Source organism: Meriones unguiculatus, chromosome 10 (genome assembly GCF_030254825.1).
Source record: "Meriones unguiculatus strain TT.TT164.6M chromosome 10, Bangor_MerUng_6.1, whole genome shotgun sequence".
Taxonomy (NCBI): domain Eukaryota; kingdom Metazoa; phylum Chordata; class Mammalia; order Rodentia; family Muridae; genus Meriones; species Meriones unguiculatus.
This window is the reverse complement of record NC_083358.1, coordinates 101704260-101847431: the sequence shown is the minus strand read 5'-3', so window position 1 is coordinate 101847431 and position 143172 is coordinate 101704260. Positions and strand designations below refer to the sequence as shown.

General features: G+C 48.8%; 1 protein-coding gene and 1 long non-coding RNA gene across 12 annotated transcripts; one reads left to right on the top strand and one right to left on the bottom strand.

Moving 5' to 3' along the window:
• Nucleotides 1-53597: 53597 nt before the first annotated feature.
• Nucleotides 53598-83050, bottom strand: LOC132656946 (uncharacterized). 3 transcript variants are annotated; one of them, XR_009594786.1, is made up of 6 exons: nucleotides 82915-83050; nucleotides 70110-70255; nucleotides 68056-68159; nucleotides 67566-67642; nucleotides 55493-55680; nucleotides 53598-53737 (listed from the first exon to the last, which is right to left on the bottom strand). It is a non-coding gene; the product is annotated as an uncharacterized LOC132656946 (long non-coding RNA). The 3 variants fall into 3 exon arrangements; XR_009594785.1 differs by lacking the exons at nucleotides 53598-53737; nucleotides 55493-55680 and adding an exon at nucleotides 57083-61280; XR_009594784.1 differs by lacking the exons at nucleotides 53598-53737; nucleotides 55493-55680 and having other exon boundaries at nucleotides 57083-67642.
• Syt6 (synaptotagmin 6) lies at nucleotides 82025-139052 on the top strand. Of its 9 annotated transcripts, none has more exons than XR_002476331.2 (8): nucleotides 82025-82338; nucleotides 91931-92279; nucleotides 93809-94367; nucleotides 124765-124885; nucleotides 129822-129993; nucleotides 131083-131212; nucleotides 134760-134827; nucleotides 136411-139052. XR_002476331.2 is itself a non-coding variant. In XM_021634196.2 (7 exons), exons 1-7 carry the CDS (start codon nucleotides 82176-82178, stop codon nucleotides 136480-136482), a joined length of 1566 nt encoding a protein of 521 aa, XP_021489871.2. In that variant the 5' UTR covers nucleotides 82025-82175; the 3' UTR covers nucleotides 136483-139052. The 9 variants fall into 9 exon arrangements, 7 of the variants coding, with proteins under 7 accessions (XP_021489871.2, XP_021489872.1, XP_021489874.1 ...); XR_002476332.2 differs by having other exon boundaries at nucleotides 131083-131233; XM_021634196.2 differs by lacking the exon at nucleotides 134760-134827.
• The last annotated feature ends 4120 nt before the right edge of the window (nucleotides 139053-143172 follow it).

The window sequence follows — 143172 nt, the reverse complement described above, 5'->3', positions numbered from 1 at the left end:
CATTGAACATGACCAGCAGATTGGATGGGGCCATGAGAGGAAAGAGAGAGGGAGAGCGAGAGGGAGTAAAGAAAATGGAGAGAAGACAAGAGAAGAGAAGGCAATGAAAGCAAAGAAGGAGCCAAGAGAGCACATGGCCAAAACGGCAGGGTTGTATTGGAATCAGAAGCTGGGAGAAAGGAAGCAAAGGCTGGAGAGGTTTAGGTTAGGGAGTGGGGGAGAAATGCTGAGAGGATCTGTCCTGGCTTTCTTTTGGACCCGACAACCACATTGGTTAATTTTACCACCCATCTACCAAGACGGGCATTGAAGCACTGTTCAGCTTATGGCAGTGGTTGGAAAGTTTTCCAAAATTTAAAATTTTTTCTTGAAACTTCAATGCTATCATTGGCAACAGATGCTATTCATGGGTTTCTTTGATGTGACAGGCTCATTTTGTTCATTTTAAAGTAAACTGCCTCATACCCGAGTCTGAATAACTACATTTTTTTCTTTGTCTACCAGTGGTTCTTTTAGGTAAAATTGGTGTTCCATTAAAGAAGGAAACAAGAAACAAAACAAAACGAAACAAAAAAAGCTAGCAGCTCCAACCCCTCCTCCCTCCAGAGCTACTCATCAAGGTAACCTCTACAGCAGCCTCCGCGGGAGGCTTCTCAGCGCTTCCCAGGGGCTGCCACCACACAGGGGCTCAAGGTTAAGGCGATGAGCAATCCTTACTGACTCATCCAGAACATTCCTAAGTGCAGCTGTCCCGTGTGGTGATGCGCCCAACACAGTTCCAGGCCTGAGTCACAGGAGCAGGTCCCGGGGTCACTCTCTCTTCCTTGGCCTTCTCACAAATGGCAGCCCAGCCTGAGAGATAAATACTATGCTCTGGTTATTATGAGAAATTGTTTTACTTTAGGGACCTTCTGAAAGTCTTGGGGCCTCAGGGCTCTGTGACCTACTCTGTAAAAGCCACTGTTCGGAGGCATCCGAATCTAAAGCATCATGAAAATTACCTGTAGCTTGGAGGAAGACTGCCGTGCTTAGTTTTATGGAATTTTCTCTCCCTTGTTTGGACTGGGTGACAGGCTCTGGACAGTGTCAGTCCCACAGACATGAGGAGAAAGCCCATTGACCCAAATCATCATAGCAGAGTTATTTCAAGCAAGCTTTTAAAACATTTTGTGTACATACACTGTCTCTCCCTAAAGGCAGGGGTCAAGAGATCAGCACTGGACATGAGTGAGATAAGGGTTTTTATGGTTCAGTGTTAATCCCACCAGGAAAGAATATGATCCCCACCAAAATTCTGAGCCACGTTTGAAGCAAACTTCAATTAAATACTGGCCAGCACAATGAACTCTGGCCAGGTCTATTCCAAGGTTCTCAGAAAATGGCCCTGAGCCCTGGCCAGGTGACAATGTATTATAATAAACGTATTATAATAAAGGCAAGCCGGTGAGACTGTGTGACTTCCCGCCTTCGTCCAGCTGGGGGCATCCATCCTGATGTGTTCCCCGCCTATGTGCATGCAGCACAGCTGGGTCAACCAAACTTGTTTAGGGAGATGGAAGCCTGTTATCTTATGTGAACGACAGCCCCCGGCGACTCAGGAAGCATCCGTCTTTGGACAGGGGGCTCACAGTTTACAGGCATTTTTGTTTTCTGGATCTCTTAGGCACAGTGATTAGAACTTGAAACATAACTGTGACTCTCCCATCAGAAGGAGAGGGGGTTCCAAATGGGGGGCTTAACAGACAAATAGGCGGATTATGGAAGCAGAACAATTTGGTCATAACAACCTCCTGAAACAAAGACATGATTACAAGGTAGTCAAAACACCATGGTCATAATAATCTCTTGAAACAAAGGCGTGGTTGCCGAATCCTGGAGCAGGCGGATAGAACCATTTCTAGTTAAGGTTATAGGTAGGGCGGAGCCCAACCCTTGAGAAACAGATTTAATCATAAACAGGAATAGATCTAGTTTGTTTATGCTATAAGATGGCATTCAAGCTCAATATGGAGGCAGGTTTATTTATCAATAGAAAGTAAATGAGGCCTGTGGTCCCTCTTGATGGCTGACATGGATACACTTCTCTTCACCCAGGCACTCCAGATCTTCCTCAGGCAGGTGGCTTTGCTGGCATCCCAGGGCCAGAGTGACTCAGGTCTTTAGCACTCTAGAACCTGAAACTCCTCGTTCTTCCTAGTTTTTTTTCCAGTTATCTGGATCCTTATCATCTCCTGAAAGGGCCCCCAAATGCTTCTCCCCTGCAGTGCTCTGAGCCTCTGTCCTCACAGAGTAAAACCAGAAGTCTGTGCCCCCAGACTTCATGAGTTCCACTACAGATGTTTTTAGCTTTTAAAATTTGACTTCATTGTCTGTCCTATATTTTTGTTATCCGTGGGGAAAAAAAAAAGCACAACTCAAGGGAGGAAAGGGTTTACATAGTCCATTATCGCAGGAAAGGCAAGGCAGAAACTTGTAGCATCATATCTACAGCCAAGAGAGAAAGAAAACAAACATGTAGATCCTTGCTTGCTTGCTTGCTGCGTATGCTCAGCTAGCATTCTTCACTCTCACGCAGTTCAGTGCCCACTCCAGGGAATGGTACCACCCACAGTGGGCTGAGTTAACGGACAATGAAGACAAGCTCCTGCAGACAGGCCCACTGATCTAGGTAATCCCTCAGCTAAGCTGCTCTTCCCAAGTGGTTCTAAGATGGGTCAACCTGACTGTTAAAACTAACCAGCACATTGCCAATATTTTAAAGAGCACATATTTATGAACCTATACTTGGCTTACTGAGACTCAGTCCTACCATAAGCCAAGAAACACCAGTCTTCTCTTAAAGGATTAGAGAATCTGGAATTTTTACTTTTACGGGGAGTAACTGCCTGAGGGTGACAAGGATAACTACCTCCTCTAGTCAAGATCCCACCACTTCCTATTTTTTCCACAGAAGCCCACTTTACTCTGACTTTCTTCTCTGACCTCACTGAGATTAGAGTTTGCCATCTCCACCTCTTAAAGAGAAAGACATTTTAAGCTCCTCAATTAGTGATAGTTTTGAGGTGTTTTTTTTTTTTTTCCTTTGTGATATTCTGAATACCCTATGCATTCAATGGAAGCCATGCTTGAAAGTTTGGACTTTCGTCTTTTCCTGAGCTAGGATCTCCAGGGATGTCAGGCAGTGAACTGCAGGTCCCAGTCAGCCTTGTGATCAAGGTTGGGATCCAGAGAGCAGATAATCTAACAAGGGATTCCAACCAATGAACATGATGGACAGTTATCAGTGTGGTCCAAGGTATTACCCTAAGCTTGCTTAGCATATTCTCAAGGGCCAGAGAGATAGCTCACCTGTTAAGATCTTGTACTGCTCTTAGAGAGGACCAGAATCCAGTTCCCAGCACCCACCTTGGGTAGCAGCTCACAACTACCTGTAACTCTAGCTCCAGGACACCTGACACTCTTCTGATCGCAAGGTTCTCAGGCATGAAATTTTGCAGGTGACAGGATTGTATGGGAATACCCAAAGGTTCTGAGTCTGATAGCAGGCTGTTTGCAATGCAATGGTGTTCAATAGCTTAGCAGCATTACCTGCATTTTCACCTTTGGATATTTGTAAAACATTGCTGCATTTATTGGAACTCAAGCCCACTGTAAGCCAGGGAACATCTGTCGCTTTAAAAAAAAAAAATCACGATGTGCTGGCCAGAAAGACAGCAAATCATGAGTATGAACTGAGCTTCCTGGTTATCGTGAATAGAGACTCAGAGCAATGTCTACTTGGTGGCTCTGGAGCAAGTGACATAGAACCTGTGGGGTCCACAGAGCACTGCCTAAGAGCCACAACCTCAGATGCTATGTGTGCATGGCTCAAAAGAAGAAACACAGAGTCCTCGAATGCCTCTGTAGAGATGAGCGCGCCAGGCAGCTGGTCCTGCCTAGGGGCATTGTGTGCTGCATGTAGAACAAGGCAGGTTTGAAACATCTGCAGATTCATAGCTGTGTCTGTGTGGGTCCTGTTTAAGGCCACCAGTGGCCCTTGTCATGAGCACAGGAAGCATCCTGACCAGCTGCTCTTAGAGTGCCTCAGGCCCAGGTTGGGGGTTGTAAATGAGACCATGATCATTAGTTTGAAGAGTCCACGGTGTGTCTCTGACCTCTGGCCACTGAATGGGCTGGACCCAGGTCAGAGCGCAGGCCTGACATGAGCCACCACCATGAGGCAGCTCCGGGAAGCCAGAGATGACAGGGAGAGTTCAAACATAGCATCACGGTTCCTTTTTGCTTTTATAAAAAAAGATCAATCTCATGCCTAATTCATTTGAAAATTCTCCACTTCTCTGTGTGTGTTTTTTGGTAAAAATAGCAGTCTCTGAGGATTGCAGGTTCCTGCTGAATTTTATGAGCAACTTCTCAAAGCCTGGTAACCAGGTTCTTCTAATCTTTCCTTGAGTGAATTAAGCATCAGTGGGAGGCTCGCTTTCCAGATGACTGGTTTGAATAAAAGGCTTTCAGCTCTGGTGTAGGAGACTTTTAAGGTCACTCAATCAACCCACAGGCCAGAGAAAACCACTAAGACAGTGGACAAATTGGGCTCTGGACCCCCTGCTCCCATCCCTATCTCTCTTGCCCCAGCCATTGCCATCTCTGTAACAGAGTCTCAGTGGGCTTCCTTGCTCTCTGGAAGTTTTTCAGAAGACGAATAGGATTGAGTTTCCCCTGTGGCTGTGCACTTTGGTGCCTCTCTGGTTCAAGGCATTCCATGGTGTTTGAAGTTATGCTTTGGGGGGCTGATGATGGAGAAGGGCACAAGGAGGCCTTTGAGGGGGCTGGGACTGGTCCACTGTGTACCTTGTAGTTGTAGGTGTGGTCACCGTGTGAGAATTTCTTGTGCTTCTGGGATCTGTCCACTTCTGAGTGCATGTTGTACTGCTATAAAACCTTATAAAAGTGGTTCCCTGTTAACCTAACCCTCCTGTCCTGCCAAGGTTGGAGTGAAGAACACTGGGGGAGGGGGATGCTGGGATTCCTGAAGGTCATTAGGTTTTGTGGCTTGGAAGGGGAACATCAGGCTAAGGAGCAGATCTGTCTGATGAATGGTGTCATGGAACTTCAGGATGTTGGGAGAACAACTGCAAAAGAGCTTTAGAATCCATTACAAACAGCTTTGGTTTAGGGCTAAAGGTGGAGAATTAATCCTGGCCCCAGTCCCTGTCCAAGAAGGGATTTGTTTCAGATGCAGGTTGCTTAGGTGTAGGCAGGCTGTGGCTCTTAGCAGGAGTGTGGGGATGCTCCAATGCAAAGCTTGCCTGAAATCTGCAATCAGGACAGCTAGGGGGACAGGAGGCCACAGGGCACGGGACGGATGCCAGCCCTTCCTCAGAGGCAAACTGGGAAAATGTCCTTGAGAAATGACCTTCATGCCTGAGCCAGTACAGGGACACTGGAGGGGCTGAGACACGAAGCTGAAGAAGGGATTTGTGTTCCGTGCAGGGAATCGGCAGAGATTCCAGTGCCAAAGGAGTCCACAGCTTGCCTAGCCTTTGCAGTCGTTTTTAGTGGAGGAAGTACTCTTCGCACCAGGTATGGTGATATAAGCTCATAATGTGAGCATTTGGGAGGCTGAAATAGCAGGATCGCTACAAGTCTGAGGTCAGTCTGGGCTACATAATGAATTTCAGGCCAGCCTGGGCAACATAATGAGATCCCATCTCGGGAACAAACAAACAAAACACTCAGCAGCCACTGTCTTTACTTAATACTTTGCAAATTACCTTGGAATTTACTGGCTGGTTGAGCTGACCTTGCTGTGTTTTTCCCCCCCTCATGTTGATGGCCCTCTGCAACACTGTATCTTACCCTGGCACAATCCTGGTACCTGGCCAATATTTGTAGAACAACCAAAGGTGTCCAGGTCCTGAGAAGGAGGTCTGGACACTCCATGGCCATCTGGCTTAGTCCACTTTCTGCTGCTGTAACCTATTATCACACATTTGATAATTTACTGAGGAAAGAGAAAATTTATTTCTCACAGGTCCGGAGGCTGGGAAGGCCAAGAGCAAGTGCCAGTGCTGGGTGAAGGCTTCAGAGCCGCATCCCAGAATAGTAAGGGAAAGCATACCTGCCAGAGACAGAACAGCCTTCCAAACTCTCTCACCAGTAACTGGCCCACTGCCTAGAGAGTGGCGTGAACCTAGCCATGAAGGAAGATTCCTTGTAACCCTTTCACCTCTTAAAGGCCTTGACTCCCCAAACCACTGTGTTTTAGGACAACTAAGTCTCAACATGACTAATTAAGTATTAGAGGACCAGTCACATCTTAGGACTACCCGAGGAATGGTTCTCCTCGCCCAGAAGACCGGAGCTCAGAGGGGTTCCTCCAAGCACACAGCTCATCCACAGTAGAACCAGGATTTAAACCTTCAAGAATCTGTCTGGATTCTATGCGGTCAGAGCTCCCCGCACTATCTTAATGGCGCAGCAGTTCAGGGGAGTGTAATTCACTGTCCCACAAATGGACACAGAGATTCCAGAGACCATCAAAGTGTACAAGTGTCTCTGAGATCTGGCCTCCAACAGGGTTGGTAATATCTGTAGCCATATGGCACCATACCTAAATCATATTGAAATGTTGGTAGCTATTTGCACCTATCAGCTTCCTTGGTAGGCTTCTCTCTCTAGAATTTCTAGCTTTCCCATTATTATTGACATGGGTGATTATAAATGCAAATACCTAGAGATGATGATGCTCTTGATTGGAAACAGAAGAACCCCACCCCCCACCCCAGAGGTCTAAATATCAAGAGGGAGCATTATAATCCCACACAATAAGAAATCCGGGGTCAGGGGAGATGGAGAGGCAAGCAGATCTCTGAGTTTGAGGTCAGCCTGGTCTACATAGAGAACTCAAGGTTGTCAAAATCGACACAGTGAGACCCTTCTTTAAAAGGAGAAAGAAAGAAAGGAAATAAGAAAGGGAAGGAAGGAAGAAACCCTGATGGAGGGGAGACTGCCAATGCGGGGCCTCGGCTCCGTGGTCTTGGCTCAGCCTCTCTCCACTGGCTTCGAGGTCAGGCCAGCAGCAGGATGATGGTGCTGGTTTCAGATCTCACACCCAGACACACCAACCTGCCAGGCTCCTCTCCTGTGCCTCGCTTCCCAGAACCTGCCAGCCTTTCACCCAGTGCTGTAAGAACGAATTACAGCCCTAAGTCAAGGGGAATGTATTAACCCCCAGGCTGGTCTAAGCCAAGAGCTGGGGTAGACTGTGCCACAGAAAATGAGTACCCAAAACTGGGTCTCTGTCTATAAGGAAGGGCTCATGATTGGAGTGGATCTTCTCTTATTTTTGTAATTAAATTCATTCATTAATTGGTTAATCACTTTTGAGACAGGGTTTCAGGTAGCCAAGGCTGTCCTTGACCTCCTTCCTGATCCTCCTGCCTTCGCTATGTGAGTGTTAGGATTATAGGTATTTTCTGTCTTCTCCAGTTTTAGAGGGGATCTTAACTGGCATCCAGCCCCGCCTTGCTGAGGAAGATTCCTCCAGCTCTCACTTCAGCCTCCTCACACCTCCATTTCTCGCTTCTGCAACCCCGCTCCCCACGGTCTTTCTGCACGGTGGCTCTCTGTGTTCACATGACCAACTGGTCCCACTTGCACACATCAGCTCACCATCAGCACGGGGTTAGCCAACCCGTTCATCGTGGGGTGATACTTTCCCAGGAGGCTTGTGTCTCCAACTAAGCCGACCTAGAGCTGCCAGACTGCAGCTCACTTCCCTTACCCTCTAGCCCTCCAGCCCTAGGGCAGGATGCTTTGCTTGCAAGCTTCCTTCCTTCCTTCCTTCCTTCCTTCCTTCCTTCCTTCCTTCCTGACAACTCCAGGAACGGGATCCCCCCCACACATACCCCATGTCTTCTGAGCTCCAAAACTACGCTTGGAGGACAGACAGCCAGGGTGTCCTCAGCTGTACCTTGCACACCCCTGCAGCTGCTTCTGCGCATGTGAAAGCTTGCTGGGCCAGCTCTAGCATGAGGGCTGGAAGAAATCCCTGTGTATAACTCATCTTTGGAGTCAGGGTGTCATTTCTCCTGGACTAATTTAAGTGCTATCATGGACAAACCAGGCCCGCCACACGGCTAGGATACAACAAAAGAACTGAGAGCTCAGCGTCACTGCTTCCTCTGCGATCCACCACCTGCCGCTGGTGGAAGGCGGGAGGATGCTGCACATCCTACAACAGGCAGCTGAGGCGGCACCTGCAGTGCTCCCTCGCCCAATCTCCCTCATTTCATTTCCTCTGGTGCCACCGAGCTTTGTGAGAACCCATTGTTGCTGCCTTAGCCACGCATAAAGGAGTTCCTTACAGGCTGGCCTGCCTGCCTCTGCTTAGGTGTGAGTTCCTTCAGGGATACACAGTGTTTTCCTGGATCGCGGAGTCATGTGAGGATAGATCCATGCCTGTCAGGTAACAGGAGCTTAGTAAGTCCCCACTGACTTAAGTTGCATTAATGATTGCTTGGGTTAACAGAAAGTTCGAGTCTGAAAACGTGAATACGTAACTTAATAAACACAATGGCTTTTACGTAGGATCCGTCCCGAGCAGAGAACAGTAAGGGAAAGGAGTGGCGATGGATAAGGATCACCCTTCTGGGAATGAGCCCTTTTCGTTTGGAGAGGTCTTGTTCTGTGTCCCAAACTGTTCTTTAACTCATGATATAGGCCAGGCTGGCTTTGAGTGTGTGGAGGTCCCGCCCACCTCCCAAGTCTTCCCAAGCTTGGGGCTGGATTTAATCACCAACTCGGGATAGCTGTGAGGAACTGGGAGCAGCCTACAGTGGGGGAGGGAGGGTTGCAGTGAGGGAGTAGTCACCTTGCTGTATTTAATCATTTTGCCTGGCTCTGCAAGTCATGCCCACATCCCCACCCGATCCTCAGACCTACAGCCCCCATGGTCCCATCTCAGGCCCTGGACTTAGACCTCAGGGGAAGGGGATGAGGCAGATCTGGAACTGGTGGGTGTCAGGACAAGCCTAAAGACTATCTACGCATGATAAACCAAGGAAATGAACTGTTCAATGAAACACACTGTAACTTCCCACACAGATATATCAAAACAACAACACGCAGGCCTGGGGAGATGGCACAGTTGTGTTGTGGATATAAACATGGTTTTGTTTTAGTCCCAGGTGTGGGAGGTAGGACTGATTCAGATGGTCCACAGCAGTAGACTATTTGCTTCGTGTGGGCTCTGAGACCAGCTTTTTGCCAGCCTCAGAGAGTTTAAATCTGAGGACTCTGGAGAGAGAATAAATGCCAGAGCCCAGAGAGTGTGGGAGCTCAGAGAAAGAACAAGGCTGTCCCTGCTTCCCCCTTGCTGCTCCTGGTTGCTGTTGTGAGACAAGAAGTTGGAGATCTCCTGAAGGGAGGATTGGACTGGCTCCAAGGAACCTGATGACCCTAGCCATCAGGACTCAGCTAAGAGAACTACTCCTCTCCCACTTAACCCTTTCTTTCTCCTCCCTGGTGTTAGGATTTTGGAAGGGATTGGGGTGGAGTAGGGAGAAAAGATAAAAGAAATGTAAATAAAAGAGTTTTCAAAAAGTATGCCTACACAGTTGGGAAAGTATTTGACTTGTAAGATTGAGGACCTGAACCCAGAAGTCACTTTAAAGAGGAGGGTGTGTTCTGGACTTGTAACCTCAGTGCTGGAAGGAAGAGATGGGTGGGGGGTGTCTCTGGGGTTCCTTGGCCAGCCAAGCTAGGCCGCTCGGCACACTCTCCCAGTCTCCAAACCAAAATGCTCTAGAGGAATGACATTCTGGCTTCTATGTGCACACATGTGCAGGTACCTGCAGTCACATGCATACATATCCACCCAATACATAAACACACACATGCACACAAAACAAAAGCAGAATGCAAAATGCATATGAAAGTACTGTTTTTATGTAACTAAAATTCAATCAAATACCAAAGGCAACGAAATTAGGTTATTCTTGGGCAGGTCTTTATGAGGTCTAGCTCACTATTGGGAGTACTAGCCTGGGCACTGGCTTGTACACAAGCCACTTTCTTATTCAAGTGGTCCTGGCTTGTATAAGAGAGCAAACTAAGTAAGCCTTGGGGAGCAAGCCAGCAGCAGCAGTCTATGATCTCTGCTTCAGTTCCTCACTCCACGCTAATGCAGGCCTTGAGTTCCTGCCCCGACTTCCCTTCCTGAGGAACTGTAAGCTATGGGATAAGGAAAACCTTCGTCCCTGCAAGTTGCTTTAGCTCCTGGTGTTTATCTCAGCAACAGAAAGCAAACTAGGACCATCATTCTTCACTCTATTCCCTTGGGATGGGGTCTCCCACTCAACCTGGGGGTAGGCTAGTGTCCACCCTCCTGTCTCTGCCTTGAACAGTGCTGGAGTTAGAGGTCAGAGGTCAGCAGGTGGCCATGCTTGCCGCCTTCTACTGATGCGGGGGCTTCAATGCTTGTGTGGCCAATGCTCTTACCCACCGAGCCATCTTTTTAGCCCCCATAATAATTATTTTTCTGTGCCTTTTTTCTTTTTTCTTTTTTTTTTAGCACAATCACTAATTACATTGGCATGTCATCAAGATATCCACATTTTTTATCAGGGTGTGTAGGTACATACTTTTAATATTAACTCTCATAAGGCAGAGTCAATGTGAATTTCTGTGAGCTCAAGGCCAGCCTCATCTACGTAGCAAGTTCCAGCCAGAATGAGACTTTGCAAAAAAAAAAAAAAAAAAGAAAAAAGATAATCATAACATTATCTTCTATTGTGAAATGATATCAATTTAAAATTTTGATTATATCGTGTCTGAGGCTTTAACATATTTTTATCATAAACTATAGATTGAGTTGAATGTAAACTATTTGAGCATATTTTTTCCTTATATTTTCTTTGTTGTTGCTGCTCTTGCTTTTTTAAAAATGATTTATTTATTTTTATTGTATGTGCATTGGTGTTTTGCCAGCATATATGTCTGTGTCAAACAGCTGTGAGTTGCCATGTGGGTGCTAGGAATTGAACCCAGGTCCTTCTGAAGAGCAGCCAGCACTCTTAACTGCTGAGCCATCTCTCCAACCCCCTCTTGGTTGGATTTTTTGTTTGTTTGTTTGTTTGTTTTGTTTTGTTTTGTTTGAGACAGGGTCTCCCTACATAGCCCTGGCTGTCTTTGAACTCACTATGTAGACCATGCTGGTCTCGAACTCACAGAATTCCACCTGCCTCTACTTCCTGAATGCTGGAATTAAAGGTGTGTACCACCATGTCCTGCTTATATTTTCAACAAACGGTAATGTTTCCTTGGTCAACTAAAGTGTTTACTGACATTAAGGGATAAATACAATGGTAACTAATGGTTATAACATTTTAATATCAATATTATTATTAGCTTAAAGATTTACTTATTTTATATGATGGGTATTTTGTTTGCATGTATGTCTGTGCTACCTTGTGTGTGCCCGTTGCCCTTGGAGGCCAGAAGAGGGCATTGGATCTTCTGGAATATAGACAGGAGAAGCTGGGGCAGGGGGACTGGACACTCCAGACCAATCTGGGGTATGTAGTGAAACGGTAACCAGCAGACAAACACCCCCAAAGGCCGCAGCTTCATCCAGGCACTTCTTGTGTATAATCCTCCTGTGCTTTCTAGTATAAAAACAGTGTCTCTCACGCACACTGTGTCTAGATAAGGCTCCTGAATGGGGAAGGCATTCCTGCTCTCCATGAGGATGTATCAGTGTTTGCTTCTGATATCTAGCAGCTAGAAACCCAGGGATGCTGCCAGAGTCACGGGTCAACACAGGTCCGCTCCATAAGAAAGAGCTAACCAGTCCAGAATGTTTTGTGTTGGGGCTGGGAAACTAGTCAAACATGCACACACACACACACACACACACACACACACACACACACACACGCTACAAACTGCTCCATACTGAAAAATGTTCCTTAACTGCTGTGCACAGTTGCTGTGAACACTGCACTCCAGAATCATAAATGGGAACACGAGGAGCAAGAAAATGAATCTGCCAAACGTTACATTATGCTGCATTCTTGCTGCGTGGTGGGAGCCAATACGTTAATTATTTGTCTTTTACCTAAGTGTTTCTGCCAGGCAGTCGACTCCCACCCCAAGCTAACACATAGTTTGAAATAATGTCTGTCTCCGGGATTGGAAGAGCACAAGCCATAACTCTTGACATTCAGATGCAACCACCTGTGTTTCAAGGGCATAAGAGAGGCTGAGAAATGCTGTCCTGGGACCTGAATGGTGTCATTTTACGTTCAAGGTGACCCGTCATGCTCCACTGAGGGACGGGGATGCCCGAGCTGTCCTTCAAAAGCTAGAGTTTGGGATTTGCAAAGGGGGCTCTCCGTGTGCCCCCCCCCCCGGTATCTTCTCTCCCAGGGCTAAGGTGATGCCAAGAGATGTGTCCCAGTGTCGATCCTGAATCCCCGGTGGAGCTCTGGAGAACGGGGAAGCTGTTGATACCAGATTGTGAGCACTTTCCCCGGTCTCCTGCAGAACGGCGGCGGCATGCTGTTTGGCTGCCTGAATAGTGGGACTGAAAGCAGCTGGGAGAGCTGTTCACTGGGGAAGCAGAGCTGCATGGAGGAGCCAGAGGAAAAACTTTATCTTTTGACTGTGGCTGGAGGAGGCTGGAACCTCACTCCCAAATACAGGCTCCCTGCCTCCAGCTACCCCAAGGATGCCTTTGAGGCAAGTGTGCTCAGGGCCAGCACTGACTGCAGGTCCTTTCTGTTACCTTGAACCTGAGGCAACTCTGTCTCTGTCCTAAAGACATCCACAGCCTAATAGTAAGCTAATTATCAGCATATGATGATAAGGAGATAAAACAGGAATAGTCAGAAAAACTACTGTAGCGGAACCCCAGATGAGCTTTCTAAAGAGATTCGCTAAAGGGGTTTAACCAATGGCTCCTGTGCAGGAGAGGCTGCGAGAAGAAACTTGAAGGTACGTGGGTCTGTGTTAGGATTTTCAACTGGGGTCACGACCCCTTCTGGGGTCTAATGACTATTTCACAGGGGTCGCCTAAGACCATCAGAAAACACAGATATTTACATTACAATTCATAACAGTAGCAAAGTTACAGTTTTGAAGTAGCAACAAAATAACTTTATGGTTGGGGGAGGGGTCACCACAACAGGAGGAACTGTATTAAAGGGTCAAAGCATTAGGGAAGATGAGAACCACTTGCACAGATGGACAGAAGAGACACAGAACGAATGTGTATTATAGAAGATTTATTAGGTTGGCTTATACAGCATGGGATGGACAGTCAGCAAAGGCTGTCTGCACGCTGGAGGGGCTCAGAGCCGGTAGATGAACATTCCGTGAGGCCCGGTGCCTCAGCAGTACCATTCTGGCTCGAAAAGCCTAGAGGATTCCTAAAGAACTGCAGGTCTTCAGCTCACACAGGAAGTCGGAAGAGGCCGTTATCAGTGAAGCATGACACCAGAAACAGGGACAGTGGCATAGAGCCCTCGCCAGCAAGAAGCTAAGGCAGGCAAGCAAGCAGCACTGAGTTTTTCCTAGGACCTCTTTGAAGATTTATTTAGTTTTTAAGTGTGTGTGTGTGTGTATGTGTGTGTGTGCGTGCGTGTGCACACGTGCATGCATTAGTATGTATACCTGTGTATTCACATTAGCACTCACAGAGGACAGAAAAAGGTATCAGAGCTCCTGAAAATGTAGTTAGAGGTGATGATGAGCCACGTAACAACCGAGTCCTCTGCAAGAGCATTGCATGCCTTTACCTGCTGAACCATCTCTCCAGTGACCCAGGACCTGGCGTCTTCTCCTCTCGCAGTTAATCCTTCCTGAAAATGTCCAGATATAAGGTTTGGGTGCCACGGCATTGACACATGCTGTATCAAATATCTCTTGGTGGAAGGGGAGGGGAGTGACATCTTTTTCAGTGGGAGACAATCGGTCACTGAAATTCCTAGGAGTGCCAATAATCAGGATTGGGGCACAAATGAGGGGCATATGTTTGGGGTGCCCTGTGAGCTGATGTTTCAGGTAGAGAAGCATACACATCGCACACAGTCGGTACACTGCCCAGAGTTGGAGAGAGGGAGCTGGATCTGGGCAGAAGCTGAGAGCCAAAGGGAAAAGCAGCCTCCTGACGGTGGTGAGGAGGGGAACCAGCCAGCAAATCCCCTCACCCATTAGGGAGGGGAAACAAATAGCAACAGCATTTGGCATAATGTTAAACACTGGAAAGCTGTTGCTTTTGAAATAATAACAGAACCATGCGATCTCATTAGAGTTTCTAATGGGAACAGAAAAGAAATACTCACAGGCAATTTCCTTCCTGCTCCTATAATTATCAGCACGGCTTTAAAGAGTAGGGTGTTCAGTTTTTTCTCGTCACTATCAGGTCTTCATTTGTTCATTGATCTTTCTCTCAGTACCTGTTCTAGGGCAGGCACTGAAGGGTATGTTTGATGCATCAGTGAGCAGGGCATTGCCTTCACAGAACTCACATCCTAGACAGAAAATGAAGGGTTAACTGTAGAGGATAACAGTTGGTGGTAGATACTTTGGGGACAAGAGGCACAGATGTGGGGACAGGCCACCTGAAACAGCATGGTCACCGCCTCAAAAGAAACTTGAGTATATAAAGAAGCCAATTTCGGAGGTTGGGTATGCCTCGGTGTACTCTAGAACAGCCAAGAGATGTGATGGGGGAAGAGTGAGCAGGCTAAGCAGGAGCAAGAGCAAGATGGGAGGAGGAAACAGGATTACAGTCAGAGCTTACAGGCCTTTGGAAAGACTGTACGTCTGTCCTGAGTAAGATGGGGGTGACATGCTCTGACCTGCATTTTAGCAGGTTGCTCTAGCTCCTGCTACAAATAAAAGTTTAGAGTCAAGGGCGGGCAGGATCCAGGAGACCAGTTAGCAGTGTCAGAAGCAACCCAGCAGAGAGATGATGGTGGCCTGGGCCCAGGTAGCAGCAGGGATGGCGGTGATTCTGCATGAAGGTTGAAGAGTCAAAAATAAATTAGACACAGAGTTGGTCGGGGGAATCGCCAAGGAGATGATTCCAAGTTTTGAACCTAAACAATGAAAGGAAGAACACTTATGTTATTAAGTGGCACAGGGAAGGAAGTTGGGGGGACATGGTTTGGGAAACAGAATTGAAAGTCTGATTTTACATAAGGTATATACATGTATGATTTATAGGTGATATATAAAATCTCTATCACACACACACATCAGGGGAGAGGTATGTGTTTAGAGAGGAAGGAATTTTTAGAGAGTCAAAGATTGGAACCCTGGAGGCTTGAACAAGTTGTGACCCACAAAACAAAAACTCAACCAACAGGCCTGTGAGGCAGGCTGTGGGCAGGAGAATGCCAGCTCCCAGGGGTCAGGTGAATCGGGTCAGAGGCTGCTGAGAAGTTGAGCAGGATGAGGACGGAGAACTGACAGTTGTAATGAGTAGCACGGAAGCCGACAGTGAGCTGACTAGAATAATTTCAGTGGGTGGGGGTGGGCTGAGAGCTTGCCTGCTCAGGTTTGAGAGCAAACAGAAGGAAATGCAGTAAGCAAATATAGACAATTCTTGGCGAAGGAGCGGCTGGGAGTGTCTGCAAATAGAGGGGTTGGTTGTTTGGTTCTGCAGTGTGTCCAGGAGCGGTGGGGCCGTCTAATAGATAGGGAAAGGGTGTTTACAGACCACAGAGGTCACTGGAGAAGCAAAGGGAGGCTGACCTCAGAGCCTCAGCCATTTGAGAGGACAGGAGGGAGGCTGAGCATCTGGACACGGACGCAGGCAGGAAGTGGGTGAAACGTGGGAAGACTGCAGGAGTTTTCTTCTATGAAAACGGGGGGGGGGAAGAGGTATTGGAGGAGGGGACACCCCCCCCCCGCTGTGAAGATGAGACGCGACAGCACATGCACAGACTTGACACACTCATAAATGTTAATGCCTTCCCCGATCTTGGAAGGAATTCAGTTTTGATCTTGTCCATCAAACTTCCATTATGAGATTATATATATATATATATATATGAATATATATATGTTTTTAGATTTATTGTATGTGTGTGAACACTTTGCCCGCACATACGTGTACCACTTGAGTGTCTCTCTGCATCACTGTGAACTGTTGTGAAAGAACACCCCCCACCCCCGTGTAAGAATGCTTTGGAAGCTTCTGAGGAGTCCGGGCTGGTCCCTTTCAATCGCAGCTCAGGAAGCTCTGAGGACCATCGGGGCAAAATCCTTGCACTCCCGTTTCACTACTGTCTTCTCCTCACTTCCCTAGGCGGCATCTTCCATATCAGGGTGACTCAGCTGCTTCTGCAAGATTCTTCCGAAGCCCCACAGCTTAAAAGCCCTTCTAATATTCCGTGAAGGAGACTCTCGTTGCACGCAGGGCCTGGCAAACGAGAGCCACGTGGGAGAGCCGCATCTCCAAACAGGGGGGCGCTCTTGTTCCATTCCTGGCTGTGCAGTGTCAGCGCTTGGCTTGAGCAAAATGAAACGCGGCTCACCCGACTCCAGGAAACTGCTAGCATTGCCCTGCTAGCATATTTGAAGTAACATTTCTCCCCCCAAATACCCTTTAAATTAATTTTGCTTGTTGAGAACAAGCTTGTCATTTTTTTTTTTAATCCAGGACATCAGGGGACCCCTGAACAGAAGCTGTAGCCAGAAAGGAAACTGCTTTCACCAATTTGTAGAAAAAAGAAAACCTCTCTTCCAACCAGCATATTGTGTTATAAATGCCTTCAATCCCAGCGTGCCTCGTCATACATGTGTGTGGACTCCTGCCATGCACACACCACCATACCAACCTACCCCCATTCTCATACCACACATACCACGCACCTCAGACACATGTTTAAACGCACACACCATACCCCTTTGAACATAGCACATATGACTGTTTGTACCACATACATATTTTCACCGTATTACATATCCTGTGACACACCCACACTCTGACACCATTTGTCCCCACATCCGTGCCATCTATTCAGAAATACTGTATATCCACATATGCCCGCACACAAGACACAACTGACCTGCACAGCGAGTCACACCACGTCACACAGGGCCTCAGGCACTACCGACACCATCACCATCACACCCAAAGCTCCTACACACACCCCTCTACATTCTCTCTTCTTTCCCAATCCTAGCTTCCATATTTGAGCTTTTGAAAAACACGTTTAGGTGACTGATGGGAAGGTCAGTGGCCCATGTGTTGGTTGCCCTGACCACACCTTCCGGCCCAGTAGATGCTGAAGCCACTGTCGGCATCTGTCTCCAGGGCTGCCTGTGAGGAGGAAAAGGAAGGGTGAGCTCTCGGGCCAGGCATCTGGGTTGGCTCAGATGATTAATTAAAAATTATCGAGTCATTTAGGAGGCAGTAACTTGAGTCCAGAGCAGGCCTTGGGCTGGGAGCATCTCCCAGCTTGCTCGTTAATATGGCACATGGAACTTGCAAGCTGGATGACGCCGGGTAGAGGGCAGATGGTCAGGGTTAGACAATAAGGCCCTGGAAGCAGCCACCCATCTCGTTTTCCTCCACGTCTCTCATTTAGAGATAAAGAGATTTAAAATGGGGAATCTCAGAGGTTTGAAGGACGGAGGAACCGCGCCACACGGTTCCAATTAGAAAGCAAATCTAATCACCTCTGGCCATCAGTGTATTATCTGTGGCAACATTTTCACGCCACACTGCTTCCCCGGTTCCCGGCTCTCCTTCAGATTCATTCCCCTCTACCACATAGCCAGGGTATTCTCAGAGAGCAAGGGCTATTTTTACCACCTCGTTTGGAAAAAAAAAAAAATCCCATCATTCAGAAAGCAGATCTGCAGCAAACTGTCCCAGCAAGGCAGTTCAAGCCGAGGCTGAACGACTCCCAGGTGTCCGTGCGCGGGGCATTATCTGTGCCACCTGTCCTTTCCATTAGTTTAGATGACTGAAAAGTATCCCCTTTTGACCAGAGGTGTCAATCTCGAGTCTCTTAGACTGAGCAAATGGTGTCAACCACTGGGCTGCTCGCGAATGGCAGTACAGGTTGAAGGCGGCTGTGGTAAATCAGGCTCCGTATCCAGCTAGTCTTCTAGCTTGAATGCTGGCTGCAGCCCTGGGCCTCAGACCCTGGGCTCAAGGGTTCTTGCTTGATGCCAGAAGTCACTCTCATGGTGGTGGTAAGGAAGAACCAGGGAGAGGGCACTCAGTGGCTGGCACACTCCAAGTTTCTGGCCTGGAAAGACCTGCTGGATGAGCCCAGCACACTGAGGGGCTCTCGCCCCGATAGCAGCCTGCAGTAGGGGACGGCGAAGGAGAGTTTTGCATCACGATTTCAACGAGTCGAACTGTGGTTCAGGACGTTCCGAGGTTCCGTGCTACCTGTTTTCAGCCTCCGTGCCACAGGTTATCAGAGCACGCGACAATGTGATAATTGTGTCCTGGCCTCTCCCCTAGTTTCGCTAATGAAATCCTCTTTATCTGTGTCAACTTGTTCACCCATTCGGAACAAGGACTCTCCTAATTGGCAAGTCACCATCAGAGTAATAATACCTGTTATTACCACCCGATCTCTCTTTCAATAGTAAGTTATTATTATGTACTTGGATGAAAATGCCCGTGCTGTTATTTGGAAGGCCAGGATAAGGAGAGCAATACAGTCTCCAGTAATAATAATAGCATCTTGCGTTTCCACAGTGCATTAATTTTTTTCAAGTACATAGTATGTCAGCAGGCTGCTCCCTGACCTCGCTGGGCCGAGAAACCCTGACATTCTGCCTTTTGTTCTATCTGGAACTCTAGGTCTCACAGACCTTTAGAAGTCTCTGCGCGGAGCATCTGCAGGGTTTGGCAACAGCTGTGCCAGACCGAGGCCGGTCTGGTTAGAGTGAGTGAAGGGGTCTGTTTTCCTGCAAACATGCAGCTCTGACCCCAACGTGGCAGCTTCTTTATTATGACCATTTATTATTTACAAAGCGCCGCAGGTGTACATGACATTTTGTGAGACACAAAGACAAGGTCCCTGCCCCGTGGACTGAAAGGTTTCATCTTCCATTTCATCTGTCTGGGCTGAGCTGTGGGGAGGGAAGACAGGCAGGTAGGGCTGAGGACCTGAGTACTGTCTGGGGCAGCTGGCTGGAAGGGAAGCTTTCTGATGAGGAAAGTTAAAGGCAGGCGAGCCCAGACGGATGCAGGCAACGCTTTGGGATCTTGACAGTGGGAGAGGTGTCTGCAGTCCAGTGCAGGAAAATCAAGTTCTGCTGTGCGCCTTGGAATGGCTGGGGGAGAGACAAGGTTGACCACTAGGAAGAGATGGCAAATGTTCTACTGTTCCCGGAGCCTCCAAGGGCATCATACACATCTCCCTTTCTGGCTCTGTAGAAAGCTGTTTTGTTTTTGTCTATTTTGGCTTGTTTTGGGGCGTGATGGACAGTTAAGAACATTAGAATAAAAAAAAAAAACCCTACTACTGCTATTGTTATCATACAGCTTCAAACAGATTCATTTTTCTCTTTTAGAAATCTACATTTCAGGCTGTTTGGACATCCTTAGTTTCTCACTACTGCTCACTAATAAATCCTCTGCTTGTGTGTGTCTCAACCAAGCTGGCCCTAGTGGTGCCTCACCCCAACCCGCCTGAAGGGCTCATCTATTCACCGTACCAACTCCTGCTGAGTAGCTTGAGGGGACAGATCTTGGTTTGAAAAGATGAAGACCATTGTGTCCTTCTCCTGAGAAGCAACAGACAGATGAGAACAGGGATGTGGAAAAGTAGAGAGGTTGGGACCAAAGCTGCATCCTCCTGGGGGAGGAGACAGGGGCTTTGGCCCGTGAGCACATTTCCTTCAGTGCTTCCAATTATTCATTTGGAACACATCTGAGTTCCTACCCTCAGGAACAAGGGCTCAAATTCTAGGAAGGCTTGGAAACCTAGCCTTGCCCTAGGCTCAGGAAACACTGATCACGTCTCTGGCATGGGATTCTTCCTGCTCTGAGCCCAGGGCTTGGTCCAACACACGGCAGATTTTGCAGCCAGAAACAGATATAAATTTGGCTGAGCAGAACCAGTGGAAGCAAAATAGATTCTGTAATGTACAGAATATGCAGCAGATGGCCCTGCTTTCTACCAGCCCTGTAAGACTGATTAATATAACCCACTGCCCTCCAGCACCATCACACCATCACCACCACCACCCCATCACACCATCACACCATCACCATCACCACCATCACACCATCACCATCACCACACCATCACACCATCACCATCACCATCACCACACCATCACACCATCACCATCACCATCACCACACCATCACACCATCACACCATCACACCATCACACCACCACCACCACCACCACCATCACACCATCACCACCACCATTACCACCACCACCACCACCACCACCACCACCTCCACCATCACCACCATCACACCATCACACCATCACACCATCACCATCACCATTACCACCACCACCACCACCACCACCACCTCCACCATCACACCATCACCACCATCACACCATCACCACCACCACACCATCACACCATCACCACCACCATCACCACCACCATCACACCATCACCACCACCACCATCACCACCACCATCACACCATCACCACCACCATCACCACCACCATCACACCATCACCACCACCATCACCACCACCATCACAGCATCACCACCACCATCACAGCATCACCACCACCATCACAGCATCACACCATCACCACCATCACACCATCACCACCACCATCACCACCACCATCACAGCATCACACCATCACCACCACCATTACCACCATCACAGCATCACAGCATCACACCATCACCACCACCATCACAGCATCACACCATCACCACCACCACCACCACCACCACCACCACCACCATCATTTATTACTATCAGAACTAGCACCATCAAATCTTTTTTAAAGCCCTTCCATGCCTGATGTTTAGATGAAAGTCTCTCCTCCCTGCCTTCCTCCCTTCCAACCTTTCTCCCTCGCTTAGCACCACATCCAGCCCTGCCTGTGGTCCTGTTACAGCTGGCTCCGGAGCCCTCCCCTCCTCATTTCACCCTACTCTTACCCCACTCCAGCTTCCTATCCCCTCTCTCCTTTCACAGTTATCTCAAAGCAAGGGACTGAGGAGTTGTGTTTCTCGGACAGGTTTCTGGGAGCCATCCCCGACAGGAACTTGGAGTGGCTAAGGGTGGTGGGGTGTGCACGCCTTTAATGATTTCTTGTTCAAAGTCGAGAAGCGCTGCCCTGTATCCTCCCCTAACCTCCAACCGGAGCTCCGAACTCAAGATTTCAATTTCCCACTTTAGACAGGGAAGACAACCGTAGAAGGGACCAAGCAATGACGCATCATGGCTGGCTTGTACCTGATGGCACAGGCAAAGTCTTCAGGAATTTTACAAGCTGGCTGGTTAACCATTTGGTAGCTTGAAAGTCATGGTGAGAGGATTATTTATAAGAGAGAATTCACTAAACATGGCAAATATAAGGACTTTAAAGACTCACTGGCTTAAGCATGGCACAGGACACCTAGCACAGTCCAGCTCAGTGAGAACTATTAACAAGAACACAAAGATCCAAAGAGGTAAGGTCCTGTGAGGGTCTTGCAGCACCCGAGGAAGGCCCCGTCTATGCAGGAAGGCCCATCCGCTGTTCATCAATGCTTTATGCCAGTTGGAAGGTTAGTTTGCAAAGATCCCTCTGTCGAGTTTATGTGAGTTTCTGCCACTCTTTAAATCAACGGAGGCTCATTGACGATGAGCCAACATCTGTGGTTCTTTCAAGCAGAAGGGAAATCTGACTGAAGTCCTATCTGAGTTTTCAGCACTGATAGGAAGACTGGAAAGGAGAGTCAAGTAAGGACTAAGCTAGGCTCATCTGGAGGCCATGGAATAGCAAATAGCAGGGGCCATTCAGGAAGATCAGGAAGATGCTCCTGAGTCAGACCAATAACCCCCACCTCTCTTCCTCCCTCCCTCCCTCTTCCTAACCTCTGTACAATTCATACCAAGGTTTCTAGGCTGGTCTTCTTCAACCCACTGTGTATCCAAGTGTACTGGTTAGTTTATGTCAACTTGACACAAGCCAGAGTCATTTGAGAAGGGGAAACCTCAATTGGAAATGCCCCCATCAGATTGACATATGGGCAAAGCCTTGGTGCATTTTCTTAATTAGTGATTAGTGTGAGAGAGCCCAGGTCACTGTGGGAAGTGGCACCTCTATGCTAATGGAGGTCCTCGGTGCTATAAGAAAGCAGGCTGAGCAAGCCATGAGAGACAAGCAGGCCAGTAAGCAGCTGTCCTCCATGGCCTCTGCATGCCTCCTTGCCCCTAGGTTCCTGCCCTGTTTGAATTCCTGCCCCATCTTCCTTTGATGGTTTCTGATGTGGTACTATAAGCTGAAATAGTAATAGAATCCCAAACACACCAAAGGTAGTCTTGAACTTTTGATCCGTCTTCCAAAATTCTGAGATAATACGCATTGGCCACCATGCCCAGCTTCCCAAGTCTTTTGCCAGTGTTGCCTCACTTAGGTTAAAATCAGAAGTTCCCACTGAAAATAGTCTGGTTTTTCTTGAGCCTCATATTCACTGACAGGATGGGGAGGGTACACTCACTGACAACCCCAAGGCTACCTAGACTTGGTGAGAGGTGATCCCCCTAAAGAAATCAGGCTTCGTTAAAATGAGAAGATCCCAGGTAGCCAAAACAGTGCTCTCTGTGCAGTCAGCATGTTGGTGAGGTCCAGGAAGCTGGGCCCAGGATCTCCTCCATCTGCCCACTGATACCCAGCATAAGTCACAATCGAGAAACCCGACTTCGGCTTTCACTGATTAACTTCATGAATTCCCAGATGCTCCCTGTTCATCTCCTGCGTCCTATCCCACTATATTGACTACTATCTAAAAGTTAAGGATCCCCAAGTCTATGTCACCAGACTCATAGTTTGGTTTTCTTTTGGACGTTATTGCTCTGGAGGGCGTCATCAGATCCAGTTTCCCCCTCATTCCTGCAGCCACCTCCTGAATTCAGGGGTACATAATTTCCTCTTGTCTTTTGCCCCAGCCTCAGGACTCTTCTTCATCTATACTCACTCTCCTTTCCATCTAATCCACACTCTACACAGCACAGTTAGAGCCTTAGAAACAAGCAGATCAGGGGCTGTTGCGGGGGGGGGGAGAGGACTGGTTCGTGGGTAAACGTACGATCCACAGGTATGAGGAACTACGTTCAGATCCACAGCACCCACGTAAAACCTGAGCGCTTCCACCGCTTTGTACCTCCAGCGGTAGGGAGGGGCCACAGAGACAAGAGAATGACTACACCTCACTAGCCAGCCAGACTAGCCCATTGATGAGCTCCAAGGTCAGTGAAAGGCCCTGTCTCAAGAGAGCAAGGTGGACGGTGACGGAACGGAATGCCCAGTCGCCTCCCCTAGACCCCGTGTGCATGTATGTGGCATGCTCTCACATACATGCAAACATGGAAACAAACCGACACAAAGTAATACAATAGTACCATATCACCTCTGCCTTTCCATTTTCCCAATAAAGCAGATGCTCTACCCATCATTCACATCCTCTACTCATCATTCAAAGCTTTCGGGGACCTGATGCTGGCCTGTCCCCTCAGCCCATCTGCTGCTGACTCATGGGAGCTCTCAGCAGACATTTTGGCTGCTCTTCCTTCCCTTCCCTTCCCTTCCCTTCCCTTCCCTTCCCTTCCCTTCCCTTCCCTTCCCTTCCCTTCCCTTCCCTTCCCTTCCCTTCCCTTCCCTTCCCTCTTTTCCTCTGTGGTTAGTGGCCCTCCTTAGAGTCTTTCTCCAGAAAGCTCTTGCTCGTCTTCCGTGACCCAGAACACAAGGAGGAGAGAGTGAGCAGGTGGATAGTGCGTCAGGCCGTGCTCATCTACATGCGGTGGGAATGGTGGAGGGCCTTGGGGAGCTCTTCGCTGACCTCCATAGTCAGGCCCCATTCTCCGGCCGGTTTCCATCACTCTCTGCTCATGAAACACTTCTTCCATTTCAGCATGTGCACTTGTGTGCTTGCTACCTCATCTTTTTTTTAAATCATCGAAGACTTGTTTAGGGAAATTCTATTTCATCTACCTCCAAGGGATGTTATGCCCCCTTTTTCAGCCTTCCTGGTGGTTGGGAGAGCAGCACAGGTGAGTACCCCACATGCCCGTATTGGGGATTCTGCATCTGGAGCTACTGATGAGAAGTGGTGGGAACTGGGAGAAGTGCCTACTGCCAGGGGGCTCTCTGCCTTCTTGGAGGACCCCGAGGCAGCATTTTCAGTGGAAAAGTGAATGAAAGAACACACCTAAGTCACGAACTCCTCAGGGAGCTATGCATCTAGGAAGAACAGCTTGGACCCCAAACACTTTGCAAAACTAATCTGGAAGAAAGAGACCATGCTGTCTACTCAGGCCTCAGTTGAAGTCCCCCTCCCTCCCCCCACCTTAGGGAGACGATTTGACAATGTAGCCTAGGCTAACCTCAAACTCATGATTCCCCCAGCTTCAGTCTCCCGAATGCTGGCTTTATAAGCATATGCTGCCAGGTTCAGACTCTGAATCTTACTTTAAGAAACTTAAAACTATTCAAAGAGAAACAACAAGCTGATCATAGTATAGCTCAGTGGTGGAGCTGTTGTCTACTCTACACAGGGCCCTGGGCTTGATCTCCAGCACCAAAAATCAAAAAGAAAAAAAAAACCACATTGGATATTAGGTAAGATAATTTTATTTTAGAGAGACTGTGTGTGTGGTGGAGTAGTCTGAGGACAGCTCTTGGGAGTTGGTTCTCTCTTACGGAATCTGAGGATAAACTCAGGTCGCCAGGCCTGTGTGCAAGCATCTGCACTCATTGAACCATCCTGACAGCCCTGTAAGATTGTTTTCATTGCTTGACTCTTCCATGAGGTGTTGTAGAATTAATAATAGACTCTAGAGGGCTTCTCTACGCTGGCTAGCTCCCAAATAATCATGACAGAGACCTCTTGGGTTTTTTTTCCCTTTTTTAAATTAAATTTTTAAAATATTAATTATAGTTTATTCTCTTTGTATCCCAGTTGTAGCCTCCTCCCTCATTCCCTCCCACTCCCACCCTCTCTTCCTCATCTCCTCCCTGCCCCTCTCTAAGTCCACTGATAGGGGAGGTCCTCCTCCCCTTCCATCTGACCTTAGCTTATCAGGTCTCTTCAGGACTGGCTGCAATGTCCTCCAACCTCTTGGATTTATAAAAACTTTAGAGTACAGTAAGTGGGCAGATATCAACCCTCCAAGGTACTTTGCTATTTCCCAGCTACACACCCCATGTTACTTGCCCTAATCTTTCTTGTCTAGGCTGCTTCTGTTCCATCAGGCCAGCTCTTATAGCCATGTGCTCTTGGTCCATCCTGCCCCATGGCAACTTCCTTCTCTTCTGCTTCCTCTCCTTCGGCTACATCTTCTTTTTCCCTCTTTCCTTCTCATGGTCACCCTCAGACACCAAGTCCAGGAACCTAAGCTGTGCCTACTTCTCCTCTGCCCAGTCACAGGCTTCAGCATCTTTATTAACCAATTAACTTTGAATTAGTTAAAGCAAAGTTTACACAACAAAGACAGGTGTGTGTGAGAATGTGCTCCTCAGGGCAGGAACCAGATCTCGGGGACCAGTAATTAGCATTAGAATACATAACACCAGATCAACCCCCAACAATAAGGCTTGGAATTTCATTTCAGTTTTGAAAAGTGTCAGGATGCCCTGTTCATTTCTTCATTGTAATAATGAAAAGATTAAGTGAATTTTACCATCAAAAAATGTGAAACAGTTTCCAGAGACAGTGACAGTATAGGACCCTATGGGTCATCTTCTTAGGTGGCCATGAATGTGTGGTTTCCTTTGGTGATAGGTGTCTTGGCTATCATGAGGACAGAAAGATGGAGGCTTTGGCTTCAGAATGGTAGAGTCTTGTCTTAGTTCTTCAAGGTCAAGACAGACTATATGGGCCAAATGATAATGCCTCAGGTGGGTGGGTGGGGTGCAGAGATGGTTAGCTGTTTAAGAAAGTCCCAGCCTCTTTCTCTTATGGGACAGGAATCCAGTCACAGCTGCACTATGCTTTCCACCTTTCACATGGGCAGGTGCACTTTCTGTCGAGGTGCTTCCCAGAGAGTAAACAGAAGATATGTGTGTTACTCCCTGACAGCCCAGAAGCGTCCCACACTTCCTCCTCCATAATCTTCTTCCCCTTCCTACTCCATGCAATGTGCTCAGATCAACTTAAAAAGCTTCATGCTGGGCATGAAGGAGCCATGTCGACCTGGGGCCCTGGCTGAAGTGGGGGGAGATGACCTCCTAGCCTCCTCCTGAGGTGGGAGCCAGCTGTGTGTAAATGGAGGGCCAGTTTGCATTGTGAGGCTGCAGTGGCTCTCGGCACTCTGGGTAGTCTATAGTGGACAGAAATGTGTTGGCTTTGGGTGAAAAGTCTAAGATGTCTCACAACACGGCATGAACACTTGGCAGAGGCTGCATCCCTCCATGGTAGGAGGCTGAGGAACCAAAGAGCAAAAGCAAGCAAGGCAGTGAGGGTCTGAGTCAGCTTTTGTAACAACATAATCTCTAAACCATAACTCATTTCTTTGATAGCAAACCTTATCATGGTCGCCTTATAGAGACTCACCCCAACGTTGGCTGCACTGAGGATTACATTCCCAGCATATAACTCTGGGGAATGCATCAAACCTCAGCAGAGAGAAATAAGTGTGTGTATCTATTAAGACCCTGAGTTGCCCAGGGGTCTCTTTACTTGACACGATTCCCTTTACTATTCCAGTGTAGCTAGTGTAAGAGCCAACATGACCTGTGCTTACATTGACATGGAAGGAGAATGCCAGAGGTGTGCCATAGGCCTCTGTATTTTGACATTGACAAGGGTTATTTGGAGCTGAAGCTCAGGCAAAGCTGTGGAAGCCACGCTTAACCAGATTTAAAGAAGGCATGGTACTGAGAGAGATCCTGGTCAAATTTACAAAGTGTTCAACAAGTTAAAAATAACAGGTGGTAACTTTTTGTTTGTTTGATTTTTTCAAGACAGAGTTTTTCTACGTAGCCCTGGCTGTCCTGGAACTCACTCTGTAGACCAGGCTGGCCTCAAACTCAGAGAGATCCACCTGCCTTTGCCTCCAGAGTGCTGGGATTAAAGACAAGAAACTAAGCAAGTTTCTAAGCACTTAATATGAGCCAGGGTGAAGGTCACATGCTTTCCACACATGATCTCATTGAAGCTCACGATAACTCTGTGGTGTAGGAATATGTTTGCCCTTTTCGGAACACGTAGGCAGAAAGGCTGAGGAGAAGAATTACAAGTCTAGTCAATAGTGTCCTGGGATCTGAGAGGGACTCTGTGGTCCCAGCCACGTTGCTTATTGAGGCCCCATGTGGAGGCTGCTGGTGTCACTCCTGGTGATATCTGTTGTCTTGATATATTTATTAATGGAAAAACAGCCCCTTTCTTCCAATGTGGAAGCTGTCACAATGCAGATGATAAATTACACAGTCACCGTGGCGCTCCTGCCCAGTCTTAAACTGGCAAGATCAGAGGGAAGGAAAATCAATGTGGAGCCATCGAGCCCTATATATCAAATGTTCAAATATGGAAAATCCAATGCAGAGCTTTCATTCTGTCTAAGGTTGCCTTGAAACGGTGGTCTGGTGGGACTGTAAAAATGACAGTAGAACCCATGATATGTCTTATCATTGTGGGAAGTTCAGAACAAGGCATTCGAGGACTTGGTGCTAGTCAGGCTGTTTCTGGATGGTTGTATTTGCTATTTTTCTTATTGCCGTGACCAACACCTGACAAGAAACAGCCTAAGGGGAAAAACATTTTGGCTTGCAGTTTGAGGGGATGCAGTACTTCATGGCATGACCGCCATGGCAGCGGGAGAATGAGGCAGCCAGGGACATTGTGTCTATAGTCAGGAAACAAGGAGAGGACAGGAAGAGAGACCAGACGTAAGAGTTTAAGGCCTGACCCAGTTCCTCCAGTGAGGCTCAGTCCTAAAGGCTCTACAGTCTCCCAAAGTATCACCACCGGCAGGTGACCGAGGTTTTAAATGCACGAGCCTTTGAGGAGCATTCGCTTTCAGACCACAGCACTCATTAGGGGCTGGGCAGCCACGAGGTGGACATGTGCAGAGGCTGATGGGCTAACATGACACTGGGAATCTAAGGCACAAAAGAACCAGGCAAGGGCACCAGGGATGTTTTGCCTAGAGTCAAGCAGACTTCAGGGACACACGAGCTGTCCTCATATATCTCAATGGCTGCTGCTCGGGGAGGGATCAGGCTGATGCCAGGGACTCCAGATGGCGGACCCAGGACTAGGTGGAATGACAAGGGAGTGGATTCCAGCTCTGCTTCAGAAAGAACTTCCTGACGATCTGAACCGTCTGGCAGTCAGCTCGCACAGCAGAGGATGGAGCAGCCGGTCCTTGGTTGTGCTCAAGCCAAGGCAGGCTAAACCCCAGCAACAGTGGCATCGACACTGCAGGAATGGGGCTGGACTAGATGACCTCTGCGTCTCCCTGTCTAGTCCTGTGATTCCATCAACAGAGATGAGAACAGACCACTGACCACACAGGCCACGGGGTTTACCTACTAAGAGGAAAAACCAACCACACCCTGAATTTTCTTAAAAGATGACAGGTAGGCGGTACCCTAAATAGCCTTTTGAGTGGCCCCGTGGACATGGCTGTTTCTGGGTGTCCTTGGTCTGCTAACGCAAGCTAAAGACTTGAGTAAGGCGTGTCTGGGGTGATCTGTCAGTGGGGGTGTGGCTTTGAGACAGGGTCTCAGCAAAGAGAGAGGCTTTCTGGTCTTCAGAGATAGAGGGTGGAGGAGGAGGGGGAGGGAGGGGGAACTCTGGCCAGGCTTCCTGTGGGAACAGGGCAGCAAAAAATAGAACCAGAGTTATGTGACTCTCAGCTGGAGAGCCAGCGGGCTGCTACCGCCTGCCTTGCTCCAGCCCTGACAGACTTGTTAGCCCCCAGATTTCTCTACCCAGAGCAAAGGAATTTCTCCATCCAGCCATGACTAAGTGTAAGGTATCATACAGGAGGCTGACGGTGCGTGATGAATAAAGCAGAATTTAAAGTGAAGATGTCTCTTGGTTGCTAGTAACAAGAACCTCCAGCTTGTTGGTCCGTGTTAGTTGACAGGAGTAGAAGCAGTTCCGTGCAATGGTTTGGATATGATTTGCCTCCTCCAAAATTCATGCTGGACTGTAGTCCCATCGTGAGGTATTATGCAGGGGACTTAGTCTGGCTAGTGTTTGGGGAGGGGCTCTCTGTGGTTATTGGCATTAGATAAGGCCGATAGGGTGGAGTCTCCGTGACTGAATATAGGTACCTTTGTGAGAAAAGGGGAAGGCATGGAGACGGCTTCATGGGTGAAGGAGCTCAAGAGAAAGCTCCATGGCTGGAGTTCAAGCCCCAGAACCCATGTAAAGGTAGAAGAAGAGAATGGACTCCACAAAGTCATCCTCTGACCTCCACATAGTGCTATGTCAGGCGTACCCACTCACATTCATCACACACACACAATATTAGAGCATTAAACAACAAGGAACAGGGTGTAACAAATACACATTTTTGGTTCTGTTTCTCTCTCTCTCTGTGATCTCCTGGGCCCTCTGAGGATGCAGCCAGCAGGAAGATCACAACCAGATTGGGCCCCTCACCCCTCAACCTTGGACAAGAACTGTGAGCCCAAATAAACCTCTTCTTTACAATTCACTCGGTGTCTGGTGTTGCGCAATTAACAAAAAGAAAAGAGACTGACACACTCTAGGTCCAGGCAGTGACTGACCTGCTGGCTCCAGCCATGTGACCACAGTCCTGTCTCCTCCCATTTTTTCTTAGTTTCATCTTGGTTCCGTTGCTGGATGGAGCTCTGGGGTGTGGTTCTGCCGGCACATTCATCACCTCCATTCTTCCTGGTGTCTCCCAGCCTCTCAAGAGGTTTCACAGCCAGCAGGGAAGAGAGTCAAGGGCCCTCTGTGTCTGTAGAGCCTAAGTCACAGGCCAACATTGGGCCAGGTACTGTGAGTGGGAGGACGGCGGTGTGAGTATGGAAGTTAGTTAAATTTATAACTGTATCTGGGTGTGGATGTTAAGTTGACACAAATCACACTGCTGGAGCGAGAAGGGGAGGTTTCTGAGAGGAAATTTTGGTAAAGTGCTTTCCAGAAAAGAGAAAAATCAGTCTTAAGCTGCAAACAGACACAAGTGCCCATCAGGCCTAAGCTCAGAAGTTCTGTGAAAGTGTTGGGTGATTATGAACTCAAGGTGATACTGTTACCAAGCAGTCTAGGAGCCATCGGGGCAGAGGAGTAGCTCACATAGGCAGGGAATGGGGGTTAAGGAAGCCTTCCTAGAGAAGGTGATATTTATACAGCTTCTGCTCTGTCAGTAGAGAGCATGACAAGCTCAGGGACTGAAGAGGTTCAGAGTGGCGGAAGCAAGGGATACTGGGAACCAGAGGCTTCTGGGTGGTGTGATGCTGCTGTGGTTGTGAAGGAAGGGAGAAGGGCTAAAAAGAGGGAACCCTGTGTGCTTGTAATGTAGCCCATGAAAGCAGCAGACTGGTAGCCCTCTGACGGGGACAGTTGTGGAAGAGAACACAGCATGGGAAGTGTGGGTGAGGAAGGCAGAAACCCCGGGCTACCCAAGCCTCGGTGGTTTTCCGGGCTCCCTAGCCTAACTGCCACAGCGGGCTTGGCCATGTGTTAATATTTTGAAAAGATTTTCTTTTCGCTAAAGTCTTCATCTGCAGCTCAGACTGGCCTACAACTCACCAGGCTCCTGCCTTTAGCCTCCCAGGAGCTGGGATTAAGGCATACATCAGTGGTGATGCCTGGCGTCGCTAGATCTGAAAGTGTAAGGTATCACTTCTAAGGAGAAAAGATTTTTATCTCGGGTCACACATCGGGGCTTCCTAAAAAGCTGCTTTAGAAATAGTCTTAGAGAATCCATGGTGCCCTCCAGGTGCTCCTGTGTCTTGGCGGTTCACATCAGTGGTGGAGAGTGGGTGGGGGCTTACCTTCAGACACCGCTGGGATTCGGCGCTTTCATGTACTACGTGGCTTTGCATAGGCGTCCTGGCTTGCCTCCGTTGTCCTCTTCTGTAAGGTGAGTGTAGTGATATGCCTCCCTCCCAGCCTCTTTGGTTAAGATGAAGGGAAGCCAGAGGCTGGGGGGAACGGTTCAGGATGTGAACTGTTTGCTTCATGCACATGATGACTTGAGTTTGGAGCTCCAGAACTCACGTGAAGAAGCCAGGCACAGTGGTACTCGTCGGTGAACCCAGTGCTGAGGAGGTAGGAAAAGTCAGATCCCTGGCGCTCAGCAGAGTTGGCGAGTCATAAGCTCAGTGAGAAGCTCTGCCTCAAAAAATGAGATGGGGAGCAGCAGAGGAAGCCATCAATGTTGACTGACCTCTGGCTTCCGTGTGAAGGCACCACTCCCTCCCTCCCCCCTACCCCTCGTCTCTCCCTCACACATACACTGAACACACACCAAATGGAGGCATCAATGTTGACTGACCTCTGGCTTCCGTGTGAAGGCACCACTCCCTCCTTTCCCCCTCCCCCTCCTCTCTTCCTCACACATACACTGAACACACACCAAATGGAGGCCACATGGTAGTTCACTCCTGTAATTCCAGCATTCTAGAGGTGAAGGCAGGGAAGCCTCAAGCACTAGGTCGGGCTGTGCTGCCTAAGGAGATTCCATCTAACAAGTAAAATAGAACAGAATAAAGTGAAAAGAACTGTTTGCAAACGGTCTGGGCCTAGGATATAATAAACTACCCAGATGGAAAATATTATAACTACTGTGCTAGGGATGGCCCTATTCTTGAGCACATCCAAAGTCCCAGGAACCAGGAATCCGGCAGTGGACGAGGGAGCCGGAGTGTCTCATGGATCCTATCTTCTAGTCAGTGGGTTAAACAAGAAAACAAAAGGATAAACACCCAGGAAGCGGTGAGTAGCAGGAAGAAACTAGAGTGGAAAGAGGGGGGCTGAGGAGAGGGGTGTTCTAGGTGGAGATGAGGAGGGCTGAAGAGAGGGGTGTTCTAGGTGGAGATGAGGGGGGCTGAGGAGAGGGGTGTTCTAGGTGGAGGTGGTCATAAGAAACCCCACCAAGACAGTAGCTGAGTAAAGACCTGAGTGAAGCGGGGAGAGAGAACCATGTGGGGAGAGGGCAAGGGGCAGAGGTAGGTTTGGCAGGTCCAAGGAAAAGCAAGGAAACTCCTTGGCTGCCGCAGCACAAGGCAAAGGGATGGTAGGAAAAGAGGAAGGAGGGGGAGGCAGAGGCCAGCTCCTGAACTGTGGGTGCTGCGGTTCAGGGTGATGTAGGACTTGCAGAGAAGAGAAGTATTCTCTCCCCGGTTTTAAAAGGACCTCTCTGGCTGCTTGCAACAAAGAAAACTCAGAAGCATAGCTGAGGTGCCCACCAAAGGATACACATACCTTTGTTCTGCTCATGGGGCAGCCCACAGCTTCTAAGATGGCCTCAGTCACCTTCCCTTCTGTCTCACACACTTTGGCTGGTGTCTGTGTGTGATCGATTCTGTGGAGAGTGGAAAGGAAGTGTGTTCTACAGCTCGCGTCCAGTGAGGACCCAAGGCCTACCACAGCCACCTGAGTTTGGATGCCGATCCTGTTTCACCTGAACCTTCCGGTGACAGCAGCCCTACTTTGTGTGGGAGACTCCGAGCTGAAGGGACCCAGTCAAAGCACGCTCGGATTCCTGACTCACAGCCACTGTGCAATCGTAAGGCTTTGTCATTTGGCACCCACTAAATGGTAGGGCGGCTTGTTCTACAGTGTTGATAACTGATACACTTACTGCAACTTGGTAAGTATTAGCCCAGGGAAGCCCAACAGATGTTTATTCTACTGTGCAGGCCCCGTGGGTCAAATGCAGGTCTTCCGGCTTTGCCACAAGTGCCATTACCCCTGACCCACTCCTTCACGTCTTTAGTCAGAAGCTCTCCCTGCCGGGGCTTTCTTGACCATTCTCTGTACGATGGTAGACCGCCCCCACCTCCTCCTGGTCCTCCTTCACCTTTCTCTTCCACCCCGACATCATCTGGCATGTCACACATCTTACCCATGTTGCTCACCGTCTCTCTAGCACTCATCCCTGACAGAATGTATCCTTGGGAGCAGCCATTTCTGGTTTGGGCGCTTTGCCTGAATATATGTCTGTGCACCTCATGTGTCCCCCTCTGGGAGGTACTGGACTATGCAGAACTGGATTTATAGATGATCGTGAACCTCGGGTGCTGGGAATTGAACTGGGGTCTCCTGGAAGGGCAGCCAGTGCTCTCAGCTGCTGAGCCATCTCTCCAGCCCTGGGGTTTCCATTTTGATCACCACCGTATTCTCAGGGTCTAGCCTCACATGCTATGTATTAATCGTTGGTGCCTAGAGACACGCCAGTTCCCGTGTTTCCTGTTGAGCCTGAGCAGGGGAGGAGGGAAGAAAAGGAGTGAGTAGAGTTAGCTGAAGACTGTGCTGTTCTGTTCAGCACTATCCTGCTTACACAAAGGACAGAGAACATCCATCAAAGCATAGGGGCATAACTGGGAGGCCCTGAGAATTCCAGAAACAGAACCCCAGCAGAGAGAGAGTGTGCACACAGAACGAAAGACAGGGAGAGAGGCCTGCAGAAGCCGGCCCTGTGGCATATGTTGGTCTGACACGATGGCTCCTGCCGTCTTCCCCGTGACTGGCTGTGATGAACCCTACGTGTTACTCCACCAGATGTGAGCATATATGTGGAGGTGATGGCACCTCACGCATCTTTGAATTGGCTTCTGTGCTCTGTGATGTTTGTTGCATTAGCTGAGCCTCTTTCCTCCAAGCGGCACACAGAAAAGGCAGCTCTTGTATCTTAGAAATGAAGTTGACAGGAAAGGAGAAAAGAGTGAGGCTGGGAAAGTGGAGTATTTCCCAGTGGAGAATAAGCAGGAAGCAGAGACAGAGACATAGAGTCTTTCTCTCTCTCTCTCTCTCTCTGTGTGTGTGTGTGTGTGTGTGAGAGAGAGAGAGAGAGAGAGAAAGAGAGAGAGAGATGGGAGTGTGCATGGGAAAGAGGGAATGGTGTATTTATATGTGTGTGTGTGAGAAAGAGAGAGAGGTGGGGGTGTGGGAAAGAGGGGTAATGTATATGTTTGTAAGACGAGTGTGTGTGAGAGATATGAATGTATGAGAAAGAGAAGTATATGAGTGCATGTGTGTGTTAGTGAGAGGGGTATGTGTTAGAGAGAGAGGATTGTGTGTGTATGTGTGCAAGAGCATATAGAGACCAGACCCCCTCCCCTCCAGCGCTGAGGTTGCAAGCATGTGCAGCTGCTCCCAGCTTTTCATGTGGGTGTTGAAAAACCAAAGTTCAGCGCTTGGGCAGCAAGCGCTCTCCACCGAGCCATCTTCCCAGCTCTTGTCTGTCTATCTTTCCAAACGTCGTGCATGTCACACGCACAATACTTTAGGGGAGGGGGGTGCAGTAGCAGATATGTAGGGGTCAGAGGACAGCTTGGTGGAGTTGGTTCTCTCCTTCCATCACACGGTCTTCAGGCCAAGCAGGTTCAGTGGCAAGCATCTTCATGCACCGAGCCATCTGAACAGCCCTCGCCTTCGGTCTTTGGTGGATTATCATTGACCTCCACGCTGGGGACAGACATGGCGCCTCTATCCCTCCATGAGTAATCCTGTAAACCTTTCTATGGGCTCTTTCAAAACCCAGTTGTCCCTAACACACAGCATCTGTCTCAGAAACGTGCCCGCCAGCCTACGGAGTGAGTAAACTTGAAAAAGAGACCCTTCCTGGCGGACACAGCTTTCCCAGCACAAGGTGTGGTAGAAGGCTTGTTGCCCGGGAGCCAGGACGAAGCCTCTAATCCCTGAGACTGGAGCTCAGCCCCACCTGCTCTTAGCTGGCACCTCCGACGTGTGTTTGAACTCGTCTGTTCACAATGGCACAGTGTCTTTCTTGCCCTCATCCACACACGTGAAGCACCTGGGGAGGAAAGGCTGAAGAATGGCCAAAGCCAGAGGGGGGTGATGAGTCGGATGGTTCAGGAAATGAGTTCCAACCTGAACTTCCTTCCAAAGAAGTTGGTTTTCAGTGTGAAAGTAAATTCCTGCCACAGGAAGGAGACAGTTTCTGCCCCAGCCACCGAGGAGCTGACCGAGCAGAGGGAAGCAGATCTAAGGATGGAACAGACTTCTGGTTACAGATAGAAAAAGAAGCCCTTTTCAGGGAGAAATAACTGGTGACAGCAATTTTGCAGAACACAGCGGAGGAGCCGGCCTCCCCAGATAGCAGTTGCTGTGGCCTTTCTTATTTAAAATCTGAACTTTGAGAAATTACAGATGGAGAGACAGAGCATTCTGTGCAATTAATGACAAGAGCTGGGATAAAAAAGAAGAAATTGTCTGAACCCACGTCAGGATGAGCACAGAATTAGGTGGCCGATGCAGTGCAGCCAGCCACGGGTGATGTACAATCCGCATTATCCATCATTTCCTTAGTCTGAGGGGCGAGCAACATTACGAGAGAATCCAGCTGCAGCTGCCGGGAGCTGTATAACAAAGTTTAGGCAGTTCTCATTACATAATAGAAGAGCCAGCCCTTCTCAATTAACCTTTGTCTTATCTTCTGAAATGTAAATGAAAGGACACTTCCCAGCATTTTCATATCGCAATCCGAGTAGGGGGGGAGCCATCTAACCGCTGCTGAAGGATCCTGTTCCGAGTTGGCGGGGCGGACGACTCAGCCTGGACTGTGCTAGCCTCTCCCAGGGCTGCAGGACTGCCGTTTAGGGAGCTCTAGGGGTGGGTGGGTGGCCAGGGTGGTTTTCTTGTAGTCATTTGGGTGATGGTCTCCAGCGGTGGCCTTGGGTATGGCAGCTCGAGGCACCATCAGCCATCTACAATCTCGAGTGCATACTGCAGATGGCCGTGGCCCATGCCAAAGAGCTCCGTCCTTGTCTCTATGTTTATCTTAGTCCCATCACCACACTACGTATGCAGCCATTGGGGTGGGAAGAGGCAGGGACTCGCAAATCCACTTTGTTTTGTTTTTTTTTTTGAGAAAGGGTTTCTCTGTGGACAGAACTCTGGCTGTTCTGGTCTCACTTTGTAGACCAGACCGCTTTCCTACCGCTGCTTCCCAAGTGCTGGGATTAAAGGTGTGTGCCACCACACCCGGAAAGGCCTCCCAAAATTTAAGTAAAACTTTTGATTTTGGCCAAAGAAAAACAAAACAGATTATCAGTTATTTCTGTTGGTAAGATTCACTGGTCTCTCAGACCTTTTTCCCTTAAAAACATTTATTTCTTTGTTCATTTGGGGTGTATTTTTAGGGGTTGGTTTGGTTTGTTGAGACAGGGTTCCATGTAGTCAAAGCTGATCTTACACTCACTGTGTAGCCAAGGATGACTTTGAATCCATGACTCCTGATCTTCAGGCCTCATCCTTCCAAGTGCTAAGATTCTAGGGGTGTGCCACTATACCCAATTCCTTCTCTCTCTCAACATCCCCAAGAGCTTTGGCCTTCAGAAGTGTCTGAGTCTTATATTCATTCCTTGTCTCCCTCTCTTTTATGCAGAAGTGTGGGGAAAACAAATTGATTAAGCCCTCACTTTGCCATTGCTGAGCTGTGGTTTCCGTAAAGCATGAGCTGGCCTGCCCTCTGACAGCATGAAGGACCTTTGTGATGGCCAGTCCTGACCATTCTTACAACATTCCCAATGCTGTCACTGAATTGTTATTTGTGTGCGTTGTTGAAAATTGTTTTTAACTGGAGTGTCTCTTATTGTAATTTCTTAATAATAAAAATAAGCAAAACCCATGTGGACTCATCTTTATCCTTTATCATACGAGAGGGGTTCCCTGTTATTTTTGACTAAGTACTGCCCTCCCCTTGCACAGGCCATTTGATGGAGCCATTTTCTCAATTGGGGTTTCTCTTCCCAGATGACCCTGGTTCACGTCAAGCTGACAAAGAAGAAAAAAAAAATCTAACCAGGACAAGTACAGTATTGTCTTTGTGTGGCTGGATTATGTCACTTAATGCTTCCCATGTCAGAACGTTTTAAGGTGGAGTAACATTCCATTATACACAGCACACACTCAGTCTTAGCCAGAGGCCAAAAAAACAGTGAACGAGCAACATTGTCTTTGTCCCTCTCCCACCAGTGGACATTTGGGTCTTCTCCCTTTGGCTATTGTGAAAAATGAATCCTGGCTCTCCCTCTCTCTTACACTCTACTACATTAAACATATCCAGAAGGCAAAAAGCGCTGCGAGAATAAAGCTCCACTTTGCCACAATAGGAAAAAAAAATTCCAGCTGCCTACATTGTCACTCATTTTGGAAGCAGCTTGCTAGTGTGAAAGTTATTTTGCATACAATTAGCTATTAGCTCGAAGCTCTCAACTCTATTTAAAGCTTCACTTTAAAGTTTGCCTTTTTTTTTAAGCCTTCAGAAGTTTTTATTACCAGGATTCAAAAATGTCCCCATTCATCTGAGCTCTCCAAAATGTTCTATTCTTGAATAAGGGTATCCTAAAAAGTCACCCTAATGTGTGAGTGACTACTGAGTTCTCTCCAGTTCTGAGAACTAATATATTTTCACCTTGAGGAATAGATGTGAGGATTGTGGAGCAACCTTTCTCAAGCCACAAGTGAGCAATCTCCCTCTCTCTGTGTTTCCCTTCTTTTCTCCCCCTCAGAAATTGCATAAAACCAGCAAACAAACACAGAGGGTGTTGTTATTGAGGTAACCTTTGATTCTCTCTGCTTTACTGTTTGAAAAAGAGAAAATGTTTGTGAATACACGGACTTTAGCTATTAATAGAACAAATGACTTGCGGCACACCTCACAAATGGTGGACCACAGTGGCACAGGCACTCTGTGGTTGAGAATGTTTGGTTGAGTGAGCCTCAGCCATCACTGTGAGCCTCACCCGGATGGGCTAGGGAGTGGTGCTCCTGATTCCCCAACGCCCTCCACGTTGGAAAGGCAGAGGAAGGGCTGAACAGCAAGCTCTTAGGGGCTACAGCTCTCCAACGTGTTGTTAAGCTTCACGCAACTCCGGTTATTTTGTAAACCCTGGACGGCAAGCTCCCCAACCCTAATTCAGAGGCAGAATAAGGAGGCCCCTGGGAATGCTGGGACAATTTGGCTAGCAGGCTGTAGCTGTTAAAGTCCAGGCTAGTCTCAAACTCCTGATCCTCCTGCCTCCACTTCTTCAGTATATCTTGCCCATTTGCACCTCCACAACCAGCTGAAGTGTGGATTTTAGGGAGAGGTGAATGTGGCTTGCTAGTCTTCTGGGCGTCAGTGAGTGACCTAAGCAGTCTGAGTCTCAGTTTCTCACCTGTACCATGGGCCTAAGGCATTGTGTCTGAGGAATCTGCCTCATCTTTCCAGAGTCCTTTCTCTACCTTTTTCATTCCTTCAGGTCAGTCATCCTGTGGAATAACGCTCTGCTTTCGTCTATCAGTGACGGAGAGACACAGGGCCCACGTATACAGCAGCGTGTTGTGCTGCATCCTCTGACCGCTGAGCTGGATCCAGGAAGGAGTGTGAGACTGGACTAGTCCACCAGATCTGTTAGGTGAGGCTGGTGGGTCAGAGCCTCTAAAGGGAGCAGACAGGAGGCGGGGGACACAGCCAGCCATTTCTCCTACCACATGGGAAATGGCTGTATGAGAGAATAGAGCCATGGGCTGGGGGATGGTTCAGTGGGTCATGTACTTGCTACCTAAGTATGTATCAAGTTTGTATCCCCAGAACCCATGTAAAGCCGGACCTGTTTTTAACTCAGCATTCCTGCAATAACATGGGAGAGACAGGAAAATCCCTGGAACCTCACAAGTCGGTTAGCCTGGCTGCTCAGCAGCAAACAACAAAGACAGCCTGTCCCAAAACAAGGTGGAAAGTGAGGACCCACACCCAAGGTTGTCCTCTTAACCTCCGTGGCCCATACATACCTACATACCTGTACATACATACATACACACACACACACACACACACACACACACACACTGAACAATCAAAAAATGATAGAGCCACATGGAAGTAATAAAGGCAGATTGTGGAGAGGGCTGGGGTGGAAATGAGGGAGGAAGGGAAAGAGGAAGGGAGAGAAAGAAGGGGAGAGAGAGAGAGAAAAGGAGGAAGGAATAGAAGAAGGAGGAGAAGGAAGAGGAGAAGGAGGAGGAGGAGGAGGAGGAGGAGGAGGAGGAGGAGGAGGAGGAGGAGGAGGAGGAGGAGGAGGAGGAGGAGGAGAGACCCCTGAGTGCCTGCCCTGACTTCTGTTGGTGATGGACTATAATTGAAGAGGTGTAAGATAAAACAAACCTCTTGATCCCATGATGCACTTAGTTGGTATTTTGTCAAAGCAGAAGACAAATGGATCCCCAGGACTCCTCCAGACTGTCAGCACCCAGTTGGAACTTCTGAGGCATCTAGCCTCATGACCGACCGGCACTGCTGCTGGGTTCTGAGTCACTCCAGGATCCTGACAGCCATTGTGAGACCGCACAACCCATAAGCCAATCTAATAAAACCCCTTTGTGATATCTATGTATATACATACACACATACACATATATACATATATGTATATATGTATTCGTACACACACACACACACATATTCATTCTATTTGTTCCGTTCCTGTGGAGAATGCTGACGGATACAATAGAACTGAGAGGAACCATCTAGAGCGAGTCCTTCCGCACCACCTCCTCACAGAGAGGAGCATTGGATTAATGACCTGTTTCAGGCGCTGCAGCCAGCGGGCCCAGGCAGGTCTGTAGCTGGTCTCCTGATATTCAGCTTACTGGACTGTTCAGCTCCACAATCAGAACTCACATTTTAAAAGGTAAAAAGTCATTAATTTCGTCCTCAGAAAACACCCAAGAGAATTTGGACACGGGACTTAATCCCTTTCCTTCCTAAGCCATTTGCCTGGACTGCCCCATAAGAATTCCACAATTAGAGCCTTTCTGTCCTCATGCTTTGGGAAAGCTAACCAATCAAGACGCTGGAGAGAGTGAGTGTGCGTGCTAGACAGGTTCTCTGAGGGCCTCGGCAGGGAGGTGGAGGAGCTTCTGAAGAAGGGCCAGGAGGGAAGGGTGCCCATAAGGCATCCGGTCAGCCTCATCCTTTGCACAAGCAGAAAGAATAGCAGAGGGGTGCGGGCCCTGTCCTGAGCTGTATGGCTGCATCCCCCCACTTGTTCCCACAGTGGGTGCACCACTCTTCCTGGTCTCTTCTTGGTTGTCTCTCATCTATCCTGTTTGTCCCCTTGCTCTGTTCTGCGTCTTCTTTCCTTCGCTCCACCCAGGTAGTCCTTCTGAGCAGGTCTATTTGGCTGCATCTTTCTTGGGAGATTACATCACAGGCAGGGAAGCCATATCCTAAAGTCAGAACTGCCCGAACTGTGACCTAAGACCAGCGATCCCAACAGTCGCCAATGTGTCTTTGATGCGGCTGGACAGAGTTCTGTGGACAAAACATCAGTAAAACATCAGTTACCAAGTCTCCACGGGCAAGACTTCAAGGTTGGAAGTGCAACAGCTGTCCGTCACCTGTCCGAAGGACGGGTGACTGACGGCTCCACTTGCCCAGCTCCCGTCTGTGCTCCTGAGCCTGCCCTCGCCTCTCCTCACAGCGCTGTTGCAGCATTCCAAGGTACAGCCCAGAGTGTGACCCTCAGGGATCACGGTGGCGTGGCTTCAGCAATGAACCCTTGAATTCCTGCCTGTCAGGAATCCCAGGCCTGTCAGGCCATCTGGCAAGATAAGCAAATGGATCCGCCTGCCTGCCTCCACTTCAGGAAGCCTGGCTAGAACCTGAGTTCTGGGAGCCCGGCTTCGACTGCCTTGTTGAGTCCTGAAGATTCCCCAGGGGTCCTGCCTGGTACCAGTTTCTCTGTCTACTTTCATCTTGGAGGTTTCTTAGCGCCTTTCTGCTTAGCATCTTTCTGTCTCCCCAGTTCATCCTACTAGGCAAAAGCACTTAACCTTTTCCTTCCTTTATGTTAGTATTGGACAGAATTTCTCCTAGCCAATGGCAGAAAGTGATAATTTGATCTTACAAAATAAACCTCCATTCTGTCAAGAGGCTACTAAAGGCTAGGTACTTTCTCGAGAAAAAAAAAAGAGGGGGTGGGTGGGTGGGATGGGGTGGGGTGGGTGGGTGGGATGGGGTGGGGTGGGGAGGCCTACAATGAGAACCAGCCAGAAAACAATGTTCAGTAAAGTTCACTATCACTCAAGGAGAAACTGGACACCTCTCAGAACTTCTGCACTGTAAGTTCCCAGGAGACAGAGAGAAAACCGAACCTCTGTGCGCTTTGACAAGACCCTTCCCCACCCAGTATCCTAAGGCCCCGAGGAGTTCTGCGTTAGAGTGTGTCTGTTAATGGTCCCAGCTGTGGGCTGTGAAACAAGGACAAGGGGACCTGGACTGTGAGGACAGGGACACAGGCGAAATGGGACATGGACACTATGTACATCACAGTTGCCATTGTGCCCTACCACCATCTAAGCTAGCTAAGGAAGCAGCAAGATGCCAGGGATCACGGAAGCAGAGCGTCTCTGCGCCCTAGGATTCTTTGTCAGCAACAGCGAGAAGAGGCTGCTTCCCCCCCCCCCCCCCGCAAGCACAGCTGGTGCTGTGCCCCGCCCCCCACGTTGCTTCAGGCGCAGAGTGATTTTGGCTGTGGTATTAGAGACAGGCTGGCAAGTAGTAACGGAACATTAACTTTAAGCATGTGCAGACGTACAAGTGGCAGTTTGGAGCCGAGACACTTGGTACAGAATTAAGACTACAATGGCTTCCCCCGCCCTGGCCCCCGCCCAGTCTTCATTCACCTTTGCTGGTGGCACCACATGAGGCTGCCTTCAACAGCCTGGTGACAGACAGGCTCTGTCAGGTGGACGTAAGGTCCTGGAGGTCAGGAGTGAGGTCTCAGAACCATCACATCACAGGTTGCAGATAGGAGGGGGAACACTTACACTGAAGCACCTTGCCTCTTTCCCAGGGCAATGCAGCTGCACAGGCACATCGCTGTAGTTTGCTTTTTGTTTAAACTTCATGACTGAATGTAACTTGAGGAGGAAAGATTTTGGGGGGTGGGGGTGGGGGCGAGGGGGATGGGAGGGCTTATACGTCCCCATCGTGGTCCATCATGGAGGGAAGTCAGGGCAGGAATTCAAGGTAGGAACCTAGAGGCAGAAAGTGAAGCAGCAGCCACAGAGGAATGCTGCTTACTGGCTTGCTCTCCACGGCTTCCTCAGTCTGCTTTCTGGTGTACCCAGGACCACCTGTCCAGGGAGAGCAGCCCACACAGTGCGCTGGGTCTGCCCACATCCGTCATCCATCAAGAAGAGGCTGACATTACCTACAGGCCAAGCTAACGGAGGAGGCGATTTCTCACCTGTGGTTCTCTCTTCTCAGACAATTCTTCCTTGTGTCATGTTGACAAAACAAACAAACACAACTAACCAGGGCACCGTGGAGCTCCTTCCCTCTTCAGCTGCTCTGCCACCCCCTTCTCCCTGGGCCTTTCAGAGAGACCCTTGCCCTCCACTCTTAGAGGTGGAGGGCAGGCTAGTGAACGTTTAATCCAGGGCCCTAGGAAAACAAGTCTAGAGAGACCAGCCTAAGGCCGCATGGCTGGGGAGCCGCTGAATCCAGGGCCCTGCCCCTTCCCTCCCTATCTGATGAAGAGTACTCGTACCCTACGCAGAATTCCTCCTAAAGTGACTCTTCATCTTCCTGATGCTGCCACCATCCTTGAATTCAGTTCCTTGGGGTTGTGGTGAACCCCAACCAATAAAATTCTTTTTGTCGCTACTTCATAACTGTAATTTTGCTGTTATGAGTCATAATGCAAACACCTTATATGCAGAATATCTGATATGTGACTCCTATAGGGCCATTAGACCCCCAAAGGGCTTCTGAGAACGGCTGTCCTGAACTACAGGCTTTAGCATCCCCTGGAAGACAGCTTAGAATTCAGGTGTGGAGTCCCAGATGGTCTGCGTCAGAATGAGTGGGGAGAGCACCCTTGAAACCGCTTGTGTACAGCACCGCCTTTGGTAACCTCTGGGGCCTGTGTCACCTCAGTTGTATGTGAGTATTGCACATAATTTGTTACTAATAATACAGTGCTGGATTGAAAGCATTATTTGCTTCTTGAATAGAGTAGCTACAATAGCCTGGCTCGCACATTTGCATAACAATCAGCCCCGAAAGCCGTGGAGTTCCCACCGGCCTTTGGGAACAGCCTGAGCACTACAGCTTGCAGGGTTTTTGTTTTGTTGTTTTTTGTTTTTCCTTTTTGTTCTGGTTTTTTGAGACAAGGTCTCATGTAGCTCAGGCTAGTCTCAAACTCTCTCAAAATCCTGGGATTTCGAGTGTGAGTTGACACCCCCAGGGAGCCTTAGCTGGCTTTTGTTTACTCTTAAAGCTTTGTTTTTACTGTTATCTGTGTGTATATGTGTGTTGCCGTTGTATGTGTATGCCACATGTGTGTGGGTGCCTGCAGAGGCCAGAAGAGGGCACCACATCTCCTTGGAGCTGGAGTTACTGGTGGCTGTGAGCTGCTCGATATGGGTGCTGGGAACCAAACATGCGTGCTCTGAAAAGAACAGCAAACAGTCCTAACTGGTGAGCCCAGCCTCCCCAGTCTCCTGGCATTTTTGTTATGTTCGCAGAAGTGCTTTAACAGTGACCTGGCCCTTGTGTGTAGGTTTCCCCTCAGTGGGCAAAGGTTCTCAGTGGGGAGAACCTTTAATTGTGCCAGCATGCTAGACAGGCAAAGATGGGGATTGGTCCATGCTATACCGTTCACAAGGTTTACTTTTGATTCCTCTCAGATTTACTCTCCTCAGGAGTGAGTTGTGCATGCAAAGTCCTACCCCTTAGGGTTGCTATGGAGATTAGAGCACTCTGAAGGATGTTTAGGAGCACTGGTGGGGACGGGCAGGGCTCCCACAGACTGCCACAGGGCATTTGGTCCTTGCTGCCTGGCTCGCTCTCGGGGCTGGAAAGGAAGGACTGTCTCTCCGTGGATAAGACTCAGAAATTGACAAAGTGACACATTATTCCCAGCCACAGTGGCCCTTGTCTGCCTTTGGCTTCTCTCAGTGGTGGCTTACAGCTGAGGCTGGGCCCATCTTTTCCCCGTTCCATCTTTCATTACAAAAGTTTCTACCTAGCTCTGGGTTGACTTCAGCGGGAGCTCTGGCAGGGCAGGGTCTAGGATGAATGAACAGGAGCCACAGTCTTAGCCCTTGAACCCCTTCTGCGGTAAGGAGAGGAGGGACTCTGAGCCCAATCATCCGTGAGTCACTTCTTCACTGCAGCCCCCCTTCCCCCTCTCCTGCATTGATTTCTTTTCTGGGATGGAGAGCAAGAAGCAAGCGACTCTTAACGTCATGTTGGGAACCCAGTGGCCTGGCAAATTTGATTCTCACACGAATTCCTCCCCCTCTCTCCTATCCTCCCATCCTCCCCAACCTGCCCATCCACGCCACTCAATAGGCTGCTCGGCCATTTCAGGGTACTGACAGGCGAATGTTCACACTCTCAGGAAACTAATTTTCTTATTCAGTGCACCTTGGCCTCATTAAGTCCTGCAGCCCACATAACGTCTCAGGAGGTGATCCCCTCCAGGCTGAGGGACTTCGCTAGTGTGTCAATTCCTCATAAATAATGGTGGAGGCCCAGTGGGAGCTACTGTCCTCGTTGATCCACTCCCTTATATCACTGCACAATAAAGAACCAGATTCCACACCAGCCAAGGAACAGAAATAATGAGAGTTCTCGTAGCAGATCGATATTCCTCGGGACCTTGGGGCCGAGAGTTGACAATGGCCCTGTGGTGGACCAAGAGGCTGAAAAGAGTGTCCTGGCCTGAGCGAGTCCCCGCTTTGGTTTCTGACTGTGAATTACAGGGAGAAGTCATTTAAACAGTGTCCCTTCCCTAGCTCCCTCTCTTGTGAACTGCTGTGTGGCTCTCACCCACCCGGAGAAGGAGCTCATTACCGTGCTGGAGGCTCACATCAAGGGCAGCTCTTGTGGTCATTTGTAGAAATCAGGTTGTCTTTAATGATCCATTCCTCCCGGGGTGAAGTCCTTCGGACATGGACAGTTTTTAATGTGGCGGTTTATCTGGAAATGAGTGGATGACTGCAGAAAGCCTGTGGAATGACTAAAATGATTTGGGTAGGAGGCGTAGCATGGGGTAGGACTTACGGAGTGTTGGGGTTGCTCGTCAGTCCCGACAAATCCGGTGTTTAATATCTTGGGTATTCCCGGATATATGAGGAGGGGTAACTGGAATGCCAGCCTGGCGGCTGACTTGGGGCATGTCCCAGGGGCCGATCCTCCTTAGTAGTAAAAAAGCTCCAGCTGAGGTCTGGCTGGGATGTGGTATCTTTCCTTCCTTCCTTCCTTCCTTCCTTCCTTCCTTCCTTCCTTCCTTCCTTCTTTTCTGTGTGTGTGTGTGTGTGTGTGTGTGTGTGTGTGTGTGTGTCAGGGGTAAGGGTGGTGTTTCTATGCAGGCTGGAGGATAACCTTCCTCCAGGGTGTCCTTCCTCAGGGGTCAGCGATTCAACTTTTTCTTGGAGAAGGGTCCCTCATTGACCTGGAACACACCAAGGTAACAAGGCTGACTGTCTAGTGAACCCCAGGGATCTCTGTAATTCTGCCTCCCCAGGAATGGGAGTACAAGCACGTGCCCCCATTCATGGCTTTAAATAAACACAAATATATTGATATACACTATGTAATAATAATAATACATGTGTAATATTTTATTAAATTTTTGAGGATGTCACACAATGTATTTTGATCGTGTACTTCCCACTCCTCTCCTAATTCCTCCCTGATTCCTCCTCTACCTCCTCATTCCCTCCTAACTTCATCTGCATGTCCATATATATGTATGTATGTATGTATAAACATACACATCCCACTGAGTCCAATTGTGCTGCCCATATGCTCATGGGCTGGGACCATCCACAGAGCATGGTCAACCTAGGAAGGGCCACCTCCTTAAAGAAAACTGACTCACCCTTCTTCAGAAGCCACCAGCTGTCAATAGCTGCTCAGTGGGGGTGGAGGCTGACAAACCCCTCTCTTTCCTCCATGCTGGAATGTTTACTGGCTGATCTTGTGCAGGTCTTGTGCAGCCAACCACAGCTGCTGTGAGTCCGTGAAGGCACGCTCCTGTCCTGGCCGGAAGACACTGTTTCAGTGTCCTGACTTAGCCATCTCCCCAGCCCCTGGAGTGTGTTTTTCTGTTACTTTCCCTCTTCCAATACCCAACTACACGGACTTGAACTGATCTGGCCCCGTCTGACCCAACATGCCTGGAAAGGTGGAAGAACACATTCCAGAGTAGAGAAACCCAAATCCTGCCACACATACACATACACACACACACACACACACTCTGACTCCAAGAAGCTTTCCTAAGTGTAGAGGTTTGAATAAGAATGACCTCCATCATTTGACTCATGGATTTGAATGCTCAGTCACCAGTGAGTGGCACTATTAGGAGCTGTGGCCTTGTTGGAGGAAATGTGTCAGTAGGGATGGGCTTTGTGGTTTCAAATGCTCAATCCAGGCCCCGTCTCTTAGGCTGCTGCCTGACAACCTGGACGTAAAACTCTCAGCCCCTCTCCAGCACCATGTCTGCCTGCATGCTGCCATGCTTCCTGCCATGAGGATAATGGACTAAACCTCTGAACTGTAAGCCAGCCCCAGTTAAATGTTTTCCTTTATAAGAATTGCCGAGGTCACGGTGTCTCTTCACAGCAATAGAACAGCGACTAAGACAGGGAGTTAGAGAAGACTACTGCTTCCTTAGCACCCTCTGAGAACTTTGGACAGTTTTGCTTAATGAACACTTAGAGGCACTTTTATAAATGTTTACTCATTGAGTCTCGTAACAACCGACACAGTTGTGATGCATTATCACGCCGCTTAGATGGGAAAGGGAGGCTGGCCGACGGCTTGGTCTGAGTGAGTCCCAGCTTTAGTTTCTGACTGCTAGTTGCAGAGAAGTCTTTTAAATAGCATTTGCTCCCTAGCTCCCTCTCTCGTGAAGTAATGCTGTGGCTCTCACCCACCAGGAAAGGAGCTTAGCGCATTCGAGAGGATGGACAACCTCTGAGACCACATGGCTTGTCATTCCAAACCTAGCTATCTTGTCAGAGATTCCAACTCTTAACTCAGTGCTAAACTGCATCTACTATGGCCTCAAATAGACTAACCATGCCTACTCATCGCCAGCCATGAATTGCATGAGGCATGGATTTCATGCCAAGCCACTGTTGGAAGCATCGAAGCTTCTGGGAATAACACACACCAGGTAAAGTCCTGCTTCGAATCAGGCAAGAGAGTTTACTACCCAGTTAATTTCTCTTTAGACCAAGATGGACACTGTCATTGGTTGAACTGTAACCCCTTTCAAAATCACATGTTGGTCTCTGAACCCCCAGTGCCTTAGAAAGTGATGTTATTTGAAAATTAGTGTTTTATAGAGGTTCAAGTGAGACAGTGAGGATGGATCTTAAACCAATGTGCTCTCTCCTATAAAAAGAAGTCTAACAGTCACAGACACACACAGAGGGACAATGAAGGGAAGAGGCATAAGGAAGGGATGCCTTCATCCAGGAACAAACCCTTTCCTCAGACACCAGAAGGAACCAACCCTCCCAGCATCTTGATTTGAGACATCTAACCTCCAGGACAATGAGCAGGTCTTCTCTGCTATTTAAGCCGCCAGTCTGTGTAAAATTTTATTGCCAGAGCCCTGGCAACCTAGCATAGGGGTTTAACCCGGCCAGCGGCAGCAGTCCAGCTCAGGAGCAGTGTGGTGACTTAGGGATGAGGGCCGGCCTGTGCATCTTCTGCTGGCTTGCCTGGCTCTTTCTCACTGCCTCATCTCAGGACTCATCCTCCTGCCCTGACCAGAGGGGGCACAGGGTCTCCAAGATGACCTCATCAATGTCCCCGGTGTTGCCTCTGTGCTGTTTGCAGTCTCAGTCCCAGGCACAAGAGCCTCCTGGGCTGATGTGCTATCCCACAGAACACCAGCTGCTGCATCAAATCACCGTGGGTCCAAACACCAGGGCCTGGACTTCTGATCTACACAAACATGGGACTAGTTCTCCCACCATAATGTCAATTTCTAATCTGAAAAGTTAGTGTAATGGTCTACCCCCATTTTGGTTTCCTTTGGAGAAAACTGTTTCCTTACTGCTAGATAGGATTTTAATAGGGCTGTGCATGCAGATAGCCCGTTCCCCAGGGCACTGACCCCAAGTTGGGCCAATCAGACTCTACTTGGACTTGCACCTTGAAATTCAGTGACATATGGGTGGAAGGCACTCAGGCTGGCCTGCTCCCTTCTGCGTCATCTAAGCCTAGTCTGGACGCATAGACTCTTGCCTCCTCCAGCTGCCCGTCTGCCCAGTCTGGCCCTTGAGCTCAGCCTGATCGGCACTGGGGCTGTGGGGTCCGATTAGCCTGACACCCTGGACTCCAGCACATTCTTGACATTTCTTATCTGTACAGCCACACACGGAGAGCAACCTTTCTGTGGCATGCCATCCTACCTGTTCTTTCTTGCCCATGACTTCCTGCTTCCCAGGCCCTTCTCATCCTCTCCCCTGCCAAGAGTTTTGTGTGTGTTCTCTGAGTTTGGGAATGCCATCTGTGGGCTGGGGGACAGCAAAAATGGGGGGCACGACTGTTGGGGCTCCTCTTAATTGTCTTACATATTCAAATAAAATATGTTAAAAGACAAAGCTGTTTTACTCAAAGTTTAAAACTATCCTCCTGGGCCTTTGTGAAGCAGTCCATTTTTTCTTGCATCTCTCCAGAACCTAGCTCTCCAGCGGGCTAAGAAAGCAGTCATTCATCCCTTTCATATTTCCAGCACCCACTCTATGCCAGTTGCTGCTGGTACTGGGGTACCAGGTGGGGAAACCCAGCTCTATCCTAGATGTTTAGGAACTGGTATAGCATTCCTTGAACTTAGTGCCTATCCAAACCACCCAGAGATCTTGGTAAAAGCGTGTTTTTGACTGACTTGCCTTGGGCTGGGACCTCTGGCCGCTGTGCTGAGGTCAGTGACAAGGAAGGTCATCACAGAACCCCAGGGCTGTGCTGATGGCAGTGAAGGTTAAAAGTCAAGTCAGGAGACATCCAGAGGCCTGTCCACCACTGTGCCATGCTCAGAGCCATGCCTGCAGTCTACAGGCGGACTGTAGACACCTAGAGACCCTCTTGCCTCCATGCCGTGTGGTACAGACAGAGGAGGTCACAGAGAGAGGCCCTCAAGCCCCAGGCCCACCTGCAGCAGGAGCCACTACAATGCAGAAGTATGTGGGGGACAGATGGGAGAGAAAGAGAAACAGAACAGTTTGAGCGTTGTGAAAAGAGATGGAACTGGAGAGGAGAGGGAGAAGAGAATAGTCCGTTTTGAGTAGGCAGCCCTGTGGCCCGAGGCCATGGTGAAGTTCCGCCTGCGCTGCCGCTGAGGGCTGTGTCTGTGTCAGCGGTCCAGATCCATATTGATGTCTGTGGTGCATATTACCACTAGAGACCATCGGGATGTTGCTGGTCTGGGTAGCCGCCTGGGACCGTGGGTGTCCAGGGGCTGTGCAGAACCGGCCCTACCTCTTACTGGCTGCAGTGCTCTGGAGAGCTGGCCCCACTTCTCACTGGAGGCAGCATTGGAGAGTGAACTTGTCCTGCACCTCCACAGGGCAGCACAGCGGAACTGGCCCTGGTGGAGAGGGCACAGGTTAGCCAGCCCTGAAGGTGTGAGCCCTGGAGAGCCGGCCCAGCCCCTCACAGGCTGCAGCACTCGGGTGAGTGGAAACTGCATGCCTTGACTGGGCAGCACAGTGGAGCTGGCTCTGGAGGCGTGGGTGCAGGTGAGCTGGCCCCAAGGGCGTGAGGGCAGGAGAGCTGACCCTGTCCCCTGCCAGTGATGGCACTGGGTGGGCTAGCTAGGTAGTGCTGGAGAGCTCGCCCTTGTGGTGCGGATAAGGGAGAGCTGGCATGCTGACCAGCTCAGCTACCACCCAGGCCCAGATCCAGGGCTTTGAGTTGGCCTACCCCAACATCTATATCAGCTGTGAACTGTTGGGGGTGCATGGAAAGGCTGTCCCTGTTGACCCAAAGCCCAGGATCTCCACGACACACGGTAACAACAGGATAACCGGAAGGAGTCCTGGTGAGGATCCAATACTGATGATGTCACAGAAGCCGGAGACCTTGAATCAGATCAGTGACTCATGAACACTCACAAGCGAAGATGTGTGGGCAGAGGGGTTCAGTGTGGGACACACGGTGACACACTAGAGCGCCCACAACGAGATGCTTTCTCTGCTCTGCTTTGTTTATCTTTTGTTTGTTTGTTATTGTGTTTTTTATTTTGGTGTGGAGGTTGCAAGGCTAGAGGATGGATGTAAGGGACAGGAAGATGGGTGGGCCTGCTGTGCACGAGGCGAAACTCACAACGAATCAACAGAAAGTTTTAAAAATGCGTATTTTGATTATGTAACTTGAGTTAGTGCATGAACTGCATTTCTGGCAAACAATTGCATGCTTTACTGTTGGAGGTCCATCTGATGGGTGTTCCTGGCCCTCAAGATCTTGTGTAAATCTATTCTTGTGTAAATCTACCTGATTGGCTGATTACAATGGCCTATAACTGGGCAGGGCAGAATGGGGTAGGCATGGCTAAGATTCCCGGGCTTCGGAGAACAGGAGAATCACGGGAAACAGACAGACAGGAAGAGAGGAGGAAGGAGGACACCACAATGGGTTAGGTGGAGAGGGACTCCCAAAATGGCGTGAAAAGGTCCAGATAGAGAATAGAAGCAGGTATAGTGGAATTATGATGAAAGGTAGACCAGATGAGGATGATTAAGGTAGATGGCGTTGATGGGGGCTGGGAGATGGACGGTGAGGTTATTGAGACAATGTACATCAAATTTCTACCCAGCCCAAGGTAAATAAGGCCATTATAAAATCTAATAGGCATCTGTGTTTTATTATTTGTGATAGCAGGTTAGATAATACAGCCGTGAAAATCTTAGGGCTAATAATAAATAGCATTATATAATCCAACACCCATTTTTATATTTAGTACAACACTTTACAGTGTTAGTTCTCAAGTGGAATTGGGACCCCCTGACTGTGCTTTTTTAAACCCCACGTTGGTCTTTGAGATGGCCCAGTGGGTAAAGGTACGTCTCACCAAGCCCAAGGATCTGATTCTGTTCCCAGGACCCATATGGTGAAAGGAGAAGAGTGACTATCCCTAGTTGCTCTTTGCCCTCCACACACGCATTATGGGGTGTGCAGCCCCCCCCTCCACATAATTAAGTCTAGTGAAATTACATTTCAAAAGATTTAAATAAGTTAAACCTCCATGCCAAGGTCATGATGAACCAGAATCTCTCCCTCAGCAATCTTGGCATCTGTAACTTGTGTCTATGCTTAAGGATTCCAGTGTGAAGCCGGGGTTAAACACCACTGATCTGCAGAGACAGGTTACACTTGCTTTCTAGGGATGAAGTAACAAATTATCACTTAGTTACTCAAAACATCCCAGACTTATTCTCTTACAGTTCTGGAGGTCACAAGTTCAGAGCTGCCTCCCTGATTCGGTTTCATTAACACCTAGGTGTGGGCGGGGCTGGTGGCTTCCGTTCTTTTTCTGCTTCTCCCTGGCTGTACCTGTTATTGACCCCTGGCCCTTCAGTCCACCCCAATGGACCCTGGTGATCACTGGTCACTCTCTCATAATCCAGGGTAATCTTTCTGCCTGAAGATCAGCGGGTGGGCCACGGCATTCAGAATTTGCAAGCATTCCAGGATCCAGCCTGGGATGATTTGGGGGCGGGTGGGGGCCATCATTTCGGCTCCCATGCAGACATCTAATCAGGCAAAGTAGGATAATTTGGTTCTCTCGCCAGAGAGCTCTGCCCAGGTGAGGTGCTTAGGAAGAGACCAACCAAGGCTTTGTGGTGAGACCCTGTCTCAAAATAAAATAAGATTCAATTTAAAAAGGCTCGACCCTGAAAAGACCCAGGGAGGGTCATGAGGGACGGTGTCCCGGAGCACAGTGCACTGTGCTGAAAGTGACTCTCATTGGCTCTAGGTCTCTCGGCAAGTTCCCAGGAATGCTACCCAGAATAGCGTCGGTGACTTAAAATCGGCCACTGGGGGAGTACCTAGATGAATTACACACATGTAACATGTAACTGGGAAGCGTGGTGGGTTTTGTTGTTTTGCTTTTCACGTTCCCAGGGAGTCAAAGTTACCCACTTTTTGGCACAGCACGGCCAAGATGTCAGTATTATCTACTTCCTGACACACTATTACCAAAGAGTCAGTATTACCTACTTCCCGGCACGCCACTGCCAAGTTGCCTGTGAAATCATCCTGAAGGAGCGGGTGCCAGGATGCCCGTGCATTCACCTTGAAGGCTATCTGTTCCCACTAATTACAGTGTGAACTCCCTTCGGACAAGTCTGGAATTTCAAACCCTGCTGTGCACATCATCACTGGGTTCCAGGTGAGGAGTTGGGAGTGGGTGTCCAGTTAAACCCAGAGTTGATCAATGAGGTAGACACTGAGAATCTTCTCAGAAACACCCATTTGATGCTCCTCTAAAACCATGCTTTGAGAAGCAAGACTCTAGAGCATTGGTGTCTAAAGTGACAAGGAAATAACACACTGTGGTCAAGACACGAAACAATTATTTAGGTTTGTGTTTACCAAATCTTGTTTAACCAAAGATTCCATTGATTGCTGTTGTTTTGTATACCTTAGGAAGAATTTCTCATCACAAAACTAAGTGAGATGCATCTTTTTTTTTAAATAATGTATTTATTTTTATTTTATGGACATTGGTGCTTTGACTGCATGTGTCTGAGTGAAGGTATCAGCTCCCCTGGAACAGGAGTTACAGACAGTTGTGAGTTGCCATGTGGGCACTGGGAATTGAACTCTGGTTCTCTGGAAGAGCTGTCGGGGATCTTAACCACTGAGCCATCTCTCCAGCCCCTGATGCATCTTAATTTTAGAGATATTAGAATATGGAAATGCACGTTTGATGCAGTAAAAAACAGAATTTGCATTTTGTAATTAAGAATTTCAGGGGGCTACACCGAGTAGTATTGATGATGTGGACTGACAAGTGCCTTTTGGAGCCCTTACTTGGTCACTTACTAGCTTGTTCTAAGCCCTGTGAGACCCAGAGAGCTGTAACAGGAAGAGCCCAACACACACACACACAATGAGCTATTTTTATATTCCTATGATTTTGACATTTTATTGTTAGAGGTTAAGTAATCTAGCTTTCAATCAATGTACTCCTCACAAAATAAACAAACAGCTTAAAAGGGTCTCTGTAGTTTGAGGTTAATACCAATACTGTCAAGTCTGAATGAGCACTTACAAAAAGAAGGAACTGATATTCCTGCTGTAAGCTCTGCATCTTCCAGAGTAGACAGTAGCATAATGATGTTCTAATCAGAGCTGACAAGACACTGGCAAGAAGAAAAAAGAATGATCAGAAACACTGTTTGAAACGTGAGTTTGTATTTACTTTTATTAAGGATAAATGTTACTCTAATGACCTTGTGGTGTATGAATTGATTTTAGTACATATTTGCAATAAATAACGTTAAGACCTTGGAGAAGTAGGTCTGTCCATCAGAGTTACCCAGGGGTTTGTGTTGGTGGAACTAGAACTACAACTGCAATGATAGAGACCAGAATTTGGGTCTCAGCACCCATATAAGAGATAGGTGTTCAGCATACACCTGTAAGCCCAACTTCAAGGAGGTAGGTGAGTCCCAGAGACAGGAGGATCCCTGGGGCTTGCCAAAATAAACCACATCAAAACAAAACCCAACAACCGAACCAAATCAAAACCCAATGAAGCATGAAAATATCCCGAGGTTTAGGGAGACTCTGCCTCAGAGAAATACGTGGAGAATAATAGAGGAGGACACCCAGGGCTTCTGGCCTCCAAGCACATCATGGGTACATGCACCCCAACACACACACAAACTCACTCACACACACACACACACACACGTACACAAAAGTAAATAAAACTGTTTGTTTGTTTGTTTTTGTAAGATAAGGTTTATTTTGTAGCCTCGGGTCTCCTGAAACTCGCTCTGTAGACAAGGCTGGCCTCGAACTCATAGGGATCCGCTTGCCTCTGCCTCCTCGGTGCTGGGATTAAAAGAGTGCACCACCACCACTGGGCCGCTAAATCTTTTTAAAAAATAATTCCAGGGCAGATCATCAGCCTAAAAAAGAACCCAGAGCTACAGAGGATATTTTTCGTTTAAGTTTTAAAGAAGATTTGTTTTGTTTTAAATTACGTGTGTATGTGTGGGTGGGTATGTACACATGAGTGCAGGTACCCGAAGAGGCCAGAGGAGGGCATCAGATCCTTCTGGAACTGTAGTTAGAGGCACTTGAGAGCTGCCTGACATGGGTGCCAGGAACTGAACTGTGGTCCTCCAGAAGACCAACAAGCACTCTCAACCTCTGAGCCTTCTCTCCAGGCCTTCGCATTCTCATTAAAAAGAGAGAGAAAGAAAGAGAGAGAGTGAGAGAGAGAGAGCACTAATGCTGTAGTAAACACTGTGGGAGAAATGCCTTCCTGGTGACTCCATAGGAATGTGTCAGGGTTGAGTCTTGCACTGAGCAAGCTTCATTCACATTTAATACTGAATACAGAAGTGGGAAACAAAAGCCAGTGTTTAATTAGGATGTTATTATTCATCCGTGGTGGGCTCCCAGCACTCTGTCCTGTTTTCATTAGAGAAACATCATCTCCTCATTAGCAACCCAAGTTGTGTCCCAATTTTGCCTGCCTGGGGGCTGGTGATTTTTTTTTTTTTCAAGGAGCAGCAGCTGCAAGGAACCACTGCTGTGTGCCCAGGGAGAAAGACTGATGGGGGAAGAGAAGTGGGTTCTTGAGTGCTTACTGGGAGGGAGGCTCTAGGGTGACAGCCCCAAGCACAGAAAACAAAGGAATCTGAGGTACTACATTGCGCTGGGAAGGTGGCCAGTTCGCCCATTAAATTAGTGTCAATGCTGGGATTAAAAAAACAAACTTCCCCCCCAATCTAATAAAAAACCTTTTTTTTTTTTTACTCGTCAGCAGCTTCCACAGCGAAGTTTTCTCGGAGGCCCCCGAGGCTGGGTGAGTACCTGCAGAGTCCTCTCTCCCTCACAACGCTGTTGTACAATGGTGTAATTATGTGAGTGTAATTGCTTACCTGCCCTCTTCCCACTCGACCGTGACCTCCCAGGGAAGGAGAGCGTGGCTTGTTCCGGGCCGTGGTGCTGGCCTGTGAAACATGCGGCGCCATGCTCAGCTTGATTAAAAGAATGAATGGACGGGCTGACCTGGTTCAGGTCTTCCATTGAAAACTCTCTGAAATGTCCAGTGGGGCTCAGTGCTGGCCTAGGGAAGCAGAGATTTTTAAATGAAGCTGGCGTGGCCTTCTTAGAGAGGCTTAATGCAGGATTCTTAATTAAACAGATGAATCTGATGAGATCCACCTTTATAGACTGACTCACAGGGCTGGCAAGATGGCTCAGTGGATTAAAGGTGCTTGCTGCCAGGGGTGACCTGAGCTTGATCCTACTCTCTCAAGTTGTCTTCTGACACATACATGCACACACAAGAAAATAAATGTAATTGATATATATTTCTTTAATGATTTACACACACACACACACACACACATACACACACATACTCACACACACTCCCCTGGGTATATCTGGCCTTAGTTCTTGTGGAAAAAAAAGGTGGAGGGCCAGCTCTGGCTTTGAGGGTATCGACAGTGTCGACCAGAGCTGAGTAGTAGAGAGACAGCTTCTTTCCATCCCTCTGCCTCCCCCCTTCTGTTGTGGCAACACTGTTCAGTTTCCCAAGGACAATGTGGTCAAAAGGATGTCTGAATGTGAGTCCCGACAGGGAAGTCTAACTAACCATTTTGGATCTGGAAAGCAGCGGTCTGCCTTGGGCAGCAATTCCACGGAGAAGCAATTGGAGATGTTGAACCCAAGGCAGACAGGAACATGGCCTTGGGAGGCCAAAAGAATTGTGAGTGGGAGTCTGGGGGGGGGAGGTGAACTGGATCAATAGGTGAACGTTACCAGGAGTTCCTTTCTGCTCTTACCAAGGAGCAGAAACTCTTTTCTCATTGTGCCGCTGAAATTGGGAATGATGTGTTAGACGAGGCTGAATTCCCTGCCACACACTGAATGAGCAAACCATGGGAAGCAGTCAGGGTGATGATTCTAAGAACCTCAGTTTTCTTTTCAGCATCTGATTGTCAAGTAGTTCGGTTCCTTTCAAAAGGTATTTCATTGCCCTTGATGTGACTCCTATAAGGGTCGGGTTTCCAGTCTCTCCCATTCTTTCTGAACTTTTGCTCTCGGAAAGTTGGAAGTCAAGAGCTTGTACAAGCGAGCTCTAAACAGATGGATGAGGTTCTGAGCAAAATCCCCCCGGATAATGCAGTGGAATATATTCTAAAATATGAAACAGATAAGCAAAATAGCTTTTATTCCCTTTCTTGAACATCCCAGAAGCACCACTCTTGAAGATTGAGCTGTCAGAGTCAAAGGCTCTGAAATTAATGCAGCGCAATTTTCTGCCATTTGTGATAGATTTCTGGCCTTTTTATGCATATGAAAGTCTCAGGCACGAGCAGAGGCGAAGCTCAAGGGGAGGGAGGTTATTCCCACAGACTTCCTCCAGCCCTTCCCTATTGTCTTCATTTGATCACAGCCTTTTGTCTTGCACCGAATAACAATAAAATAAAATAAAAAAATGAGGACAAGTGAGAAAGAAAACCAATGATGCAATTTTAATGTTCCTCCAACAACATAAACAGAATTAAGATGTTCTTCGATTTTAGACAAAGGAAGAAGGATTTGGTTAAGGGCAAAAGAAAAATTTGTATCATTTTCTGGAAAGCACCTTTTGGGAGTGCTGTAACTTTTGTACACACACACACACACACACAAACCCATAGAACATTATTTCCAGAGCTGATATAGCCTTAAAAACGATGAACATTTTGGTCCAGATTCTTATTTCTTTGTGATTTGTAGTTTGTCTGACATGGATGCAATCCCATAAGTCTTTCTGAACACTGTTTTTTAATTGCATTTTCCTTCCTTCCTTCCTTCCTTCCTTCCTTCCTTCCTTCCTTTCTTTCTTTCTTTCTTTCTTTCTTTCTTTCTTTCTTTCTTTCTTTCTTTCTTTCTTTCTTTCGTGTGTGTTCAAGCATGTAAACACATGCTATGGCATGGAGCATGTGTCAGAGGACAACTTGCAGGAATCAGTCTCCCACTGTGTGGGACCCAGGGATTGAAGTCAGGTTGTTGGGCTCAGCAGCAGCTTAGCTGATGCTGAGGCATTTCACCAGCCCTGAACCCTAAGTTTGAACTAGCCATTGCGCTTTCTTTTCCTTTTTCCTTTGCCTACCCCCAAGACACATTCTACCCCCAAGGCCTTTTCATCCAGGCTGTCTGACCTAAAGTAGCCCCACCTCCCAGTCATTTTCCATGTTCTTCCTCAGCACTTAGTATCCCATAGTGCACTGAGCATCGTGTTGCTTCTTCAGTTGGAATACAGTCTGTAAAGTCGGACTCTCATCTCTCTGGTTCCTAGATTGTCCCCGGCACCAGGAATCACAACTCACACACGTGTTCTGCCAGTGCCTTCTCTGCCCGTTGCCACTTTCAGCTGGAATTCCTGGACTCCTTTTGAGGCACAGGGATCAGGTTATACTAACCAATTCTTTTACTCTGTGGCACTATCTTCCGTCCTCCTCAACATCCATCCCTGTTCATGTTACCCCATCATCCACTTGTTATGATATTTAATGATTTCTGTTGTCTAATATAAGCACTGTGCCTTTTCAGCTTGTTGACCTCACCGCTCCAATGCCCTCTTCCACCTCCTCCTCCTCGTCCTTTGGCATTTCCTCTTCCTCTAACCCTACCCCTCATTATCTGTGATGTCACTGCACACTAAATCAGGACCACCACATTACCCAGCTACCACCCCTGCACCTACCTCCTCTCCGCACCCATTTCAGACTCCTACCTCCATCGCTATAATTGCTCTTTGCGTCATTACAATCAGCTGCCTTGCCCGTGTCTCATTCTTAATGTCTGCCTGGTAAAATTCTAGTCCTGATTAAATCCAACTCACTGTCTGCCCCTCACCTGCAATCATGACTGGGAAAAATACACACCCATATTGATTTGTTTCATTTAAATTCATGGTCATGAGCCTCAGGGGAGCCCTCTGTGCTGTGGGGAGTGCTCCTTTGCTCACCTAGATAATTGGCTCAGAACTGTTGATATCTTCTCCTCTCTCCTCAGACCCATTCCTGTCACCCTCTCCCCATTCTCAGCTGATGACCTTGTGTATTGTTTCACTGAGTCAAGGGAACTTTCCATGGCGTCCATCCGTCTGTCTGCACACTGACTGCCCTCCTATTACAAGAAGTGAAGAGTCCACGCCTCCGTCTAAGGCCAAACTCTCCGATTTGTACATCTCTCCCTCCCCTACTCAAAGTGGTTGCAGACTGACCTCTCTTTCTTCTGTTTTGCCACTTTTTGCTCTTTACTGGATCATGCTTATCAGCACAGAAAACATGCCATAATATCTCCCATCTTAAAAATAAAGTCATCCCCACAATCCACTCCATCAATGGATTTCTCTGTGCCTCTGCAGCGAAGCTCCTTTGAAAGAGTAATTACTGTTGTTATCTTCACAGCCTCATCTCTCTCTCTCTCTCTCTCTCTCTCTCTCTCTCTCTCTCTCTCTTTCTCCTAATATGCTCCTTCCTCCATGGGTGGAAGTGTTGCCAAGGTCCCCTTCGCCAAACCTAGCACCCAGATCTCAGGACTCCGTTCCAGACCTTTCATATACCTTTGGCATGGCTCATAAACGACTATTCCAATCCGCCCCTAAGATCTCTCTCTCTCTTTTGCTCTTCCATCTCTACCCTTCAGCCTCTACTTTCCAAGCATCCTTGCACATCCTCCTCCCCAGCAAAACTGCAGACGTAGGGCTCGGTCTTGAGCCATCTCTCCTTGTTTCCTCACTTTTCCTGTGGAAAACACTGTTGACTGGTAGCCTAGAAAACAACGTGTCCCCACCTCATGGTTCTGAAACATGGAAAATCCACGGTGGTGGCACCACCAGCCTAGCCTCTGGTAAGAATCGGGTTCTCACAGACTGTACTTCCCCGCTGGGTTATTGCATGGTGAAGGACTGGCTGCTTTCTGGGGTCTCTTTCATAAAAGCTTTCATTCCATTTTTTCAGAATCCTCATAAATTCATCATTTCCCCCTAATCCCACTCCCTAAAGCCATCACTTGGGGTTTAGGATTCCAGGATATATATTTTGGAAGAACACATATAGACTATAACAGCTTAGATGGACTCATCCAGTCTCATAGCTCTAGAGATCATTTCCCAGGTAGCAAACATCTGTATTCCCAACACTCTGGAATTTGAGACAGAAAGATGATGAGTTCAAGACCAGCCTGAGCTATGTAGCAGGACCTTATGTCATAAAATAGAAACAAAACAACCTTTCCCCCCATAAAGATCATCTCTCAGATGTTTATCACCGGCCTTGACCTCTGTCCTGTACTCCAAATGTAAATATCTGGCCCCTTTTTGGTATTTCCACATAGCTAATAAGAATCTCAAATGTCACACTTGCCAACTGAACACATGGTTTCCACACTACCCTCACCTCCACCAAAGCTACTCTTCCCCTGGAACCACTGGCTCCGTCAATGGCATTACAGTGCCTCCTTTCCCCAGACCAAAAAGATGTGAGTCATTATTGACCTCTCACATCTACAACCCTCATTCGATTTATAAGCAGCCTGCCCAATTCCACTTTCAAAATACAGATGGCCTTTGTTCATCCTGTTTTAGGCAGTCATGTTGATGAGACTTTATGGGTTAGCCATGCCAAAGTAAACAGAGGAAAAGTCACAAAGCCTCACCCCTCCAGAGAGAACTGCAGACAGCCCAGGAATGCTAAGAGAAGGAGAAATAGTCCTCCCCAAAGATGAGTACACCAACTGGTTATCCAGTGCCAAATAGTCATCCCTGAAAACATACATATAAGAAACATGATAGAGATTGAGTGGGCTATATGTAGGAATCTGTATACATGCATGTGTGCATGTAAAAACTTAATGAAAAAGGAGGCCAGGAATTTGAAAGAGAAAAAGGCGGGGTATATGTGAGGGTTTGGAGGGAGGAAAGGGAAAGGATAATGGTGTATAGTCTCAAAAATGTAAGAAATAATAAAAAAAAACCCTTACAGTCATGATTTAAGATGGCTCCACTGATAATTCCTCAATGATGAATAACTGTCCTTTAGTAAAAACTGTCCTTTAACTTTTGAATTTTGATCGTTTCTCAAAAAAATAATACTTATTGGTGCAAGCCTTTAAACCCAGTGCTCTGGCAGACAGAGGCAGGCAGAGCTCTGTGAGTTCGAGGCCAGCCTGGTCCACAAAGCAAGTTCCAGGACAGCCAGGGGCTCTGTTACACGGAGAAATCCTGTTTCAAAAAAACAAAATAATGATGATGATGAGGAGGAGGAGGATGGTGTTAAGCCACATCTCTCATGATTAGGAAACTGTCCATATTTCATTGGTCAGCTCTGTGCAGTAGATTAGGTGTATTGAAATTATTTTAAACTCATTTTCAATTTATTGTGAATTTTTAGATAATAGCTCCGCCATAAGTCATTCCTTGAGTATGTATCTGTGTAGTAGTCTGTTTTTTCCTTTTCTTTTTGCTATGGCATAATTCCTGAGAAAATAACTTGCAGGAGTGAGATGTCTTGGCTCATGTTTCAGAGATTTCATTTCATGGTTGTGGGCTCCATTGCTACCGGCTCCTCTTGCTATAGGGAGAGCACTGTGGCTGTCACCGCAAAGGCCGATGAGCCTTGGTGGAACTAACTTTTTAAGTGGTGCTTTATCCAGGAGGCTGGTGCTCTGAAAAGAAGTAGATTAAGATCCCAGTAAACAACACCCCCAGTCATGATTATTTACATAGAGAGAAGGGGGTGTAGGGAGGGGGTGTAGGGAAGGGGCAGAAAGGCTGTCCATTGTTTCAAGGTTCCCCTTTGTTTCTCTGGTCTGGAGGTCGGCCACCATTCTGAGATTTGAGATATCCACATTGCTTTTGTTATTGTCCCTTGCACCCTGACCTTGGGCTCAAGCACTTTGCCTGGTTAGTTTCTGCTCATTTTAACCTTGTACAACTCCACCAGACTTCAAAGCACATCCCCAGTGACACAATTCCTTCAACAAAACTACGCCTACTCCAACAAGGCCACGCCTATGAGCCTGTGGGAACTATTTGCTTTCAGACCTCCCCATCCCACTCCCCATTCCCCACAGGCTTTTAGCTATATCATAATGCAAATGCATTTAGTCCAACTTCAAAAGTCCTCATTGTCTATCACTGCATCAGCACTCTTTAAAAGTCCAAAGATTCAAGTCTCTTCTGAGACTCATGCAATCTCTTAACCGTAACGCTTATAAAATTAAAATGAAAAAGCAGATCACACACTTCTAACATACAATGGCACAGGATGTGTATTACCATTCTGAAAGGGATGAAAGGGGGTATAATGAGGAAATACGGTGTCATAAATAAAGCTGAAAACCAGCTGGGCAAACTCCAAACTCGGAATCTCCATGTCTCATGTCAAAATGCTCTTCGGATCTCCAACTCCTTCAGCTTTGCTGACTGCAACACACTTCTTTCTCTTGGGCTGGTTCCACCTCCTTGACAAGCGTCTCACGGCTCTGGCACCTCCAACATCTTGGAGTTTTAAAGCAATCCAGGCTTCACCTTCACAGCTTCACACAGTGGCTTCTCAGGCCTCCATGCAGGGACATCCCTGATGCGTGCCTGACCTCAGCAGCTTTCCTTACCCGTGGATGAAGATTCCATAATTTCTTCCTCCAACAAAGCCACGTCTATTCCAACAAGGCCACGCTTCCAACAAGGCCTTAACTCCTACTGGCTACTCCCTGTGAGCCTATGGGGACCATTTTCATTCAAACCATCATAGGGGCTTTTATAGTATCAGATGGTCCATGACCATCATGGCAGAGGGCATGGTGGCAGGCATTCAGGCAACTCCCTGGAACAGTAGCTGAGAGCTTACATCTTCATCCACGAGCAGGAGGCAGAAAGAGCTTCACTGGAAATGACATTGGACTTTGAAACCTTAAAGCCCACCTCCAAGTGTGGCCTTTAAGAAAGCCCATATGTCCTATTCCTTTCTAAGCATTCAAACATATGAGCCTATGGGGGGGTGGCATTCTCATTTAAACTATCACAATAATACAGAATATAAAATTGGCCCTCTCGGTCTCTCCTGCCCCTTAGCATCCTAAACTCCACTGTGACTCATCTATAAGATCTGCAGCTTACGAAAGATTTGCTCATCAGTCTGGTGTTTTAACCAGTAATGAAACTCTCCAAGACAGAGTTGTATATATTAGAATATTCCACATGAAAAAACAAGCAGTTATGACTTGGTGTGAAACTATTTTAGACAGAAACAAATGATCATAAACAGAATATAAGCAGGAGCCAAAGCTAGAAGACACTCCGTGTTGTCAGTTAGCCGTAGAAATCATTTCTACATAATGATCTGTTACTTTTGTGAGGACTGAAATAAATTGACTCCATTTTTGCTGTTGGCTTTGAGATATGGTCTCCTTACAAAGCCTAGGCTGGTCTTGAACTTATGACCTCCCTGCTTCAGCACTGCAAGCACCTAGCATGATTTTGTTTTGATTTTGACCTCACTGTTTTAAACAGAGGACTATATTTTAGTTTTATATCTGCGTGTTGAATTTTGACTTTGGGGATTTTAATGACCTTTAAGCACCTTACACACACCGTCTTTAAGTTTCATCTTTCACAACCTTGTGTGGTTTTTCTCAGACATTTTGCAACATGCTTAAGCCTCTTGGGTTTGTCCACATCTTTTCTTTTCCATTTTAGAAAACTATAATCATTTTATCTAAAGAGAAAACATTATTTTACCATACACAATCCTCCCTTATTAGAAAATTCTCTTTTCTATGTGGCTTTCCTTACCAAAAATTAAATCCTTACATGTAGAGCATTCTCTATATACTCTTTATTCCCACTTACTGTTTTCTCTGTAGTGCATTCTTTTCCATAACATGAGAGCAACACAGCAGACAAATTCAGCTTTTATTAAAAGACTTGAATCCACATTATACTTTTGAGATAATATATCAAATTAATATAATCTATCCATACATCGTTAAACTATACTTTTCTTCTTTGTTGAAAACCCTAGGCAGACTGTATTACCATCTGAATGTTTTAATATTTTTTTTCTCTTATCTCACAAAAGTCTGAGAAAGAATATTATGTTCTAGCAAGAGTTGGCCAAGATGATGGGCTGGACAGAAAGCTTCCTTGTGTAAGAAAACTGGCCAAAGGGAGAGAAAATCCACAGAAAAATCTCCCTATATAAATTCTGTAATTATAGTTTGGGATACAGAAGACCTTCACTCCCCTGATGGCTTGGGGGATATAGAATAGGCTACTTTTTAAAACTGGAGGCATAAGCGTAGTCAGACTAATTTATCAGCGTGTGCTCCAAGAGGCTGTTGCCAGCAATGTGGCTGTTACCCATTCTAAAAGTTAGAACTTTGGTTTTTTGAATTGGATTATTTGGTTTGTTGGTGCTTCATTTCTTGAGTTCTTTGTATATATTGGATATTAGTCCTCTGTCAGATGTAGTGCTGGTGAAGATCTTATCCCAATCTGAAGACTGCTGTTTTGTTCTACTGGCGGTGTCCTTTCCTTTGCAGAAGCTTTTCAGTTTCATGAGGTCCCATTTATTGATTGTTGATCTTAGAGCCTGTGCTGTTGGTGTTCTGTTCAGGAATTGTCTCCTGTACTAATGAGTTCAAGGTTATTCCCCACTTTCTCTTCTATTAGATTTAATGCATCTGATTTTCTGTCAAGGCCTTTGATTCGTTTAGACTTAAGGTTTGTGCAGGGTGATAAATACGTATTTATTTGCATGCTTCTACATGCAGACATCCTGTCAGACCAGCACCACTTATTTACGATGCCTTCTTCTTTTTCCATTGTATAGTTTTGGCTTCTTTGTAAAAAATCAAGTGTCCATAGATTTGTGGGTTTATTTCTAGGTCTTTGACCCAGATCCCATTGATCAACCTGTCTGTTTTTATGCTAATACCAGGCAGTTTTTATTACTATTGCTTTGTATATGACTTGAAATATGGAATGTTGATGCCTCTGGAAGTTCTTTAATGGTACAGAATTTTTTTTAGCTATTCTGGGTTTTTTATTTTTCCATATGAAGTTGAGCTCTGTACCCAATTAAAAAATGGGGTACAGAGCCAAAGTGAGAATTCTTAACATAGGAATCTCTAAGAGCTGAGAAGTACTTAAATAAATGTTCAACATCCTTAGTCATCAGGGAAATGCAAATCAAAATGACTCTGAGATTCCATCTTACACTCATCAGAATGAATAAGATCAAAAGCTCAAGTGACAGCACATGCTGGAAAGGATGTGAAGAAAGGGGAAGCCTCTTCCATTGCTGATGAGAGTACAAACTTCTACAACGAGTTTGGAAATCAATCTGGCACTTTCTCAGAAAATTGGGAATAGTTCTACCAGCTATATCATTCCTGGGCATATATCCAAAAGATGCTCCACCATACCACAAGGATACCTGCTCAACTATGTTCATAGGAGCTTTATTCAGAATAGCCAGAAACTGGAAACAACCTAGATGCCCCTCAACCAAAGAATAAATAAAGAAAATGTGGTATATTTACACAATGGATTATTACTCAGCTATTAAAAACGAGGAAATCATGAAAATTGCAGGCAAATAGAAAAGATTATGCCAAGTGAGGTAACCCAGAAAAGCAGCTATGGTATGTAGTTATAAGTAAGTAGTATGGTATGTAGTTATAAGTATGTAGTTACTTATAACTACATACCATATATGTTAGTAAGTATATGTTAGCCATATAATATAGGATAACCATTCTACACAGACCCAAAAACAGCTAAGTGACAAACAGGGCTCAAGGGAGGATGCTTGACTCTCGCTCAGAAGGGGAAATAAAATAGATATCGGAAGTGGATGAAGAGAGAGAACTGGTTGAAAGAGTGGGTGGGAGGGGGAATGAGGGTGGGGATCAGGTGAGGGGAGGGCAGGGATGGGAGGTCAGAGGACTGGGGGAGACAAGGGAAACTGATGGGGGAGGGCATCTCTGGAACAAGGGGGAGATCCGAGACAGGGTAGGCTCCTGGGAGGATTTGGGGGTGGCTCTAGCTGAGGTTCCCAGCAGCTAGGGATTTGGAGACTGAAGTAGCCACCTTCTATAGCCAGGCAGGACTTCTAGTGGAGAGAGGGGGACACCAACCTACCCATAAAACCTTCGACCCAATGTTTATCCTCCCTATAAGATGTGCAGGGATAAAGATGGAGCAGAGATTGAGGGAGGGGCCAAACAGTGACTGGCCCAACCTGAGACCCACCCCGTGGGAGAGAACCACGCCCTGATTCTATTAATGATAACTCTGCTATGCTTTCAGACAGGAGCCTAGCATAACTGTCCTGAGAGGCTCCACCTTGCGTCAAATTGAAATAGATGCAGAGACCCACAGCCAAACATTAAGTAGAGCTCAGGGGATCTTGTGGAAGGGTTAGGGGAAGGATAGAGAGACCTGGAAGAAACAAGAACTCCACAGGAAGACCAACAGACTCAACTAACCTGGGCTCAGGGGGGTTCACAGAGACTGAACCACCAACCAAAGAGCATGCATGGACTGGACCTAGGTCCTCTACACATATGTAGCTGATGGACAGCTCGGTCTTTATGAGGCTCCCCTAGCAATTAGAGCGGGGGCTGTCTCTGACATGGACTCCCATTGCCTGCTTTTGGATCACTTTCCCCTAGCTGCCTTGTTGGCTTCAGGGGAAGAGGATGTGCTTAGTCCTGATGAGACTTGATGTGCCGGGGTGGGGTGGCAGTCATGTGAGGGGTTCCCCTTTTCTGAGGAGAAGGGGAGGAGGAAAGGGAAAAGAGGGTAAGAAGGTCGGACCGGGAGAAAAGGAGGCTGCAATAAGGATATGCATTGAGAGAAAAAATAAATGAATAAAAACGAAGTTAAAAAAATGTCATAACTCTTTGCTCTTAGATTATTCACCAATGGGGTAATGAGGGATCCTTATCATTTGTGTAGAACCTGAAGTCATACATAAAATTCTTTTCTGTTAAAAAAAAAATCTTTTTGCGTTCAAGGCCAGCCTGGTCTACAAAGAGAGTCTAGTACAGCCAAGGCCACACAGAGAAACCCTATCTCAAAAAAAAAAAAAAAGTTAGAACTCTGAAACAAGCTAGACAACAGGACAGAACAGAGCAGAACAGGTGCCCTCGTGGGCCGTAACCTGAGAATAAAAACCGTGCAGAATATGCTTTGAAATCGAAGGCCAAACAAGCCTTCGCCTGGGCACCCAACCAGAGAGCACAATGATCCAGTACATGAAATGAAGGCAAGATAATCTATGTACCAGGGACCTGGGAAAGAAGAAGTTTCTGAGTCACTTGTTGGCTGCTTAAGAATTTTCCAGCCTGGAACTCTGGGCTCCCCAAGTCCAGCACTGATGATGAGACCTCAGTGACTCAGCGACTCTGGGTGGTCTTGAAGCTGTCCTTGTGGGGTTGCCAGAGTTTGACAGAGCTGCCTGCGACCACAGCAGCCAGTGAACGGTGCCAGGAACTAAGTCTCTAACTGCACTTTATTCGGCAAGCTGGAGAACCCAAGGTAGCAGATAAGCATCTTCATCATGCTGCTTACGCCTCAGCTCCAGCAAGCAGAGTGTGGGGGCTGGGGAAGCGGAGGGGGGACCAGAAGCAGCTGATCCTTTCAGGGCTCAGTTTTGATCCTCCTCTGGAGTGGCCATCCCCATTTCTGAGACTAGTGATGTCTGTGTTTTTCTTGTTGCCCTTTGCACTCCGCCTCATCCTGAGGCTGTTTCCAATCCTGAGTCTAGATCATGGCTGCTGGTTTGGCTGGCCGGTGGTGAGAGAGTTAACGCTGAACAACACCTGTTAGTGTGTACATGCTACAGCAGAACAACATGTACATGCATATTCCTTTATACCATAAGGAGTAGGTGTGTCTCTACAATACAGATTGTAAGAGTGCGCCATCCATCCAGCCCTTACCTGTAAGGCAGAGCATTCTGGTATGGGAAGTCTGTGTAGAGGAGAGTGCTCATAGTGTGTCAGCCAGGATGCAGAGCCTGGGGAAGGTATGGGAAGAAGGGAGGGAGGAAGGGGAGGAGAGAGAGAGAGAGAGAGGAGCTCTGTAACAAGATATACCCTCCAAGGTACATGCCTTACTTCCTCAAGAGCCACCTCCAAAAGTTTCCATCACCTTCTAATAATGCCATCAAATTATGCGTTCTTCAGTAGATTAATACGATGATTAATGGGGTAAAGATTTTAACCGGTGAGGATAATGACGTGTATAAACAAACAAAGCTTGATTACAGCTACGATCACTCTCATCCAGGTTCAAGGCCCCGCCATTCCTCTCTCTGGTACTATAGTACCCTCCCCAGTGACGTCACTAGTGCCACCCCTGTCCTATACTGCGTGCACTACACAAGCAGAATGACATTTTGGGTGGAATGCAGAGGAGACAGGGTCTCACCTAGCTGAGGTTGGCCTCAGTTAACCGTGTAGCTGTGAATTTGAACTCTTGATCCTTCCAGCTCCACTTTCCAAGTGCTGGGATTAAAGTCCTCTGCCACCATGCTGAAAATGTAAAACAGGTCATGAGCACTCTTGCCTAAATCCTCCCATCACTCAGCATCAATCCTCGGGTTCTCATGGAAGTCTGCAAAGCTCCATGTCAGCTCTGTCCGACAGAGCTTTGTGCTGTCTGCAGTGATGGAGGTGTCTCCCTCTGCCCTGGCCAGTGTGGCACTACAGGCAGCTGTTAACATTTCTGATAAGGCTATGACAACCAAGAAAACTGTATTTGAATTCAAACAGATATTTTACATACATTTGCTTATTGTATGTGGGAACATATATACATGCCATGGCCATGGTATATGAGGGTCAGAGGACAACTTGCAAGAGTGAGTTCTCTCTCTCCTCCCACCACCAACGTGCTGGGGGTTAAACTCAGGTCCCCTGGTCTGGCAGGACCCATTTATCCACTGAGTCATCTCCCCACATGTTTTTTTTTAAGACTTTTAAATTTTATTTTATGTGTATGTTTGCATATATGTTTACCATGTGCGCTCAGGTGCCCAAGGGCACCGGAAAGAAGGCATCAGTTCTCCTGAAAGTGGAGTTGCACGGGGTTGTAAGCCCCAGAATGTGGATGGAGAGAGCCAAACCCAGGTCCTCTGCAACAACAGCCAGTGCTCCTAACTGCCGAGCCACCTTGCTAGCCTCTTGATTAAAATAGATTAATTAATTAAGGCTCCTCTCATTATGACTCTTTCCAATTTAAATAGCAACATGTGTCTGTTCCTGGTGGACAGTACAGCCCACTGCCTTGATTTTGCCTCATGTCCATTCATTCATGCATGCATGCATGCACAAACTTTTGCTGTAACAGCCACTGAGCGCACACACTTTTGGTTGACAAATGCTTCACAATGAGATGTATCCCCATTCCTTCCAACTTTGCCTCTTATCCTTTCTCCTGTTTATTTATTATGTGTGTTTGTGTGTGTGTGCATGTGAGCATGTATGTACCACAACAGCACACACGTGGAGTTTGGAGGACAACTTTCGGGAGTTGGTTCTCTCCTTCCAATGTGTGGGCGTCAGGGGTCTAACTCAGGTCTTCAGGCTTGGTAGCAAGCAGCTCTACACAGAGCCGGCTCACTGGCCTCTTCTTTCTCTCTTTGGTTTGGCTCTGGGCACACTGATCCTGCTGCTCCTTGAACATTTAACACAGGGTGCCCATTGTTCTTGTGCCTCTCACTGGCTGGAATTTCTTGTCCTGGTTATCAAATGTCTCTCACTCCCTAGTTTTGTTCTGGTCAAATATTGTCTCTTCATAAATGTTTTCTGAATACGCTACCCACAAAGGCGTCACCTGTGGCTTCTCCATCTTTGTTCTTAAGTCCAGTTCTTCATCCTGACATTTGTGATTGCCTGACGCTGGCTCATCCGCCCTCTCATCTATTAGACTCTTCTGAGGGCTGGGAGCCTGGCCCCTTTCACTACTGTATACCCTATGATGAGCAATTCAGTCATAGCTGACCATGTTCATTAGAGAAATGGGCCTTTGCCGAAAGTAAACACCTAAGCGGTGCTGTTGTACTGAAAGGAGGCTGACACCCATTCAGAAGGCAACGGTGGGCATGTCTGTAAGGTGAAGGAGGCTGCACAAAGGCCTGAGGACCGGGGAGGCAGGTGTTTGAAGAAGTGTGGGGGTGAGCTGGGTGTGGTGAGAATCCGGTGCGAGTGGGTCTACAGGGGCCAACGAGGAGAACAGGAAGTGAAGGAAGAGAAGAGTTCTGGAAGAACAGCCTATGTGGGGAATGATTTGCCTGGGCCTTGAGGGAGGCCACAGAGGCCACAGGCAGACAGGAAGCATCCTCCCCCATCAGATGGAAGGTTTCCTGAAGCTGGACCACAGCTGCTCACAACAGGCCATCTGGTCTAAGACAAACTTCTCAGTATCCCTCCCCAGGGCCCATTCTAGTAAGCTCTGGTCTGTTGACAACAACGCTCTCCTACCTGGGTGGTGTTTGTCTAATGTTTCTTTCTCTTGTCCACATCTGCTCTGCTCCCTGTCTCAGTTCATTAAAATCTTTCATGATGAGGAGCAGCAGGAAGTCTCTTAAGGCCTCGGCTCTAAGCTGTGTTCTCCGTTTCAGCCTCCCCTGTAATAAAGCAGATATTTGATCTCTCTTTGGTCTCTGTGTCTGTTTCTGCCTTCGAATCTGGGGATGCGACTCTCTGCGACTCTGACATCTGTAGCACCAGTTCAGAAGACCACTTTTTCTTTTTTTATTAAAAAAAATTCTCTCTGTGTCTGTCTCTCTGTCTCTGTCTGTCTGTGTGTGTGAGAGAGAGACAGCGAGAGACAGAGAGAGGGAGGGAGAGATGTTTGCACATACACAGTTGCAGGTGCTCGCAGAGGCCAGAACAAGATGTCCAGTGTCATCCTCCTCTGCTGCACTTTACCTTATTTTTTTTTAGACAAGGCCTCTCAGTGAGCCAGAAACTCATCATTTTAGTCTGGCTGGCCAGTGAACCCGAGGTATCCAATGGCTCCAACCTCCCCCTCCCCCCTAGTCCAGTGCTGAGGTTACAGGAACACAGCCGTGACTAGCTTTTCATGTGGGTGCTGTGAATTCAAACCCAGGTCCTTGTGATCTACAGCAAACACTCCTGCTCATGAAGCCACTTCCCCAGCCTCACAACGCCACCATTTCTAAACCCTTCTCCAACTCCTGCACACTCAAGCTCCCTTCCTAGCCTACTACTCTTTCTACATGCCTAACAGTGAGCTCAGGACACCAGGCTCTCACAGTATCGGACAGCAGGTTCCTGTGGCTTCTGGCCTCTCCCTTGTCTCTGCCCTCTATTTCCAGCCCAGAATAGGGACTCAAGAAGCCCACAAATGGAACAGAAGGCTACAACTTGTGAGACGGTGAAACATATACTCTTGGGCAGACTCCTAAGCCAAGGTCTGTCATGTCTTTACCCCTCCACTAGCGAGCTGACTGGCAATATTCAGCTCTCTAGGAAATTCTACTGGGGACCATCAGATTTGGATGGAGAAAGTCAGCACTACTTCATAAAATCCTTGTACTGAGGTGAAGGTGATAGCTCGGTGGGTAAAGACATTTGTTCTGCAAAGTGTTAAGGCCAGAGTTCAAATCCCCAGCACTCATGTAAATAGCTGAGCATGGCTGTGGGTGTCTGTTACCTCAGCAATGTAGATCAGAGACAGGAGGATTCTCAGAAGCTCACTGGCCAGCCAGCCTAGCCAAAAATAGCCTAGCCATTTCAGAGAGAGGCCTTCTGTCAAGGCAGTAGGGCAGAGAACAATAGAGGAACACACTGATGGCCTGCTCTGGGCTTTATCTGCACATGTGCAAACATGCAAGCTTACACACACACATGTATCACACACACACACACACACACACACACACCTTGTACTACCATGGATCAAAATATGTCAATATGTCAACAAACTCATTTTAGACAACTGAATAACTTGATGACTTATTGTATATTAGATGATTATTTTGTTTTGTTGGAGATGATGGCTGTTCATAGATGCAAAGCATATTTATATATATATATATATATATATATATATATATATACATATACACATGTGTATATACCAGAAGTATATGCAGAAGACCTGACAGGTGAGTTGATATAATGTCTGGAATTTGCCTTAAGACTTCTGAACCTAAAGAGATCGGTGTATGAGATGAGCAAGGCTAGAGTATCAGCGTATTTGAAGGTAGGTGATAAGTATGTGGGGTCTCATTTTGTTATTCTTTCCTCTTGTTTTTGTACATCTGAAAACATTTGTCAAGCAAAACTCAATTACTTTTTCTCTCCCCTCAGGAAGCTGTGAGGGTCATCCTCCGTCCAGCGCCCTGTGCTCTATGTACCCATGGATCTATTAGTGCGACAGCTTCATTAAGAACCCTCAGACTCAGCCTTAAAAAAAAAAAAAATGATCTGATGCCGACGGCAGTAAGCTTAAAAAGATGATTCTGGAAAGGTCAAAGGGATTAGGGAGTCAAGAGGGGGTCTGCCCTGGACTAGGGCAAGACCTTCATCACAGTGAGAGAATTTCCATGCCGCAGAAATAGCCATGTGAACCACGGCAGATAAAAGCAGGAGGAGCTCGGGGCTTCAGGCTTTGCTGGCTGTGAGCGGAATTTGCCCCCCCCTCCACGGCTCCACTCCAGAGCCCAGGCCACACAGCAGTGGGAGTAATTAAGCCAGGAAAGGTCATGGATCCATAATTCATGTCTAAAGGGCTCAATTTAATCATCAGCCGCCTCTCCAGTTCCCCACTAGTGTCCACCTCAGTGTGGAAGGGAAAGGGCCACCTGAAGGCTGTGTCCTCTCCCCGGAACAGATAAGGGCAGTTTCTGCTGTCAGTCTTTGCTATTCAAAGTGCCGGGAAGGGGTTCCCCCACAGTAGAGGACTTTATCAAGGTCACACTCTTAACTCTGAGGTCATTGCAGTAGACCATTATAAAATCCAAGCGATAATCACACTGCTACTGTTTACTGAGCACTTAATGTATGCCAGACCCTCTCCAGGAATTATCCCACTTCTAGCAAGTGGTTATATAATCTTCACTTTACAGTTCATGAAATGGAAGTTCAGGTGGGTTATAGACATTGAATAAACCAAACAGACTGGACTGAGATCTGCCTGGCAGTGGCTCGCAGGCCCACAGGAGAAGTCAGAGTGGCTCGCTCAACTCCCCTGGGAACTGGCAGAACCTGAAGGAAGTGAGGATTTCTGCCTTGTGTGAATCCTCTGCTGTCACTCAAGCTGGACTACCCAGCCCAGGACCGCACCAGTGCATTATGGTAGTGCTTTCTTTAGAGTTCTGGAATTTTTTTGCCATGGCATGCTGAGAATAATGGAGGAAGAGGATTTTGGTCTTCACTTGGGTTGGGCACTAAGAGATAGAGCAGATGCCCTAGGAAGAACATGGAGGTAGCAGCAGGATCCCAAAGTAGCTCAGGTAGAAGCAACGGAGGCCACTGGCTCAGGAAGATACTTCTCAGGCATGAAGCCCACTGGACAGCGTCAACCCAGAAGTGCTCTGGAGGCCCCTAGGGCCAGTGTCAGAGAGCCATAGAGGGAGATAGGGATGGGGCGGGGGGGGGGGGAGAGAAGGGGGGACTGCCAAGCTAGGTAACTGGACTCTGTAGAAAGAGCTCCAAGATAGTCCTAGGATCTTCAAAGCAGCTGTTCTCGGCTTTAGGAATCCCAGATGGAAAGGGGGACACCCACCCCCACCCCCATCCCTGCACAACGGGCCTGTGCTCAACTTTAGATACTTGGTGGCCTCTGCTTCCCTTCCTGTCGAGGAGGAATTAATTAGACTCTAAGCCACCACCCTACACTGTGAAACTCCTGTCTTGGCTGGCCTACCCACACGAAACTGACTGAGTTTTTAGGTAACAGACACTGGTACCTAGTCACTTTTATGGGTCCTTGTCCGGGACAGTTACAATAATAGAAATAGCACACCCTAAGTGAGGCTAAGCCAAATGAGGAAAAAAGATGTCAAAGGAGGAAGGCTCCATGCACCGCCTCTGAGCCTGGTCCTGTGGGGGAAGAAGTGATGAGTATTGGAATGAGGGATCTTGTGGACGTGTTTTCTGGGCTAAGGAACTGTCCTAACAAGGTTTGAGGAAGGGAACCCAAGAAAAGCATTGCCTAAGCACCATTCATGAGCCAGAGGCAGGGTGCTGGCGTGCAGCAGTTCAGGGCCTCCCAGGCCAGCATCTCCTTTCCCAACTCAGTTACAATTAGAATGGCTTCTGGGGAAAGCAGACACTTTTCCTTTGTTGGCGCTGTTCGGCTCTAGCGTTTTAGTTGGATGAATAATGAAAGGCCCCTGCCATTCTCCCTCTCCGCCCTAGGTGAGCACAGCTGTGAGGAAAACAATTGGTTTTGGGCAATTTTTATGCACGAGATTATGAAGAATTGGATAGAGGCACACAGGCCATCCAATCCACCTCCTGCTGTGGTGGCGTGCCCTCTGACTCTGCAGGCCCCCTGGGCTCCGGAGCTGTGGCCTGCAGCCACCCCCATGCCTGCTGCTCTCTCTGCAAGCGTTCTTGGAATGCTGATCCTGGTTCCCAACTTCTCCCTGAGGCCCCCTCCGGGAGCCATTTCCTCCTTTCTTGTCCCCTTCCTGAACTCTATTCGTCGGGGCTAAGGCAGGCTCCACCCACCATCTGGCTTCCTGCTTGCCAGCACAGCCCACCCTGAGGAAGCACCCTCAGAGGCAGAGGCCTCTGTATTAACTCAGAGTTTTTAACTTTGCCCCACTCCATTCTCGGGGGTTGCCGAAGGTGCCCAAAAGCTGGATAGCCCATCCCTAGGGAGGGCTTCGGAGTAGCTGTCAGGTATTGTTCAGGAGCGTGACTAAAAAATCGTGTGTGTGTGTGTATGTGTGTGTGTTTTAGGGGAAACAATTATGCAGAAAGGAACAAAATATATTCCTGTCAAGCTTAGCTGCTGTTCTCAGGAACACAGCATCACCCTCCCACTGCACAGCTACCTGGCCTTGACTCTGACTGCCTCTTTCATGCTGAGGCAGAGCCCCTGTTATCCAGACCCTAGACAGGCTCTCTTGGGTTGTGGATCTCTGCTGGGGACCCTTAAAATACTACCACCGCTCATGTCCAAGGCCACACACTCTCTTCCTCTACCCCTCCATTCTCCACCTCTCTCCCAGGCACACGGGTGTTTTGTTAATTTGGGAGGAGGTTTGACAGTCAAAATGCAGTTGATAATGGCCCCTCCTCTGTATGCCCCTCCCTCTGCGCTCTCCCCCCACCTCACCCCCAGGTCTGGAAAGGAAGAGGTTGAGAAGAGAGGGAAAAGATCAGGGATGTAGAGATTGGGGGGAGGGAATGGGGAGGAAATTTTGCATTCCTCATTAGCAGCGCTAATTGCACAGTAATGACTTTGTGTTATTATCAGAAATTTATCCTGGCAAACAGTCAGCTGGCCCAGCAGACACGTACTCGCCTCACAGCGATGGCTTGACACTTGAGAGAATGAGCAATTTCATCTCAGAAAGAAGCTTCTGGAGTCCTGCCTTCTGCTGTACGTGCTGAGAGGTCCTGAACAGGGGCCTCCAGCTTCCTGTGGGAATATTCCTCTGAGGTGGAAGGCTGGGCTGGGGCCTCCCTTACAGCTGACAGAGCCTGGGCATCAAAGATCTGGCCCTGGGGTCCCCTCTCTCACGTGGTCCTGGCAAGGAAGTCTGTTGCCTCCTTCTTTCCCAAAAAGTATTTGTTTTGGCTCAAAACCTTTAGACCTGGAATGTTCCCCCATCCCTTCCAGATCAAGTTACCCAGCAAAACAAGACAAGATAAAACAACTCAGAGTGCTCAAAACAATTCCCCTCCAAGAAGCCTGTCCTTGTTTGGCCCGTGAGACTACCCTGGGGTCCTCCAGTGCTCCTACCCTCATCCTGTAATGTAGGATGTGGACCAGATGAGCCACTAAAGGAACGAAGACAGTGAGACAGATTTAAGGGGTGTATGAGCTTGGCGGTGTCAACAGTACAAGTTTTCAAATGCCATGCCAAAGGTGGGGGTGGGAGTGGGGGGCGCTGAGGGCAGAGGGAGGACGAAAGTGGACACTGGAGCCAGCTCCTGAAGTCTGCTGCCCGTCTACCAACTCATGGGGACCGCTCAGTACTGATGAAAAGGCAGCAGCTTCCATCATCTCTGTTCCACGCATGAGAAAACAGTGGTGCAGAGAGGTTTAGTACCTCGCCCATAGTTGCGCCAATATTTTACCATCCGTTGGTTGCAAAGTTCCAGAGCCTAGAGTGCCCGAAGAACTGTAGAAGCCTGCAAGGTGAGGTGGGCAGGGCAGGGAGGAGAAGACACAGGGGGTTTTCCTCTGAGATCACACAGCTCAGGTCCTGTGGAGGACCCCAGAGTACATAGAGAAGCAGCTGCAGGGAGGGAACAAGGCCGGGTCTAGAGGGGCTTTGCATGCCCTGCTGGAAAGGGCCAAACTTACCACAAGGGGCCAAGGAAGTTTGGGGAATTTTGAGAGAGGATGGCATGTTCTTATGATAGTTTGCAGCATCTGTCGTGATCCAAAGGAAAGATGCTGGGTGCCTCGGCTAGGGTGGTGAGGACGCTTAGCAGAGTCAGAACAGGGCAAGGCTTCAACACGTTTAGAGACTAAGAAGGCCCAGCGACTGGCTGAGTGCACAGAGACAAGGGAGAGGGAAGCATCAGAGGGACCCCAAGGCTCGCAGGTAAAACTCCAGTTCAGATTTTGACTTTCTCTAAGGAGGATGAATGGGCTCACAAGAACGGGCTTGGATGTGTTGGATGGGAGAGGCCTGGGGTCAGGTTGTTCAGAACTGGGAGTATAAAATGCACATGTAAAAGCCTTGAGAGGGAGTTAGCGACACAGAATGAGAGGTCCTGAGGTGTGGGCTCTGGAGTGAGGTGGCCTGAGTTGCAGTCTTGTCGGTTGGCACCTATAAGCTAATAGGGCTGCTGTGAGGACTGAGCAAGCAACATACAACCTAGACTCGCTTAAGGGCTTGGTGAATATGTGGTGCATACGTATAACATTAATGTAATATGTAAAAACGTTACATTGCATTTTACTTATTTCATGTGTATGTGTATGGCGCAGGTATGCCACAGTGGTCATGTAAAGGTCAGAGGACAACTTGAAGAAGTCAGTTCACTCCTTCCACCACACAGGTTCTGGGAATCACACTCAGGTCGTCGGCCTTCTGGGTAATAATCTCCACCTGCTGAGCCATCTTCACGAACCCACAGTGCCACTAACCGTAACAGTATTGCTGCTGGGCATGGTGGTATCCCTGTATGTTCAGCCCTCGGGCAGTGGAGGCAAGAGGATCAGGAGCTCAAGATCATCCTCAGCTACAGATCCAGCTGAAGGCTAGCCTAGGCTAAACAAACAAAAATAGTATTTAACATCTGAAGTTCTTCAGGGGAGAGGGCCCATTCGGAGAAAGTGCTCGGAGACCCAGGGAATAGAGCCGAACCCTGGAGGAGATGCAAGGGTTGGAGAACCGAGGAGGGAAATTTAGGGAGAATCATTCACAGACGTTTCCTGGTCAGTGTAGACATGGCATCTGTGCATAACGGAGGTCAGAGAACTCATTTTAAATCAGTTTCACTTGCGGCCTCTCTTGACAGCAATCTGGTGCGCTCCCTCAGGATATCAGCCCCAAGCAGAGCCTGGGGTCTGCATACAGTGTGGTGTGTCTGAAGTGTCTGAAGCTTGCCATGTGCAGGAAACAGCCCAGGACTGTGTCTCAGTTTCTGCACACCGGGGCTCAGTGAGGACTTAGTAAATGCTGAGAGAGGGCGCACATGAAAGAGGACACAGGCATAAGTTCTGGTCCTGCCACTACTTGACTGTGAACCCAGGGCTTGTTCTCCCTCTCTCTCTCTCTCCCTCTCTCTCAGAAGGCTCTCCAGGGAGATGAGTTACACCTGCTTACACTTTTCTCTTTGGGCTGCTGTTAGTACAGAAGGAGTTGACGCTTGACAGCCTTGTATCAAACACCTCTCACTTTACAAATGAAGGATTAGCCACTACACTCTAGCAAATGGCAGAAACATAGACTCAGCTTGGGGTCTTAGACAGGAAAAAAAAAAAAGAATTTTATCTCATAGTATAGAGGGAAGCTAAAATTTTGTAAACAGCTTTGTTCTTTCCAGGGGCTCTGGCCCCTTCATTCCACAGGAGACTTGAAATCCTTGCTGTCTGAACTCTATCAAAATCAAGGATTAAGACATCCTTTGGCAGGCCTTTTCGAACATGTCACCTTAATTACTTTTGACATTTTATTTGGTTTCCTTTCATTAGTAGAACAGCCAGAGTCTTGAGATTACAAACTCTCTCCAGGCTCCTTGGGGAGGATTCTGAACACTGGGGTTGTGATCTTAGAAAAATCTGGGCTAGGTCCTTTCCTGGAAGCTGGGCTCTGAGCACAGGACCCATTCCAGGTGTAGCAGATCCCCAGGCAGCCTTCTCGAGAGTTCAGGCTCTCCCAAAAGTGAAGCAGTCAAGCAAGCTTTCAGGGGGAGCTGAGCAGCCCAGGTTCCAACCCTGTGCTTTATCAATGACGTTGACTTTTTTCTAAGCCAGCAACTGGGTCCTACAGGCAACTGGAATGGCTAAGGTCCGAGAGCCAAGATCTTTGCAAAGATACACAGGACTAAATCTTCCATTCCTCTATATAATTAATTTCTAAACACCCTTGACATGTAAGAAAGTCTATTTAAAAGTATCATAGCCCTTTAAAGGAACATATAAAAATCTTGCAACCCTACCAACCCTCTCTCAATAGGAAGAAGGAAGAGGCACTGATGTGTGCCTAGAGGGGCTGGACTCCAGTTCTCTGCCACCTCCCAGTTTTCACCATCAGTGAAACCCACTGATTACCTACCTCATCTTCCAGATGGACTATCAGGGCCCACCGGTTCTCCCTATTGTGAGGATTGAATGGAGATAAATTCCTGTTTGGCTGTTTTCATGGACTAGCCTAGCCAACAAGCACGGGTTGGCCTCTGAACAGCGTACCTCCTGGATGCCTGTCCCTGGCCTGGGAAAATACCTCAGAAAGCAGAGAATTCACTTCTAGCTGGGCCAGAGCCCCTGTGGCTCCAATGTACTTAACAAAGCACTGAGCTCTCTCCGTCTAGTTCCCTGTTATCTCTCTCTGCATGTCAGACTACCCAGCTATGAGCGTCAGATGCTGCCTCTACATCTCTGGAAGGGGTGGTGGAGGATGGGGAGAGGGCTCCCTATTTAGAAATTGCACTGAGATGGAAAGATGATATGACACATCAGTTCATGTCAAAGGAGTTCACTCTTCCCGCCTACAGCATTAGCAATTTCCTACCAAGGTTCAAATTTTTTAAAAAAAAAATTAAGTGGTCCTCATTTATTTTATCTGTCACATAATTCAAGTAGACACTGCTGCTCCGAGTAGGGTGGGTGCCTGCTCCAGGGGCAGAGAATGGGGGTGGGAGTGGGGAATGTGCACTTTGGCTATCTAGGGAGGGGATGATAAAGGCATAGGAATGGGAGGTCTTTGGTTCCTGCTTCAGATCTCATTCTGCCTCAGGCCTGCTTTCTAGCCCCATCCTGTACTTCTGAGCAGCCTGGGCTGGGGCCCCCAGGTTTAGATTGTTCCAGCCAAAGCTATAGCAGAGCTAGTGGGCAGAAGCTAAGAGCAGAAGCTAAGAGTGAGTCGGCCATGTGGAAAACCATCCTCTTCTTCTAGCCTCCAAGGGCCCCTGCTACACAAGAACACTGAAGTCCAGAGAGAGGCTGTGACTGCCCCAGGCCTCCTAGTAGCTAGTAGCCATGCCCCCATGCCCTTGTTTTTGTTTTTTGTTTTTGTTTTTTAAACTCCCCTTTCTCTCTTCCCCATACCTAAATCTGCACTCAGCATGGTCTTCTTCTACAGGGTCAAATGGTCTACAATTCCGTTTCTTCCTATCTTCTTCCCTCCGGCACTTGAGTGACACACTGGGAGAATGAATGGGTTTCTTCATATGGGAATACTTTTAGATGTGTTTGGGAGGTTGGCTTGTGGGGCATGAAGTCTTAGAGACACTGGAAGAAGTTTTTTTTTCCCTTCTGTTTTGATACTGGCTATTCGCCATAGTGTTGTCAGCACCTGCCGGCGAGGCAGGAAGAGAACAGTTAGGATGGAGCCTGCCTTAGTGTAAGGAAACATATTTTTAGCGTCACTTTCTGAGGATGTGCCTTTCTAGGTATCTGACTTGGTTTCTCTGTATCTCCTACACCCACAGTGTCTGGGCCTGTCTCCTCTATCTCTCGTCGGCGTAGAGAGTTCTCTTTCCCGTAGTTCCCCTGCACTGGGGAGCTTGGAGCTCCGGCTTCCTCCTGCAGCTCTGTCAGGATGGTACCTCTTTCGCTCCGTTAGGTTGAGAAATGCCAGAGCCACAGAGCTGCCTGCGATCCGGGAACAATGAGAAATTATCTGTTAATTCTCAGCTCCCCGCCACCTGCTCTGCTCCGAATAGGCTCCTTTGCCTTCAGTGGAGATGCAAATTCCCCCACTCAGTGCAAGCAAAATAGTGATTTCCCTGCATCACAGGCCTGGGCCCTTGGAAAGGTGGTCCTGTGTTGTGTTGTGTTTTGTTTTGTTTTTCCCCCATTCTCTGCAAAGGCAAAACAAGGCGCTTTGTTCTGCGAACGTCCCCAGGAACTCGAGAGGGGGGAGGGAGAAATCTCCGCGGAGCGAGAGTTGCGGTAAACGCCGGCCGACAGCAGCTCTCCATTTGTGTTTTACATAAACACAAAACCCCCGCTTGGGAAGCTGCTAATGAGCGCGCTGCCTGGGGCCTCCGAACTCCGATCTCTCCTGGGGGCTGAGGTCTGCACTGGCAAAGGAGGAGACGGTGTCGGGGCGCGTGGGTTCCTCAGGTGGGCGGATGGCAAGCGGAGAGGCAGAAGCTTACCTGTTGTTGGAACAGCTACCCAGCCCCACCGGTGGCCGGGATGCACAGGGCCCGTGGATAGGTCTCCTCAACCCCTCTCGCCCCGAGACCCTACGCTTCTCTACGGCAGGCTTCAGGGACTCGGGCTGAAACCGCAAACCCGCTGCTCCCCCCACCCCATCCCCTAACCCGGTGCGCACAGGCTGGTTGTGGCAACCGAACCTTCAGCACCGCGGACAGGGACAGGGCGCCGGTGGGGAGCCGAAAAGCCTCCGAACTGAGGCCAGAGACCCTTCAGGCCTCGGCCTTTCCCTCGTGCCCCCGGCGCTCACTCGCTGTCTGGGGTTTGCAGCTCGAAGGGCCAGCTGGTGAGGCTGGTGCAGACGGCGCCGATCCCCTGGAGCTGGCGCTCCGAATCTCCTCCCTCCGGAGCCTGAGTCACAGCCCAGGCCACTTCCAATTAGCGAGTTAATACAGACCCTCCTCCCCATCACTCTCCCTTGCACACACCAGCCCCGGAGTGGCGGGTGCAGGGGCTCCAGGTAAAGTTTCTTCCCCAGATCCCACCTCTGGAAGGCAGAGAAGCAACACATTGATGAGTCTACGGGGTTCGGTCCTCGGCAGCGAGTCCTGGATTTCCGGGGCCGAGTGAAGCCTCCCGCAACTCCCAGCCACCCTCCTTTTAAGCCTCACTTCACGGTTCCTGAGGGGAGCTCCTTTTACAGTCTGGCCTCCTGTTTAGTTTTCCACCTTTCTGGCCCTTGTTACGTTTGCCTCACAGAAAATAGGTATCACTTCTAGTGGGTTTGGCCTGGTGCGTGGAGGTGGGCCTGGTGGGAACCGAACCCCTTCCTGAAATGCTCCCCGTTCCTATACGCCAGAAACTTTCTCCTCCCGTTGCCATGGAGAGAGACGGCCGCTGCCTCCTGTCGCCATAGCAACACGCGGGTGCCCAGGACCGCAAGACTGCGGGGCTCTGAAAGTCTTCTTTCCAGTTCCCCTCGCTCTGCAGTCCTGGGGTCATGCATCTACCTCCAAAGCCGGTCACGGCCAGTCTGGCTCACTTTTGCCCCGTCCACAATCTTTGCAGGATCCCAGCGCCACGCAGTCCGGCCGTCCCTTTTTACACTGTGTTACTGCGATGCCCACTCGTGTGTGGCGTGTGGCAGCTTCCCCAACGTTTGCCCAAGCGCTACCCATGTACTCCCGGGGAGCTCGCGGAGCCCCAGCGGTCACCACACTTCTTTTACGAAAAAGGAAAACCGAGTCCCCAGAAAGGCCCAAGGTCACACCCGCAGCGACTGCCCAGCTGGCCTGGAATCCTGCACGATGTGGGACAGCGGAATTGGAACCCCGGGCAGGTCCCCGAGTGCGGAGGGGGCGGCCGGGAGGCGCCAGACTAGCCAGCTGCCGCGGGATGCCACGTGAGGGGCGGGGACCCTGCGGGGAGGTGATTAAAAGCGGAGCTGAGCCGCAGGGGGCCGCTGCGGGCAGGGTCTTCCCCGGGCCTTTCTGCCCCGCCCCAGTCCGGCCTCGGCGGGGGGTTCGAGCCACTGCTGGGCAGGCCTGAGCGTCCGGGGCATGAGCGGGATCTGGGGGACCGGAGGGCCTCGGTGCCAGGCGGCGCTCGCGGTCCTGGCCTCTCTGTGCCGGGCCCGGCCGCCCCCTCTCGGGCTGGACGTGGAGACTTGTCGGAGCTTCGAGCTGCAACCCCCGGAGCAGAGTCCGAGCCCGGCCGACTCAGGTACCCGGAGACTCAGGGGCCCCCTCCACTCCCAGATTGCCACCCCGGTGGCCTCCTCTCCCCCAAGGGACCAGCCCCAGAGCCTCAGAGCCTCAGGAGTCCAGCCTGGTGTCCCAGCTTGGGCCAGTCCCCCGGCTCGCCGCCCGCGGGGAGAGATGAGAACCGGCCCCGGGAGGAGAACCTTCTCTCCTCTGGGGTCACCAATGACAAGAGCCCGGAGATGCAGCATTCTTGGGGCCTCAGTTTCCCTTGCGTCTCTGGGCTCGCCCCAAGGGTGACGGTCCAGGGCCGGGAGAGTGGAGACATCCAGGCTGCTAGGGGTGGGGGGGAGCCTGTGTCCCCCAGGGGACCCAGGCCCGGGACCCGTCAGGGGCTGGGTGAAGGCGGGCCGAGCCCCCGGGCTTGGGGAAAACTTGCGTCTGCGGCTGGCACGCGGTCTTTGTGTCCAGGTCTCCGCGCGGCGAGCGGCTGTCTGCGTCTCGCCGGGGGGCGGGGTGGGGAGGGTGTCGTGGCGTCCCCCCCCTCCTCCCGGCACCCCTATAACTCGCTCGCTCCCTCGGTCTCTCTCTGACTCACTCGGACTCCGGGCGGGTGCTCAACTGAGCGGCTGCCTCTCACCGACTTTGCCAGGGCGGGAAGCTCCTGCCCGGGGCCGCGCGGACCCCGCGCGCCGACGCAGCCCCGGAGGCCGCCGAGTCTGGGCGGGAGCCGGAGCCGGGTCAGTCTCCCCGGAGAGGGTGAGTCCGGAGCCCGAAGCCCACGGGGGGACCGGGTCCTGCGTGTAGCCGCGACGTCTCGCGGGAGTCGCGACAACAAGGGCTCGGCGTGTCGCGCCCTGGCGGCGGGAGTGTCCGCGGCGTGGCAGCCGACCGGCCCGGGTATGTACCTGCTGCACCAAGCCTTGGCCGCCGAGCACCCCCGCTGCGGCGGGAGCCTTTGTCCAGCGGTTAGGAGGGCACGGGACGGAGCAGGCGGGGGTCGTGTCCCCCCCACCCCCACCCCCGGAGGGAAGGGCCCCGGGGGCAGTACGAGGCCCGGAGCGAATGCGGCGTGGGGGTGGGGAGATCCTGCGGAGACCGAGGCGCCAGAGTTCCTTGGGGCTCCGCAGACTCACCGCACCTTGTCCTCGACCCGGACCAGAACCCAGCGGCTCTGGGCCTCCTGGGAGGATTAAGTGCGAGTCGCTTCGGGGTTCTGTGTGGCTGGCGTGGGAAAGAGAGGACGGGGTCCCCACGCGCCTCTCCAGGGACTAGTGGCCAGGGATCAGACGACAGGTTCCCGGAGCAGGTGCAGGGGAGCAGGTGCAGGGCGGGTCAGCTCTCCTGGGACCTCAGATTCCAGAGCCTACCGGTTTCCTCTTGAGGTTAAAGGCCAGACATAGAGGTAGGTGCTGGGTTAGGAATAGAGCTTTTGAGGGAGGGAGGAGATGGAGTGGCCAGGGGAGGCTGTGGGCCTCCAGGAAGCTGTGTCCAGCCTGTGTGAGTGGAGCCCGCCTTGCTTCTCTATCAGTCATTAGGGGCCTCTCTCTCTCTCTCTCTCTCTCTCTCTCTCTCTCTCTCTCTCTCTCTCTCTTTCTCTGGCACTGTTTAATCAATGAGTTGATGACTGCAGCAGAAGAGACCGAGATAAGACATAAAGAACTTTTGAGAATGGGACAGTGATGAGAGTTGGCTCTCCCTCTTCCGTCTTCTCGGAACAGATGAGGCTGATATTAGACGCTGGGTTCTCTGGTGTCATCTTTCTACACCCCCAGCTGCATAAGGATTCCAAGACAGCAGTTTTCCCCAAGTCAACTGTCACTTCCTCCCTTCCCCCCCGTTCATTAGCTCCCTTCCATCTTTTCCTCAAATGCTCATTCTGCAGGGGAGCCTTCCCCCTGGGCCTGACAGCCCTCTGGAGGGCCAGAACATATCCTTAGAGGAGCGCCCTGCCACCTCTCCAGGGCAAGAATGCCCTGGGTAGGGGTGGGGAGTGTTGTGAGTACATGCTGGGGGAGACACTGGTAGTCCGGCTCCCGGAAGATTCCTTTAATCGGAATGGCCAGGCTGAGGTGAGCGAGGTAGGGAATCAGATATTTCAGCAGCCTGCCCTGAAGGTTGAGTTTGAGTTGTACATGCGCCTTGGCCCTGGAGAGCCTTAACTTTGTCACTGTGTCTGTCACAAGCCCCAAGAAATCCTGGGGCCAAGGAAAGATAGGAGATGCAGGTGGACAGGGAGCCGGATCACACGACAAGAAATTGACCCTAGAGTCTTGAGGATTTAGGAGCCACGGTGTTCAGACGAGGGGTCTAGACCTTTCACCTCCCAGCCTGCTCCTGCACCCCAGAGACTCCAGCTGGGATCCGATCCCCCTACCAAAGCAATGCTGAGAAATAAAGAAATGGCGAGTGCATAGAGTAAGCTCAGCTCCCTTTTCCATCATATCTCTTTCCCTTGCCTTCTCACAGCTCTAAAGCCTAGCTCCTGGGATTCCGAGTAATCCCCCAAGCTTCAACGGCTGAGACTCGGATTCCACTATCATTTGCACAGACCTTCCCATAGACTAGGGTCTGGGCAAAGAATTGCATCAGAAATCTCCGTGGATCAGACTCAGACTTGGAAGCATCGGTGCTGAAACTTCCCAACTAAGAGCAAAACCCCTCTCGCCCCTTTCTCTAAAAACCCTGAGGACGCAAAGGTCTTCATGTATTCCTTATATGCCTCAAACTCTCACATAGTCACCAACAGGCCTTTCTTTCAGTCATCTTCCTTGTAGAGGTGAATGAACTTTATACGTAGTTGAAGCTGCAGAGGTGAACTGTGCAGCTGAAATCTAAGACTGTTCTAGAATAGGGAGGAGCCTGAAAGCTGACCCAAGCTGCCCTGCTCCTAGTGCTGTAGGCTGGAAGCCGGGAGAGGTTGCTCCCAGCCTACCTATGGCTCTAGACAAATGTGGTGTTTGTTAGCTTTGCTAATGACTCTAGAGATGCCCCGTGATTCAGCCACCTGGCTTTGAAGTTGGCCTTTTGCAGCCCAGAGAATGTTTCTTTTTTATCTTTCCTCCTCCTGTGTGTGATGGCAAATGAAATGCACAATATTTCTCTTAAAAAAGAGCCTCATTCCCTCATCTGAAGAATCAGACTCCCTGGCTTCTTCTTTATGGGAGGAAGGAATGTTATATTTTACATTTGTGGAAGAAAGCACTACCCTGAACAACCATTGTGATGTTTTCTGATCCCGGTGTGTTTCATGCCTTAACTTTTTTCTCTCTCGAATTTTTTAAGACAGGATCCAGCTATGTAGCTCACGCTGGCCTCAAATTCATTGCAATTCTCGTGTGTCAGTCTCCTGGATGCCAGGAGTACAGATAAGCGGCGCTGCAGCTAGAATGCAGTGTTCTCCCACAGTTGTAGAACCTTCTAGATGTCTCTGGAGGTTCTCTTCTCCCTCTGACTATGACAGGACTGAGTGCGGCTGATAGTTCTAGTATGCTCATTCCTTCGAGCTCTGTGCAAAAGCTGTGTTCTCTGTTCTTACAGCTCCAACATTTCTTTCCCCTCTAGGCCTGCAGAGCTGGGGAGGAGAGATGATTAGGACTGACTCTGGGACCCAGGCTCAGGCTAGGTTTCTTTGAGGTTGTCTTGAGTTGGGTTGAGCATGATGACAAGACCTGACCGAGCTCATCATCACCCCTTACTGTTCAGGCCTCTAATGCTGAGCCTCTTTGGAAGCACAGTCAGAGCTGAGCCAGCTGGGCATCCGGTCTGGACCCTGAAGATTTAAAGGACACCTTATCCCCTCAACTCTCTCTTTGGGGCACTGAACTCTTTCTTCCCCATAACAACCCACACAGGAAAGTAGGGAGGTACAATGGGTAGAAAGATGTGGGTAGAAAGGTTCAATGACCATCTGCGATGATGATGATGATGATGATGATGATGACATGACGATGAAAGCTGAATTAGTGCCAGAGCTCCATTCACCGTAACATTCTACATTAGCCTCCGATTTATCTCTAACGATGGTGGAAGCAGGAGCCCAGTCATGAAGCTTGGTGCGGCCGTAATTAGCCCAGCTTTGTCTCCCTTCATCACAGTTTTTTCAGGAGCATTAATTCTTTCTCTGTTTGGACTCTGCTAATTATCCCCATCGGTAGCTCAGCCCGGCTCTCTGAAGAAGAAAAGGAAGCAATGGCCCTCTGCTCCCCCTCCCCCTAACTCTGAATTTAATTACACCCACTTCTAATAAATTTACAAGCCACGGCAGGGTTTATTATTAATGGACCATGTCTGTTAGCCCCAGTAAGGACCAGCTACCATTCTCTCAACATAAGCTCTTTCTCCCCCTCCTCCCACCCGGCTCCGGTATTTCTCGGGGATATCACTGGACTTTGCAGGAGCCACTGGCTATTTGTCTGGTAGTTCATGGGTAACTTGAGGACATGCACTCCTCAGAGAAGAAGAAAACTGAGAGCGGAGCTTTGAGTTTTTGAGTTTGTGCAGCTTTGGGTCTGCAGCTCTCCAGCCCCACCTCCAGTCCCCAGAGATGCCTGGTTCAAGAGCCTGGATTTTGGTATCAGAAAGCCCTACATTCGACTCCCAGTTCTTCTGCCTAACACACTGTGCCTTTGAGCATCGTGCCTTAGTTATCATCTCCACACTTTGTTTATCTGTGAGATAATGAATGTGGATGTCTTCAGCAGGCTGTAAAGATTAAATGAGATAGCAATACAAGGCAGGATGCTTGCTGCACTGAAATGAATGGCAAATATTACCATTAATATTAATATGAATGGTTCTGCCTGGAGTCTCTTCCCTCTCGAGACTAAATGCTGTTCCTTCCGTTTTCTTGGACCTCTGCATCCCTTATTGTCTGGTTTCTGAGCTGTGGTTTACCTGTGTCTCCACAGGACGTGAAGGAGCGCAGACAGCTGGGCATCTGTGTTTCTGGGGGATGAGCAGTGATTCCAGGCCCCCGGCCAGGCTTTTCTGGTGCTGGTGTGAGCTGGGAACTGGTCCTTTCTTTGCTATTCCTCTCTCCAGTTTGTCTTTTCAATTACAATCTGTTAGCAAAATGCCTGTGATGGTTACAAAATGGATTTTCCTGACATAGGAACCCATTAGAAAAATGGAACAATGGCAAGCGATAAGAGTTGCTGATGAATCCTAACACTATGAATGGAGGCAAGAGGAGGGGCACCCAGGCTGTCTTTAGAGAATGAAGTGTCACCGGGGAAGATAAGCAGGCCTTGGGATGCTAATTAATAACTTAGCATTTAGGGATGAGGGGGAAGGGCCTGAGCCATCGCCCTACCAGACAGCATTATTTAAGGTGACCAAGCAGGCCCTACCCTGATGAGATTTGAGGGAAGACAGGCCAGAGGCCACTTTGCTCTCTGATCTAGGGTCTCCCTTCTCTGGGCCCCAGAGGCCTAGCTGTACACAGTAAACAATTATACTTAATTAAAAAAAAAAGAAAAAAGAAAAGAAAAAGAAAAAGTCCTGGAGGATAATAGCAGCTTATGTTTGGGGGTCGTTCTCTGCATATCAGGACTATGTGTAGCCTTAGCTTATTTGATTTTCCTAATGATCTGGTGAGGTAGGAAGAACCATCAGAAAGCAAGGTAAGTGGCATGTGCTTTGCAGTCATTTGCACTGATGCCCAGCCGAGATGCATCCTGAGCACCCTGTGAAATCCAGCTTTCCAATAAGGATCAAAGCCTCATGCCTTTGCTCCAGACCAAGTCCTTGGGCTTATGTCTCCAAAGCATAAATAGGTCTACCACAATTTTTCCTCTCCCAGAGGTGGCTCAATGACCGGCAGCTATTGCTTCCCAAATCATATGCCTGTAAGCAGGTGCTGTAGTTTGGATCTGTAGTGTCTGCCCAAAGGTCTGTGTGCTGCAAGCTTGTTTCCTAAAGTAGGCCTGTTGGGAGTGGGTGGAACTTTCCAGAAATGAGGCCTAGTGGGAAGTCTTGCAGTTTGTCCTTAGAGGGATATCAGGAACCCTGCCTTCTCTTCCTCCTCCTCCTCTTCCTCCTCCTTCTCCTTCTCCTCCTGTTCCTCCTCTTCCTCTCTCTCTTGCTTCCTGGTCATGATGTAAAAGGTTTGGTTTCCCCATATACATCTACTGTGAAGCACCACCATGAGCCAAATAGAGGGACTGACATCATAGACTGAGCCTCTAAAACTGTGAGCCAAAAGGAACCTTTTCTGTTCAAAAGTCGGTTATTGCACACATTTGTCTGATGACAGAGAGCTGACTAACACACTGGGGATCAAGGCTGGCTGAGTTCATGACCACCCAGGGTCACTTTTAATTATTTTTAATTATTTCTCTACAATTACCCCCATTGCTTTTCTTACTTGCCACCTTCTGTCTCCTGCGTGGATGAACTCTTAGTGTCCAGAACCTAATTCTCCTTGCATGGTCTGCCTGTGAAATTCCAAAACCCAGGCTCTTTTAGTCCTGGGGGAAGATTATCCAGGCACGGGGTGGCCCTCCTGTTCTTTCATAACCAGTATTGAGTGTGAGGGACTGATTCCCAATAATCTATACCCTCTGCCTTCTCTGAGCATAGCACCAAGGGAGGTCACATGGAGACGCAATTGAAATAGCAACTACATGAAAAAAAATGAACCCCCAGGTCCCTCCCCCTACCTTTCTTTCATTTATGAATTTAGTTTTTTTGTCAAGCTGAACATTTAAATGCACTCTATGCTCTCCAGATTCCCCCCCCTTACCTCCTCCCTTCTCATTAAAATTCTAATTATTAACCAGAGCAAGTAAAATGCATGATCAAAGGAAAGCATGGCCCTAGAAATACCTTTTGTTTTAAAGTGACTCACTGCAGAAAATGGGCCCAGAGCAGGTGTAACAAAGAACAGACATGAAGGGTCCAGGGGTGGACAGACTTAGAATAAGGACGTACATACCCATGGAAGCTTTTCTGGTGTGTGCAGAAGGTAAGGGCTTGGAGAAACAGCTTCCAAGTCTTAGATCATAAATATACAACAGAAAAAAAAACCTGAGGAAGTCCTTCCACAGTGGGTTGATCTGTCTCCAAGTTACATACATGTTCTACCAAAGTGATACTGCTGAGCACCATGGCTGAGGCTGGTGCCTAGGCCCACCTTACTGGCTGTCTCTTAATTCTCTGGACATTCATATATGCAAAGGGAGGGCAATAATTTTACCTGTTTCATTAAGGAGGATTACATGATTGGATATATAAAAGCTACTTCAAAATTGAACATAATGGTGTTGAATAAATTGACTAAATCCAATAATAAAATACTTAACATTATCAACTTATATAAAAAAATTTAACTACTCATATAACATGATAGATATTATAATAGCTTAGAATTTTTTTTTTTATTCACATACATGGATGTTTCCCTGGAGACCTGGTAGTCTCTAGACCAGTGGATCTCAACCTTCCTAATGCTGCCACCCTTTAATACCATTCCTCGTGTTGCAGCTGACCCCAACCGTGACATTGTTTTCATTGCTACTTCGTAACTGTAAGTTTGCTACTGTTAGGGATTGTAATGCAAATATCTGATATGCAGGATATCTGACCCCTTTCATGCGACCCCCATGAAAGGGTCCTTTAACCTCCAAAGGTGTCTGTCACCACCCACAGGTTGAGAATGGCTGTTCTAGGTGAGAAAGGCTGTGACGTCTCTATGCTGGGCGGGTAATGGACAGAGGTGGTGGGGAGAGCCTTGGAGATAACATCCTCTTTACCCCTTTCATGGAGGCACCCGGCTGCTGATCCTGGCAAGGGCTGGGGACCGGAAGGCAGGAGGGGCTCCTTGAGATGACAATGGCGAGCGTTCTTACCTCAAGATGTACGCTAGCTTTCCCTGAGGCCTGGATACAGTAGAAGTACCTGGCAAGACCTAGGCATTTTGCCAGGCCTAGCTCAGAACCTGGCAGTCTGGCCTAGCTGAACTGAAAGGAGAAAGAACTGTAACTTATTCACGTTTGCCTGCTTACATGCTGGTTCATGAATGAACACATAAGGCCTGACGAACCGACAGGAGTGTAGAGTTTAATCTGGGACAAACAAATCGCCGCAGGGGAAAGAACAGGACAGTGTACACCCAGGCCCTGGCCCAAGCTCTATGTCTGCCTAACCTGTGGCCTCTTACAAGACCTTTTCTGGGCCACTGCTGCCATCTTTACCCAAGTACCATATCTTAAGTCCTAAGATTTGTAAAGCAATTAGCAGCTGGTCCAGAGGCTCCAAGCTCCAGGTCTGCAGAGACTAGCCAGGTAAAAGAGAAGAGGGTTGAGCTGATAGGACACATCCCTGCAGTCACCCACCCACCCAGGGCAAGTTAGCGAGTCACTGGCCCCTTCCAGAAGAAAGCCAGACCCTTGGGGTGGTGACCTTATGGACTCTCATAGCTCCTCACTCATGATGTTAGCCAAACCAAGCTCCTCTGCAGGTTCATCAAACAAGTGATCACGTGACAGCCCAGCCAGGCATACCTCTGGCTCTTAGCCTTCTGACTTCTGCCTCGGGCTCAAGGATTCAGCATTACATTTGGGGAGAGCAAGTGGGATAGGAGTCTGCTTACCAACTCCCCACAGCAGGAGCCATTCTGCACAGCTCTCTTGAGATGACAGCACCCTGGGGTGGGCAGGGACAGGTTAAGGCTTGATGGGCCTGCTTCCAACCCAGCCACACTGCTCACAAATACTAGATTTGCAACAAAGCTTCCCCCAACAAAGCCACAGAATGGAAGAAGACAGTGATGGGAATCATTTGTACTTTGTACTTAGCTTTGACCTATATAGACCCCAGTAATCAGATTCCAACTTAATACAAGCACCCACCGAGCCTACAGCAGGCAGAAAACTCTAGGAAAGCAGAAGCTAACACACCTGCTTTTAGGGAAATGAGGCTGGACCCCTCTCCCTGGAAGATTGCTGAGTGTTTATTGAACTCCTCCTGCTTTGTTCCAGGAACGAACAAGGATAGAGCCAATAGAGCCTGGACAAAGAAGGGAGCATGAGTTAGCCAGGATCTGACCCCTACCTCATAGGCTGTGTGCAGAAGTCACTTTTGGGGGCTGGAGATAAAGTTCAGTGAGAGATTACTTGTCTAACACGGGCAAGGCTCTGGGTTTCATTCCCCAGTACCAAAATAAAATGAGTGAAAAAGAGAAACAGATCCTGTTAGAAGTCTGGCCACAGTCGTTCTAATAGAAATTCAAACAGTGTACAAATATGAACGCTTCAGGAATTTGCACATTTGTTTAGACTCCCATTTAAATCTCTGTCCCCTCCCTGGGCACAAGCCAGGAGCAGTAGGGCAAGCAGCCAGGGCTCCATGCTGGTAAAGGGTGGGGGCAGGGTGACGCTGAAGCAGTCAGACTGTGGTGAGCACAGGGCTACAGAGAGTTGACAAAATGGACCATCAATGGTCAACCCCCAAACCGTCACTTCTCCCCGTGACTTTGACAGCCTTGCTCATAACCATTCTTCTCTCTTCTTCCGTCTTTGTCCCTTCTGTGTGCGCCGTCTCCGACACCTCATCTGCTCACCCCCACCTCTGTGCGTCTCTGTCCTTCCCTGCCCACCTCATGCCGAGGGCAGGCACCTCTGTCAGCCTCCTCGCAGTGGTAGTTATTGTGTGTGGCGTGGCCCTGGTGGCAGTTTTTCTCTTTCTCTTTTGGAAGCTGTGCTGGATGCCCTGGAGGAACAAGGAGGCCTCCAGCCCTTCTTCTGCTAATCCTGCTTCAGAGACCCTCCAAGGCCCCGGCTCCAGAGGCAACATGGCAGATAAGCTGAAGGACCCCAGTGCCCTGGGCTTCCTGGAGGCGGCTGTGAAGATCAGCCACACTTCCCCAGATATACCAGCCGAGGTGCAGATGTCGGTCAAGGAGCACATCATGCGTCACACGAGGCTGCAGCGACAGACCACAGAGCCAGCATCCTCCACCAGGTGAAGGGGGCACACCTCACCTCCTAAGCCCCATGCGCCCAGACTTTCTGATACAGTGCAGCAAAGAGATTCCAGCCTCTGAGAAGCAGGGTCTAGAACTAACAGCTTGTGTCCTTTGAGAACCGGATCAGGAAGTGTGATCCACAGAGGCAGTCAAGAGGGGAAGGTAGCCATCAGGAGAGGTGTGGCGAAAGGGGAACCTTCAAGGTGACATGCTGTGTGTGATGTGGTCAGCACGTGGGGGTGGATTTGAGAATACAGAAGACTAGACTGGAAGCTGGGTTGAGAGTTTTGAGGAAAGGGAAGACTTCAGACAGGACTAAGAGTATACACCAAGGCCCAAAGGCATGAAAGTTCATGATGTAATAAGGGTTGGGACAGTGAAGCCTCCTAGCTACAGGGTGTCATGCGCCAGAAGTAAAGAATGAGAGTCCAGGCTTTTTGAGAACAAGGATTTCTTTAAAACCCTTTCGGGTTCCCTATGTGGCAACAGTTGCATAATGTGCAGTCATCTAATTCAAAAGCAAACCATCAATAGACACGATGGCTGCCTGCCTACTCTAAATAAACCCAGAAATACTGTTAAAAGACATGGAGAGGCAGCCACTGTGTTTACTCGTAATTTAAGAATCTCGGAGATTCCTGGATCCCCGCAGTGCATTCCCTCAGGCTCGCAGGCACCAATGAAAGGGAAAGAGACGTGGCCTTCAGAGCAGAAGCCAGGAATGAAGATGCTGAGATCCCCACGGGCCAAGTTTGCCATATGGTCCTGAGCACAGTGCTCCCTTTAAGCCTCCTTTCTCTAAAATATAAAATAGGGCAAATGACCCTGCTAAGATTGTGAGGAACCTATGAAGAATCCATGTGGTAATGCTGAGAGCTTAATGCACACCTGGCCCAGTCCTAAGTGCTTTGTATGTATGTATTTTATCCTCAGACAAGTCTATGCAATTGTTACTTTTATTATCTTTATTTATTTATTTATTTATTTTTGTAGTGCGGAGAGTTTAATAACTTGCTCAAAGTAGCAGGACCAAAATTAACCTATGTAGTCCATCTCCTAAACTTGTGCCTTTAACTACTTGACTATCTGCTGGATGCTAAATCCTTAATAAAATGGTGGTGGTGGTGGTGATGATGATGATGATGATGAAGGCAGTGGGAAACATTGTCCTCTTCTTACAGAAGCTCATGCTTTAATGGGAAGAGTAGTCATGCCTACCAGGAAAGAAACCTAGAAAGCAGATGGCAGAAAAGCAGGAATGATGATTAAAACAATGGCTAACATTTATTGAGCTTGCTGTACAGCAGGCACCATTCCAACTACTTTACATATATTAAGACACGCAAGGCTTCCGACTACGTTATGCACAAAATGCATGAAGAAGAAAAGCGGGGTCTCTGAGAGGGAAGGAAGGGGCCCCCACGAGAGGGAGACGAGCTGCCAGGGTTGGATCTACCTTTATCCCGCCCCACCCCACCCCGAAGGCCTGACGCAGGTTTTTTTTGTGCCTCCTGTCTTCGGCCAGGCACACATCCTTCAAGCGTCACCTGCCACGGCAGATGCACGTCTCCAGCGTAGACTACGGCAATGAGCTGCCACCGGCAGCGGAGCAGCCCACCAGCATTGGCCGCATCAAGCCTGAGCTCTACAAGCAGAAGTCCGTGGATGGGGACGATGCCAAGTCTGAGGCCGCCAAGAGCTGTGGGAAGATCAACTTCAGCCTCCGCTATGACTACGAGAGCGAGACCCTGATTGTGCGCATCCTGAAGGCCTTTGACCTCCCTGCCAAGGACTTTTGTGGAAGTTCTGACCCTTATGTCAAGATCTACCTCCTGCCTGACCGCAAGTGCAAGCTGCAGACCCGGGTGCACCGGAAGACCCTGAACCCCACCTTTGACGAGAACTTCCACTTCCCCGTGCCCTATGAGGAGCTGGCTGACCGCAAGCTGCATCTCAGTGTCTTTGACTTTGACCGCTTCTCTCGCCATGACATGATCGGGGAGGTCATCCTGGACAATCTCTTTGAGGCCTCTGACCTGTCCCGGGAGACCTCCATCTGGAAGGACATCCAGTATGCCACCAGTGTGAGTACAGCCCTGTTCCTTGGGTGCCTGAGCACTGGCAGTTCTGAGTTGGGTGGGACATGACCCCAGACCTGTGTCCTTCTAGAGATACATAGGAACCTATAGAAACTTCTTAATGGCTCAGTTCACCCTGGGGAAGTCCTTGAACGCTGCCTAGATGGCTTAAAGAAGGAGGGCAATTTGTGTCTTTTGATTTTGCTGTATGGTATGGGTATTTCTCTCTGCTTGCTAAGTTTAAGTTTGTTATCTATACAATCATGTTACATATTCTTTTTAGCTGAAGGTAAGTCCATGCTGAACGAGTCAGTAGGGTCTAGTAGTCATTGCTGTGTTTTAGAAGCTTGGAATTGGTGATCAAGATCAGGCTGTGTCAGTCAGTATGAACCAGCTTTATGCTGAAGTAACAAACAATTCTGGGAATTTATGGCTTAAGACAACTCAAGTTTATTTCCTGCTTGGGTTACACATGCTTCACAGCTTGCCTGTGGGTTCGGCTGGACTTGTTCCTAAGGGACCCAAGCCAAACAGATGTCTTGGGTCAATATGTGCTACCACAGTTAGATACCAGGATGACGAGGCTATGGCAAAGCACGCAGGATTCTTTAATGCTTCCGGGCAAAAGTGACATATGTCACTTCCATTCATGTTTCATTAGCAGAAACAAGACACATGGCAGTTCTCAATGTCAACAAGGCAGGAGCAAAGCAATCCTACTATGTCCAGAAGGAGGGCTGCAGCTACTTATGAATAGGATATAGCTCAGGCCCTCATCTGGGGCACGGTCTGGGAGATGCAGGAGGTTAGCCTAAAAGAATGGCTGAGTTCACAGAAAAGGTGTGATCTTGGCCTGCCCACAATCACCTGAAATCGGCCAGGAAAGGTTTCAAAGAATCAAGGTTTAATTTAAAAAATTTTTATTTTATTTTATTTAGCAATCTGATTGTGTGCATGTGGATGTCTGTTGGAAGAGAGGTTTGTGCCTGTTTGTGTAATGCCTGCAGAGGCCTGAAAAGGGTGCCAGATTCCCTTGGAGCTAGAGGTAAAGGCAGTTGTGGGTTGTCCAATGTGAGAGCTAAGAGCTGATCTCAGGTCCTCTGCAAGAACAGTACATACTCTTAACCGCTGAGTCACCTCTTCTGCTCCCTTCAAGTTGGCCTTTATAGAGAAGTAGAGGACAAACTTGGTAGAAGGACCTCGTGAGGCCTACCCAGAGCCTCTGTTAACACAGGCAGCATGAGATGATCAGGCGGTTTAAAGCATCCTGCAGATGTAGCTAGGTTGTATGTCTCGCACCCGCCTGTGTGGATGAAAGTCTGCAGAGGGATTTAGCCAAACTCCAGTTGTCCTGTAGTGCTGCTCAAGTGTCCCCTGGAGGTTTCTTGAATCTTGCCTTACCAGAGATGACCATGAGCATACAGATCCTACGTTTGGACAGTCCGTACTTAATATCATTATGTTGAGTTTGTGAGAAGGAGTTCTGGGGAAACACTGGTTGATAAAGAATGTGGTATGTTCGTGGAGAACATTGATGGGCTGTACTTTTGCCTTAAGGTTCTCCGGGGCGCTCCATGCTCATGGTTGGAATGATAGCAATGTCCTGGTCCCTTCCCCAGCTTTCCTCTCTCGAAATGCCATCCCCAGGAATATCGTAAGCAGCCAGCCTGTCCAGCAGACAAACTGGGTCTGGGGCAAAGGAGCGGGGTGGCCAAAAACACCAGCAGCACACGAGAATGGGCCCAGGAGCTCTGTTGCATAAATCACTGAGGTTTGCATCTGACCCAGCCCTTCAGTGTGGTCTCCTGCAGCAGGAGTTCATTATTGTAGCTGCATATGTGGAAGACAGCTCAGTTGTCACAGTGAGGCTGTGGCCCGGGGTAGGGAGCTTTGCTGTCCAGGGGCTGTGCTCTATTTTGTCCATCCAGGAGCCTCCTCTGACCCTGACCAGAGTCCCCACTTTCTTATCCTGTGTGGAAGAGAGTGCTTCATCCTGGAGTAGGCAGGATGTGTGTTTCCGCACATCCCTCACGTGTATGTAACTTTCCATGTCCTGGAATGCAGCTGTCCCCACCCCGGTCCGTAGAGCCTTCTTCCATCTCCTTATCCTAAAAGGACTATGAGGGAACAGGGTTAGTGTGGGGCTGGGGTAGGAGGTAACCCTCTTAGCCCACAGGTACTTAAAATCCAAGTAAAGAGACAGGTGACTTATACTAAGTAGCTTCATGGCAGGCCAGAAGATACTCTACTGATCATATCTCCAAAACCGTGAGCGAGAAAGACAAAGGGAAAGAGCTCCAAACGACAGGAATTGAACTGGATGAGGAAAGATGGATACAAATAACCTACCAAGCTAAGAGCAGTGGGATGTATGGGTCCTGAGCAGAGGGAGGTCAGCCCAGGCATTTCCAGGTCTGCAGAGCTAGGCACCATGCCCACACGTGGACTTGCCTGCAGACTTTCCGAGCAGGCCTTCCTCTTCAGGTGAGTATTGTGAAGCCCCTGCAGCCCAAAGCCTCCCCAGTCAGCATGGGCCTGGAGAACTGGCTCAAACCCCACCGACGAGAACTGAGGCCAGGCAAGGAGGGCTGCTGCAAACAGGCTGGTGTTTTTACCTGTGTTGTGGTGGTGGCTGTGAAAACTTAATTATTTGGGGACCAGAGAGACCCAAGTCACAGTCACAGGGAGTGACTGAGTACTCAGAGTATATGAAATCCAGTAGCCTGTGCAGTGGGGGAGGGCAGATGAGTGCAACCAATAGCTAGGTTCCGTTTCTCCCCTGTGCCTGATTTTGTTCTCAGAGCTGTGCTTCAGACCTGAGCTTGGAATGACAGTTTTCTGCTCCAGCCTGGCTGTTCTCTCAGTATGCCCAACAGTCCTGCCTTGGTTGGCAAGGGCTCAGTCTTACTTTGCTTTCTAATGCTGTGGTAAAATAGTGACCAAAAGCAACTCTGGAAGAAAAGGGTTTATTTCAGCTTTCAGTCCACAGTCCACGGTCAAGGGATGCCAAGGCAGGAACCTAGAGACAGGAACTGAAGCAGAGGCCATGGAGGAATGCTGTTGACTGGCTTGATTTTCATGGTTTGTTCAGTTCATACAACCCAGGACCATTTGCCCAAAGGTAGCACCACCCACAGTAGGCTGGGCCTTCCCACGTCCACCATCAAGCAAGAGAATGCTCCTGTAGAGGCACCGATAGGCCAATCTGATGGAGACAATCCCTTAGTTGTCGTTTCCTCTTCCTGTGCCTTTAATTTGTGTCAGATTGACAAGCACTACCTACCACAGGCTCTGCTATACAAACCCATCCACCACCTCTCTTCCAGTCCGATCCACCTTTCAAAACCTCCCGGGACCCCTGTTCTATCTTCCGGTGTCACAGGGGCTGCCCCTCCCGTGTACGCCTGTGTCCACAGTTGACGTTCTACTGAGGTTGAATTGGGTTAATCTGAGAAGGCCTCCTGGAGGAGATGTTTCAGTCATCTTTTTATAGTAGGTACAAGCAGACTTGGGAAGGAACATCCTGTGCAGTCACTCAGGGTTCAAGTCCAGGGTTCTTCCGTCAGGGATGTGAAGAGACTGACTGACTGGTCAGGCAGTCTGGAACAGAGGGCCAGTGACTCACAGGCTGAATGGAAAGAGGCGCCGAGAGCATGGAGGGTTAGGAGGATGCTCTGTGAGCCTGCTCTGCCACAGGGGCTATCCTAGCAGCTCCTTGGGTGCACTGGGAATCACATTCAGCCCTCACCCATGGAACCAGGCTGGTCCCTTAGTCCCGGTGCTCGAGTTGAAGCAGCAAAGCCTGGTGACTGCCTTACTCTCTCTCTCAGCCAGTAGTCACTGAGCTTGAGTGAGAGGGAGGTTAACAATCCCATATTCTAGCCATGTTGATGGCAAACAGGGGCCAGGGGACCCTGGCCTCCAGCTCTACACAGCACTGGCCTGTGGGAAGCAGGCAGACAGGATATGTTAGAGTAGTTGGAGCCCTGGAGTCTTCCAGCAATTTCCAAACCCAGCCTTGGGAAAGAGAGCAAGAGAGTTCATGACATCCATTTCAGCCAGGGGCATGGCTCTCACGGTTCTGTGGCCCTCACTCCTACTGGCATGAAGAAGGCCAATGGCCAGACTCTCGAGCAGTCCTAGCGGGGGTGCCAATGTCTTTCCAACCAGAGCTCCGATTGACTAAATTCACTCGGCTCTTCCCTCCTTCCCCCTCCTCCCCCTAGTCTCATTATTTCTATATAAAGCTGTAGATTTATCATTATAATAGAGCCACTGTCGCTGGGTTTGCTAACATCTTGTAGGTCTTGTAGTTATTGTCACAGAGGCCTTGGAGCCCAGTCTTAAAGCTACCTCTGTCAGTCACTGTCCCTGCTATAAATGGAGCCATAAATACGGTGTGTTTGGTGGTGCTGACTGACTTGGCCATCTTTCTGCTTTCTTAGGTCTCTACCAGGTGTGTGCGTGTGTGTGTGCGTGTGCGTGTATGTGTGTGTGTGTGTGTGTGTGTATGTGTGTGTGTTAGAGAGAGAGTTGTCTTGGGGGTGATGATACTCTGGGAGCCTGCACTTGGTGTGCAGGGAAGAAAGGATGCCTCTGGTGGTAGAAGAGCCTCAAGCACGGTATGAAGTGAGGCTGTACAGCAAGGGACCCCTCCCTCTCGGCGTCAAGCAAGCTTGCGTTGCATTCTAAGCTTCTGCACTTGCACTCTCCGAGATCTTGGCAGTATCTAGGCTGTGACTCAGTTTCACCCACCACAGGCTGGGGACAATTTGTCTTCTCTGATCTATAATAGTAGTGTAATTCCTGAGATACTTAGCCCAGTGCTGGCCCACAGGAGCCTGCTTGAACCCTGTTCTGTGCCCTTCCTACTGGCTCAGCCTGTGGGCCACTTTTCTGCCATTCCCAGGCCTTATTGTCCACTTCAATGTCCTCCACCTGTCATGGCCGGCAGTTAGACGCTATTAGAGCACACACTTCCACACACACTCACCCAAGAAGAACATATTCTAAGGAGCCTCTATGGATGCCCCTACTACCAAACTCTCTCTACATTGTAATAAAGTTAAATTTATAAATTATGCACAGTAACAGATTGATAACAATGGTTATAAAACAGATCAATAATTACAATATGCCATAATAAAATCGTATCACTGTTTTTGTGTAGTAGGCCACTATTATGTAAAATCAAGGTTGGTTAGGCCAAAGCACCATGATACTATCTGGTCTATCCCATAACCAGGACAATCTAAGTGACTAATGGGTGGGTGATGTATGCAGCGTGGATACACGAGACAAATGGACAATGCAGGACCGAGCCGAGAGCTGTAGTGTTTTATAATGCTCCTTAGAAAGGCATTCAATTTAAAACACGGATTGTTTATTTCCAGAACTTTCCATTTAATACTTTAGGTCTGTGGTTATGTTGACTGTAAGAACTGAAACCACAGAAAGGGAAGCCGCAGATAAGCAAGGAGTATCATATTCTCGCATCTCTTGCTTTAGCCATATGTTTTTGTGTGACCTTAAAAAAAGTGACTTGCCTTCTGGGCTGCAGTTCTAGAAAGTTTGCCAAAGTTCTGAGAGAAAAAAAAAATTTTTTTTTTTTCTCAGCTTCTCAATCTCTCACATAGAAAGATCCCTGGCTCTCTTGCTCTCGTGGAGTAGATGGAATAGAGCTGTGTACATCTGTATAATCCAGAACCCAGAACCTGGTGTGAAAAGCCTAGAACCTGGGATGATCAGCCACTGGGTCCAATATCCAGATGTTTCTCAGTCTCCGTTAAATTTGTGTATCAGTCCTCCCTCAGAGGAGACGTCACCGTAGTGCCGTGCTTTCCTCCTTCTTCCCTCAAGAGGCTCTGGCTTACACTGCTGTTGCCGGGCTCCTTCCCACCCACCTCCTTGCAGATCTCCACTTCCTGGGGACAGGCAGCTTATAGTTCCTGAGCTCCGGGGGTGCCAGAACATGCTCTCTCTCACGGTAACCCCCACCATAACCCAATGACTGCCCTCTGCATGTGAACACAGGGGTGAAGGGTCAAGGTTAAGTGACTCAGCCAATTTCACCCAGAGACAGAATAGTGAAACAAAGATTTGAATGTAGTCTCCAGTGGAAGAAATCAGCATGCGTAGTACAGAAACTAGAGGCTGAAATTGTGGGGCTCACCGGGGGATTCGGATGATTTGTTTCGTTGTTTCCCTGTGATCTGGTTAGAATCCTTCGTCTATCTTGAAATCAGATCATTTGGGGGGACAGTTTTTGTGTGACATTAGCATCCCTTTACCTTTTCTCCAGTATCTTTCCCATAACCCCCAGCTTTTGATGGCCATTCCTCTCTCACTTAACACACATTTACTGAACGCTAACGGTGCAACAGTCAGCTGCTTCGTGCAGTGCTTGTTGGATACCGTGGGGAGGATTGCAGAGACAGAGCCTCACCTCAGAGTGCCCAGGGGCAAAGGGCTGGTGGAGTATGCCTGCTGCCAGGACACACACATACACAGGGCACACACTTGGCCAGAGAACACAGCTCTGCAAGCTGTGCTCTACTGCAGACGGTAGGGAGAGGGAACAGTCACGTGAGATCGGTCTAGAAAAGGAAGTTTGGGGCCAGGGGTGAGATAGTGAAGACCAGGAAGAGATCAGTAAGGTGATCAGAATAGGGAAGCATGTTTCTCTGATGTCCTCAGATTGGAAGAGCTAGAGAGAACCTCTCTATATGCGTTTTGGTTGCTTTTCGTTGCATAATAACCACTTGCAGTGTGATTGCTATGCAGTAGGCACAGGCTGGGAATAAGATGCCTTCAGCCTCAATCCCTCACAGTCTGATGGAAGAAGCAAGAAGGCCCTTCTGCTGTACTGGGGACACACAGGTTCTTGTTGGCCCGGCATGTCAAGGGAACGCTAGCCTCCAGAAATGAAAGTGTTCTGATGGCATCCCCTTTACGGGCCCACATTCTGAAGTCAAGCCCCAAGCGTGTCCACAAATGATTTCTCAAGTGCAAAACAAGAAACTGTTCATTGATCTGCTGTGACTCATTAAATCACCCTGAGATGAAGCCTCCCGAGGGAAGGCTAGCCAGCAGCTAGTGCTCGCCTTCCGAACGCCTGCTGTAGACCTCGGGTTCTCAGGTCCAGTCAGAACGGAGGAGTAAGAGAGAGGCCTCAGAAGTCTGTGTCCAGCCGCATGTCTTCATGTTCCCTCTAGACACACACCGGGATCCAAGAACACCTGGGCATTAAAGGGACAAGCACAGCCCTTGCTCCCAGAGTTTGCACTCAGACAGAAGTTGCAGGAAAAGCAAAAGTGTGAGCAAAGGAGCACAGTGACTTAAATCAAAATAAAAGGAAAAGGGGATGGGGTTGGCAGCTGAAGCTAGAAGAAGAAATGGGGTGGGAAGAGACCCTACGAACAAGAGCAAAGCTTTGATGAGCACCACGGGAACAGGGTCAGGGTAGGGATGGAAGATGTGGCTAACTTCTGGATAATTTTGTTGCTATTTGGATGGTCTTGTTTTTTGAGATAGGTTCCTATTATGTAGCCCTGACTGACCTTTCGTGTGACATAGGCTTGAGGTTGTAGGTGTTCCTCCTACCTCTGCTTCCAGAGTGTTGGGATTACAGGCATGTGCCACTGTGTCTGGCATCTGGACGTGTTTTGAAGGGAGAAGCAATACTATCTGGTGGTAAATTGGATGGTAGAGCCTGAAACGGAGGGGAAAGAAAAGAATTAAGGTTTCCAGCCTGAGCAATCCAGGATAGAGTCTCCATTCATTGGGTGGAGAAATCCTAGCTAAAGGAAGGGTGATCAGAATTCAGAGTTAGACGTGCTGTAGTTGAGATGCTTTTTGGACATCTGAATGGAGATGTTCAGTAGGAAGTTGGCTATAGAGTCTAGAGTTCTGAAGTGAGGCCATCATTGAAAAACTAAATATAAGAGACAGCATGTACATAGAACTGAAGTCTTGAGGCTGTTTGAAATCCTAGTCGGGATAGGTTTAGAAAGAGAAGATTACCCAAGAATGAGCTCTGGGACAATGATGTAGAAGCATGAACAGATACTAGCCAAAGGGCTGGGAGGATAGCAGCAGTGCCATGGGAGAAAAGCTGGAAAGGTATGGTGACTTGGGAAACAAACTTTTTTATGAGAGGAGGGAGCCTGCACTGTGTCAGCTGCTTAGACTAATGGAGAAAATGACCATGATGTCCGGCATCAAGGAGGTCACCACAAGCTTGGCAAGGGCCATCTTGGTATACCCTAACTGTGGAAGGTCATTCCTGGGACACAGGACAGAGTATGCTATTGTAGAACTTCCTAGAGGGAATGGCCTTTGACATGAGATACAAAGGCCAGGAAGGTTGGTTTTGCGGTCTGCCCGCAAGGCCATCCCTTGTATGAGAAAAACATGGCTGCAGGCAAGTCTAGAGGAGTGAGCATCTCCGAGTCTTTTAACACCTCTCAGGCCAAGGAACGCCGTTCTTCAGGACTCTGCAGCAAAGCCTTGGTGTCCCTAAAATTCTGCCTTAAACACCCAGGTGTCTGAATTCTTGTTTGTAGGACTGAGGCAGAGAGGGAGAGCTTGCCAGAAGCCAGAGGGCCACCAGTGGGGCTGCAAGATTCCCTTGTTTACTTGCATCTCAGTGGGAGCTGCTGCTGTCTGATTGCCTTCCTTGGATGCTCATTTACCCCGCTGCTCCCTCAGGCTTAGCCCCATTATCCTCATTACTTTCTGGCTGCACTGCTCTCTCTTGGCACCCTCTCAGGGCACCCTCTCCCTTGGGGCCACTGGGAGGAAGTGCCCACTCTTGCTGAACTCCTTCCGCCCTGGCCGGGCAGACCTTCCATTTTAGGGTATTACGTACCACACAGTGTCCCGCTCTAGGTTCTAATGCCAGCCGGGCCTCGACTCCTTTGAGACCGCTTGAGGGACCAAGATTCTTCAAAGCAGAGCACTAGTGACAATCCACCAAGGGCCCAGAAAGGGTAAGGTAGAGATGTTGACTAGGACTCTACCCCATACTCAGTCTTCACTAGGATCCTGAGGGTGCGTGCAGGAGGTGGGTCACATACCCTATGTCTATGAGCTCTTCCTTCTGCAGGGGTAATGGGAGTGCACCAAAGAGTCCACACCCTTCACCTGGGCCGCTTGGAGCCAGCAGCCTTTTCTGGGTACCTGGGGTTAGAGGTTTTCTATGAGATGCTGTACAACAAAACTAATTGGTCCAGGCAGGGCTGTGACCTGGCCTTGAGCGCAGTTGCTCAATAACTGCTCTACCGGCCGTGGGTGTTCTTATTTCTAAACTTGTCCTTTTGTAATAGGCCCTCCCTCGTAGCTTTAGAGGAAAGGGCCTTATGACTGCCCGAGGCTCAGAACAATAGAGACAGCTCCTCTCTTCCTGTGACAAGCCCCTTAGCGTCCACAAGCCTTGCTGCCTGCTGGAGCTTTGCCTCCTGCAGAGCCCAGCTCCCACTGGCGAGCACAGCACACCCAGCTCTACCTACCTGCTTCTCTTGCACCTTGCTGCAGCATAAAGCTGACTGGGTAAGGCCATGCTGCCCTGTACCCAGCCCTGTGTGCCCCTCATTGGTATGCTGTACCTGTCGGTGGGATAAATAGCTAACTTTGCCTTACACAAGAATGAATGGGAAATCATTAGGCAACCAGCTCCCGCAAAGAGCCCAGACTCTGCTCCTCCAACACAGGAGCACTTTTTCTGCCACCCCTCTACCTTAACCGAAAAGAGCACGTGTGTTTGTCTGCTTCTTCTGTTGCCTGATAACACATAGTGACATTTTTCCCTGGAGGGATATTGTTTGGCCCTCTGGACACTGTCACAACTTTGAACTCCAGGATTTATCTGTGGGGAAGAGGCTGTCTTGTGTCTCTTAGATCAACAGCAATTCAGAGAGACTGGGGCCTTGGGGCGAAAGAGCAGCATAGTGACAGATTTGAAGCATTGGAGCCATTTTGAGGCAGACTTCTTGTTTTCTTGTGGACGGTGGTGTTCTGACTCTGTGTTCTCATTCTTGGTCTTGGAAAAGGTCAGAGCTGGAACAGTTCTCAAAGATGACCTAGCTCAAGTTGCACCTGCCACAAACAAGTTAAGACAATGGGAATCACACAACACGCTGAGGTGACTCCAAAAGCTAATGTTCAGGAGACCCAGGTCTCATATGCCCCAGTCTCTGATCTTCCCGACACCTGCCCGGATTCTAGCTTCTCAGAGGGAATTCTCTTGGCCTGTTAGGGAACTCCCTAACACCCCACTTTTGTCCCGAGGACCCCATCCTCTCACTGCCTACACAATGAGCTGCCAAAGGGCACAGAAGAAGGCACTGTCAGCAGGTAAAACAAGATGGAAAGAGAAGCCATTCATCAATGTGCTTTAGTGCTGAGCCAGCTAACCCCCGACTCAAAACGTTCCCTCGCGCATAAAAATTCAGACCTTGAGGGAGACGGGGCACAAGCTGCAGAGTCTAGGTCAGGCTGGTCCAGTTGCTAGCATAGTTTTATGGTGTTCAAGTGTCAAAAACAATATAGGAAAGTGTGCTCTCTGCAGCAGCCAGCCCCCAATCGACCCCTCGGTCCCTCAGATACCGTGACCATCTGATTCTCATTCACCGCCTCAGCTGCCCTCTCTAACCACACTTCCCTCTCACATCTGCATTGACATCTACTTGTTCTTCATGAATATTTCATTTCTTCCTTTCTAGACAAAGTCCCTAAGGTCTTGAGGGTCTTTCTATGGCTGTATCAACACTCAGGATGGAGTGAAATCCACTTGGCTTTGGGATGAAGGCCAGTTGCTGGGACCAGAGGACCAGGCCTGATGTTAAGACCCTTAGCCTTCTCTGGTCAGCAAAGGCCTTTAGCCTTTCCCTTAGTTTTCTTGGCCTGAGAGATACTGACTTACCTCAGAGGATGTCCGTGTCTGTTGTTCTTTCCCACTCGTGTCTGAACTTGACATAGCCTACACATCACCAGTAGGTGACTTTGAGCGTGGTTTCTAAGAACTATTGTATAGTCAACTCAGAACATGTGGACAGAGGGTGTGGAGGTGAGCTCGGGAAAAGTGAGAGGACGGACCAAGAAGACCAGAGACATAGGGGAAACCCAAAGAAGGGTTGGGGTCTACACCTGGGCCGTTGCAAAGACAGGACATGTATTGGTAACCAGGATCAGAGAGAAACCTAAAAGGGCCAACGTAGGAGACCCTGGGGCTGGGCAAGGATTGCTGCTCCAGCTGCCTTGGAACCCTGGAAGGCCTCCATGAGCTCTGTCCGTGCCTCTGGAAGGCTCTGTCTCACTGGAATAATGGAGGTTACCTGTGTGGAGAGAAGATGTCCTTCCCCCACCTGCAACAGACTGGCCAGGGGCTCCATCCTCTCTCCCAGGGCCTGTGGTTGACTCATCTTGGTGACACATTGGACTTTGCCACCTTCGGAGGAGGAAAATAGCCCTGTGGTGTGTCATGACAATGCAAGGTACATTTCTGGAGAAGTCAGGGACGGGGCTGGCTTTGTGACTTGAGACACCCACTTGGAAATGCCACCCCCACACCGTGAGCAGCAGTCGCCAGCTGAGTCACTCCCGAGGGCCCTGTGAGGAGAGCAACACTGGAAAGCAACCTGCCCAGCCCGCCATGGATCAACACGTTCTGTTAGCTGCGGAGAGGCAGCTGGCAAGCAGCAGAGTGTAGGGAAGGACCCGGAGGCCACCATGGATGTGGAACCCTCTGCAGCCAGCCGGCTGAGGCAGGACAGGCTGTAGCAGCCTCCTGCGGGAGGAGGTTAGGGCTCGGTGTGGCTTTTAGAGGGAAATTATGAAGACCAAATTTTCTTCCTGTTTTCTGGTGTTTTGGGGTAGGTTTGAGCTAGGCCAGGAAAGGCAGGCTGTAACTGCCTTTATAATTCAGTCTTGCTGACAAGGCTATTCTCTCCCTCCCCCACTTTCTTTTTCATTCCCTCCTCCTCCTCCCCCATCTAAGGCTGGGCAGACACCCAGCTCTCTTCAGGGAATGAGTGTACCCTAAGGAAAAATATTCCAACCTGACTTGAACGTTTTGTTTTGTTTTAAACTCTGTTTCCATTTGCATGAAATAGGAAAGGAGAGTAAACATGGACACACAAACACACACACACATCCCTAGGGAATCTATGAGAGAGCCTTACTTCCGAGTCTAGCCCACTTCACTCTCTCCCTCCAGGGGACTCCCACCACCCCCAGAGAGGGCTGCTTATGTTCTTGTAATTCAGCACATTTGGAAGAAGAGAATTTCTGTGGGACATTGTGTCCTGGGAAATGGGCATCTTATTAATAGCCAGGAGTGTGGTCCTAGGCCTCACACTGCATCCTCGTAGGGTTGGGTCTCACAAGTGCAGTCAAAGGAGGATAAAGATTCCTCTTCCCCTCTCTGAGCCGTAGGGTGCTGACAAGGGAGGACATAGTCAGGATTTACGAGATTGGGAAGGATTTTGGCGTGGGGGTAGACCCAGCGCCAGCCCCTAAAGAACCTTTGGTGAGCATGACTCAGAGCCTGCCGTGCAGGGCCCCAAGCTGAGCTTGCTGGTGTGGCCTCCAACAAATAGCATCCTCTGTTCCCTCAGTATCCAGATGTGGAGAACAACCACTGCCGCAGGCCTGAGATGAGAGCAAAGGAGAGCACGGTGGGGAAGGAGAGGTGCTTCCCAGGTTACAGCCACGGTTCGCCGCGCCTGAATCTAACAACAATGACCCCTCATGTGTTTATCAAGAACTTTCCAAGTACATCACCTCATTTCACCTTCTCAATTCAGTAAGAAATCTATTTTATAGATGAGAAGAGCTGGGGGATTCCCTAGAGTCCCATAGCTTTAAAGCCGTGGAGCAGAGAGGCAAAATTGAGATCAGTTTCTCATTTATTTATTCATTCATTCATAAAGTCCTACTCAATAGCCCAGGCTGGCCTGGTTCTCACTGTATTATTCAGGTTGGCGTGAAACTTGCAGCGATCCTCCTGCCTCAGCCCCATAAGTGCTGTGATTGTAGCTGAATGGTTTAAGGGCTATAAAACTAATTTTTTTTTTTTTAAATCTTCCTCTGGCTCAAGGTAAATGGCTATATACTTATTTTAGATATTTTGGACAGAAAGAAAAAAGACAAAGAAGGAAAGAGACAGGATAGGAAGGGGGAGAAAGAAGAAAGTAGACAATGTTTTCACAAACTCCCCTGTTGCTGAAATGTCATGTGAACACAGTAGAGTCCTGTGGATGCTCTCAAATATGCTCTAGAAGAAGGTCCAGGCCTGTGAGGCTGATGCATCGGCTGAGTGAGGCCTAGAAGTTTCTAGAATTAAGTAATTCTGAAAAAAAAAAAAAAATGCTGGAAAGAGGGACTAGAAAGATACCTCTGTAGTTAAGGACATTTGCTGCTCTTCAGAGAACTGGAGCTCAGTTCCGAGCACCCAAGTCAGGCAGCTCTCAACCACCTGTAACTCTTGCTCCAGGGGATCTGACACCCTCTCCGAGGCTCTGCAGGCACATGACATATATACATACGCATGCATGTACATTTAAGAAAGCCCGAGGGGTAGGAACAAGGTACTATGAAGAGCAGCAGAAAAAAAGTGGGTGGGTGTGCAGGCTCAGAAATGGGGCAGTTAGGCCAGGCTGGGGGCCCCTGTAGGCCACGGCTACTGTTCCCCTGGAATCAGAATTCTGAAATGTTAGGCCATCGGTCGGTCTCCTCTTACCAGGTGATAGGGCTGAAGCCCTCCCAAAGTCTACATCCTCGCAAGGAACCATCTTCAGCCGGATAGCTTCTTAGCGGGCAGAGCCTCCGCTGAACGCTGCCTGGGGGATGGGTGGCTTGAGTCTGCCTTTGAGCTTCTTTGCAGCATGCATCTCTGGGGATCGGCTCAGTGACACAGCTCTGGAACCCAAGCAGCCAGCATTGCCTCCCCTTGCCAAGCTGGGTCAGACTGTGATGTAGAATCTCCAGGAAAAGGGGTCCCACCTTGATCTCAGTAACAACAAGCTAATAGGACAACCGTGTGTTGCTAAATTTACAACACCTTTTTACCTGTGTTGTTTCATTGAATCCTCAGCAAATTTTTGTACAAGGCATTATTCCCAGTTCTGCAGATAGAGACAATTAAGCAGAGAGAGACTTGAGTTGTCTGAGCATGCAGGGCAATAAGAACTTTCATTTATTTTCTTGTCACCTTGTAGCTAGCGCCCAAGACAATAGCAAGATTAAAAGTGTGCTTAAAACCTCATGCAACAGTAGCAAATAGATAAAGGAAAAAATGGCAGATGGAATCCTGCCCGGACCTCCAGACAGCAGGCATGCCCTGCCTCCAGATACTGCTGAGTTGGGGACCTCACATTTCACTTGAAGCATCCGGCAGCTAAAGCAGAGAGGGAAACATGAGCATGGAACTCAGCATCCATTAAGTAAAATAAACCAGAGGCTAGGGGGAAAAATAGTTCTAGAATGGGAGGCACAAGGGAAAACAACACATCAGCATGTTCAGAGCTCAGTTTTTGAATTCTGAAACTTTGCTCATCTTATTGAGGCTCAGTTTGTTCGTCTGTAAAGTGGGAGTAACCACAGCCTCCAATTAGCAAAGTTTCAGGCAAAAGGACCATGACAAGGCCAGGCTCTGCCAAGGCTAGCCTCATCAGCCAGGATTGCACGGAGAGACCCAGCTTAAACACAAAACAGACAGACAGAAAAATTTTCATTTATTTGTCACAACAAATTTATGAGCTGGGTTTGGGAAAAGCAGTTTAAATTTAGTGTCATTGTCATAAGTGTGTGTGGACTACATGTGTCATGCACATGAGGGTCAGAGGCATGACTTCATTGGGTTGGTTCTAGTCTTCCAGCTTTACGTGTTCCTTAGGTTGTCAGGCTGGTGTGGCAAGGGCTTTACCCACTGAGCCATCTTGTCAGCTCAGGTGAGCTAGGTTTTAAAACTTGGTACAGACCAAGCTGGCCTTGGTCTCGATCTCCTATCCTCAGCCTCCTCAAGTGCTGGGATTAATGGGTCCCTAGACAACATGCACCTTGCAAATGAGTTTATTGTAAAGAGAATTTTTTTTTAATGAGTCCGTGGAGTTGGTTGAGATTCCAGAAGCTATGGGCTTCAGATAACATGTGGAATGAACAGTAACTGTCATTGAAAACCTTACAGTGAACCAGGCTGGTTTGGCATAAGGCTTAAAGAGAAGGCACTTGGGTCGGGGCTGCCTGGATTGGAGCTGCACCTCCATAAGATGAGTTAAGCAGGCTAGTTAACTCGCCATCTGTTTGTTTGCTCTTCTGGAAGTTATATGGGTAAGGAGGGCCTCTGAGAAGCCACGCTGGATGTGGCAGAAGAGAACCCACACTGGACTCCTTGCAGCCTGCATGGAGCAAGTGTCAGGTAAACAGTGGCAATGAGCAGTGTCTTCTCTAACTTATGGGCCATCTCCCTTTTGTGTCTAAGGCAGGCAGGCCCTGGAACCCAAGGTGCTCAGCTCTCCCCTGGGAAGCCCTGAGCCCTGGCCTTGCACTGACGAATGTGAGATGGGACTAGAAAAATGAGCAGAGAGTTTGCAGTATGGGATGTCCACTTAGCCTCACATCAGCTGGGCTGTGTGACCCTTCAAAGCCTTCTCCTGCCTGATGTGTGAGCGGAGAAGGAGTCTCTGTCATCACCAGGAACCTGGCACTCCCAACACTGACTACCACAGACAAGTTTTTACGCTGAATCTACAAGGTGTAGAAGAGCTGAGCTCGCCACACAGTCTTTAGAGAGGGTTGGTGAGGCAGATCCAGTTGTCACCCTCAGGAACAAAAGCAGCCTGGAATAGAGCAAAATCCAGGGTGTGGTCACAGATTCATAGAACCACCCCAGTTCCAGGAACAGATGATTTCCTGTTACCGGGCTTTGAAAGAATGGACTCGGGTCTGCCTGGAACCGATTAATTCCACCCCTGTTTGAACCCAGAGGAAGATTCACCTCAGTGGACACTGACAGGAGATGGCTGGGTGGCTAGAGAGGCAGATGTGAGAGGGGAAGTCAGAGAGGCGAAAGAGGACATGCTGGTGGTTATGTGGGAGGCTAGGAAACGCTGGGTCTGACTTAGGAAAGGAGCCCAGGCTGCCCCCAACAATGAACCCAGGAATAGCCAGCCTGAGGGCCAGGGCTGTGGCCCGCAGGACACCCTGCCTTGATGCCAGAAGGGGCTATTCCTGAGCCGATAGCTCAGTATTCCATGCCCCTTTGAGGCAGAGAAACTTCTTCTGAGAGCCAGAGAAAAGACCCGGAACCTTTTGAGGAACTCCGGCACCCCCAGCTGTAGCTCTGAGGCCTCATCTCTGGTAGGAGGAAAGCTGAGCCTTGAGAATTCTCATGGCTGCTCCCCTCCCCACCCGCATTTTCCTCCTAGCCTGAGCCTCATTCCCTCACCACTCTGCCACTGCACTCAGTGCCTGGAAAGAAGGAAATAACCATTTGTGTCACCTGCTCACCAGTGGGTGCCATTTACTGGCTCTGGCAGAACATGCGGCCTATAATTTTTGGAGGCGTTACAATAGTGGAGCTGATCTGGCATTTCATCATGTCCTCCTAGGCAGGCTCACAGGAGGAGGAAGGGAGGCCTTGGGCCTGCTTCAGAGCTAGCTCTCAATGAAGAGCCCTGTCCTTCCTCCGGTGTCTTCAGGATCCTGAGCCCTTTCCCTCTATCCTTATCCTCCACTTGCCCTGCCTTCTGACGGAGGGGTGACGAATTGTCAGAAAACAGCTCAGAGGTCGAAGAAGCCACCCGTAGCTAGCAGCTCCACAGCAGGAGTGAGGCCTAAAGTGTGACAGAATGACTGAAGAATCACATGCAGCATAGCATGAAAAGGGGCTGCAAGAGCACCCTTTCATCATCTGGCCGCAGAGTTCACGCCCTTTCATGGGGAAGGGGAGGTCAGCTGGCCCAGAGCTGTTTTACAGCCGGGAACAACAGCTTGCTGACCTGCCACACATCGCTTAGTCTTGCTAACATTTGCACATAATGCTTTGTTAGCACCGAGCTGAGATTTGAACCCAGACCCTTGTCTCTCAGTTTAATGTTTCTCCTAAGTTCATCCGTTGCTGGGGAACCTGAGCTAGAATTTGAAGCCTGGCCTGCAAGTCTCATTTGGTCTGATGGGTGAGGCTAAAAAACAGCACAGCGTTCCTGGGGCTGTAAGGCTAGTTACAACTTTAGGAGCCTGGGTCAGATGGTGGCCTACTTGCCATGCTAGGAACAGCCCCCTCTCCCCAAAGCAGCTGCTCCTTCCTCTCCCACGTGCTGACTCAGGCTTGCACAGGACACACCTGGCCCCTCAGCCCACAGGGCAGGCAGATGGAACAGCCAGCCGGGAGGACAGAGCCACCAGCTGAACTAACATGGCGGGAGAGCAGCAAGTTTACAAACCACACAGGTGGTTTGCCTGTGAGCAGCTGGCCAGGCCCGCCCTGAGGCTCTCCCATATGCTTGAGAATCAGGGGCCCGGAATACCTGCCCAATAGAAGGGCTACCTCAAGCATGACAGCAGCACCCATGGCCTACAGTCAGAGAGCTCCAGAGGGGTGACTTCTAAGTTATACCACTGGGAAGCAGAACCCCAAACCCTGTACGCATCTTCTCAGGGTGTTTGTTCCAACCCCCTTGTAGTGGACTCCCCATCCCTCAGAAGAAATAAAAGGCCAAGACCCCAGCTCCTCAACAAACCTCAAGTTGCAAGCTCTTTGTTTATACCTAATGCTGAGTGTAGGTCAAAGTCACTCAAGTGCTGGAAGATTTAAAAACCAAGAAAACAGGTTTGTTTTTTGTTTTGTTGGAGAAAAGTAGGTAGAGTAAACATGGATACAAGACCCAAGAGTTGTGGTGCATCCCAAAATCCCAGCACCTAGAAATTGGAGGCAGGGGGTTCAGAAACTTAGGGCCAGCCTCTACTCCTTAGTGAAGTCAAGGAATCCTGAGCTGCATGAGAAGAAATGGATACAGGCTTTAAAAAGCATAATGGTACAGTAGATGAAACAGTACACAGTAGCCAGGGAAAACGGGGCGTAAACACTGCTGGAAACACTGTCTAGGGCGCCAAGGTGATGATGGCTTCCTGAGCTTCGAGGTGTCAAACTGCTGGAAAAGGTGGGAATGAGTCTTTCCAGCTGAGACCGGAGGAGCTGATTACCTGTGCCTCGCTGCCTAGTGACACGTGGCTGGGATGGCCTCATTGTCGACGGTAGAGTTCACACTGTAAGGGGACAATCTCTGAGGATTTGACGCCTTCCACTCTCCCAAGAAGCCTGTGGGGATGGCACACTATGTCCTTGTCCCTCCTCAAGACCTAAGAAAGCCAACAAGAAGGCAGAGTCCAGCTCTGCGGGCTGTGGGGAGGCGACACTTGCTCAGCACTCCTTCACGGATGGGCTTCCTCGCCACGATAATGGTAGCTGCATGCCAACGGCTCCCGTGGAGAGGTCTGTACGGAGTGTACCAGGTCCTTCCTCACAGCTGCCGTGTGGCGGTACTCAGGGGTTCTGCCTGCTGCTAGAAGCTTTCCCCCGTCTTCCCTGGAAATGAGGCAGTGACAGGCCTTCAGAGTTAACACCTGAGGCCAAATCCAAATGGACCACTCAGGCCTTAGCAAGTTATTTAACTCCTCTGGTTCCCAAGACAAGATGCCTGTGAGAACAGGCTCCTCTGAGTGAAATGAACTGAATACATATTAATTTCTCGGCGTGGTCCCTAGTTGACGCTCCACAACTGTAAATTCTCTCTCTTTCATTACTTTGATTTTTGTCATTAAGAAGGGGGGCAGGTGTCAAAAGGAACTTGAAAAAACTTTAAAATGCTGGCCAGAAAGTCCTTACTCGGTTGGTTCCTCTAACTCAGTGGTTCTCAACTTGTGGGTCACACTCCCTTGGTACAGCATTAAATGACCCTTTTGCAGAGGCCACCTAAGGCCATTGGAAAACATAGATATTTACATTAAGATTCACAACCGTGGCAAAATTACAGTTATGAAGTAGCAAGGAAAATAATTTTATGGTTGCGGGGTCACCACAACATGAGGAACTGTATTAGAGGGTCACAGCACCAGGAAGGTTGAGGACCTCTGCTCGGACTAGCCGCAATGGCTGTCACTTTCCTGACATCCCTAGCTCTTGCTGGAACAGACTCCAGAGCCCTGCCCACTCATGACAGGCAGTTCTGATAAGCTCCAAGTGCTGTGGATGGTGTTCATCAAAGAAGTGCACCTGGGAATTATAATAATGATTAAATCATAAAGAATTAAGCATCATTACTTTTAAACCCACTAAGCTTGGGTGAACCATTTTCTGGCTAAAGATTAACTCCTCAGCATGCCTCATGGTGCCGACGGTGGTACAGAACAGGCTGTTCCACATGGGCCGGGACCAGCTGAGGCTTCAGTCAGCAGAGCTGTCCAAGCCCGACAGGGGAGAGGGTCGTCTAGGAGAATCGCTTCTGCTCGGCCTCGGCGTTCAGTGACTTGGGTTGCGTTGCACAGGGTCTGAAGCGGGACGACTTCGAAAGTTTGTCTCTCTCTCTCTCTCTCTTCCTCTACAAACCGAGGAAATACTTGCCAACAGTTTGTGCTCCTGGACCTTCTAGATCCCATTGTGGAATCAATCATCCCTTAAAACCTCATTTGTGTGTGCGTGTGTGTGTTATCTGCGTATGTGCATGTCATGGTACGTGTGTGAGGCCAGAGGATGACTTTGTGGAATTGTTTCTCCTGCTTTCCATCTTTGCTTGGGTCCAGGGATCAAACTCGGGTTATCAGGTTTATATAACAAGTGTCTTTCCCCGATGAACCATTTTGCCAGCCTAAGACCCCACCTCTTGGAAGTGGCCTTCACACAGAAATCATGCCAGTGTTGAGAAACACCTGCAGGGCTCTCCCCTGAGGCGTTCTCCTAGCCAGCACTCCTGAGGAGACAAGGGCCAAGGTGATACAAGTGGCTCTTCCAGCTCAACAACTCTATTTGCTTTGACTGTCCCTTGCTTGGAGACTGAATCCGGAGTTTTACATATGCTAGGCAAGTGCTCTACCACTGAGCTACATGGCCAGCCCACTTAACAACTATGCTTCCTGTCACCTTCTTAGCTAGTCAAGAGCATGGCAGTGTGGAATTGCTCAGTCGTGTGGCAAATACTTGGCAACATGTGCTATGTACCAGACACATACTCAGTGCTGGGAATACAGTGGTGAATAAAACATAGGGAGGGTCAGAACTATGTGGGGTGAACGAAATAGCTGGAGGGAAGAAGATAGCTAAAGGGCAGCCATTTTCTGGGGTTTACGTGAATCTAAGAGTGAGTGTCTCGTTCACTTTTGTGTGTGAACACCTCATCTGCCTCTCTGTTATCCTGGTAAGTCCATGTCCTTTTGGACCACACACCAGAAGGAGCAGAGTGTGCAAAGTCCTGAGGCAGCCCCGGGGCCTGGGAAGAGCTTGGAAATAGTCTGGGCCTGAAGTGTTAGCACCATTAATATTGGCCCTACCTGTCTTGATAAGAGTTGGGAGCATTTCTCCTGATACAAAGTGTTATTTATCTTTCTTATTGCCGTGACAAAACATCTGACAGAGACAAGAGAGGAATAATTTGAGCTCGTGGTTTGAGGGGATACCATCCATCCTGGCCTGGAATGCAGGTAGCAAGCTCTTCTGTGGTGGGGATAGAATGCAGCCCTGCTTGTTACACTGTGCCCACCCAGAGGGCCCGGGCTGGTTATAGCCTTCCCTGCTTGTGCGTTAACAGTGCACTTCCTTCAGCCCCCTCCTCCTAAATGTTTCACAAATTCCCTAAGGATTGCCTTCACCTGGGGGGTCACTCCCCATTCAAACCACAGCATGGGGGAAGCCATTGGAGGGTTAAGCAGGTGCAAGGGCAGTGGGAATAAAGGGAAGCAAGGAGGTCAGGCGGGCATGGGTAGACATGCCTGTAGCATGGGGAATGGAGAGAGGTGAGGGACTTGAGATTTGGAGGCAGAATTTGCTAAGCTTGGTAAAGAACTCAATGTAAAAAAAGAGAAGTGTGGTTCATGATAGTTTCTCGTTTCCGGCTGGAGCGCTGAGGCAGATGAAAGAGACACTTACCAATAAGGAGAAAACAGAAAAAAAAATGTAAATGAAAGTTAGAAAGCTCAACCTTGAGCACTGTGAATTCTGAGGTTTCGACCCCCAAAGAGGCCTTGATCTACAGGTTGAGAACCACTGTTTTAGAGCCTAGGAGTGATCCCTGGAGGACTCACAAACCCAGGATTTATGACTAGAGTGATAGGCACTCATAGTGATAGCGTCATGATGCCTGAGGGGAGGGGACTCCCCAGGCCTGAGGAATGATGAGAACCCAGTGGGCAGAGGCAGGGTCTCTAGGAAGAGCCACAGAGGAGCTGGGCAGGAATAATCCATACAATAGGAAGGGGGGGGCAGAGGAGGTTCAGCAAGACCAAGAGGTTCTGCAGTGAGAGAAACAGGAGGTTGGTAAAGAAACCATCAGGGCGCCCCGCCCTAGATCTCCAAAGAGACCCGGGAGTCAGAGAAGCTGACAAGCAGAAGCGGACAAGCGTGCACTTTCGTCTCAGACCAGAGCTCTGTCTACTTACCACCTCAGGGCAACTCTGAAGAAACATTGCCCACCTGCCCTAGGGGACTGTCTGCTGGGACCAGAGCAATTGTTCTCCTGCAGGGAGACCCTGTCACCACAGCCCAGTGAGGGAAAGAGAGCTGAGATCACTCACTGCCGAGACGCCACCTTCCTCCCTGGGAAAACTGACAGCCACCTGGCAGGATAACTTGCAGGCAAGAAATGAAGACAGATTCTCTTCATTAGCATCACTAATTTGCCATTTACTCCTCCCTACCACCCCCATATGTCATTAATGAAAAAACCAGTAGCAAGAGCAGATCTTGCTCTTGGAGGGGAAGCCCCCAACCTGGCCTCTCTTGGACAAATCATCTTCCTGGCTTTCCCAGGCCTTGCCTCCATTTCTTCCAGAACTTCCCCGAACTGTGCTATCCTCAAGCCCCCTTCCTCCCATGCTCAGTGTCCCCTCTCCCATCTCCACCTACCTTCTGGAAGTCATTAGGAAGAGAGCTGCCTTCCCAGCATGTGTGGAACTCTGAACCTCTTGCCAATGGGAAGTTCAAAAGAGAGGCTGAGGAAGTTTCCTAGGTGTCCCCCAAGATGTCCAGATACTCAAATATTTGCCACCCGCTGATGTGTTTTAGTCTCTCAGTGGGTCCCCTAAGATCAAGCGCAGCTTGGGTGACCTCACTCTTGCTCCTTGTATCTCTGCTCCCCATGAGTCATGGGCTCCCCTACAGCCACCCCAAGCTCTTGGCATCCATATTGAAGCAGAGGCGAGAGTACTGAGTTCCTTTAAGGCACCTCTGTTCTAACTGATCATTTATTCATAACACTGCAAGGGCTCTGGGGCAGAGAAGCTCCTGTGAGAGAAAAGCAGGCAGGGAACTCTGAACAAACAGAACCTGCCCCAACACCCAGCCGGAAGCAGCGAGCAAGCAGAGCCTGCAACACAGCAGAACAGCCCATCTCTCCACCTCTGCTTTCTTGTTGCAGCCCTGGAAACCTAGGCCAGAGGGACACAGAAAATCAACCATCCCCCAGGCCTGGTGCTCACAGCAGGCAGCCCCAGTTGTCACCCTGAGAAAGAGTTCCCACCTCCTTGGTTCGCTCTCTCTCAGCAGGAAGCCAAGCCAGCCATGCGGGTGTGGGGCGTTTTAGGTGCCACTCTCTTCCCTCTACACCAGCCCCGTCATCCAGCGGGCCACTAGGTCCTATTGCTTTTATCTTAGAGCGAAGCCCGCCTCTTCATTATGGCATGTGCCACACTTGTCTCTAGGGTCATGGGAACCTACCCTCAAACAAGGCCAGGCGGTCACAGAAGGTGACCCAAGAGGAGGTCACAGGACAGCTGGTCTGGGAGGACCAGTGTTATCCGGGATGACAATAAGAAGCAATGAGTCTTCATTTTAGGCAATGGAAAGAACAGGGTGATGATATTGAGGCACAGAAGATTTGAGGAAAGTTTGAGGAGGGGGAGAGAATTGAGGCAATTTGGTCCAGTTGCTATAAGTGTGGGCTCGCTAGCTTGAGTTCACAACCTAGCTCTGTCACTGAGAACTGTGTCCTGGGTCCACTTGTATCACCTCTGACTTCAGTGTGCCCACATAGGAAACAGGTGTGCTCATTACAAACTTGGCAGCATCTGGAACCATCAGGAGGCAAGGCACCAGGCACACCTGTGAAGGATTATTTAGCTTTTTCCTCTGGGAATGCCTGGGAAGGGGCTGTCTTGATAGAGTTGATTGCTATAGGAAGACACACGTCGTAGCTGTGGGTGGGGCCCTTTCCTGGACATGGATCCTGGGTGGCATAAAGTGAAGAAAGCAAGCTGAGAGCTGGCATGCACACACTGCTCTTTCCTTCTCTCCCGAGGACGCACTGTGACCAGCTGCCTCAGGACCCTCAAGCCACGACGAGTTATAACCTTGAACTGTGAGCCCGAGTTGCCATTTCTCCCTTAAGTTGCTTTGCTAGGGTCTCTCATTATGGCAACAGAACGAGTAACTCAGATGGGGAGGGAGGAATGCCAGCAGTGCCCATCTCATGAGGCTTTTGTGCGACTGTGGATGGAGCTTGATGGACATAGGCACCCAGGATGGGATGGTTCTCTATAAAGGTTTAGTTCTCTATAAAGTTTTCAGTTTTGTGGCCGGGTGTAGGGCAACTGGGAGAAAATGGTGGAAGGTGAGTCAGGACCAGCTCAGGATTCTGTGAACATGTGGTCTTCACACTGACCCATAGAAGCTTCGAGGAGGTCACGGGAGGCTGAGGGTGGAGGTTCTGGACCCCCTGTCAGAGCCACTGTCCATCTGTTGTGGGTATTCGGGCTTCTGGATAACACTGCACATGAAAAAGAGGTTGCCCAGCTACACAGGAACCGTGAAGTGGGGAATCATTGAGGAGTTTTGAGTAAGAGAAGAACATTCTTGGTTCCAGAGAGGACAGATCTGATGGGTGGGCAGAGGGGGTGGTGAGGAAGCCCTAGAGATACTATGGCTCAGAGCTAAGACAGTACCATTGGGAGGGGGAACATTTCAGGGTCTAGGGTCACCTAGAGAAGTCAACACAGGTCCTGCATGACCATGTGGGAATCTAGGGTCACTCTCTCTTTTTATGCCTCACATTCTTTCCCCACCTTCTGAGATTCACCCCCACCTCCTTCTGCTCCTCCAGGGACTCTGCTTTTCATAGGGGATGATACCTGAAGACTATCGAGGCTTCCTCCATCTCTCCAGAGCCTCCCCCAGCCTCTTCCTCCTTCCTCGTTATGCCCAGGGCAAAGCCGCAGCCCCTTCTCTGGGCACCAGGCCCATAAGCTCCTGGCCTGCTGCCCTTTTACTGAGTGCTCTCCTTCTGCTCTTGGCTGCCATCTCCTCCTTAGCTTTGAAAGCTACTGTGTCTGTTACAACCTTTCTCTGCCCTCTATAGTGTTGCTGGCTCCCTCATGCCCTGGGGTACATCAGGCTTCATCTAGCTTTGCCTCCATCCCCTACAATACAATTACCCAGAGGGATTTAGTTTTGACTTACCATCACACCATCTCACTCCCTACCTGACCCCCACAAACACACATCTCGTATCTGTAAGATGAATAGAGACCCACGTAGGAATGGTCTATGTTGTGGTGTCTGGGGAGAAGGCAACAGCAAGGAGTGAGTTGGGAACAGAAGAAATGGATGTAGAGTCTCTTATCACCTGAAGAATCAAGGGCAAAGTCTCTGTGTAGGCCAGGAGGCACACAGGGATGGGCCCCGCTCCTGTTCCCACCTTATCTGGGCTACTATCTATCTCCATCCTTTCCCTCGCCACACCCTCTGGCCTTACAGAACTTCTGATGTCCCACCGTGTCATCACGCACTGCAGATCCACATGCCTGGAGGGTCTTGCTTGCTTCCGTCTGCTAACAGGTTCCTAGAGCATACCAATCATCAGCCCCTCGGTGGAAGCCTGACCTGAAACTTCTGCCTGGGTTTACCGCTCTTTCTGCTCTCCCACATCTGGTCCACAGCTCTGTTATTGTGCCTATATTATTACACAAACCAGCATGGACTGCCTTCCTCTCCTCTCTCTCTGTCTGGGGAACATGAAGTTTCTATAAAAGTAATAATTACAACAGCGAATCCATACTGAGAGCACTTACTCAGTGCTGAACACTAAGCCAAGCACATTGCATGAATCACCTTATTTAATCTTTTCAATAACCCTAGGAGGTAGGTTGGATATTAGCCCCAAGTCTACGAAAAGTTGCGTAAGTTGTATTACTCATGAATCAGAGTTAGAACTTGGTCCCAGAGCTTCCTGATCCAAAATCCATATTCTTATCTATTATCCATCAGGCCCTGGGCTAGACATGAAAGGTGAAATGATAAGTGAAGCCAGATCCTGTTTCTACTCTCAAAGGGCCTACAGTGGTGAGAAACACAAGCATCCATCATAGCATCCCCAAATTAATGTTCAAGTTCTGCATTGTGACCAACGGGCTGAAGAGAAAGACACGGACACCAGGGGACTTAGCCTGGCTTAGACAGGGTCCCATCTCCATATCTCATTCATGTGTGTATGTCAGCCCTAAACCTCAGGCCTCAGAAGCCTCACTGCACGCTTCATTACCCATCAGAGCCAATTTGGCTTCCATCCTCCCTTCCCCTTGGCCCAAAGTAACTTAACAGCACTTCCTGGCCAGTGTCTCCAAGAGCCTTTTAGGTCTCCCGTGGCTCTCCTGAAAGTATAGAAGATGCCTCTCTGCTGATGATGAGAGATTCAGACAAGCTACTTAATGACTAAGAGAATAGAAGTGTTCTCTAAGAGACGGGGAGGCATCATTCTTGCTTTGCTCAGCCTGGATTCCCCAGGTGGACTCGGGCGCTGACGCCATTCCTTGCCTGTTTAGGAAGCAGCGTGGTTAGCCCTGGAGAAGAGCAGAACATTTGGGAGGCTGTGAGGGCTGAAGAACTGAGAGCATTTGGACTGTAAACCGCTAGGTTCCTTGAGGTTGGCAGTCGACAATAGCTCAGCATCCTTGGACCATCTCAGCAGTTGATGGTTGATAGGTTAGATTCTCTAACATGAACTCTTAGGTCTTGTGGCTTGCAGGATAGATCATCGGATACCAACCTTTCATTTCACAAGTGAGAGTTCAGAGATATAAAATGACTTGTTCAAGGTCTCATGGCTAATAAACGACAGAGGGTCTAAAAGTTTAGATCTCTTGGTTTGTGGTTCACTGTTCTTTCTTCCCTGGTCAGCACACTATAGGATTTATTATCATCTTCATTATCATCATGATCACCACCACCACCATCATCATCATCACTTACTATGTCTAGGGCTATATTAAGTGCATCAAGGAGTAAGAAATGTTTTCATGATCTGTGGCAGGTTGTCACTGTGGAGCCTATGAAAGCAACATTACAATGCCTCAGAATCTTGCTGTCCAGGCACCCCGGACCCTGAAGCCTGAAGCATGCTGTTATTATGGGCAGAAGCCAGTTTCTTCTCCTCTTCTGTGGGCAGGCCCATCTCCCTGCTTCAGCCAAAACGGCAAGCCAGCTGCTAGTGAGCTCAGACTAGCCTTATCAGCCCCTGGGTTGGTAGAGGAGGGCAAGGCTCATTTCTGCCACTTTGTGGACATCAGTGACCTCTCCCTCACTGAGCTCATTACTAGTCTGCCCTGCGGCAGCCTCTGACGTCAGGTGGAGATGGAAGCAGAAAGGCACCAGCTGGTCTGCAGCCCCTGTCACCCTGGTTTTTATTAAAGGGCAGAGTCTCAGTGAGGATAAAAGGCTGGCAAGGTATGTAGCAGTGGGTTGAAACCTGTGACAGAGGTCAAAGCAGAGAAGGGGCAGTGGCCCAGCTTCCCACCAGGGAGGGCGGCTCCGGCAGAGGCTGGCTGGCTGTTTACCTCCCACCTCAGTTTACTCAGAATTAACCTGCTTCGCTTCAGCAAATAACCCAGTCCTGTGTTGCCTGCCTGTGAAGTGGAACAATACCCCTCAGCCCACTAAATCACAACAGCCAGCTTGCCAGCAGGCCGGGGAGACCCAGACTGAAACAACAGGAGCCCCTGGAACTGGGCTTCGGCCCCAGACTCATTTCCTCTTTAAATCATGATGGAATCTGGGCCAGTTCCCGTTATTGTCTGGGCCATTAGTGGAGAGTGAATGTCACCGTTGGGGACAGGGCCTGTGGGCTCCATACTGTACCACAACCCAATACCCACATGCCTTCACAGTCCCCTAAGAAAGGACACCCCTGCAAACAGGGGGCCCTTTGGGCCAGTGCTCCCCTGAGGGAACCCTCCTTGAGAGCTATTCACAGAGATGGATTCCTGTAGCCCATCACCCAGTTCATCAACAAACCATCTCTGACTCCCTGAAAGGAGCCGCTGATGAAGGAGCCACCCTGCTATGGTAGCGCGGCAATGATGGGGACCTGGCGACAGCCGCCTTTGTTAGCAGAGCCTGTTAGAGGGGCTTCCAGAAGTCCTCCCGTGGCCCTGCCTTGCTCATGACATGGATACAGAGAATCCTTCCTGCCAGCATTCTTTTGGCTGAAATTACTTCTTGCAGGCATCTGCAGGTCCTCGTGTGTGCTGTCTGCTCTCTCAAAGCATACATGTCTTGTAAGGCAAGGATCCCACACCACAAGGGCCTATTGTCAGTTAGTACACGATAGGGGAGGGCACAATGGAGGAAGAGAGTGACTTGGTGACTCTCATAAGCTATTCATTAGGTGCAGCATTGTCTAAGCAAGGGGAAGAGGGAGAAGGATTTCGGCAGAAGTAACTAAAGCTAGACAGGTTATGTGGAGCAGAGGCTGGCATACACAAGAGAAAAAGATGAGGAAGTAAGAAAGACCTCAATTGCTCAAGGCCCCCAGACAAACTAAGATGTAAAGTCTTGATTTAGAAGCTGAACTGGGGAAGAGCTGAAGGTGTCTAAGCAGGGACATTGACATATGAATGTCTGGCACTAAAGTACTTGCTAGTCATGCAACCTCCGGCAAGTCCTTAACTTCGGGAACATTCATTTCCTCCAGTGAGAGGCACGCATAATGGGGCATCCACCTTGCAGGGCTATGCTAAGGCCCACTGAGGGAAATCAGCAAAGGACTTAGGAGGCAAGCAAACAGCACATAGTGTTGCTCGTTACTGTATGTAGTAAGGGTGGAACCATTTCTGGAACTTTGGGTAGGGTCAGACTTAAAGTACTGTTAAGGGAAATAAGGAGAGAGAGACTTCTGCTTACATCTCGTCACTTCAGACAAAGATGGTACATTGTCCAGATGTGCCGTGACCTCACAGATGGAGCTCAGGCAAGGAAGGGGATGGTGATGTTCCCCCGGTGTCAGGGCAAAGGGCAGTTTCTGTGTCTTCCTCCCTTGATGAAGGGTCTAGGAAAACGGGAGACCATCTGATAAAGGTGGGAATTCTAGTGCCATCTTTGAACCGGTTATGCCCTAACAGACTATGCATGTTTTGTGGGTGTGGGGACTATATCCATTCAGCCCTGAAACATGCCTCCAGGAAGCACTCAGCAAATAAGAAATGGCCAACCCAGGATGGAGAGATGGCTCTGCGGTTCAGAGCACTTGTTCTTGCAGAGGACCTAGGTGATTCCCAGCACCAACATGGCAGCTCACAACCGCCTGTAACTCCAGTTCCAAAGGCTATGAAACCCTCTTCTGACCTTCACAGGCACTAGGCATACACATGCTACACATACGTACATGTAGGCAACACACACACACATAAAAATAAATAAATAAATAAATAAATAAATCTGGGGGAAAAAAAAGAGAAGAATGAACCAGCCAATGAACAAATGGGTGTAGTTGGGGAGTCCTTACCTGGCTAAAATTTCCTCAAGTATCACCACCCCCCTCCTCACAGTCATTTCTTAACCCCCTTCTCTGCCTGACCTTTTTCCCCCTTAATACTTTTGACTAACTTATTTGCCCTTAAAAAATTGTATACAGTATGTATGGCCCTAATAAAATGCAAGCTCTGTGAAGGTAGGGATTTTTGTCTCATTGTTCTTCATAAAATCAACACCTAGCACATAACAGATGTTCAATAAATATTTCTGGCTGAATAAATGGGCGGATGAATGAACAAGTAGAAGGCCCCATCTAGAATCAGAACCACTTCAAACTCTGACCTTCTCTTCTTTCTCCACCTCCTCCCCTGACTAACTTACCTCTGGGAGACAGTTCAGCATCTTTGAATTCTAAGCTGTCTACCCCCACTCCCTTTCAACAAGCAGGCACAGAAAGCAATCTGGCGAGGTGCTATGTCATACAACAGATGGACATGCTTGCCATTCTCTCTGGAAAGATTCTATGACTTTCTAGGAAGGGACATTCTCTGCTCTCTCAGAATCCTTCTGGGAATCCCTCGGCAGGATGATTCTGGGGTGGGAGAGTGTGCGTGGATTTCTGAAGGATCACCATATTTTAGGGAAGAAGACAGAGCAGATGTGAGGCGGGTCATAAAGCACAGGATAACCAGTGTACATCTGGCTGGTTGGCCGCATGGCCTCAGCATGGTATCAGTTCCCAGCACGTCTACTTCTAAACAGGAAGATAGTGCCTGGGGCCAAGGCAGCCGGGTGCTGAGAGACAAATAAGCTGAGAAACAGAGGAAAAAAGAGTTGCAGATGTCCTGGAAGAAGGATGATTCAGGGGCCGGAGCGTGTGTTCTGACCATGTGACTAGATAGGCAGGAAGTCAGAGGGTCAGTAACAGGACATAAAAGACACCAAAAGTCTGCAGCCAATGGCACACAGAGAGCTAGTATCCACAGCAGGGACAGATACAATAATAGTACCAGAATCTGATCAAAGGTGGGAAGGACGGGCTGGAGCTCAGTTGGCGGAATGCTTGCCCAGCAACTCATAAACTAGGTATGGTGATGCAAACTTGTAAGCCAGGCCAGCACTCAGAGGGTAGAAGCAGGAGAGTGAGAAGTTCAAGATCATCCTTAGCTGCAGAGCAAGTCTGAGGTCAGCCTTAAACTGGCCTCAAAATTTAAATGAAGAAGGATCAAGAAGAAGAAGGAGGAGCAGGAAAAGGAGAAGAAACAATAATGAAGAGGTGGTCACTTGAAGGGACATCACCGTAATTGCCTTTTGTTCCCAGGTACCAGACTAGACCAGTCTCTTGGGTTTTAAATACATTCACTACTGCAGTTCCAAACGCTTTGGGCTCCAGAGTTCCCCCACAGCCCTTACTTAGCAAACACTGCTCACCTGCTCTTTCATCTGCTTCTTTTGCAGGAAAGTGTGGACTTGGGAGAGATCATGTTCTCCCTCTGCTACCTGCCCACAGCGGGCAGGCTGACCCTCACAGTGATCAAGTGTCGCAATCTCAAGGCGATGGACATCACAGGCTACTCAGGTACCTCTCTTACCCCTGGGGGTTATCGTTTCGCCTCTCTGAAGTCCAAACAGTGGGATTTAGAGGAGAATTCGGGGAGAAAGGGCAAGAATTGCCACTGTTCTTGGGAGACAAACTGCCTGTATCTATGCCCACTCTGCCAGCCTCCTTCCTATGTAAAGCTGTGGTTTCTGTACTGAGGGTCTGCCTCTGTGTGGGCATAGATCTGCGATAGCCGGCTTGACTAAGGAAAAGATTCTTTGGCTTACAAGTTCAAAGGTTTCAGCCCACAGTCATTTGACCCTCCTGCTTTGGGCCTATGGTAGCACAATACATCATGGCAGCGACACCTGTTAGGAGCACCTGTTCCTTCATGTCAGCTAAGAGACAAAAAGAGAAGGAGTGGGGCCGAGGTCCTAATATCCCTTTCAAGGGCATGTCCACAGGAGCCTAGAGTTTCTGCCATGACTTTGCCACAGGACCGAGGCTTCCATATCCTTGAGGGACGTTGAAGATCTAAACTGTAGCAGTTTGTTTTGGTTAATTTAACGCTGGGCGCTGGTTGGATTCAGAATATCCACAGTGATCCATGAACTTGTAAGCATTGGGTAGATACTATTTTTATTAGTGTCTTTCTTAGCAGCAGCTGCCTTTCCAGTTCCTACAGAAGTTATCTGGAGTTGGAATGTCAGTCAGTGTCAGTCAGGCCTACTCAGGCCTAGGGCAACAGTCTGCAAACTCAGCCAAAGGAGTGAATGTGCTGGAAAGCAAAGCGTCTCTGTATTCGACTGTTTGTGGTTTTCTTGCAGAGCCCCTACACTGGCCTCAGCACAGCATAAAGGAAAAATCTAGTGCAGCTCCAGCCACGGGGAGATGCTTGTGTGAAGGCAGCAGCAGAAACTTGCAGGCTTGATGTAGTACAAGAGGCTTGACCTTTCCTGCCACTTTGCAGGTTGTCCTAGGGGAAAGTTAACAAAGCGGTGGTTTGAGGTCTGGAAAGCTCCTCCCCCATAGTTCAGACTGTCTGGAGATGTGTAGAAGTGAAGCCTTCCAAAGCGTTTTCCCGGACCAGAAGGGGCTGCATCAGGAAGCTGAAGGTGGGGAAAGGTTCAGTTTGTTTTCCCAGAGGCCCTTCAAACCATTCTGATTATCAGTGTAAAAGCACACAGGAGGCACCTCTGAACTTGAATAAAAAGGCAGTAAAGGATTTCCCAGGTGTTTCATTCATTACTTATTCTCCTGGGAATATGATTACAAGTGCTGGAAAATAAGAATGATGGTGGTGACACTGAACAGTGTCACACACTTAAATTCCCAGCTTCTGGGATGCTGAAGGAAGAAAATTGCAAGTTTGAGGCTAGTCTAGGCAGATAGCAACTTCAAAGCCAGCCTGAGCTACATAGTGAGACCCTGTCACAAAAGTACAAGAACCAGGTACAGTAGCACATGCTAAAGAGAGTACTTGATTAGCATGACTAAAATCCTGCATTCAGTACCCACCATCGCAGAGATTAAAAAGAAAAGAGATGATGGTCCAGCTGAAAACCTCTGGACCTAGGCCTTATGAAGATGGAGAAAGAGGTTTCAGGCTTAGAGGTTTGGGTCTTTTGTTTGTTTGTTTTGTTTTTTGTTGTTTGTTTGTTTTTATCCCTTTCAAGTCCCCGCTCCAGCCTCCAACAGTCACCACAGTGCCCACTTCAGTCCAAAAGCCCTCACTGAGGGCCCCTGAGCTCTTCCTTCTCCCGCCCCCCCCCCCCGAAACAGCTGACTTGTATCAGGATGCAGCAGAGAGCACCATGAGCCTCTGCTGACATGGGGAAAGCTCTCAGGCAACAACAAGCCAGCTTCCCTCAAATACAGCCAATGTAGATTTCATTTTAATACCAAAATAGGTGCACTCGAGGACAGAAATTCACTAAGGACTCTCGAGGCGGCTGAGGGAAATAGGATTTTGCTGCTCTGGTCCCCAACACTGTCTTCTCTGCAGTAATCAAATTGATGTGCTAGAGTGTGATCTCAGAGTGAAGCCGTAAGGTAATGACAAGGGCTGCTGTAAATCAGATGGTTTTGGATGAAAGCATTGTTTTTAATGTTAAAAGTTCCAACCTCTCCCTTCACAGCTTTCCCTCTTCCCTTCCCTTCCTGTTAAATCTTGGCTGGGTTCTGTAAATGCTAAAACATCAGAGCCTCTAGAGCAATGCGCGAAACGTCATAGGCATTCATTAAGTACGGACTAATGAACGAATGAGTGAAGGTGAATGAATGAATTTATGTAGCGCATGTGAGTCTGGCCCAAGGTGATGGAGTAGATACCAGCATGACCAGGGCACCTAGTGCTACCTCGTCTGTCTGTTGAGGCTGAGGTTGTCCTTGCCTTCTGCCATTGGACCAACACGGGGAAAAAAATGGAGCTCCATAAGTTCTCTTCTAGACTCACAGCAGCACTGACCTCTAAAGCCAACGATCTTCCTGTTCTCCTTGACCTAAACTAGCCCAGAATCAACCATCTAAGCCTATTTCCTAGAACCATGACAACAAAAATAGCACAAAGTGATAATAAAGACCAGTAGGCTGCGAAAGTGTGGGCTAACCCTTTTGTCTCTGCTGCCTCTGGTTTATACTGCTTTATATCCAGTGATCAAAAGCGCCTTTGGGGTCAAGCCTGGGGCCAACTCCCAGGCAAGTCATTTAATCCCTCTTTTCTGTCTATGAAGCAGAGATACCAATGATAAATGGTTTACACTGTAAATGTGCAGTAAGCCTGATGATGGCCATTTCTTAGCACAGAGCAGGTCCCAAATGCTGGATTCTGATGACTCCCGCACAGTGACACAGGAATGTGGTGCTGGGTTTCAGGCCTCTGGCACTCAGGGCATCATAGAGAGGAAGAGGCCTCAAAGATCATCTGGGGCCTCCACTCCACAAAGTGCCACAAACATTTCCCTGAAGCACCCTGGGGAGCGGTCACGTCTGATTTCTGATTAGCCTCTTGGATGCTGGCAAAAGCTTGATTCCTGCTGAAAGAACTCTGCTCGCTCAGTGTTATAAACCAGATACTCCCTATAGGAATGGTGGACAGAGCTGGGGAAGAAGGCACTGGCCCAGTGGCTTATGGGACGAGTGGCTATGCCTGTGTTTTCCTTACATGGAAGTGTGTTCTGAATGGGGTGTCTGGAACGAGGAATGGAAGAGGAACAAGGTGGTGCAAAGCCAGAGATGCCTTCTAAAGCAGTGTGTAGCTGGGAAGACTTGAATATTAAAGACGGGTCTTGGGCCGGGCTCTTTTCACTCGAGGAGACCTGAATGTTGTCCTGGAGAATAGCCATAGGGAAAGGAGCCCGTGAAAACCAGATAGCTGTGGCATGCAAGCTCCCAACGCTCCCCTTAGTGGGGGTCCCTGAAAGTATACAGTCAGAGATAGGAGGTTGATTAAACTCCTCATGGTCTCCCCAGTTCCTCCATAAACCCAAGCGTCCCCGTGGCTAAGGCGCAGCTGCCACCGTCACACTGGTTAGTCAGCAGCCCACTTGGATGTCTGTGAAAATGCTTTCAAGGCTTGGAGCGTGGTTGGGCTCATCTCTCAGGGGTACAGTTTCTCTGGCTCTTACTCTGTCGGTAGCCATCATCTGCCCTTTCCCCAGCATGACGCCAAATGGTACAAGGCCTAGTGGGTGCTCAGGGGCTCAGGAGGCGCAACCACACACCTCAGAACTACAGAGCCAGGAGAGGGGCGACTGTGGCTCAGGCCTCCTGACAGGTTCCCATGAGCCCTGGCTTCTGGACAAGAAGGCATCTGAACACATCAAGGTCTCAAAGCTATTATTGCCTGTGAGTTGTCCTCTTTCTTCAGCTGTGCAGCACAAACAATAATTATGGTGGTGACTGAGACACCTGTGCTATGCGATATAATAGGTGTCCCTTCGTTTGGCTGAGTAGAAAATTTCAGGGTAGAAAGATGACCGTGAAATACCCATTCACAAAGCTAAAGGGAGAGAAGATTAGGAGGTACGTGGAAGTTTAATAAAAAAGACATCTCTTTGCATCATGGAGAGAATCCAAGATCCCACTGAGAAATAAAATGTCAACCAGCTGCCCTGAGTCTTTGGGGGTGGAGGTGGGCTGCCTCACTCCCTCTCCTGGCCACAGTTGCTCCTTGCTTCACTGCTCAGAAGTAGCCAGGAAATGGCTTCCAGGGAAGTGGCAAAGCAGGGCCACATCCCTGCTGCTTGATTCCAAATGGAAATGAGATTACTGGGACAATGAGACCCAAAATCATGTCTTCGAGTAGAGAGGACAGGAACAGCATTGTGACTGGTGCCATTGCTTCTTTCTAACTTGTGGCTGTCCCCTGGGCATCACTGCATCCGATTCTTAACCCCTTTATCCTTTGGTTACAAAGCTGGCAGAACTCCAGAGGAAAAAATGATTCTGTATAGGTGAAAGAAATGGTGCTTTTGTTAGCTTCAATGATCTTTTGAGCTCTCCTGCCAAAGAGAGAGCAGCTGAGATTTAGGGCGAGGAACTATATAACCATTGACAAGAGTCTTGTCTAAATTGGGGCTGCTTTTCCTAATTAGTGACACTCCATTAGGCGCCCTTCCAAGAATACAAAGGTAGCTAAAGACCGAGTTTACTAAGCGTGGAGCGTCCTCAGAGACAGGTGTGCTACATAAATACAAGGTGACTTAATTATCTTAACCCACTGATCCTGTCTGATGAGCAGCATGAGGTCCAGGGATCCAGTCCCTCTGTGACAAACGCTGCTTACAAACATCTGTCTAATGATGGCTTACACCTGTCACCTCAGCACTTGGAAAGGCTGAGGCAGGCAGATGGTTGTGACTTTGAGGCTGGCCTGGACTACAGAGTAGAACCCATGTCAAAAATCCACCAAACAACAGCAACAACAAAAATCAGCTTAATGTACTGTCTTCTTGCATTGCCCTCATTGACACAGATCCCTATGTTAAAGTCTCCCTGCTGTGTGATGGGCGGAGGCTGAAAAAGAAGAAAACAACCATCAAAAAGAACACCCTGAACCCCGTCTACAACGAGGCCATCATCTTTGACATCCCTCCAGAAAACATGGACCAAGTGAGCCTGCTCATCTCCGTGATGGACTACGATCGGTAGGAGCCTGCCCAGAGGGGTCTGATCACTCTCCTCCAAGACAGCATAGGGGCCCTTGACCTCAGACCTGCTACTTGGGGCCCATTGGCTTCATTAAGAAAGACATAGGGATTTGAAAAGGAGCACGGGCTCCCCGTACTAAATGCTACAGCTTCCCTTTCCGGCCTGGTCCCATCAGGGGTAACTCTAGCTGTCAGGTTCCCTGAATTCATTCCCGACTACTTTTCTTCTGCTTGCCACCGACTCCTGTCTTCTGTCCTTTCAAATGCAGCTCTAGTATCTCCTTTCCTGCAGGGTGGCGATGAAGCCCCCATCACTCTCCGCCCTAAGTCAGCCTCCAGACTCAGGACACAGCTGCCTGGTTGCTTTTCTCCTGGTCTTGCCCTTCTGAAAAACCACCACTGGCTCTCATTGCACAGACCTCCCATCCTCTGGACCCCAAATGACCACCCCACTAAATCCCCCCTCCCTTTTCACCTCTTTTTTTTATTTTTACTTCCTAAGGTTTGCTCAGAAATATTTTTTCAACTACTCCATCTCTCATGACTCCTCTCCCTGAATAATTTTGGCTGTAGGATACAGAAATCACACAATAAAGCCTCAATCCTCAGTTTTTAGTTCAACCTCTCTGGCATAGTAGGTGCTTGACTCACGTACTTGAGAGATGATTTATGTTCTTGCTGAGTGAATAAATCACAGCCTAGACAATAGTGGTATGGAGAAATGATGCTCAGAGCAGGTTGGTTTATTTCCAAGTGCCTGAATCTCCAGAGGACTCGTAACATACTTCCCAAGTCAAATAAGGGAAAAGACAGACTCTTAACACCCAGCCAGGCTTTCTGCCACTGTTTCCTGAGATTTCAGATATGTTTGTAGCCTTTGCTGTCTTCTTTAAGTCCCTTTACCTTACTTAAGAGGTTGGGCCAAGCCTCGGGGCCACCGGTAGCCTAACACCCACAAAAGCACTGGTTTTCAGAGCTTGTGGTTCTGAGTTAGATATACTAAACAGAGTCCCACCCCCAAAAGACCTCCCTTTCTGGGGGCGTCTGAATGGCCAATGAATGCTAAGACCTTTGTTTCTCCCTCAGAGTCGGCCACAATGAGATCATAGGAGTCTGTAGAGTGGGGATCAATGCCGAAGGCCTTGGCAGGGACCACTGGAACGAGATGCTGGCATATCCACGGAAGCCCATTGCACACTGGCACTCCTTGGTGGAGGTAAAGAAATCCTTCAAAGAGGTGGGTGAGGTTGCCTGGTCATTGGCATGCTTACTGCATGGTGGCGTGGGCTGCAGAATGGCAGACGGCTGCTGTGAGTCCTGGGCCTTTAATGGAAAGGAGGCATGGGGAGCATCTAGTGTAGAACAGACGAGGGAGGAGATGGAGGCTGCCTGGCAAAACGTTGTGAGCATTTCAAAAGTAACAGTGATGGGGCTATGGGTGTCATCCAGTGGGTAGGCTCCTGGCTTAGCATGCATGAAGCCCTGAGTTCCATCCCCAGCGCTGCCTGAAGTTAGGTGTGGTGGCACATCCCTGAAGCCCCAGTGCTCGGCAGGAGGGTTTAACGCTCAATGAAAGTCATCCTCAGCTTCATAGCAAGTTTGAGCCCAATGTGGGCTACATAGGACCTTGTCTCAAAAAATAAAAAATAAAAATAAAAAAAGAAGCAAAGTTCAAGCGCAACACAGAGTTCTTAATGGAAAGTGAGAACTCTGGAGACGTCTTCCCAGCAGTCTACTTGTGTGGGGCCTGGAAAGCTTTCACAACAAAGCTCCTGAGCCAATTTAGTCCTGCAGGAGTAAAGCCCTGAGGGAGGGTGGGGGTGGGGTGGGGTGTGAGATCAGAATTGGCAAGAAATTCTGCCCCAGTCAGAACAGTAAGTTCCCCGAGGTTCCAGACAGCTGCCACTTGGCAGTTTTCACGTCTTAGATGATACATTCGGAGACCACAGTCCTCTCTGCTGCACGCTGTGTCTCCCCATCACCGGGACAGAGCAAGTACGGTGTCAAAATATCACACCTTCTAGGGAAAGCTGGGGGCCCGAGTTCTAGCAAAGCTAGGGCTCCAACCTTGGCCTCTCCTGAGCCCATCACTTCCTTGGTGGAAGCCTTGAGGAATATTTATTGTCTGTCCCATCTGCACCAAACCCAACAGATGGAAGATCCTGGCATCTGTCAGCTTGACGCTCCCCAGGCCTGCTGCTTTTCCTTGAGCGTGTTGGGATGATGGGGTGGTCGGTCAAGCCTTGGGCTTCATTTTCAGTGTCTCATACCCACCCGGCCCATCCTGGAAATCTGGGTGATGATTCCTTCATCCAAGGAGGCACCCACTAGGTCTAGAGAACTGTACAAAACAGAAAACTCAGTATGAAAACCAAAGATTTCTCTCTTCTGTCACATGGCCTTTAAAAGCCCCTCCCTGAGCCCACTCTGATCAGAAAAGGCACGGCACACCTGAGCACCTGCAGACCTCCTTCCCTTCTCAGGGTGGGTACAGAAATCCGACCATGGTTTGAGGTGCCACCCTGAGAAAGAGGAAAAGCAAAGGGCCTGTTGAAATCGGTGGGAAACAGCGGCTTCCAGGGAGCCAGACTAGTCAGTTTACCTCCTCAGGCCCTGAGGTGGTATCAGGCCACAGATCCTGTCAACTCTGGTCTTTCCATCCAGTCTTGTGACTGTGGCTGTGGGGAATTTTACCACAGCTGTGGCACTTCAGTGAGTGACCAGTCTCTGAGGGCTCCTTCACCCTTTGCAGAGCCCTACCCTCTCAGCCAGAGGGAGCTCTTCATGGTGTGGGTGAGGGTCCTGCTCCAGTCACAAGTAGGCACTACTGGGCAGAGTGCCAGCCAACTTGAACCCGCTCTGACACCTCACCAAAGTCCATGTGGATTCAATCCAGGGACCAGGTGTAATGCCTTAATCCCTGCTCCCGTTACAATGCTGTGGAGACATGTAAGAACAGCGTAGGCATAGTAACCAGTTTCCGGTGGTTTGGGGGCCTGGTGTGGAATGAGAGCTAAGAGGCCCTTGGCAGGCTGAGACAGTTCAGGCGTTCCCTGTCCTCCTCTGATCTTTGGTTTTCTGGTTGATAAACGAGAGGGTAAGACACTCCCATCTCAGCCTTTCTGACAAATGCTCAGTGACAAAAGGGCTCAGGAACCGACACTGCATCTCTTTATCTTGGCTCTCCAATAGTGGGTCACCATTGCCAGGCCCTTCCCTCTGGCAGAGAAAGAAACCACCAGAGCAGTGACTGGAATGAAATGCAAGGTACCCCAAAAGTGACGGGCCTTGATCCTGGAATCATGATGAATACCGTCTAATTAAGCCAAATGATTGATTCCAAGGGCCTTTTCTTTGAGAAACTCCAACTGGCTCGTCCAGATGACAAAGGCAAGAAAGATAAAGTGGCGCGAAGCCCTTGAAAATGAATATTTGATGAGACGGTAAAGGGAAAGTAACTGTATATGGGAAACAAAAAAAGAGATTAAATTGATTCATATCCTTTGGGCTTACTTTTTTTCCTTGACCTGGCAGCTTGGGGAACCCCCCTCCCCCACCCCTTCTGCTCTCCGTTTTATACTCAGCGGATTGGCTGACTCTGTGAGGAAAGGCTGAAAATGGCATTTGTTTTGGCAACTTCGGGTTTGGGCAGAACGCGTGGGGGTGGTTTCCACTGCCCCTCTTAACACCCACACTTTAAGAACCTTTACAAAACTGCGCCTACAACCTCACCTGGCTAATATGACCTAGTCACTCCGTGTTCCTTGGGTTCTTTTCACCCGTGTCCACCCACCTTGCCTTCTACGGGGCTCTGTTTAGCCTGAAGCTCAGATCTTGTATTTGTGTAACCCGGAAAGGAATCTTCCCGGCTCTTGAGATGATAAATGGCCTAACCTCTACTCAGCCCCCCATGTTTGTCTCACACCTCCCTTAGCAGAGTTGCAAGTGCTGTGATTATTTTTTTTTTTTCTTTTTAATTAATGAGAACAGAGAGCACCACGCACGCTTGACTGTTTGGGGTTTAAAATTAAGGTTGAGGGAAACAAATTAACTGGAAAGGTATCTTTTCCCTGCTGGGATCCCTCATGAATAAAAATCCCTTTCCTCCTGTGCTAAGTGTCATTGTTGCCCCCCCCCACACACACACACCCGGAGCTGATTTGGCCAGTGACCTTACTCAAGGTGCTTCATTAACAAAAGGCCTTGTTCAGATCACCTGACATAAGATTTTGAGCTCTCGGTTGGAACATTACCCATTTCGGTACAGCAAAGGACCTGAGTGGGACACAGCTGCCCCAGAACAATAAGCTCCCTTTGTGCCGGGGCCAGGTTTTCTGCTATTTCGGAACCACCGTGAGAAGCCTGCTGGAGTCATTCACATTGTCCATGAACCCCATCTCTTCCCTTTGTTTATCTTCAGAGGAGAGAATCGGGCTAGGAGGGAGCCAGCGTTCCCTCTTCATTTGTTCCAGATGAACAGCTCTGTTCTGTGTGACTACCCTCCGGGCTGTTAGGCGAAAAGATGCTTCTCCCGGCCACTTCCTGGTCTCTGCCCTGACCTGCGGGTCAGGTTGTCTCAGTGGCATGCTTTCCCAGGGGAGAAGCCAGTAATCGCAGAGTCTGAAGGTAGTAAAGGAGAAACTTGACGTTGCTGCTGAGTCATAGCGCCAGGAATCACCTTACGTCACCTTGAGAAACCCTGGAGCCAGAAGCCACAGGGGGCTCAAGAACCAGGCATTTATGTATCTAAAATATCTCACCAGGGGACCCCTCGGTTGTGATTTCATTCACGTGGATGCTGCGAGCGGAGAGACAGCCACAGGAGTTAGGAGTAAGTACCTGGGGTGGCCCTGAAGACGTTAGGTTTCCGGTTGTACTTTGTGTCTCTTTCCTCCCCTAGGGCGTGGTCCCACGCCAGCGTGGTGGCACACAGTGGCAAGGTGACCATAGGAAGGACAATGAGTTGAGAGTGAGGAGACCGACTGGGTCCTGGCCCTGCTCTTAACTGCCTGTGTCTTGACTTCTCTGTGTCTCTGTTTGCCTACTTGTAAGACTAAGAGGGCTAGACTGGGTGACGTCCCAAATTCACCTCTGGTTCTGACACACTGAGAGTGTTCAGGTTGGGCGCATGCCCTGTCTGTTATCCACATGTCTATGGTCCTCAGTTAGTTGTAGAAACCTTCAGTGTGGCTGCACAGGGAGTGCTAAGGGGAAAGGAGCCCCCAGCTCTCCTTGACCCCAAAGGCGCTCCATTCACAGTGCTGGCTGTACTGTGGTCTACTTCTCACGCAGCTCCGCTCTGCCTGGAAACTACTGAGAAAGGGAATGTTTGCCCCCCGACCCGATTCACTCCCACGGTCATCGAAGCATGCCTTCTCTGTGTCATAGCTCCACAACAGGGATCCCTAGAGCTCATGAAAAGCAGAACGGGGCTGCGTTTGCAGTTCAGAGAGCCATCTTGACCACTTGGCTTGCCCCTCCCCCCTCGCTCTCTCTCTCCCTCTCTCTCTCTCTCTCTTTCTTGCCTATCCTGCAGGCAATGGGAGAGTACTGGTTCTTCCAAGCCCCCCTAGGAGTGAGTGAGCAGGAGACACTCACTCACTTTGAAGTTAGAGCATTCTCAGGTAGGTCAGCAATATTCATGGGGTCAGAGCTCTGGCCAGCAAACATCACGCAGTCATGACTGACGGTTTCATCGGAAGAAGGGTCTAGTGGATCCAGGCGTAGGTCCATCCATCCTCTGCCAGCTCTTACTCTCCATTATGCCTCATTACATCATCTTCAACAGGCCCTGGAAGGAGGTGAGGAAGAGAAAGGTGTTAGAGGAGTGGGGAGAGGCAGGGCTGAGCTGTGTCTCCTCACTTCCTACCCCTTCACAAAGCTGGTGCAAATGCTCATAGGATACCTTAAGACTGAAGAAGAGAGCCTCAATCAAAGCAGCATCAGGGTTGTTTTTTTTTTTTTTCCCTGTGCTAACAGCTCCCAGACAAATTACTAATAATTCATGACCGTAGGTTCTTGGCAGTAAGGGCACACACTGCCTCTCTTCACTGCTAATATAATCTGATTTTCAGTGTGTGAAAAATGGCCAAAGCACTCAGAAAAGGTCCAGTCATAGCTCATTAAAACACACACACACACAGACACAGACACACACACACACACACACACACACACACGTGTGCGCACGTGCTTTTATACACATAGTGTACAGGAAGGTGAAATTAGGTCTGCAGTAGATCTTTTCTGAAAACCAAGTCTTCCAAACAAGAAGCTCTGAGCTTGTACCCTTAGGTTTCTGCATGGCTGACAGCAAACGTCTAGAAAGCTTCCTGAGGCCTGGAGAGGTAGACAAAATGCATGGGCTGTCGATTACGCTGGCAACAAATGACCAGGTTTTTCTCCTCCCTACAGTGGCAGGGCCGAGCTGCCAGCTTCGACAGTGAGAGCTCATGCCCATCTCCGAAACCACCTCCGACACCATGAGCTGCACGGCGGAGCCGACGGGACTCAGCAATGTTCTTTTCACACTTGTTTCAGTCGTCTAAATGCAGTGTTTGTGCAGTCGTGGTGATGGCAGCCGCAGCGGCCACTGCCTGCCAGCCCGTGGTCTTCACTGCTCTCGCGCAGGGCAAGGCCCCGACACTTTTCATGTGTGATCAGATCTGTCTTAGTCTTTTCTGTCTCCCAAGGTGATGTTTTTGTGGTTTTTCACTTTGTTTGGGTCTGCTGTCGAGAAAGAAAGAAAAACGCAACGATTAGAGATACAAAACAAAGAGTTGGAGGGCCCAGAAGTTGGTTCTGGGAAATACAGTGTAAAATAGCCGTCTTGGGGGGAAAGACAGACTGACTCTCTGAAATTTTGTGCCTCCACCTAATGTTCACTCCTGGAGAAGGCAGACTAGGATGGGGCCATGGCTATACCGTAGTGTCCTGCAAGAATGGAACCTGTCAATCAAGAGCCTTTCTGAAGTGAATTGTTCTTCTTGGAAGCTCTTCACTGCTGGAACACAAGCCAAGATGTGGCCCTCTTGTCCCATGTTGAAATCATGAGACCTCTGCCATGTTTGTGACTCTGTCGGGGGATCCCTGCTCCCCTCTGTTGGCTTTCCCCAACTGGAAACATTTTGATTCCTTGTGGGAACTTAGTCATTTTCGTTAGGAGCAATCTCGCTGAAACCACCCATGCCATATGCTTTCCGACACACCACAGTTAATGATCACATTTGTTTGAAAACAGGATCTTGGTTTTCAAAAATAACCTTCATTGTAAAGAAAGGAGGCGCATATGTTCCAGAATGATTCCTGTGTTATACATAGCTTTATAATTCCACGAAGTACCAAGCCGCTGTTTAAAATGCCTAAACAGAGCAAAGAAAAATCTAGATTACACGTTCTTTTCTGAAATGGGGCATTTTGAAATCCAAACCATAGTTTTGAGTCTGTCTGTCTACAAAGAGCCTTCTCTTAGTTGAAACCCAGACATCCAGAGACTAGTTCAGCCCCATAGACTCTGGGACAATAATTCACTTTAAACTTTAGTTCTATAAATGAATAAGTATTCTGTGTTGTTTGTTTCAGTCATAGTGAGAAGACTTTGCTTGTTCGTTTGTTTTTCCATTAGAACTCTACCTTAGGCCAAATTCAGTTTAGGAAACAAACATGAATGACTGTATTTATAACAGCACATTTCTACAGAGTGCTATGGCCTTCCTCCCAGGCCCTGGAAGCAGGTTGGTCTGCTCAGCCTAAAGTCTGAACAGCACTCTGAGCACACGAAGGCTAGTTTCTACTCCAACTTGTGGCTACACAGCACCGATTTTCGGCGCCGTAGGACTTGCAGGAAAAGGACTTGGAAAAGTCCTTCGTTCAACAACAGAAGGTCAAGAACACAAAGGCTATCCTCATACCTCGTGTCTTACTCTCTACAGATGCCCCATGCTGTAGGTGTAGCTACTTAATAAAGTGACCCTCTGATTTTTAAGTCAAGCCACCAGGTTTCTCTGCTGACCTAACTTGATGTAGCGTCTGCTTGCCAGAAGAATGACCAGATCGGACATGAGCCAACAGGCCCACTTTTCTAGTAAAATGTAGATGAATCGACATTCCACCAAGTATGAGCCTTAGGCTAGGAGCTGGTTTGTACAGATGGATTTTCTCCCCAAATCTCTTAGAATTGATAAGTCTTTCTAGCCAGGGAGTCCCCTGCCTGGACATACTCTTGAGAGGGAGAAAACCCACAAGGTCATGACAAGAGTATCAGCAAGCAAGTAACTTCCTTGTGTTTCTTGACCCTAGATGGACCCCGCTAAGGTGACTGCCGCAGCCACACAGCAGTGCAAGTAGGAAGGGGACAGTTGAGTTTTCTGGGTCGTAAGGAGCACAGAAGTTAGTGTGAGTCCCCCATCCTCCCATAAGAGGGTTCCAAGCGCATGCCCAGCTGCCACCCCTAAACCCTTAGGCAGGTGGGATGCTCTACGATAAGGTTTTAGAGAGGAGGGTGTGGTCTGTGTGAATCACAGGATGGCAACGGCCCGTCCGAGAGACCCTTCCATGTCCCAGCTACACATCCCCAGAAGTGAACATCCCAACAGTTCCAGGAAACCGTGCCCTGGTTACGGCCAGCCCTCTCATCACCCGAGTCGACCACTTTGACTCCATCAGGCATGGAAGCCCACTCCAGAAAGGTTTCCAGTTCCTGGGTTCCTCCCCCCCCCCAAGTCCCCACCAAGGGCAGCCAGACCATTCCTTCTAGTCCTGAAGCATGAACGATAGGAACAGGCTTCTCTTATGAGCCAGGACCCTTCCCTCACGGGTGAGAATTAACAGAAATCTGTTGCAGAATAAACTGAAATTCAACGTTGACTCTCTTGTTGGCGTCCCCTGGTACGAGAAACCCTCTGTGGGCGGTGGGCTTTGCTGACGCCGTGATAACCAGGGCCATTTGCACAGAGAGGTTTGCTGAAGACACCAGGTTCTCCTCTCCTTTATTTAGCAGTGTTTCTTGGCTGAGAGATGTTCCCCCTCCTCTTTGCACTTACCCGGGATGTTAATTAATTGTATCATCATTTAAAAAAATTATGTTGTTAATTACTGCTTTGTGTCTTCCCACCCCTGTCACAGCCTGGAGTTTTTATTCAATTAAATCTCTGTCTTTTGCCCATTTCTCTTGTCATTGTATGTTGCTGGGGTTCAGCGGGTAGCGCACACACAGGGCACTGCGGAGCTTGTGCTTTTCTCTTCGTTCACATAGATAGCCAGTTCCCTGGTCGGAGACAGGCAGAGGGCCTGTCGGCTTTTCACTCTGCTCAGGGGACAACTGGGCACCACATCAGGCTGGGTCCCGCCTGCCTTCTGTCAGGATGCAGCTCACAGAGCATCTGGGACATGGGCCTGACTGTTCCCTCAGCCACTCAGCGTGACAGGAAGCCCTCCCCCAGCCCCTACTGAGGCTGAAGCCGCTGTGAGGAAATGGGTCTCACTCCTAGCTGGAAAGCACAATGTTTTCACCCACCAGGAGAGAAATACTGCCAGCTGCCATACAAGCACAACTTGGCAAAGCCTGGGGTCGTATCGTAGACTTGAGGTTTCTAAAAGCTCATTGCAGCTTAGCAGAATGTCCTCTCTGCTCACCTCCAGCCTCTAATTAATTTAGAAGGTGGCCTGTAGAGAGGCAGGTGGAGGGTGCATCCATTTCTGCACAACCGCATCTAAATTACTGGCGCTCTACAGGGAGCCAAGCTGCTGTGAGAGGAGCGCTGATGCCCGGGCAGGCTGCTGTGCCTTCCAGCCTCTGCCTGTCAGGTCAAGCAAGCAGAGTCCACGGATGCACCGGATCTAAGAAGAGCGTTACAAACTAGCAGGGTCGGTAATCATCAGTCTGGGCTGGGTTGTGCTCCACTGACAAGCTTCGGCTCTTAGAGGCTGAAAAACGGTAAAGGGGCATCTCTCATTCTTGCTTCGTGCCCACCACATCAGCCGGGGAAGCCCTGCTCCCCATATCTCTCCAGAGGCACGAGATGACAGAGCAGCCCGCATCGCAAGCCTCGCTAGTCACCGTGCCCGAGGGAAGAGAACGCTGGGGTCATACTGCCCTATGTGCTCCAGCAAGGCGACACGCGTCCCTCGCGACTCATCACCAGAGTTACCCATATGACTTCCCAGAACACACGAGGTTCAAGAGCGCAGGGGAAGAAGACAGGAAGTATTTCCTGAGTGGCCCTAGGGAAGACCGCAGCGGACGTAACCACCCTGTGGAGGGTGGCAGCCACTGAACGGAGCCAAGTGCAAACAGTAGATGGGGAAACTGAGAAACCAGGGTGCCTGTACAACCTGTGGTCGCAGAGGGGGTGAGCAACAGGGCTGAGGGTGGGGAGCCAGGCAGAGGGAAAGGGATTCCTAGTGTATGTCTATATACACCGGAGATCCAAGTGATCTGTGCCTTCCGCTCCAGCCAGGAACAGCAGAACAAATCCAGTTCGGGCTAGACAATTTCAGATGCGGGGGCGGAGTCCAGCAGACAGCCGCAGTTCCAGATGTGGCCTGGCAGAGAGGTCAGGCACGAGATGTTAGTTACTGAAAGCTTGCATACCCGGAATGAGATGGGAAGGCGGGAGGCTGACTGCTAAGCGGGTACCATTTAGGCAGGGAGGGCCTGAGAGAGAGGTTCTTCAGGAACCCTCAGCATTCAGAGATCGAGGGGAAAGGAAAGCGATGCAACGGTGATGGAGAGGTGGCCGTGAAGCGCCGATCAATGACAATGCTGATGAACAAAAACAGATCAATTAAGGGCTCTGGAAGATGGCTCTCCACAGCACGCTCAGCTTACATATAGCCCTGTTCACAAAAGTCCATTTCACTCATGTTTGCAAGTCTTTTTCTTCCCCTTCACCCCTCTGTTCTGCCTTTGCCTTTTAAAAACTGGTAAAATGTACATAACAAAACCCATGCCTTTTTTGATAGTTTTTAGGTACGCAATTTAGTTCCACTGTGCACACTGGTCTGCAGCCATTGTCACTGCCATCTACCTGGCCATAGAACCCGTTTCATCCTGCAGAACTGAAGCTTAGCACCTCTCACTCACCACCCCCAGTGCCTAGCAACCCCCACTCTACTTTCTGTCTTTGTAAGTTTGACCAGTCTGGCTCCCTCACGAGAGTGGAATCGCAGAGTTTGCCATTTTGTGGCTGGCTTATTTCACTTAGCATGACTTCGAGATTCGTTGTGTTGCGGTATGTGTTAGAACTCACTTCCTTTTTAAGGCTAATATTTCATTATGTGTAGACATGACATTTTGCTTATACATTCCTCTGTCAATGGGAACATGGTTTCTTCTGCCTCTAGGCTGTTGTGAATAACACTTCTCCCCAACACTGGTGTACAAAAGTATTTCATTTCCTACTTTCAATTCTTTTTTATATATACACCTAAAAGCAGAATTAATTGCAGTATTATAAAAATCTATCTATATTTTTTTCACCTACTATCTTTATTTCCATGGCAACAGTTCCCTTTAATATCCTCATAAGCTGTCTGATTTGTCTTCATCTTGGCCAGGGCGGTTTTGTTGTTGTTTATGGAGGCCTTGCTGTTAGGTGTGAAATGGTATCTTAGTATAGTAATTAATTAATTGAAACAGGGTCTCATGTAACCCAAGCTGTTCTAGAACTTGCTCTGACTGTCTACTCCTCTCGTCTCCACTGCTAAATTTGCAGGCATCCCCACAGTGCCTTGTTTTCTATGGCGCTGGCAGTCAAACTGGGGGCTTTGTGTGCACTAGGCTAACCACCAAGCCACAGCCTTATCATGGCTTTGATTTGCATTTTCTAGTAATTAGTGCACCGAGCATCAATGTGCTAATTGGCCATTTAGCATCTTTGGAACAATATCTACTCAAATTCTTTGCCCATTTTGAATTGGCCTGTCTGTTGTTGAGCTGTGGGGTTCTCCGCATATTCTGGAGACTAGTAATCTGTCGGGTATATCTTTTGCAAAATTATCTCCCCTTCTGGGTGTTGCTTTTGTGTGTATGGTGGGTGGGTGGTGCCGGTACCCAGAAGGCAGAAGAGGGCACTAGATCCCTCCGAACTGAGCCACAGGCATCTCAGGTGGGACCCCTGACTTGTTCGGTTGGTACTGGAATCTGAACTCCTATCATCATGGTTATTTTGCAGCAAGTGCTGTTAACCACCGAACCGTCTCTCAGGGCCCTGCTATTTAATGCTACCGACCATGGCCTTTAATACCCAAAAGTTTTTAACTTTGATAAAGTCCAGTTTCACTGTTTGGCTCTTCTGTTACTCTGTTACTTGTGCCTTTGATATCTAAGAAATCATTGCCAAACCCCATGTTCCTAGTGTTTTCCTCTGAGTATTTTTTTACATGTAGATCTTGAGTTATGTTCTCCGTATGCTATCAGGTAGGAATTCACTCCATGTGAATACCCCTTTTCCCAACATCATTTGTTGAAAAGACTGGCTCTCTTACCTTGAATTATCTTGGTTGAAATAATTTGCTCACATACACAGCAGTTTATTTCAGAGCCTCTGATCTATTTCATTGTCCCCGTATCTGTCCTTATGCCAAGACCATGCTCTTTTGATTATCATAGCTTTGTATTAAGTTTTGAAATCAGAAAGTGTTATTCCTCCAACTTTATTCTTTTTTTTTTTTAACTATTTTGAGGGCTAAGGTTACAGCTATATGGTAGAGCATACATGAGGCTCTAGGTTTGATCCTCAGTACCACAAATATGTGCATACATTCATATATTGGGTGAGTTTTTCCATTTCTTTTTTTGTTTTGTTTTGTTTTTTCCCATTTCTTTAAGAAAACGTCACTTATATTCTGGCAGGATATATCACACAGGGGTTGCAATGTATCTGTGGATTGCTCTGAGTAATGCCGACAGGAACCCAACTCTTGAGGGCACCATAGTGACTCCCACAGGGTACCATATGGCACATTCTGTCTGCCAAGTCGCCTCACCTCACTGCGGATGCTGCAGGTTGTGACCCTTGGTTCAGGACCAAGCACACTTACCGACATCAAGCTCAGCTCGCCAGACCTTGAACACGAAACCACCCGCTGTTTGTCCTGTGGAAACCATCTCCCACGACTGCCAACAGGATTCAACTCTGCAGCCCAACTTCTTCCTGCCCGACCTCAAGCCCAAAT

Bases quoted from the DNA above. Each gene is read 5' to 3' on its own strand.
- Syt6 (XM_021634197.2), top strand. From the start codon at position 82,176: ATGAGCGGGATCTGGGGGACCGGAGGGCCTCGGTGCCAGGCGGCGCTC. The intron at 82,339-91,930 runs GTACCCGGAGAC...TGCCGAGGGCAG, and splicing joins TCCGAGCCCGGCCGACTCAG to GCACCTCTGTCAGCCTCCTC. The intron at 94,368-124,764 runs GTGAGTACAGCC...CTTCTTTTGCAG, and splicing joins ACATCCAGTATGCCACCAGT to GAAAGTGTGGACTTGGGAGA.